The sequence below is a fragment of the Triturus cristatus genome, chromosome 4_1, assembly GCF_964204655.1.
Source record: "Triturus cristatus chromosome 4_1, aTriCri1.1, whole genome shotgun sequence".
Classification (NCBI taxonomy): Eukaryota; Metazoa; Chordata; class Amphibia; order Caudata; family Salamandridae; genus Triturus; species Triturus cristatus.
In genome coordinates this window covers 907,996,850-908,141,028 of record NC_140585.1, presented here as the reverse complement: position 1 = coordinate 908,141,028, position 144,179 = coordinate 907,996,850, and the positions used below count along the sequence as shown (strand labels likewise).

General features: G+C 44.0%; 1 long non-coding RNA gene across 1 annotated transcript; it reads right to left on the bottom strand.

Moving 5' to 3' along the window:
- Nucleotides 1–37,415: 37,415 nt before the first annotated feature.
- LOC146855766 (uncharacterized) lies at nt 37,416–90,600 on the bottom strand. Its single transcript, XR_014980873.1, has 4 exons — nt 90,554–90,600; nt 42,950–43,053; nt 38,179–38,306; nt 37,416–37,914 (listed from the first exon to the last, which is right to left on the bottom strand). It is a non-coding gene; the product is annotated as an uncharacterized LOC146855766 (long non-coding RNA).
- Nucleotides 90,601–144,179: the final 53,579 nt, after the last annotated feature.

Sequence of the window (144,179 nt, the reverse complement as noted above, 5' to 3'; positions counted from 1 at the left end):
CGCGACCGCTGTTTGCGTGCTCGGGGGGAAATATCTCGCGAACACGCATTTTGAGATCGCGAACAAGCAAAAAATTCCGCGAAGCCGCGAAAGCAGAATTTTTGGCAATTCCGAGTTCTTCGCGGAACGCGAAATTACCTAAATTTCGCAAATTCCGCGAACGGAACGGAATTTACCGCCCAGGCCTATCCAGGAGTCAAATGAGCCCTCATTGGGACTTCCAGACTGGCCCGCCCATCTGGTCGCCCCACTGGAAAGCATTGCGTGCGACCAGATGGCCAAGGAGAGGGGTGCAACCAGATGGCCGGGACTGAAAGGACTCCCATCTGTCCAACCCCGAGCCTTCGCGCTAGGGTTCCCGCCTGCCCACGCAGGGATCGGGGGCTGCAGGGCATGGGGCCTGCAGGGCTCCATGGCTGCAGGGCTCCAGGGCTGCAGGGCTCCGGGGCTGCAGGGCTCCGGGCCTGCAGGGCTCCAGGCCTGCAGGGCTCCAGGGCTCCGGCTGGAGGACTCCAGGGCTGGAGGACTCCAGGGCTGCAGGGCTTTGGGGCTGCAGGGCTTGGGGGGCTCGTAGACCCCACGCTGGGCCTCAGGCATGGGATGCCCGGCGGAGCTCCTGGGGCCCGGACGCCCGGGGGACCCATGGAGCCCGTCCTGGGCACTTTGCCTCGCCGCGGGCTGGATGTGGGAGCACCGGACGCCCCGGGGAAGTGTCGTCTGGGCTTAGCCCATCTGGTCCCCGCCTGAGAACCGCCATCCCCAGGAGGGGTGTCCCGGCATACCCTGCCCCTAGTGATCCGGAGGAAGGCAACCCCCCTTTCTGGTAAACCGTGCGCACCGAGTGACGGAGGGGACCCTAGGCCCGGACGCACCCGACCTCCTGGAGCCCTGCCTGGGATCGGGGAGGCGAATGAGCTCCCATCGGGACTTCCAGGGCAGCCCGGCCATCTGGTCGCCCCATTGGAAAGCATTGCGTGCGACCAGATGGCCGAGGGAAAGGTGCGTCCAGATGGCCAGGACCGAAAGGATTCCCAGCTGCCCACACCGAGCCATACCGGTAGGGATACCGCCTGCCTTTGCAGGGCTCCGGGGCTCTGCACCAGGGACTCTTGTCCCGGGCAGATGGACACTTGGCAGGCCGCTGGACGTGGGCTCCCAGGCCCTGACCGAAAATCAGGAGGCCCGGGGCCGGTCCCAGCTTCTCAACGCAGCCAGGCCGGGGAGATCGGGGAGCCTGCCCAAGCACAAAGGTCCCAGTCCCGGGCACACGGTCCCTCAGGTTGTGCGCTCGTTTTCCACAATTTCTTTCAAAATTCTACGAAGAAGCATTCCGCAAATTCCGCCCAGCCCTAATCATCTCATTTCCAGTCAGTGCTTAATTTGAGCTGGTAGTTCCTGGTGGGGTCCATCAAAACTTATTTGTGGGGATCGACACACACAGATTGGAGAGACGGATGAAGAGAAAGACAGCAAAATTGTTACGAGGGAGACAGCAGGAACCTGCAAGAGTGAGATAAAGGGGCAGGGAGGGTCTGGTAACAGATTTAAGAGACATTAGGTGGATTTAAGGCTACCAGTCTTGGTATCCAACATGCTGAAGGTTAACTGCACAGTCAGCAGACTTTTGAGCAGTGCTTAAGCACTGGTACTCTTTCTTTTACAAATTAAGCACTGTACCCAAAGAGATAGATTTCGTTTTCCTACCTATAGTCTATTTATTCCCTTTCCCCCTTCTCATCCATTCCTTTTTCTCTCCAACTAATTTTCATAATGTTATCTCTCTTACACAACTCTTTCAATTTCAACCCATGTTTTTTCCTCCCCCTCCCCTTCTCCTTCACGGTTTCCTCAAGCTCACTCAGCCAGCCACTTATATTTGCCACTGTCTGGACCACATGGATTGCAGGGCTCTCTTTAAGAGGTAGGTAGTCCAGATCTGTGACTCTGGCTTTAGGCAGCTTGAAGCTGCCTAGGATAAATCAGGCACAGTCAGCTGATGAGTTATTAACATACCCAACAGCTGGCATAAACAACTTCACAAATTCATTATTCAAGAGTTTCCACAAACTTATTCAGGATCAAATAGCTTCCCACGGATCAGTGCTCGTTAGCGGGTTTTTCAAGGAGTAATGTAAACACTGAATGAGATAATAGTGGGAAGCAGTCATAAAAAATCTATAACTGATTTTTTTCTAAAAAAAGGGATGCAAAAACATCTTCTCTTACAGTCTCTGCAGTCCCTATATCGGATCTTCTGAACCTGTTGTATTGAGTGGCATTCCTGCAGAAGAGGGTGGGGGCATTCTCAAGGGCAACAGTGAACCGATGTTCCTATTGTATAACAGCCAGTGGATGTAGATAGAAGAAGGTAATCGTAACCTACCTTAATAAAGTGTGTTCAACCTTATTAAAGGAACAGCCACTTGGAAATTCCTTCTTAGGTTACTCAGAAATCGAATTAGAGGCCCCCCCTCTCCCTTGTTGAAAGATAAAGAGGGGTGGGTGGTAGGCAGTGCTTAATTTGAGCAGATGGCAGCAGGTGAAGCTCCCGGTGTAGCTTCCTCCCCAAACCGGGTACATGTAGAGGATCATGCCACATACGGATCTTGGTATTACACATCCTAATCCCTCAGGGTGTAGCTGTTAACTGAACATTCTACAGCATGAATTCTATTCCCACACCCAAGCACTTGTGTCACTGTTCTAAGGAGTTTGTCAGGGACTAAAAATGCCCCATCATCTGTAACTCACAAGACACTACATCTCCAGATTTGTTAAATAAAAACTACAAATAATACATATATACATCACAACTCTTCAATAAGTCATTTTGGTGCTCAAATCATATGCCCAGATCTTGTCATGTGAAGTTTCGGGGATACAGAAGAAGTGTCCATGACTGGTACTGGTGAAAGAGACATTGGTACTGCCAGTAGACTCTACGAATTTTTAGGTGGATAAGTCTCACTTCTGGAGTTGACAAATGTCAAGGCAGGTGCTGGAAATGCAAAGAATCTAGCGTGATGGAGGGTGGTGAGAAGTTACCATGTGTTTTTACTAGTCACAACCCTCAGTAGGTGAACATCAAAAGGAGCATCAGACTAGCCTTTCTGTTTCTGCCTGACAACAACGCGGTCTCCTTATTTGAACACAGTGCCCGAGCACAGTAATGCCTATCTTCATACTTCTCCATTTTGCATTTGTGAGATGAATCAGTAGTGCAAGGTTTATCAATGCCAATAGATCATTCAGTGGTCCACTGGGAAACTTGGTTCTTATGGCTCTCCCAAGTGGCAGGACTTTCACACCTGGCAGAATGGGGAGTTGACCTGCATGCACGAAGCGTAGACTGAAGAACTGATTTGAGGTCAAGCTTTTCCAGTGCAGCATGCTGCAAAGTCTACTTAAGGATGCTCATAAACCTCTCAACAACACCATCGTCCTGTGGCCAGAGAGGTGGGCTTTGCTGATGCTTGACATCAAGATGAGTGAGAAAATCTTTGACTTTTTGTCAATTGAAAGGCGGGCCATTGCCAGATTTCAAATGAAGGGAACACCCATGTTGCAAATATACATCCTAATCTTTCAATGACTCTGTCATTAGTAGTTGATGACAGATGTTCCATAAGGGGAAAATGGGAGTATTTATCAACAATGACTAGTAGTCGATGTCCATTGTCAGGGGTCCAAAGAAATCAATTGCAATTTTTTCTCATGCATGCTTTGGGAGAGCAGACATGTTAAATGGATGCTGGGTGGTTTTGAATGACAAGCAGTTGCACAAATGACAGGCTCTTAATTCCTTTTCAACTCTTTCATCAAGACGAGGGAACCACACTCAGTCCCATAGAGCTCATTTAGTAGCAACAATTCCACAATGTCCCTCATGTGCCATTTAAATGACTTGTTGCCTCAGATTTTCAGGTATGACAATTCTTGACCCTCGTAAGATGATACCTTCTGGACTATTAGAAAGATTTTCTGCACATTTTTCAATTTCTGATATTCTAGGTCATCATGAAGGGGACGAGCATGCTTTTTCCACGATTGATGGGTAATGTCTTTGAGTATTTGCAAATCTCAGTTAGTGCTCGTGGCAGCACTGACTTGCTCTACCAATATGGCAGCAAGTGTACAGGCTTTGATGATGAAGTTAACATACGTGTCAGTCACTTTAGAAGTATTGCCGTGACACTGCATTGGTAGACGTGAGAAATGGTCAGCAGGATTTTGATCTTTTCCTGGATGATACACAATTATATAATCATACTCCTGCAGTTGCAACCCCACCTCTCAATGTGAGGGGGCATCTTGGTTTTATGATTGCCAAAAATGGTGAGCAATGCTTGGTGACAATCATGAACTGCTTCCCGTACAGGAGCACATGAAAATGTACACAGGTCTACACCACAAGCTAGTTTTTCTTTTTCAGGTTGTGAATAAGCATGTTCCATTGATGACAAACTCCTTTTAGTATAAGCTACAATGTGTCTTGTGGCATTGTGATGTCCAGTGTGCTGGGCAAGGATGGCACCCTACTCCACTGGGCTTGCATCAACAACTGCAGCTTCGGAACAAAGTATGCCATTTCAGTGGCATCCTCAATTGCATGTTTGATTTTCTTGAAGCTATTTTCACATTCACTTGACCATTGAAATGGAACATTTTGTTTTTTTAAGTCTCTGAATGGCACACTCACTGCGGCAAAGTCACAGATGTACCTTGAACAGTACTTGGCCATGCCAAGGAAGGATTGCAGCATAGTTACATCTTGTGCAGGATAATTGGATGACAAGACTTACACTTTATTTGGATCTGGAGTCATTACCCATCAGAAAATACATGACCGAAGAACTTGAGTTTTGTGTGATGAAACTCACACGTTTCTGCATTTAAAGTGAGACCTGCATCTGCAAGTAGAGTTCTCACAGCGAAGCACTGATCAAAGCAAAGTCTTGTATATATCAAGAACAGTAACTGGCCATGCCAAGGAATGAACGTAACATGGAAATGCCCTGTGGGGCACTGGCAGTAGACATAGCTTGCACTTTAGCTGGATCAGCATTTATAGTTAAGCCAGCATCAGTTAGAAATCTACAGACATGCATGAGAGCCATGTCACTGTCCTCCTGAGTAGCTCCAAAAACTAAGAGTCATAGCTATAATTAAAAGCATTCACAACAGGCTGTATGATACATCGATTTACGTCTTGAAAAACCTTTGAAAAGTTTAGTACTCAAGAATTATTTTCAGCCCTCCATTCTAGAGCACTTTTGGAACTTGATGCTTTAGTCCTGTTCTTCAATGCTTCTTTTCACTCTCTGCTTGACTACATAAAGGTGGTGTTGCTGTTGTGTAGACATCTAAGCTGGAAAATGTCTCCATGGCAAATGATGCATTTTAACTCAGTCCTGACCTTTTAACAGACATCATATTGTATCCTGGGACTTGAAAGTGTGCTGTTAACATTATAACTATGATCTCAAAACCCTAGTATTAGCTGAAGGTATCTCACATAACAATGGAACATCTTGCCGCTCTGAATTATATTGGCATATGGAAAATCCTTTGTCAAATGTTCACCACTATCCAAGGCAAACTCTTGTTTTTAGAGGCTCTAACGCAACACTGAAAAAACCCTCATCAAATATTTCAGAAGTCATCTTCACTTCATCATGATAAGATCTTATCAAAAAGGGCGGTGATGGCTAAATGCATTCTACAGTCTTTGATTTAGCATCAGAGGTGAAATAATTAGGAGCTGACCTCAGAGCCTTTCACACCTTCCTCAGTATGGCAGAGAAGCATTTTAAACATGGGAGTATTCCAGGGGAACCTACTGGACTGTGGTCAGGACATCTGGTTCCTAAAACGTAAGGTGATTGGCTTAGACAACCACTTAAGACCAGGGGCGGTGGGTGAGATTTTAAAGTGGTAGGGCGCAAACGAATTAGCATACAGCACCGTAGCGATCGAGCGCAGCGAGCGAGCCCGAACCCCAAAAGGGGGGTTTGGGGGATTGCCCCCCCAAGAAAATTTTGAAAACAAAGAAGAAAAATCGTGCATTTTCAAGCAAATTTGAGAAAGCAGGAAGGTTAATAAAGCAATTGTGAAAGTGCAGTTATTACAATAATAGATGGCATAACATAGGTAGCTGCTTATTCAGTATTACCACATTACCTTCATACATTCTGTCCTATTATGCTCAGGTGCTGAATTCAGACTATAAGACTCATGGAAATCTCAGCTCTAAGAGTAGAAGAAGTTGCACAGCAGTGTAATGGTTGCCAGGCTCGTTCGCAGGAGCGTCAGGAACTTGAAGAAAATTCCACAGTCTTCCCCTACGGCCTTCCGACTCTATTAGACTCTAGAGTAACGAATGGCACGCAAGGGGAAAACAGGGAAACAAAACAAGGAAAGGCGGGGGAAGAAAAACAGTCTTACAACATACTGAATATTAGACTCTAGAGTAACGAATGGCAAGCAAGGGGAAAACAGGGAAACAAAACAAGGAAAGGCGGGGGAAGAAAAACAGTCTTACAATATACTGAATATAAAAGAGGCAGCGCAATGCGCTGTTACCGTGATTCTGGTTGAGCTGAGCTTTGTACACACACTTCACATAGGTCCACGCAAGTACCCCAAATATAAATGGTATAAAGGTTTTCGCAATTTGCCAAGGGGAAAGGTTTGATAGGCAACACAAGCAACAAATCTGCACCCTGCGGGAGACAGGTCCGGCCAGTGAACAAAGGTGAGCAAATCTGTGTAGTCTCCAAATAGAACAAACACTACAAAACTTTTAAAAACAGAGATAACAATGCATTTCTTACCTCAATCAGAATTTTTTGTATTCAACAAACAAGTAGCAGCATTCGCTTTTTGTAAATGAAATCCGCACGTCTGTCTTTCAGTGTAGGAAACTTGTCAATTACTTTCATGTTGAAGTCCGGTATCTTTTGGACTAGCTTGCTCTCTACAGATAGCATCGCCAAAGCATTTAGTCTTTCCTCTAGCATGGTGTTCCTGAGGAATGTCTTTATGCGCTTTAAGGCTGAAAAACATCGTTCAGCTTCTATTGTTGTCATTGGAGTCGTAATCACAATTTTTAGTAATGTCACTGTCTCTGTAAGTGAGTTTTCCATATGCAGTTTATGAATTAAACTCAGCAAAGTCAAGGCGCTTTTGGCCTTCCGGTACACAGGCATTCCGTAGAGTACAGTTAACTCAGTTCTCAGCTGCTCTTTTTTGAGCATAGGATATGCTTCCACAGCCTGATTCAGAGCACGCTCATGGAAGGATTTATCATATTGTGCAAACTCCTTACTTTGCAATAAAGTTGCACTCACCAAATGTTTTGTGAATGAAAAACGTTCTTTTGCCTGCACAATTACAATGTCACATATCTCCTTTCCAATTCGAACCAGAGAGGTGATGTCTTGTCTGCGGTTTGCAAAAATAGAATGCTCCGGCAGTTTGCTCTCTAAATCTTCAACCCCATCTCTCACTTTCATAATCTGTTGTACAAATGCAGATGTATTGGCTTTCACAGAGACAGTATCTAGGTCTTTTCTTTGCAACTGATTGTATAACACATCAACAGGAATCATTATGTCATGAAATAAAAACAGTAAGAACTGAAACTCTTTGTCTTGTAGTGTTCTAATAAAGCCATAGGCTTCACTCTGACTTGTGTGATCAAAGTCTGCTCTGGATGCTATGGCAACAAAACATTTCTCAAGGCCCTCCCTCTGTTCAAAGATTAAGTTGACTGTACGAATGTGAAAGTTCCAACGAGTTGAGGATCCCCTTGGTACGCTTTTGTCCACAATCTCATGAAGGGCTTCTGTTCTTTTGGGGGAACGTGTGAAGAATGCTGCTATGCCTCCGATATCCTGAAAGAAAACTTGTGTCTCTCTGATCTTTGATACCGCCTGTTGCATAATAAGATTGAGTTGGTGGGCGTAACAGTGCACAAAATGAGCATTAGGGTACACATCTCAAATTCGTTTCTGTACTCCACTAAGGCTTCCACTCATTACGGACGCACCATCATAGCTTTGTGCGATAAGTTTTTGTTTTTGAGGCAGGTCCGGGAAAATTAAGTCCAGTTGACACAGTATTGCTTCAGTGATGGTTGCTGCACTAGAGTCACTTAAATGCGTGAAGCCATAAAATCTTTCCACAACGTTTCTGTCACTGTCAAGGTACCGAAACACTAACACGGACTGTGTTTGAGTGGACACATCAGTGGTGTCATCAGCCTGAATAGCCACAAAGTCTGTGTTTCGCAACTCTTGCACAATATGGCTTCTTATAATTTCGAGCATACAGTCAAGGAGTTCATTTTGTATTGTGTTAGAGGTGCCCTTAAAGACTGTAGCATGTGCTAAATGTCTTTCCAAATCCTGGTCTATGGTTGACATTAAATCCACTAGGCCTCGGAAGATCCCAGGTTTTGAGGAAGTTTCTGATTCGTCATGGCCTCGCAATGCCAGTTCGAAAGCACCACAGAAACGAATGCAATCAATGATCTTGGATAGATTTTGTCTGTTCTTATCAACAGCTTCATTGTGTTTTTGAATGGATTTGCGATACGCATCATTTATCTGCTGCTCAATTGGTGCGTCTTCCCCCAACATTCCCAGTCTTGTCAGGTTTTCCAGATGATTTCTTGTGAGCGCATGCTTCTTTTTTTTTTTCAGCGATGTGCTTCAGGTCGACCATTCCTTGCCGTGTCCAAGAAAAGTCACCGCCAAACAGCAAGCAGGGGAAGCAGAACAGAGAATTTCTTATAGGGCACCCTGTAAGCCAATCAGCTTTTGTGTACCAGGCATTTGAGAATGTACGTTTTGACATTTTTCCTCTGTCCTGGGTAGTTTGCTGTAGGTTTATTTCAGGCTGATGAGGTCCTAATTGTTTTATCTGTAGTTTTTGTTCAAGTGGCCGTGACTGGAATTACTTTGTAATCAGCTCTTGTACTGTATTCATGATGGTGTGTTGCTGGCCTTACCAATATATATATATTAAGGAAACCTGTCAATAATCAAAGTACAACGTATAAGGTGCAGTGCAATAATATCAAATTTCAGTATAAATACATTATACATATATCTTGTGCATTATCCTAATACATCTCAAATGACTGCTAAAAATTGAGCCGTACTGCCTCCTGCCTCTCTGTGCCATAGTGGTTGCTGGAGGCACTGAAAGACACTGCTTGAGGGCCTTGAGAGTGACCACATACATACATATCCCTAACTCCCATGTAAAAAAATATATAGCATCAGTTTCCTTACCTTTATTACTGGTGTTTGCTGGGTTGTAGCCGGGGTCGGGTGAGAGAGCAGCAAAGGAGGTTGGGGTCCTCTTGTTGTTTGCTGGAAAATTGCCCCAAAATGCGGTAATGTTTCAGGTTGTCAGGTGCTGAAAATGAAAAGATAACAATTTATTTTTGAAACAGTAGGGTAATGAAACAAAGACATAACGCTCCAATTTTTTCCTTGCAGTTTGCATCCAGCTCTTAGATGACAGTTAATAGCTCTCTGTTGTATGTTAGGATTTTAACTTAGAAACTGCAAGTACCAAAAGGATCTCTCTGACAAAAGCAGTGCCTCACTGACCTATTTACATCATATGCATTTTGTGATCTGCATCAGGTATATATGTTCTTTGCAGCAGGCACATTAAGCTTCTGCGCTGCCGCCTGCTGCTAGTTCACTACTGGGACGGTGGGACCACAAACATAGTCTGGCAGACTGCCAACGCTCCTCCTACATATATAGGCCAACAACTGATGTTTCTATTTTTTGTTTTATATAGCGAAGTAGACCCGAGACATCGGATCGGGCATGTATTTTATGTATGTGTTGTAAAAACTTGCAAGTGGTTGTAAACACGCACTTTTCTACTTTTCATCGTTGCTTACGAGAACCAAGGCTGGAAGTAACTGCGCCTCGTTTACTGCCAGACTTGCTTGTCGTAAGCAAGGACTACAAGTACAAAGTGCTTATTTACTCACCGCTTTCAGGTTTTCAAAACACATAAATAAAAGGCATTGTCAATAGCTCAAACTCTTGCAAATGCGAGACCTATTGCATTGCAATTGCTTGTTTTTATAGCGGCCTAATCCTCAGCAAAGATAAATAGGCTGCCCTGAATCACCTCTGTGGGAAGGGAAGAAAGACTTTTACACTCCTGTTCCCCGAATATGCATTCCTTTGCCTCTAGTCACATTCACTTCACGTCCATTATTTCTGTAAATTCGGATTCCTACTCTGAGTGCCAGAAAACAGGCATTTAAGAGGGCAAAAAAGATGTTGGTGGATTGATTGCACTTCACATAAAATGCTAACCACTTACAACTCCCACCGCCTGGAGTTCATCTTTCAGCTTTTTATAATGTATTCATCGCTCTAAGAATCTGAGCCATGTGACAAAGCCAGAATTGACTCCCTTACCTACATTTGGACCAAGCTATGCTTCCCTAGCAAGCTCTAATGGGTAAATGCTCTTTTTCAAGGTGGTTTGAATGGTATTTCTATGATATAAAAGCAGGAATACTTTGTATGGAATGGTAAATGTTTCTTGGTTTTTGGCTCAGGATTTCGCCAATCTCCTACAAAGGATCAGAGAGAATACAGACGTTTACAGCGTTGCTGGCCCACAGCTTTCTTTCACTCACATGAAATGCTCTCTCTCTATAACTGGAAGCACCCAGAGTTCTTTATCCCACCCAACCGCAGTGCACCAATAAGAGGCCGTACCCCCTCACCTCCGGTGCCCTCCCTTCTGGGACCACTTCCTAACTGAAGCCTGCTTCTCCTAGTCCTGTCCCTGGTAGATTAGGATCAATGCATCCATTCTCCCTCACTGATTCTGTATTTATGTGCCAGGAAGGAAATGTCCCCGAATCCTCCCTGGTAGCTCCATGTAAACAATAAAGTTAAAAAGAATGTCACATATCAGCATGTTGTGTTAAACAGATCACCAATTAATACATAACAAATGGTCATTAATACATAACAAATGGTCAGGAAAGGCGTTTGTACATACATTAAGCATTTGTAAGCTCAACGTGTTTCGGTGTGGTTCACGTTTTTCTCAATGATAAAAAATAAGCCTGCCATGACTACGATCAGTTTTTTTTAAAGTAGCCACTGAAGCCCAAACAAAAACGTAACATATTTTGGGTCCCATGTTCCACTTGGAGACTATATTTGGCTTTGTTGTGAAAGTTGCATGTGTGCAAAGTGATATCTGTTCGTACCCCAGCAGGAGAAGCTCATTCACAGGCAGTTTTCGCCATTATTTCTACATTAATGACTTCGGTGCTCAGCTGGGTGTGTATGTACTACTTATTGATAGTGTCTAGCACCCTCTAGTGACTGCTTTTCAGTGTCGCGCCGTTCACGTATGCAGAAAGGGTATCTATAATACTGCAAGCAACCGGGGCTGTATGCTCACCAAGCTATTTCGAACCACTCGAGTGCAGTTGCCTGCTCTGAGATGCAAGCAAGGCTGATTTCATGCCTCAGTTACTATTGCTCACTATTGTAGTACTACCGACACCTGTAATTTACAGCGCTTAGAAAGGACAGTAAGTTTGGCATGGGCCGCTAAATAGAGTGCGTATGTTTTCGGCTTGCGAGAATAGAAAGGCGGGTGCCGGTATCGGCCCCGCCGCGGATATGGCGGGGCACCGACCCCCTCCCTCGCCTGTTCATCCGGCCCGGCGGGTCTACCGCATCAGTGTGACGCGGTGGGCGCGCCACGGCCGGGATTGGGTGGCGGCAGGGAACCCTTGACCCGGAAGCAATTAAGGTGCTTCCGGGTCAAGGGGGCGGCGGGGGACAGGCCAGTTAGAACTGGTCTGCCCCCAGTGTTAGGATAAAGGGCCCGGGAGCGCGGGACACGGTCTCTTGGTCCCGCGCTCTTAGACAATCAGACGCAGCCCTTGGGGGGCTGCTAACTATGGACACTACTGGGTCAGTATCACAATCGTATAATCACGTCGGCAATGAGTACCGGGCTATTTGAGTGGCCGGTTAACCCTGACTGTTTTACAGCATGGTGCTACTAATACTAGGGGTGTGGGTTGCAACGTGTTACATCGCGATGCGTTCAATCAAGACCATTTAGTGGCTCCCTGGCGGTATGTCAACTTTGTCGGATGCAGTCGACCCTGGTATTTGTTTTATCACACACTAGGAAGGGGGTCACGGACCCTACGCCTGGGGAGAGCAGGTGGAATACTTCGTATGGGGGTGGGATAGTGACGCGTCTAGGCCGCGGTTCGCCTCTGCACGGATTGCAGGGATTTCAGTAGGGAGGAAGCTAGCTAGTGTTTTTTACACCTGCGGACTATACTGACAGAGCCGAGAGCAAGGGGGTTTCCAAGTATCTATTCTTGGGCGCAGTCAGTTTAGGGGGGTTTTTATCACTGATCTTCTGAAGAGACACTGTCCTTCGCCACAATAGCTCTTAGGTAGTGGGGTAACGGCTTGATACCACTAGGCAGAAGGGTCGTTCTGGAGGAGGTAATCTCCAAGGTTGCCTGGGTAGCACAAAGGTGCCAGGGCTGCAGCATAATCTGGTCCCATGGGGTGTCAGGGGGAACTGTGCTTCATAGAAGTCGTGGTTCATTCGACTAGGTTAGGTGATGAAATGGTGTGGAATGAATTTTCATAGGATGGGTCAGGGAATTGAGGCAGGGGCATGACCTTTCTGAGTTAGGATGGGTGGGGGCCAGATAGTCGGTCAACTATGCTGGCCTGTGGCGGTAAGGTCATGACTGGTGAGCAGTACATTTAAGGTCCTTAGGGGGCGGCGCCATTCACGGATGGGGTCGCCCACGAGGAGGGACAAGGGGTCTCTCCTAGAACTCCAGGGGCGGTACATCCGGTTGGATGGATGGGTGCGGGGAAAGGAGGGGAGTCACGCTTTCTTTAGGCTGGTTGGCCACCCCGCACTGGTATCGACGTCATTAAATGGCGCAGAGTGCAAGACCCCACAAATTGGAATGGAGTTCAGGGAACGTATGGGGGTAACCGGGGGGGGGAAGTACCCTCTCGGTAAGCGGGCCCTCTGCGCATGCGCAACTCCTACGGGAGGGCGTGGTTAATTGATAAGGATCTGACACCGGTTAGCGACCTTGCGGTAGGCCCAAATAGGATACGCAGAAAATAATTAATGTATGTTTATGTCCAGATGTTAGATTCGGATAGGAAAACTATGTATTAGTGATAGTTTAAGGTTAGCCATCTGATATCTGTGCATATGAATTGTAATCAAATGTGGTGTTATGTTTCTGCGTATAATTGTGTTAATATTGTTTATTTCTAAATTTTAATTTTGTTTTCATATTTTAATAAATACGGCCGGGGGTTGTACGACCCCCGCCTCCAAAAAGTAATTACCTTCTCATGTCCCTCATTAGAAATGTGGTTTACGCGCAGGGGGAGGGGGAAATTCGGTAGTCCCTGACCATAGAGCCATATCAAGGTTAATCTAACGTAAGTGATAATAAAGTTACTTGTTTCTGATGGACACAGTTTCTGTATCCCAAGGGCCGTATACATCCCGATGTGCTGCAGAAAGAAGTTTGCATTCAAAACGGAATCCAAGCTGTGGTGCAAATTGTGCACTAAGGGTTTCTACTTGTCAGTTTGGAATTGACTGTTTCTCGCAGCCTCGCAGACGGAAACATGAATGTATGTGTGTGTGTTTGGTATGTGCGTGCCTGGGCGTGTGTGTGTATCTGTGTGTGTGTGCATGCCTGTGTATGTTTGCCTGTGTTTGTGAAGGCATCTGTGTCTGGGGATGTGTGCGTGCTGTATATGTGTGTGGCATATTTATCGGATTACATTTTAGCTTTGTCCTTGTGGGTTACCAAATGTTAGAGACTTCGAACAGAAAAAAGACGTGAAAGAAACAGAAAACAGACACCAAAAAGACAAGAAATAAACCAAGCTAAGGCATTGACTGAGATCCCCAGAAACAAGAGGAATGTTGAGTGACCAAAAACATCAAAAACGATTGATGCACAAGTACCAAGATAGTCGGAAATTTGTGATTGTGTCACTAGTTTGATTCTTTGACTGTAAGAAGATCTGTTTCTCTTGGTGGAGTGCTATCATATAGCTTGGTATAAGGTAATGTAACACAACCCAATACAATGGCATAACGCACTAATAAGCACATTGATAGGCAAAGGTTTCCATTCGCCTGGAGCTTGTTCTGCAGTAAGTTGAATATGTTTAATTGCAGTAAAGCATTTGTATGTGACTTTCCTACCACTGATGAGGCCCCAACGTGCTTTTGGTGGGAGAGCAAGACTTCTCCATTAATTGTGCATGGATGGTGGAGTGTTGTTTTCATTGGACAGAATGTTAGTGTCATGCGTGCGTCTAGGGGACAGGGCTTAATTTTCTAAAATGGTGTGCAGTGGCCTACAGCTTTTTTCTGCCTAGCCTTGATTTCACCTCATGCCTCCTCCTTCTACTTCTCTGCACTTCCTCTCCCTGTATGTCAGACTTGCAGGTCCGTTTTCATCCCTTTCTCCCTTTCTAGCTGTTTTCCTAACTTTCTCCTCCTACTGCTTCGTCTTTGTCTCCCCTTTCTCTCTCTTGCTCTGCCTCAAAGTGTGACAATGAAGAATACCAATAAGTGCCAGTTCCCAAAATAAGTGCCGTCGCTCACCACCTTCAACCATCTTTTAAAGTGAACACTGCACTGCGAACTTGTATCAGTGACACGAGGCAGAGAGATGTGTGAGGGAGGGAGCCTACATATACCTACCACAATTACCCCATCAGCTTCTCCATCATCTGGCTACTACGTCCTTGTAAAAATCATGCAGTCAAGGCATGGGACCTGCCCCCTGCCCTGTGGGAAATGGAGATAATGAACCAGCCAATGGCAGTGCAGCATCTGTATACGGATACTCAGGCCGGTCCTTTTCACAGATGCTGCCTCGGTGAACTTGGCGTGACATCAACAACTCCATCACTTTACTTTGAACAGTATAAGAGTTATATTATTTCTGTATTCGCGCCCCTTTCTTTGTAAACGGAGGGACGGCAGATGGGCTCTGGGCGGCTTCACAAAGGAGCAAGCGTCTTCTAACCTCCTGCTCGCTGTGGGTGGCTATGCCCCAGGGCCCGCCAATCAATAGCAGCCGAGCGGGAGAGTGCAGGTGTTGCAGTAAAGCGCCGGCTGACATGTTTATGGTCTGGTAAGGGCCCCGCCAGTCCCTAAATCAATTATGCCCATTCAACATGTATAACGTATGGTATTCCGAATCCTAACTACCGTACCTTCCACACGCCAGCCAGCACCAGTGCACCACTCCACACACCACGAGCGAGGTCCACGAGGCGACGCGAGTGAACCGTTACCGAACCAGATACAACGACACTGCAGCGCCGCACGCCGCAAATGGCCAATCACTGCATGACTACATTAAGTCAGAGACAGTGATTGGCCATTGCGCAGGGCGGCTGAGCCACCCACGCTCGGCATCCAATATGGATTGCCCCTGCTCTGCTGCGCGGTGACCGGCCAATCCTGGCACTGCATGCAGCGCCAGGATTGGCTTGGAGGGCACACTAACTGTTCGCCCTGTCGCCCTTTTGCTGCCGCCAGCATAAACCTGCACCCCCCCCCCCTACTAGCTAATGGGGCCCTGGCTGGCTTTAATGAGCATGCTCGGGCAAGTTGCTGCCCGAAGCATACATGCGGGAAGAGGAAGACTCACACAGTGTCAATCACCAGCCCGGCAGCCCGCCCCCCCTGCGCACTCCCGATTCAGTCGGGTGCTGCCCGGCGGCGCCGGATAAATATCGACCGTGCTAACTAAGTAAATACTGTAAATGTAAAAACATTTATTTTAATTATTTTACCATACGGCAGCCGCGGGTCCAAGCAGGGCTGGGGCTGGTGGGGCTACGCCCCTACGCCCCAATGGACGCACCGCGGCTGCTTGAGACGGGACATGAAACATCCTTATGAGTCCACAGATGAAAATGTTGCTATGACAGCCTACTATATAGACTTTTGCCATGACTCCTGAATATTTCATAACTGGAACCAGTGGAGGTTTAGAGAACCCACCAGATCAGACCACATAATCAGAAAACAGAGAACTGTCCCTGAACTAATATCGGTTGCCTCTTATGACACTGACATGCTGGGTTGATCCTACAAACTGTCAAAGAAAATGACTGTCCATTTCTCTTTGAAGGCAACCAGATACATGTCTAGCCAGACAACTCCGATGAGGATCATGTGAAGAGAAATAAATCCCTTTTCTTACATCTCGAACTGAGAAAAACAATATTAATTACGGCCTGTTGGACCTTGCTCTCATAAATAGATAAGATTGATGGAAGATAACAGAATACATGGAACTTGACAACTTGAAGGACTTTATGGATTTGTTGGAATGTGCTGTAATTAGGGGTGGGCGGAATTTGCGAAAGCGACTTTCGCAAATTATCGCGAAAATGTTAAAAATCTCCGCAAACAAGCGGAAATATCGCAAAGATGCGGAAGTTTTTTTCCTGCCCGTTCGCGATATTTTTTGCATGGTTGCGGGTCGCTAACTTACCCCTGCGGTTGCTCGCGGGCGCGGCCATCTTGTTTTCAGTTGTCTCGCGGTGCATGATCGCGAGAAAAAAGACGTGATCGCGCGACGCATGACGTCACTGCGGACGCGAACTGTCGCGAGACAGCGCAAATGGCTAAAACAATACAACATCTCATGGTGAACGCGACCGGATCGGGAAAACTTGTCGGCGAACGCGGGGATTCAGGTAAGGCGATCGCGCGCGCGCGAGAATGTATTATTTTACAGCGCGAGCAAGAACCAAATTATCGCAAAGCTGCGGAATGCGGAAATTTTGACATTTCTGCGCTCTCCGCGGAATGCGGAAATGCCAAATTATCGCAAATTCCGCAAACGGAACGGAAATTTTGCCCAGGCCTAGCTGTAATGGACCTTACTGATGTACTTGGGATCTCCTGTTCATATGAGACAAGAGATGTTGGTCACCCAGGATGATCCTCACAACATTACCGAGATGAACTCAAGGTACCAACTTGCCGACAAACTGACAGAGTGGGACTGCACAGATCGTGAGGTCAATGGTCAAGGATTAAGAGAAGCCGTGATCACCTTGAAAGAGGAACCCTAAGCCAGAGAATCCTTGACTGTGCTAGACTCTGTATAGATTGCTCTCACAGGCTTTGGGCTTCCTTGCAGGCATGCAACTTGCCCTGAGGACACTAGAGACTGGGTGAATTAATGTATTATGTTGACACATACTGTGATATATGCATTACACAATACACTTTGTGTGTGCACCCACCTTTCATTGCAATGGACACACCTGAGGGTCTCAGACCGATATTATACCTTGCCTAGTACCTAAATTATGCTGATGCCTGTGGACATAATGCCCTCACTATTCAACCTCCACATTAGGGTTGTGGAAAACTGGGAGTGAGATTTTTGCCTTTATGGATTATCATACCTTTCCATATCCATAGGAATCTGGACCAGATCCATGGCCTTTGCTGGCTGGATGTGTAGGCTGGATCTAGACCTCATATAGTGTGGATCTTCCTCCTTCTATATGCAAACCTGTGCTAAAATGGCCCATAGTGGCCGTAGGGCTGTGAGTCACCTGCATTTGCAACTTAAGTGGGAGTCCCCACCGGCCTCCCCTGTCTGATAAGCTGGTTCTTGCCAAAATATTTGAATTTTTTTTAAGCCTCTTAAGTCTGTAGGTATGCAGACAAAGCTTCATCAAGCTCAGTAAAGTACTACCAAGGAAGTGCTGAGGAGTGGGAGGTAAAGGATGTTAAGTGAACTAAAAGACAAAGAAAGAAATTATAAAAAATATCGAAAAAGGATGGAGACCAGCAGTTAAAGTGATCATAAAATAGAAAGAAAGGATAGAAAGATGGTAGATAGAAATGGGAAAGGAGAAAGTGGAGAAAGAAAGATGGAAGAAATGGTGGAAGGAAATATAGAAGAAAAGAGGGGTGGAAGAAAGGAAGATTGAAAAGAGCAAATGAAGGAAGAGTTCATTAATAAAGGAAGAAAGCATGAGTGGACGGAAGGGTCCAAGGATGGTTAAAGGATGGATCGGTGAAATCAAGAACGGATGAATGATTGGAAGGATGGATGAAGCTGAATGCACGGATTGATCTGTGAACAGAATGATCATTGGATAGATGGAAGGGTGAAACAGTGGATGATGGAAGATGGAATTAAGAAGCATGAAAGGATGCAAAAGAAATGTTGGCTGGGTGGGTGAAAGGAAGAATGTGTGAACAGCTGGATGAATGAAATTAAGAAACTATTGACTGAAGGATAAAAGGATGGAAATATAGATGAATGAATGGGTGTAGGAAAGATTTAGAGAATGAATGGATAGCTATATGGATATTAGGGAGAACAAAACTATTCTAGGAAGGGTCAGACTTCTTTCACCCACTCAATGTCATTGAAAATTTGATTGAAAGTGGGGGGCATTTTATTTTTTTCACTGCTCCCTTGCATGATGGTGCCAGCTCATGTTGTGGGTATTAGGGTTAGTCAACAAATAAAAAACTGATTTAATTAAAACTTGCCATCTTTATCTCTGTTCACATCTTTCCTCACTGTCTGGGCCCGACTCTTCCTACCCAGATCTACTGTATCACTCAAGCTACTTTGCAATTCTCCTTAGCCTAGGGTATTTCCTTTACAACCATTGTACAGCCCTACTCTCTTTTCCTGGCAAGTGGGATATGCCTCACTCCAGGCATCTTTTTACTGGAACAATTTCTCTTCTGTTTTTATACAACAGTTCTCACTGTTGCTTCCCCTTGGCCCTGAATGAACTGACAGACATATCTGTCTGTATATCATAGACCTACCACTCTGTATCACCTCAATGAATGTTAACGGTCTTTCTTATTACATAGAGAATAAAAAAGTACTCCGATAACATGTAGCACTCGGGCATTTCTCTCTTACAGGAGAAGCACCTCTTGGCAGTAGAATCCAACATTTAGCTCTATTTTCTTAGTGCAAAATGCACCCTGACATCTAAAATTGGTCAGAAAATGTATTTTGTCTCAGAAAATAGTACTAAATGCCACAGGACATGAAAAGCAGTAGCCAGCAGCTGCTAGCTCTCTCTTAGTTTGTTGTTCCTCTGCTCCTGCAGTAGGATTTTTGCCCCAAATTACTCTTAATTACTCACGCTGACGTAAATGTGGAATTTCAGTAATTTTTTATCACAAGAGTAATGTGTAATTACTCCGATTTCTCTGGCGTAACTTTCTCCCAGGTCTAATTATCATGCAAAATGCTGTTTCCAGAAAAGAAGGGTTGCAGTCTGACGGTCTCGATCACATGACAAACCCAGATAACCCACAAAGTTAAATATTTTCACTGAACGAAACAAAAGGTTAAAGCGACATTATAATTAGGTAAAAAATTCTGTGACATCATTGACGTTTTGAAGTGAATAAAATACAGAAATTGACCAGTTAACTACACCTTGCGCCCCGCCATGCACTACTTATGAGCTCACATAATACATCACTCATGACATGATCTATTGCATAATTTATTACATCACTCATGACATCTCAAATGACATCACTGATGACATCACCCAAGCTTGTTTTCTACACATTACTCTATAAAATAGTATGGCATTAGAGGCCTGAATGTGTGTACAAAATAGCTCAGAATAAAATAAAGCAACATCAATGCCTTCATAGAAACACCTCCCTTAGGTGTATCAAGCATGTGTTATCTGCAACATGAACCCTATACTATACACTTCGCGGGTAGCCTAGTTCACATTACAAATCATCTACAGATATGTGGGAAGCCCTCAATGCACACAGTGTTCAATATGTATACACCTGTTCAGAAAAAGCCAAGTTCCTCACCATACTGAACTTCTGTTCCAAAAATGAATGCCCTCCCAGGGACAGCTTTTATCTGTATCAGCCCCTCCCCCCGAAGCTACATTTAGAAACAAAGTGAATATGAATAGGAAAGCCCGTACTGTAAACAGTGTTTATTCTATGGCAAGAGTTTACTCTGTGCCACTGTGTTTGCAGACAGTGACACTCTCATGAGAAATACACAACAGAGTATTAGAATGTATTTACTGAAAACAATGTTCAATAAATGTAACACTTGCCAAAAAAGACACTATTTACTTTAAATAACCAAGCTCTGAAGGTGTTAAAGATCATACTACCTGCAGCCTTCTTACTGTGGTGAAAACTTTGCAGATAGCCCATCAGCTGAAGCTAAAGAAGCACATGTATGTTGGTTAGTATGTTAAGTAGAAATTGACATGCTAAGACGATTCATTCTAATAACTCAAGGCTGCTTACAATATTTAGTATCTACTATGTAGAATCTTTGCCTACTGAACCTAAAAACGTTTTGGGAAAATGTTGAATACAAGTCACCAACTGTCACAGTACAGAGACTTACTCTTCAGAACAAAGATTTATAACATGTTCAATACCTCTACACATCTATGATTCAGTAGGAACACGTGTGTTTTGCAAACACTTACACCCAGTAATTGGGCAAAGGCTGTACAAAATTAGGTAGAGAAGCAGTATGGTAGTTATGAGCCTCTATGTAAACTATACACCAAACTACAACATTCATTGTATGATGTTCATTGTTAGCTCTGCTTACTATAACTGGTGAGTTTCTGTGGTTTTTTTATTAGTTCAAAACATGAATGTTGTAACCGACACATTCTCCTAGCTTTAATGTCACTTTAACCTTTGTTTTTTTCAGTGAATTTTGAAAGTAAAAAAAACCCCTCCAAGCTTCATTAGGTCCTGGGGACCCCATCCCCTGTCATTTTAAGAAAAACATAATTTATGATGGAAAAAGTACTAAAGTGCCCCCTGCCAAACATTATGAGGATACTGTAAGTTGACAGGGAGTTGTGTGAGGAACTAGGCTGCAGGCAGAGTTCCTTCTTAAAGTCATGAAACTCCAAGTTCAACTTACAATATCCTTATAATTTACACAAGGGGGGACGTTACCTCGTATAATACGTGGTGAAACCATCCCTTCTCTCACAAACCACTTAAGTCCTTGGTGTGTTAGCATGTTTATAAACATGAAGAATGAAAGTTGAATCTCTTGTGAAAAATCCAATACACCAAAAAAGCAGCTGGATATTTGTTGCAAAAAATAATCACATCAATTTACCAGAAATCAGAATAAAAAAAAAATACTTTGTACTCTCAGTCCAACTTTTCGATAATTACCAAAGGCATGCAAAAAATAAGCATATCAATTGTTTTAATGGTTATGCTTTTATTTTGGAGATTAACCCCATGTTTATAGCTATGTATATATATATATACCCGTTTGACGAATGGTTGCAAGTAAAAAAAGTTTACGAAATTGATTATCCACCTGTGTGTGTCAAAGTCGACCTTGGAGGCTTTTGAGGAGGAAAATAAACTATATTACATATATACGACACACACAGGTAGATAATCAATTTCTTTAAAAAAATTTATTTGCGATCATTCATCAAACACGTTTTGGTGAGGCGCCTTCCTTTTTCCATATTTAAAACTTTTACATCCCCATGTGACTGTAGATGATGTAAACAGACTATGATACAAAAACATCCACTATTGTGGATGTGATGGCTCTTTTACTAGCAGAAATTGACTAGCCAAGACACACAAGAGAGACATATTAAAAATCTAGGTGCAGAGTTATTCATTACAATAATCAATATATAATTAGGGCTCCCAGTTTTATGGTATTTATTTGGTTGACATTTCCATCTGTATTTATCCATATATTCATTTTTTGCTCATTTTTTCTGTATTTATCCATTTTTATTTTTTGCCGTCTGCATAAATGAAGCTGCAATGCGTATTTTTCCACATTTATTTGACTGATAAATGCATACTCGCATTTGAATGTCAAAAAGATTTCAGCACTATACAGTGCAATAGCGTTATCTGAAAACACTTGCATTGTAGAATAGCATAAATAACTGTAGATCTGCACTTAATAAAACTTAATTAGGAAATCTGTTGTCTTTTTTCATCTCCCCTACCTCTCAATCTGTGCACCTACTGACCTAGCATTCATGACTGACAGCAGAAAAAAAACATTCAAAGAAGGCCTATTTTCCGTATTTTTCTGTATTTAAAAACAATACAGAAAAGAAATAGATAGTTTTCTGTCTGTATTTATCTGTATAAATCAGTAAAAATGGTAAACTGGGAGCCTTATGTATGATACATCCAAATTAGTTTCTTAATAAATATATTCTTTAAAATGCCGGTAATACAGGGTATTTTTACAGGTATGTATAAATAAACAAAGTTGAAAATTTCATACAAAAATCTTCAGAAATGTAGCTCCTAACTGTAAAATACACCTTCACAATTAAGTATTATCTTAGTTATTTGTAAACCACCCCATGTTGAACCACATAATTGAACCCCAGTGAGCAATGATACTTTGCAACCACATGCTCTGCAACAATCTATGTCACACTCCTTGTTGCCTAATGATGTTCTGCAAAAAATAAAAAGTGGCACGTGCAATTCACTCACACTTACCTCTCTTCCATGCTATTTCTTTATCTATCGCAAACATTAAAAACAACTTTAGTTTACAAATCGACTGAAGCAACTTCATTCTTCTCATACCCTTGAAGTGCATCTTGCTCCATGTTCTAATCAGTCCTCAAACAGCACTGCATGTGCGTTGGACAACTATAGATGCCTGTACAGGTCCTCTTCAATATCGAAGCCCCCTGGAGTTTTAGTGTTTAGTTCTACAATATATCTCAACTCCAGTTGTCTCAGTTTTTTTACCCTAGTCCCTCCTTGTATGCTTTTGGGGACCACATCATTCACGCAATAAGTGAGGCCCTCTGTGTTTCCCATGTGAACTTCTTTGAAGTGCCCTGCTACTGGGTAACCTTGGATTTGTAATGGCTCTTAGGTAGTGTAAGATTCTTTTGTCGACTGGCAGTATTGTGCTGCTGATGCACATTAACTGGCAAGGACACTTCAACAAGTATACAGCATGTTCAGTCCTGCAATCATACTGTCCCTTTGTGTGTTTGGTGCACGATGTGCGGGGAGAGACACATTGTGTTGTGTTCTTTAGGTGCTGACAAGCTTCACATTTCCCACACTTTTGAAATCCTTTTCTCACAGTTAACCAAGTGTGTTTTACCTCTTTCTACTCTCCGGGCTGTTAACCACTAGGTCCTGTCTCATTGACCTCGGTCTCCTGAAACTAATAGTTGGCCTGCGTGGGTCTACCTCCCTCGATATTGGGTCGTTCAGGATGAGGTGTCAGTATTTATTCATGATAGCTCTGATGGCTGCCTCTTGTGCATTATAGGTAGTAATAACCCTAAAATGGGGGTCAAATTTCTTTAGTTTGTGGCTGGTCTTTCTATTAAATAGGACCACTTCTCTGGTTTTCGACTTTGCTTTTAAAATGGCCTTCTGAAGACAATCGTCTGAATACTCCCTGTCTCTGCATCTTTTTTTACAGGTCATCGACTGCCTGCTCTTCCTCTAGTTTGTTACTGCAGTAACGCCTTACTCTGAGACATTCCCCATACGGGATGCTTTTTATCAGGTTACGGGGATGAAAACTCGATGTGTGGACCAGGGTATTACCGGCTCTCAGTTTCCTCAAACATTTTGTTTCCAGCTGGTACCCCTCCACATACACAGTGAAATCAAGGAAATTGACCTCAGGCTTGCTTAGGTTGCTGGTAAAATGTAAATTGTGATCATTTACCAAATTGTTTTCCAGGAATGATCTCACACTCTTCTCTGTGCCCTTCCAAACGATAAACAAGTCATCTATAAATCAACTCTAATGAATGACATGTTCCTCCCACTTTGCCTGATATTGTGCATGGATCACCTGCTCCTCCCACCAGCCTATATGCAAACTCACATAGCTGGGGGAGAAGCAGGTGCCCATCATAGTTCTGCATAGCTGTTGAAATACTTCACTATTAAATAGGAAAAGATAGCTTGTTAGATACAGCTCAGTCATTACTAATAAGGTGGGCTGCCATCATTTCCATGGTCTATTACCTAAGAAATAGCTTGCAGCTCACATACCATCTGTGTGAAGAATACTTGTGTAGAGTGAGGTAACGTCTAACTGTAAGCAGGATGTAGTCTTTCTCCCACAAGAGGTCATACACCCTTTGTAAGAAATAGGCCTGGGCAAAATTTCCGTTCCGTTCGCGGAATTTGCGATAATTTGGCATTTCCGCGTTCCGCGGAGAGCGCGGAAATGTCAAAATTTCCGCATTCCGCAGCTTTGCGATAATTTGGTTCTTGCTCGCGCTGTAAAATAATACATTCTCGCGCGCGCGCGATCGCCTTACCTGAATCCCCGCATTCGCCGACAAGTTTTCCCAATCCGGTCGCGTTCTCCATGAGGACAGTTCGCGTCCGCAGTGATGTCATGCGTCGCGCGATCATGTCTTTTTTTCTCGCGATCATGCACTGCGAGACAACTGAAAACAAGATGGCCGCGCCCGCGAGCAACCGCAGGGGTAAGTTAGCGACCCGCAACCATGCAAAAAATATCGCGAACGGGCGGGAAAAAAACTTCCGCATCTTAGCGATATTTCCGCTTGTTTGCGGAGATTTTTAACATTTTCGCGATAATTTGCGAAAGTCGCTTTCGCAAATTCCGCCCACCCCTAGTAAGAAATCACCTATGTCATTAATATAGAATGGGAGGCTCTTGACAAACTCATTAAAAAAAGAATTCACATATTTAGATTCATTTTCCAAACAACTACCAGTGGCAGAGATAATGGGGCACCCTGGTGGATTGTCTTTATTTTTGTGTGTTTTTGGTATTTAATTAAATACTGGTGTAACGGGATGATCTTTCTTTAAAAAAAAAAACTGATATTCTTCCTGACTAAGGAGGCCCTGATCTCTCCACTGTCGCAGATTGGAATATACATGAGGCCATGAGCCTTCCAAGACGTATCTTTTGACTCTACAGTGACATGTGGCTACTTTCAATTGTTTATAGGACTCTGTCATGTATGCCAATTTGCCCCATTATACTATATTACCACCATTATCAGATTTCATCACAACACAGTTAGTTTTCAATTGCAATTTAGATAATCTTTCTCATATTTCTCACTGACAGATCTCTTGTTGCCATTGCTACGTAAAGTTTTCAATTCATCCACTACTGGATCACTGAAGATATCAATAGAGTCTTGAGCAATGGTTTAAATTTAAACTTAGGCTTGAAGTTCATTAGGGCATCTCCAGAGATTTCTAGCCCCTGCTCATTGATTAGTCTCTCTTCATTTATACTTTCCTGCATGCCCTCATTATCCATTTCAAATTGTCTCAGTTCCAGCATTGGGTTTAAGTAGTCGACTTGCAGATCACAGATATCAGTCACTTGACCTGATCTGCTTCCTAGTTTCTTAAACTTCGGCTGGCTCAGAAATATTTTTTTTAATTTGATAGATCTGATCAACTTGATCAAGTCTATGCAGGTCTGTACATAGTCCATATTGCGTTTCGTGCAGAAGTCCCAATTCTAGGATTTCGGTTTCTTTAGATGTTAACTTAATGTCTGTGAGATTGATGATAGAATTGTTTACCCTGCCTAGGGCTTCTTCTTGGCCGATTTCATTATTTTTGTCCTTCGGTTGGCTGCTTTCTACGGAGTCCCCTCCGCCTTTTACGCCTCTCCCTCTTCCTCTTAGAGGCTTGTAAATTTGTTGCATTTGCCCTGGGTGAAGGTTGAACTTTCTGTTCATCCATAAAAAATCCAGCTCATCTATAACTGACTGAATGGCTACTTTTTGCTGTTGAGCTGCAACCCTTACCTCTTCAGCATCTGTTTCTACTTCTGAACTTATCACACTACTTTGCTCAGAGTGAATCCCCTGCCTAGTTTTGCTGGATTCTGATACATGTTGCCTACGGATGTTATCAAATTTTCTTTAAAATGTGGAAATTTGACCCTTTCCATAATCAATTTTGTCATGCTGGAACTTTTGGGTTTTTCTATTTTTGATCACATCCTCTAATTTCATCAAACTTTCCTTCATGCCTTCCAAAACTTTTTAATATCTATTTCGGCATATTTAATTAAAGTTAACATTCTTCTTGATGACTCGTTGCTATTGTTGGCCCACTCCCATAACATTTCCAGGTTTGGATCCTCATAACTTGGGGCCACCAATATTCTCAGGCCTCGTGGGATTCGTCTTTCTTCAAAATAACACTGAAGTGACCGAGATTCCCAACACTTTGAGAGCTCTGTTCTTTTCAGTTTTTCTATATCAGAAAGATGCAAGAGCGGGAGGAGGCCGCTTTTTAAATGTTCAACAATGAGGCAAGTGGAGCAATGGAGGTAGTCACCAGCAATGAGGCACATGAGGAAAAGAGAGACCTTAGTGCAAAGCTGAAGCGGTTAGAAAAACTAAAAAGGACAGAGCTCTCTAAGTGGTGGTAATCATGGTCACCTCATCGTTATCTTGAGGAAAGACAAATCTTATGAGGCCTGAGAATATTGGTGGCCCCAAGCTACGAGTATCCAAACCATTATATATTACTGGTGGTTGCCAGTAGGTAGTTATATTTAGGACCATGCTTTGATAGAAAAAGAGTTTTTTAACTTGCCTATATCTTTGGCACCGTTTGATTAATCTTCCAGAAAATTTACCCCAAAAGAGTCATAGGGCCTCATGTAGGTAAATAAATTTTACCGTTTCTAAAATACCGAGCCGTACCGAATCGGTAAATTAGAATCGGTAAGTTATATGTAGGTAAAAATTCGGTAACAGTTACCGATTCGGTAACATTCGGTAATCACGAATCGGAATTCACCGAATCGGTAAATACCGAGGTGGTATTTACCGATTCAGTAAATACCGAGGTGGTATTTACCGAATCGGTAAATACCGAGGTGGTAGTTACCGAATCGGTAAATACCGAGGTGGTATGTACCGAATCGGAAAATACCGAGGATACTACCACCTTCCCATCACTAAGAAGCAAAAATTATTTCTATGCTAATAGAAGGTCTCTTAGGCGTGAATAGGGGACCCCATACCTCAAAGATCAGCTTAGTGAAATCACATCACAGGAGCATCAGGAGTCTTCTCGCAGGAAGGCTCGTCTTCGGTCTGAATAATAAACATGATGTCTGTGATATTAAAAGCACCAACTTTCAGGTATTTGCAGCTGCGCGTGTGTCATGGCTAAATAGTGGGTCGATCAACCTAGAGTGGAAAACATGCATTGTGTAATATTCCAGACTGTTTGTCACACCATGTACAGACCAAGGTCGCTGCGCAGAGCTTGGGATGGTAACAACAGATTGCTCTCGTGTGAAGCAAGTCTCGAGTCAGCAGTTTATTTAAGAAATAACATGTAAACGCAGTGTCGTGTGCAAAGACAAAAAGATGGCTGTCTAACATTTAACGTGGTTATGCGAACTTAACAATGTATGTACGTATTCAGGGAGAACTCACTACACGCCCCCTTGATCGAAGCACTATTTAATAGGCAAGAAAAGAGAGAACGCAGAGTTCAGTTTCGTCAGAGCAGAACAAGGCGTAACCAATGCTGCGCCAAAGTCCGAAACTACAAAAAATAGCAGCATAGAATTCTAAAAAAAAATGCAAGTAGATAAAAAAACTCAAAACGACCATCAGGAAGAGAAAAAAGAGAAATAAAAGAAATAAATGTTGCGCCAGGGTGCTGTCCAGTAGCACAGGTGAAATGGACGACAGTCCAGTTAATCCATGAATGTATAGGCAGCATATGTGGCCACTGCTTCCAACAAAAAATCGTTTGCAGGGCCACTGAAAGTCTCAGCCATCCAATTAAGTAAAGAAAAGGAACATACGTGTTCTCCAACCATCGGAGCCTCTAGCACAATCAGAGGGCACCCGGAATGTTCCTCCAAATAGCTCATAGCCAAGAAGTCGTAGGCGGCCGCCGAGATGTCCCAATTACCCAGGATACCATGCGCCGCACCACAGGCCATAATCCGGACACCAGAACAGGCCAACTCGTGAGACACTAAGGGCCTCATCAGTCGATCGAAATCCGGCACCGGAGACACCATGTTGGTCAAGCACAAATCCAGAGGCCATTCAAAGGGACAATCCAGGCAGTGAAATACAGGTTGTACGCAGGTGAAGTAGGAATACCTGAAGGATAATCCATAAGCCAGGCTCACAGTCGCCAATGGCAAAGTACCATACAAGTCAAGCATCCTATCACGAAGAAGATGCAGACGGGACAGGTGCTCGTGTGGCACAGAAGGAGCAGCCATTCCGGAGTATCAAAAGGAAAAGCAGCACACCTGCCACTAGCGCCAGAAGCAGCGGGACACCTCCAAAGATGCTCGAGAAAAGTGAATGAAAAAATGCCGGAATCACACCAAAAATAGTTTGGAAAGAGGTCACGAGCCCAGAGCCCACAAGTATAAAAAAATGAGCCAGGCCGGTCGTGGACGAGGCATTGAAAATAGTTTGGATCAAAGAGCCGAAATGCAGGGGGAGGTCAGTAGTCAGAAGCGCCTGTACCTCAGTGCGCGTATTAGCAACGTGAAGGACAAATGTTTCACGAGAGGAAGTCAATGGCACCTCTTTTTGGGACAATAGCGCTCTTATTCTGCTCAACTTGTTGAACTCTGCTTTCAAGGTCGGAATCGAAGGCCAGATGGAAACATCCAGCCGCCCATGCGGGGGTGGAAAGAGAACATTATTGCAGCAGCCAACCCTCTGCGATACAGTTACTATATATGGGATTCCCACTAACATCCCGCAGCAAGCTTCATCATTCAAAATTAAATAACTACCGTTTGCAAGCAGCGTGAAAGAAGGCGTAATCACAGCCACTGGGACACCTCGTAGGACGCAGGCCAAATTCGGGGCTTGTACATTGCATGCACCGTGTAATTGAATGTGCCTACATACCAAGGAATGATCTGGTGTCGTGGTACATTCCTCGCCTTTCAAATAAACCTCAGTTCCGTCCCTAGTACATCTATACGTAAAGGGGAGGGACCAAACCTCATGCATGAAAGCGGTGCTGCAGCGGTTCATACCTACCCAAAGCATAATGTTTCATACAAGACGTAAACTTAAAAAGCGCGAAAGGGAGAGTTATCAATCCGTGTACTAACCACGTCGCTGAATTGATCTCCGCTACAGAGAAAGGCAACGGTTCTAACTTTTCAATCTGTAACAATGAATATGTGGCATCCTTCATGGACATAAATCGCTGCTTGTCAGTAAGGTTGTAGGGAAGGAATAACGATGTAGTGGTCAGATAGTCCCAAGGGACCCTCCCTGCCTTTAACGTCTGCAACGTCCATGCAAACTGCATGACAGAACGCAACTGGTTATGACCATGATATAACACAGACATATCATCATGCACAATATCAACAACCGAAGAAACAATATTGTCTAATGTATAAATCCTAGAAGAGAGAGTGCTAATGCTATTATCTATAACGGCTAACCCCTTCTCCATGTTTGCTTGATCAATAGCTCTCAATCTGGAAGCCGCCTCAATCTGCGACAACTTCCAGACTTCGTTGTAAATAGCATCCGCCCACCTTTTGGTTCTGCCACCCACAGGACCCTTAACAAAATCATTCAAATCGGTATGCACATTGATGGAGTGGGTGGACTTCCTGTTCCTGTAGATGTGCTCTGTGTCAGCTGGTGGACAGATTGGGATGTGTGTACCATCAATACAGCCGATGACATGGGGGAACTGTGCCATGTGATAAAAGTCTGTTTTTGTTTTCTGCAGTGCAGCCTGTGTGTTGGGGAAGCTGATGTAGTGGTGCATTCTCTGCATCATGGCATCCAGGAACTTCCTGAAGAAACGTGACAGGCAACTCTGGGATACACCACCCACCGCAGCTATCACCACCTGATAACTGCCGGATGCCAGCTGATGTAGGCTGCAGAGCACCTGCACATGTGGGGGTATGGCGTGCGCACTTCTTATTGGCTGGTCCAGGAGTGGGTGAAGGTCCCTGATTTAGTCCATGATGGTTTCGGGGTGTAGCCTGTACCTCTCATGTATCTCTGCATCAGTCAGCTGGAATAGTGTGATGCGCTGTCTGTAGATGCGTTCCTCCCGTCGCAAAACCCTCAGTCCTGCTGCCTGTAGCCGTAGGCGCCTTGCAATGACATACATAGCGGCCATGTTGTCCACGCTGTTGCATTTTGGGATTGCTTATATGCACTGTTGATGGTTACCACCTGCTTTCAATCCGTGTTAATTACCGACTCTTATTTACCGATTTTCTTGGATTTCTTAATTACCGAGTGCTCCTACATGTCATTTTTATTTTTACCACTTCATATTTACCACTTCATATTTACCGATTCGTTAAGTATGTATTCGGTAAATCTGATTCGGTATTTTAGAATTCGGTAAATATGATTCGGTATTTACCGCCTCATATTTACCGAAAAGTCGTTTTTGGACTCCTACATCTCACTTGTCTGAATACCGGTCGGTAACGGCATATTTACCGAAAATCGGCCGTTACCGACCGGTATTTGGCTACCTACATGAGGCCCATAGTGAGTTTTGTTGCTCATAGAAAATTTCGGGGTAATCTGTGAAGCATCTGAGAAAAAGGGGGGGTTCGAAAAAGGTGTGTTTCCCATGGTAATTCCCATAGACTCTTTAGACACACCTACAGCCCAAACTGCTGGACGGTATTACACCAAATTTGGCACAAAGGTGGATTTGATTACGCAGATCACGCTTTTGGTTATTTAGTGTATATCTGTTCAGAAGGTGTTCAGAAATGTGAGAGAATCAAGATAGTGATATCTGTGGCAGCTGTTAATTCGCAAATAATAATTAAGGTTGGGCGGAGCAGGCGGAGTGCCTCTACGCGAAGGTCCATGGAGTTGGAAAACAACTCAGTGGAACTTTGCTCCGCTTCGCACCCTCCCCCCCAAAGTAATTATAAAGTAATAAAAAAGGCACTTACCTGCCATGGCTGCCTCCTCCTTGCCATGGCCACTATCCTTCCACTTCCTCGCCGTCCTACTTCTTAGATAATCCCTACGTTGCAAGTCTTGCGTGTGCGCACTCACAATACCTACAACATAGGGGTTATCAGAGAAGAAGGACAGCCAGGAGGAGGAAGGAGAGCCGCCATGGCGAGGAGGAGGCAGCCATGGCAGGTAAGTGCCTTTTTTTTTTACTTTGTAATTACTTTGGGAGGGTGGAGGGGCTGGCTAGCTACGCTCCGCCACAGAGTCGTAGTTTTGCCTAAACTCCGTGTTTGCAACGGAACGCGGAGTAGGCAAAACTACATAAACTACGCTGGTGGAGCGCAGTTACCTGTCCGGGCTTAATAATAATGAGCTTGTGCAGGGAAATGCACAACTCTGATTGACTGCCAATACTTCAACCACAAAGTTGAAGTATTGGCAGTCATCTTGGGACTCGTTCTCACCGAGTTCCCAAATGAATGTTTTTTTAAAAGGAAAGAGGGCAGGGTAGGAATACCCTGACCCCTCAACTTGGTCATGGGGTCCCAGAGGGACAACATCCAATCCAAAAGAGCATTTTAAAAAATATTTTTTTCTGCAAAATCACGAAATTTGGTGGGAAAAGCAATCGTGAGCTCCAGTGATTATTTTCAGAAGGGCTACAGGGTGAGCCAGGTCCAGGGGAGATTTGATAAAACAAATGGAGGGTGGAGTACTGGGCACCCGCCTAGTGGCTTTATTTAAATGTTAGAGGGGAGACTTGCAGACTCCTCTCCATAGGCTCAAATGAGCCACGGGGACCACCAACTCCTTGCATCTAAATGTATTAAGAGGTGGGGGCAACGGGGACACCCTGGGCCCTGGGGACCACCACTTCTCCGGTACGTAGAATAAAATGCTTGGAAGGGACTGCGCACACTGCTTATGACCTCTTAAATTAAATCACTCATGACATGTTCTTTGATAAATGATGTCATAGAACATGTCATGAGTGATTTGATATGTGAGGTCATAAGCAGTGCATGGTGAGTGCCTCATCCGCTGCCATGCCCCCCATTCCCCAGGGGTGCTTTTATTTATAAAGGAGCGGGGGGCTACAGGGCTCCCCTCCTCAAGCCTATTTTTACACCAGGGACCCCTTCCCCTGGGACCCAATGTGATAACTAAAGGGAGGGAGTCATGTAGCCCCCCTCATCCGAGCCTTAAAAACACCCTTGGGACCCAGTCCCCCAAGGCTGTGTTTTTTTAAAAGGGGCCACACTGCCCCCTTCCCGTGCCTTTTTTTCGCCTGAGGACCCCATCCTCGGACCAGTATTTAATAGGTGGATGCCCAGGTGCGCACCCACAACACCCACGATACACTTGTTGAGGCCATGGGGGAGCCCCAGGACCCCTGCAGCCCAAGCCATCTCCCTTTGTAGCTTCCTCCAGGGGGAGAAATCTCTTCATCTGTTTCCCTGCCTGCAACAGTGCAGGCAGGGAAATACAACAAAAGTCTTCTCCCCCTGGGAGCAGACATTGTGCTTCCCCTGCATGGTGGGAATTTCTAAATGCTCCCGCCAGGTGGTAGGGAAACTACTGTGACCTAAGGAGGGCTCCCCAGGATGCAGCTAGTGAGTTGGTCCCAGGGGTTAGGGTCCCTAGGGCCACAGAAGGCTCAGGGAGGGAGGCTGTGCGGCCACCTCCCCTTAAAATGTATATAGCTGCCCTGGGGGATGGGGTTGGTGTGGGGGTGAGCTCCCCGGGGCCTTTAATTGTAGATTATGGACCAGGCCACCTTTTTTTTTTTTTTAAATCCCGTGGGAGTACTACAGGATTGCAGCACAAATTTCTTATTTTATTTTATATTTTGGCCCCAGATGCGGGCATGATATCCCTACCCTGCCCCCTTATATTATTTTTGTTTATTTTCTTTACGATAGGGGACTAAGTCTCTGATTCCTATAATGGCAGCTAGCAATATTTTTCTGATGTTGCTAGCAGACAATTAGAGTGCCCGCTTCAGCGTGAGTCTGACTCCTGGGGGGGCAAGTTGGCGCAAGGTAGCTAACTCTCCCAGGGCCAATCAGAACGCTCTTTTTTTAAATTGCCACTCCCATGAGAGTCTCTCAAGCCTCATGCTGACTCAACCAGATATCCAAATATTTTTTAACCTAATTTCTCAAAAACTACTGAAGGGATTTACATCAAATCTAAAAAGACAATCTGTGGACCTAGAACTAACTTCCTGCTAAATTTGGGGTCATTCTGTTCAGTAGTTTCTGCTGTAACACTTCTTAAAGAAGCAACACAAAAATGCATTTCCTACGGAACCACTGATCTAACTATAACTATAACTACCCAGTGGTGACCACTACAAATACATATTTATATTTTACAAATCAACAAACTACAAATAAAGACATATAAAAATATTGCATATATATTTTTACATATAATACACACCTATTAATTATAACATGTAATCAATGTAATGTATGCATAAATAAAAAGATATGTATTACTTTTTTACATATAACTATAAATTAATGAGATATGGTTTCTTTAGACTGTGACAGTGGGGAGTGGGAAGTGCTACTTGTCCTTGGTGATTAGTGGGCCATGTCATGTAGGGTATCAGAAGTCAATGTCAAGTCATACCTGGCAAAGGGATTTAGAAATAAACTTTTCACTGGTGAATAAGATTGTCACTAGGGTAGCTTCATGCTGAACAGGAGTCAGGTATGCTTATACTTAGGGTGATGGGCAGTAGGCAAGGAGGAAAGAGGGGATATCACAATAGTGATTGCTGGTGGGGATCCTTCATGACCTTCTGTCGCTGTAGTCTCTATTTCTATGAGGTTCAAACTTTGTCACTGTTTGGATAACTTCAGTGTGACAATAGTGAAAATGTATGATGGTAGAGAAGGAGCAATGCTGTTTGTGGTATAGCGTATTTGTAAGCAGAGACTACGATGGAGATTAAAGAAAGCAGTGGATATGTTTGATCATTCATTTTTACATGTGCTTACTATGATAGATACAATCATAAAGTGACCTATTTTTTATGTTCTTATAGAATTATGAAGTAAAAGAAGACTAGGGCCAAGGGGAGAGCACTGAGGCCATAGCCACCACCTTCACCACACCTGAAGACGTGCCAGCCTCCGGTGCTTATAAGGTGCTGTTAAGTCTTGTTTATCTACTCTCCTGTGTTTTAACAATATTCTCATCTACTTTATATTCAGCGTAGCCTTTTATAATTTACTTATTTTGTACTTTGCTAAATGTTCTTAACTTCCCTTAACATCCTTGTTGGAAATGGCCCTTTTTGCAGGGTTATCCCCAAACTTTTTGCTTCTTTCTCCTATTTTTTCCTGACCTGTGTTTGTTGACTATAGGACTCGGGCACTTCACCACTGCTGATCAGTGCTAAAGTGCATATGCTCTCTGTGTAAATTGTTACTGTGATTGGTTCTCCCTGATTGGGATATTTGTTTTATCGGTAGGTCCCTAGTAAAGTGCACTGTGTGTGCCAGGGCTGGTAAATCAAATGCTACTAGTGGGCTTGCAGCACTGATTGTGCCACCCACATGAGTAGCCCTGAAAAGATGTTTCTGGCCTGCCACTGCAGTGCCTGTGAGTAGTTTGTTAACTGCCATGTCGACTTGTCAAGTGCACCCACTTGCCAGGCGCTAACCTTCCCTTTGCTGACATATAGGACACCCCTATGGTAGGCCCAAGGTACCCCCCTGAGCAGGGTGCAGTGTATGTGAAAGGTAGGACATGTACTGGAGTGTGTAACATGTCCTGATAGTGAAATACTGCCAATTTTGTTTTTCACTAATGAAAGGCTATATTGCCCCATAGGATGGAATGGGGAATGTTTTGTAACATTGCACAAGCATATCTTCCCATAGGGATAAGATCGAAAAATTGAGTTTGGTATCCCTGAACTCAGGATTTAATAACACATCTTTTAGTAAAGATGGTTTTTAAATAGTGTGCTTGAAAATACCACTTTTAGAAAGTGGCTATTTTCTTGTTCAAGCATCCTGTGTGCCTCTGCCAGTTTGTGGATTGACTGTCTGGCTTTGGAGTGACAGGGGCTAGGGAGGTGCAGTGGCTCCAGGAGTCTGGATGAGTCAGTACTAGGCTGCATAGTCCTGATCTGCATTTGGAGTGGTGGGAGGAGTAGCACCTGTACCTGAATAGGGCTGTACCTGCCTTCCACAATGCTGGCTCTGCCCCCCTGTGGTGTGTCTGGAGCCAAGACTCACACTGACAATGGATGTTGTTTTGCACTTGCAGAGTGTCCCCCAGAACTGGTTTGAACTGGGCTCAGAGCCCCTTGCACAAAGAGAACACAGACATTTTGGGGTATACGTATCAGACCCAAAACCCCAGACTTTGGATCATTTCTGGAATTCAAGAGGAACCTTTGCCAAGGAGAAGACCTGGAGAGGCTGAGGAGAAATACTGTCCTTGCTGTGTGTCTGGGGTTGGCCTGCTGTTGCTGTTTCTGCCAAGGAAAGGAGATGGACTTTGCTGTGTGCTGTGTCCCCTGCTTGAAGGAGATCTCCAAAGGCCTGAAGTGTGCTGGCCTCCTGTTTGGAAGTCTCAGGGACACAAAAGACTTCCTGCAAATCTGCTGGTGCTGCTGGAATCTGCCATCTGTGAGTCCTACCCTTGCCTGAGGTGCCTCCTTCCAGTTACAGGACCTCAGAGGTGGGTTTTGCAGCTAATCTCTGCAAGAACCGGTGCGCAGCATCGCGAAGCCGAGCAAAGGCTCTTGGACCTAGGATGGAGATTAAAGGAAGCAGTGGATTTGTTTGGCCATTCATTTTTACATGTGCTTACTACGATAGATACAATCATAAAGTGACCTATTTTTTTATGTTCTTTAGAATTATGAAATAAAAGAAGACTAGGGCCAAGGGGATAGCACTGAGGCCATAGCCACTACCTTCACCACACCTGAAGTCGTGCCTGCTTCCAGTGTTCATAAGGTGCTGTTGAGTCTTGTTTATCTACTCTCCAGTGTTTTAACTATATTCCCATCTCCTTTATATTCAGCGTAGCCTTTTATAATTTACTTATTTTGTACTTTGCTAAATTTTCCTAACTTCTCTTAACGTCACCTTTTCCCTCATTAAATGTCTGTTAAGTTAGCCCAGCACAACCTTCTTTAAAAACATCTGGAGGGAATCTGGTTGGAGTTAGCCACTTGGCTGCAGCAGGCCAAACATGAAGCCATTGTGCTAGCCTTCTGATGGCTGAGGGATGTGGAAGAAGGGGAGGTAGCAGTGGAAGTGGGACAAGTAGGGCAAGGGGTACAACCAAATATTTTTTAGAATTTAGGAAAACGTGTCTGTTGTGTGAGGAACGATAAGTTGGAGAAAGAGTAGAGTAGGTTTGTGTGTTTTACGGAGTAGTTGGGTCCATTATGGGTGGTGTAGGTGGCAGGATCTTTAAATAATTAATACTTTTTTGTCATACATAACCACCTCTTATTTTATTAGATTAGTGGTTTGCTTTACTGTTTACTCAATAGCTTTCCTAGTAACCCAGGAATCTCCAACTGCTTACTGACAGAGGGAGAAACTTGATCTTGTTTCATCACAAAGAAAAATGAATGTCCATGCATTGTCGTATTTGTCTTCATGAGCTCTCTTGCAAGGCAGCTCCCAATGCAGGCCTTCACCCTCCTGCAATCAGTGTTGGAAAGTTGACCATGGCGAACCTATGCACCACCCCTTCATGACCTGTTATCTCTTGAGCGCTCTCCCATCAGTAATAGTTGTGTACTGTCCTCCTTTCTGCAGTCAGTCACCTCTAATGAATACTTACTACCCATAGATTAAATTCCACATTATGCTGCCTGCCACCCCAAAACCAATTACTTTTGCTTCTTACCTGAGTAGGAATGTATTGCCAGCCATCTATCCAAACTGTGAGTAATAGTTGATGCAGGGGTTTTGCTAAAGGCCTAAACTGCTGGAAGCTCCTACAAGCCCAAATAGAGAAAATGTCACAAGAACAATGTTTTTAATCTGAGTGGAACAGGAGCAATTGAGCAGGCAAACCAGCAATAAGACTCTGCAACATGAAACGAAAAGAAGATAGAGTTGGTGGAAACCTCAAGACAGAGGCCCACATAGATCAACAGAGTACAGAGTCATTTACTAAATCAAGCATTGTGTATTATAATATAAACCCACATCAAAGTCACAGAGCCGTTTATTTCAGCAGCTACATTCTCTGTAGGGTAATGATTAGGAAACAAATTCCACACAACGTAGACCTACCATTAAGAATTGAAATTTATTTTCTGCATCATGATGTCCCATGGCCAGGGTAAGGGCAACTTTGCATTTTTTACCCTACTCTTGTAACATTTTAGCCATTAGCCCCACTGAGTGTGAGATCTGTTGATGGTGGAAATCAATTACAGCACAGTGGATCTCCCAACTGTATGGGAAAAAGATTAGGGAATCAATCGATCGATGGATTAGTGGTAGGTTGAGAGAGAGAGCTAGACACAGCATTAAGCAACTTATTGAGCATGGTGCATCTGCATTTGAGGAAGTTGATAGCTAAAGTTAACCTATTCAAACAGTCTTTAGTAGCTGACAGACACCCACACTACTTATTAGTTAATGCAACATAAGGAAGACACACACAAAATATATATATAATTAAAGTAAATAAAATTGGTACGGTACAAAAGTGGTTCAAATGTATTCTTCTAGCATTGTCTGCCTTGGGAACAGGGCGGAACCGCATGACAGGAGCACCATGGATGTTCTTTACAGAAGAGAAGGTCTGTGGAATGACACTAGAAATAGAAAATCATAACTTTCAAAAGTCAAGGCTAGAACGGAATCAGAATAGCATAGCATAGCATAAGCTGGTGAATGATCAACCAAGGGCGAACCTACCATCAATCCCACACAACCAAAAATGTAGCTGAATGTACCCTCAATAATTGATAACCCAACATATTAAAGGTTTGGCTATGCCCATCATGTCCACAACCTTATTCTCTCACAATCTGCCATTTAACTCAAGCCACTAGCATGCATTACTCTAAATAAATCACCTCTTTCCCGTCCATAGGAGTAGGCCTCTTTGTGTTTTTCCCCATATAAGTAGATATGGATGAGTCCTTCTCCTGGATGTTGTTAATGGCGCTTGCAGATATTATTTCTTCCAAATGAGACAGACTTTCTAAACAAGAAAAGTGAAACAAACTGAATCTTAGAGTCTAGTAAACTGGGAGGTCTCACACGAACCAAGAGATGCTGGAGTACAGTTGAGAAAAGGCCAATCAAGTCACACCCCCAGTGACACATAGAAGGGTTCACCCAGAATGATCACTGAAACATTAAAAATATAGGTTGACCTGAGCTACTCCCAAAAGTCACATGAATCATTTTGGCATTCGTTAATTAATGCAAGCACTAAGTAGTGAAGTCCTTTGAAACTTCACAAACAGCCACACATGGTAATGAACATTTAGGCATGGAAGACAGCTTGTGTTTTTTCAGAAAACAGAGGTGTCCACTGCAGATTTAGCAGCAGTAGCTCATTGCAAAGTCTACTGTTGGCCTTAAGGTTAAATTAGTTTTCTTTCTTGGTCACCAGTCACCAGGCTAAATGACTGTGTTCTCCTTCATTATCTGTTTGTGGTTTACACACTGATCTATTTAGGCTTATTACATTCCTTAGCACACCACACATAAGAAAATCCCTCTTTTACAGATAACATTTCTCTTGTGTTACTAGTGTATTACTTTTTAATTCAGATTTTTTTGCAGAGTTTTATATAGCGCAAACTTGACCCGAATCCAATCAGGTATCAGAGCGATTTACATAGCACCAGTTACGTTACATGAGGACACACATTCATTTTTTGTTAGGCACGGGGAGATTAAGTGATTTGCCCAGAATCACAGGATGTTCAGCTTCATTACTGAGACTCGAACCCAGTTCCCCAGGTCCGAGGTCGAGCGCCCTAGCCGTTAGGCCAACTCCTCTCCCCAATGTAGAGTCCATCTTCATAGTCAAGGACTTTAACTTGAGGCTGAATAGTCCCCACACTGATGAGTCTGACAAATGACCCTTCTCCACTGTTATGTCTTCTGAACTCTTAACATTTCTATGGATGAAATGTTTATTCATTTTTATCATTGTCCGTCTTTGTACGTTCCCCTGGCTGTGACAATTGCACCAGTGAACAGAAAACTTGCACAGAGGCTACACTGGCTAAAGGACATGCTATATATTTTTTTGAGAGCCTGCTGAGTTCTGACCACTGTTCTTTTTTCTCATGCCAGCAGATCAATAGCTCTTGATCCAGGTACAATTCTATTATTCATCCAAGTAATCTTGTACCATCGTCTCTATTATCACAGTTGTTTACATTTGCTATTTAAAAGTTTCCTGCATCTGTGTACTTGACATACGTCCTGCAACATTCATCAATCAACTCATAATAAAGGTTGGATGAAGTGATGCTGCTGGTGTTAATTTAGTAGCAAATGTGTCTGGTCGACTGAGGATTGTGTTACCACTGGTGGGTGCTGCTGCTGCAGTTGCACTTATGCTATATGGCAGGTCCTAAGGTCCAAAGAAAGCTAGACGCTAGCTATACAATATATAAAAAAAGTGAGTTTTTAACTCAGTTATTTGCTTAATTGAAATATAAACTGAAATACTATGTTGCATCAAGTGGAACTTCATAACAAATACTCATACATTTTTTATGCAGCAATCCTTCAATAATTATGGTTAGCAGTATTTACATAACCTTTAGATTAGCAATTTATTAGATTCAACATAAATAGCATATCAAAAATGTACACATTTAGCTAATTGACGCCGTAAAGACAGTGGATAACACACCATCACCAGCGTGTACAAATTATGCCAAAGTGAGTAAGGAAAAAAGATCTCTACACAGTAGATTTGTAGTCTAAAAAAGTAACGCTGTCCCCTATTTTGGATTAATAATTAAGTGGAGAAATGTTGTAAGACTGCTCCAGAGTTTAAAAAAGATAACAGACAGTCTGTTGTTTGTGCAAGGCCCTTGGGTATTATAATCAGTATCCAGAAGTGTAATAATGTATGTCTAATGCTTCTTCGTTGGTGGATTTCTAAGGCCTCTGGTAATCTTCATGGTCTTAAACCTTGGAAGTGTGGTGTGTGGTGTGTGGTGTTGACGACTTCTGATCCCTTTGTTCTATGGTGTCTACTCAAGGCAGAGGAATGATGTTGCGTATCTCGAGAAAAAGAAAGGAAGGGTTCTTAAAAGTGTGTTTGGTGGGAAATAGGCAACCCCTTTTTGTTGGGAAGGTCATGCTTCTTTTATAGCTTGCCATAACATGGAACACTGAATTATAAAAACAGGTAACTTGATGAGGGTGGAGAAAGCCACTGAGTAACTATGTTTCAAACATTGTGCACAGCGACACATCTGCACCTGTACCTCATATTTGGGAAAACCAAACACGTTTCAGTTCTCTCAGGTCATTTCGCATAGGCTTGGCATGCAGCCATGCAGCAATCTTTAAATATTCTTTTACAGATTGTTGCATAACAAGCCTAAGAATATGTATTGTGAATGTTCCTTTTAACACACATTGATATTTAAGTTTGTATGTGAAGTAAGCAAATAATTGTGTGAGGGAGGCACTTTCTTTGATCTATTGATGTTAAAGTTGTGACTTGCTTCTGGACTTGGAGCTCCTGTCATGCCCTCCAGAGGTTGGTAAAGACAGCACTTCAGTTCTTCTATGCCCTTGAGGTTGTAATATTTCATTTTAAAAAGGAGACACCCAGTGCTGAAATAGAACTGAAAGTAGATAGCTCTTTTTTGTATCATACCTCCAGTATAGTAGCACAGATCTACTCTTCGGAGGACACAATATATTTATTTGAAGCCTGCCGTTTGTATTCACATGAAGGATTAAGCCGTTGTCTAAAGCACCTTCTTCACTGACACAGGAATATGACGCTTCCACCTTTCGCAAATGGTCCTGCAGCATATGCTATAATGGGATGGGTTGGCTCATGGACCTAACCTCCTTGCTGACGTCCCATGTCCAAATATCAAAAGGAACTAGCATTTGGATCAGCCCCCATTTGTAAACCTCCGTCATTATGACCTTGGCAGCTCCATTTCTTCTTTATTGCTGGACTTCAACTAGCAACATGTAGAAGGTGGAGGTTCATTGGGTTAGAACCTCACGAATGAGGGCTTATTCAGGGGCTCTTTTAGCACACTGTGTGATCCTCGGCTGCATCTGGGCTTTAAAGGAACGTCAGAACACAAAAGTGTGCAAATCATGTGGTTGTTGAAAGTATATTGATCGGGTAATAAAAATTGAGAAGAAATGACAGCTAGACTTGGCCATTTGGGTAAATCATAACATCATAACAATAATATATCCACACATAAATGAACTGTTTTGTTTAACAGGGCACAACTTAAAGTCAGTCAAAACCTACATGATATAAATAAAGTGCACCCCCCTCCCTCCCCCGGCCCCTGGGAGCCAAAAGACCCAATTAAAATAATTACAACAACAAACATGGGCCTAAGGGTTTAATCCAAGCAGCAGAAAACGTTGAACAAAATCTAAAACAGGGAAATAAATACCTAGTGTCCCTCCAGGGCTCATTGAATCCCTATGGGAGCCAGGAGGAGACTGGCAAAACTGATTAAATTAATTAAACATAACAACAATGTAGTGGAGACTACTTCAAGCAGCCACAAGCACAATATAAATATTACATTAGATATATATTCAAAACTAAACAATGGACCAAAATTAAGTTTCTAAAGGTCCGTAACAATCAATTCTCCTAGAAAAATGCTTTGGAGAGTGGCACAAAATAATTCATAATCAACGAACAGACACAGACACTGGTTTTACTACATGGTGAGCAAGCACATGGAACTGAAAGGCTCATGGCATGAAGAACAATGACAAAGAATTTAAAGGTCACCCATGAGGCACACTCTGGTTTCACAAGATGGTGAAAAAGCACATCATATGAAAAGGCAGAAGGCATGGAGGACTGAGGCAAATTCATTGTCTGTTAGGTACACACTGGTTTTTAAAAATGCTGGAAAAGCACATGGCCTGGAAGAGAAGAAGGCATGGAGGATAATGAGTCCATCGCTGCCTACCCTGGCTGGAACAGCTTCTTCCCCACTCCACCAACAAACTCATGAAGCATTACAGGGAAAGCACTGCATAAATAAATACCCAAGATGTGCCTGGGTCCACCCATAGGTCAATACAACACCAGTAAATCAGTCACAAGCATATGTAATTAATCAAACAAGATACCAAAAATAGTAACCGCAAAGCAACGTCGAAACTGACAACAAATTAAAATACACTTTAAAAATTACTCACAAAACAGACACATACAGCACCTGGAGAAGAACATGGCTTAGAACAACAGAAATCCTTTACCCCAGCTACCATGGGCACATGCTGACAAATAACCTAAATTTGGCATGAACGCAAACCCATACACAGGCCTCTATTTATCTATATTACAGCCATAGTCACAATCTGAAAAATACACTAATAATACATAAGTGGCCTAAATCATGATAGGCCTCAAACACCGCAGCTAAATGACTATTCTAGACAAAAGCACAAGTAAACAGAGGGAATATATATGACACTCAAGGACTCCACCACCCAAAATGTCCATTACCCTCACATTCTTATCGATCCCCTTATCTGACATCCACATGGGCATTCCTGCACCCCTATGTCTGAACTCCAGGCATTCCAACAACAAACACAATTAAAAAAAGGAAAAACATAGTAAAAAATAGTAGTGCTTACCTCCATCAAACAGTTTTTAAAGAACTGCACTGAATTGACTTGATTTTCCCAAAAAATGGAAACATGGCAAGGGCGGATAATGCAACAACGATTGCAGTCAAAGGCTGAACAAAAAAAGAGCGAGGAGTCAGGAAGAGGATGTGGATACTGAATGTACATTAACCCCACTCTCTATTGCATTCCCCTTTTGTGCAAAAAATAATTATGGACAAAAATGTGATTTGCAATGAATTCTGATATATCGGTGCCCTGAGTTAATAAAAACAGCTGCTCGCGTTTGGTGAACCCCCCTAGCATTGGTTCAGTGTTCCAGCAATAGGAATTTTTTCCAGAAGAAAATCTGTAAGATTATGCCTCCATAAAAGAAAATGTGTCTGCCACTTGTGATAAACAGCAGCCATACTGCGATGACTGAAAGGACACTTACTGACTGACCCTCAATAGCACCAAGAGATGTGGAGTACCCATACTCCTATGTAAATCTAGACCCAGATGAAATTTTTGTTACACAAGCAACATCTTGCATAAATTTCTGCATTTCATGTTACACAAAATTCCCACAATTATACGATTACACTTGGTTGCCTAATTAGAGAGAGTTCGGGTAAAGATCCTGTTGTGGGAGCATAGGAACAACGCAAGTGACCAGGACATGAGCAGCTGTAATTTGGGACACTTGTGTTGTTTGCTCTGTGTTTTTTAGCACGAAATGTGGGGACATTTGTTGCACGAAATGCAATTTTGTCCCCACATGACGATGTATTAATTTACACTAAGATATAGTGCTAAGTGCTGGGTTTCAATTGTGCATGATTTCTCGTAATTTTGTTTACTTTTTCTGAAATTTCACATAATTACACAAAAAAGGAATGTATACTAAATTTGCATAGCCCTAGTAAAAACCTCACCCCCAAAGTTCCTTGTGCCTGTATACCATGTCTGACCATACCCACAGGTACATTTGTATGCAATCAAAGGGGGTAGGCAAGACACATGTGGCGGGTTCAGTATATGCCATGCAAATTACCCTGAATTTCTGCTCTCTCGAGATTGCTGTTAGAATGTGGCATTTTCCCCGTGCTTTGTCCAGAGACTGGAATTTATCATCTGACCTGATTCTTGATAGGACTGGAAGCCACAACTCTTGCAATGGAAGGGCAGCACTAGCTGACCTGATAGGTAATCCTGACCTGACAGATGTTTGGCATCTACTGCACCCAATAGATAGAGAATATGCTTTCCTCTATTGCTCCATGGCACATCACACATTAATTATTCCCTTATGCACAGAGCTTTGTTACTTCACATAACCCACTGTGATATCTTAGAAGACTTGGGACATATTGCACCCCTCTGGCAAACTGGTGCATGAGAACTAACACCAAAGGGGTGCCCATGATAAGACCATTCTCAGGTCTCTTGTTAGTACTTTCTTTGAGTAAAATGTAAGCTCAGTTTCCTTGACTCCTCTGTTGTGTGTGCCGGGTAGGGCTTCGTGGAAGGGACTGATGAGGAGGAGTCAGGAGTCTAGACCTAAACAGGAATCATTAGAATAGTCCATTAGGGATCTGACGATGCGCTATTAGACCTGCACATGAGATACAACACCAGCTAGAATTGGTAAAACTGAGATCATTCTTTTATTATACAGGTAGAGCGGGAATTCGTATAACTGAAAGATAGGCACGAGGCGCGGGGCGTGGTTTTGGGAATACTGCTAGAAGCATAATTGCATCAGGAGAAATGGAGGGAATGTCCATTGTTGAGGCCACAAATTACACTGATAGTTGCACACTCACACTCCAGACACTGCTGAAACCTTTGCCTCTTGTTATGTTATGTTACTGTTCAGTTATAAAGCGCACATTCACCAGACGGTCTCTTGGCGCTAGGTAACTAATTGGTCTTCATCCCCGCTTATTGATAAGCCTGTCTGAAAAGCCATGTCTTCAAGAGTTTCCTAAATGTAACCAGATTAGTAGTGGACCTAAGGTCCAGGGCAGGCTATGCCATACTCAAGGGGCGATAGCGGCGAACCTACGCCTTCCGATCCTTTGTTTTTTCCAAGAGGGGATCACCAGAAACTCTTATTGCAAACAGTTATACAGCTTGTGGGGGTGGGGGGGGGGTGAGCATCTGCCCAAGCTTCCCAGGAAGGGAGAGCTCTTCTTCAGGGTAGATCACTAAGGACTAGATAGCAGAAGCCTCAGTCATCCTCCCCTGTGCAAATTGCCAGGAAAAGATGGCTTCCCTGGTTTTAAAAAACAGGGAAAGATCTTGTGATACCACTGCTCCATGCCACTGCCTACTGGCACCCTGGGTCTACCTCGAACTGAGCCGCTATTGCTCTTCATACCAAGGATGGGAAAGACCTCTATTCTGCGCTAGCTACTGGCCAATATCCTTAATTTATGTTGATGTTAAAATATTGGCTACAATATTCAGAAATAGACTTTAAACAGGCTTGTTCCCTGCCACTCATCCAAGAATTGATTTACAAACTTTGCATCATCTTCTCTAGGATTTTATGGACAGCCAGCAGGAAAACCTATCCCTCTTGTTGGATGCTGAGAACGTTTTTGATGGGCCATAATGGGGAGATGTTTTTGAAGAAATTGAGTGGGCAGGACTGGACGGGAATTCATATTTAAAGTCTGCTAGCATTATGACTGTCTGGCTCCCAATATTGCCTTGGAGCTGTTGTTGGCTGCAATACAGAAATCCATGAATACACGTTATTCGCACAATAGTCAAAGCATTCCTTTATGCATACAGAATCTTACACTCCTCAGGCCGGATATCTCATTTACACTTCTAATGTCCCGGATCCAATTGTTTTCTGGTTTCTTGGGATAAAACGTTATTTGGGGCAAGTGCGAGCCACTGCCTGTGACCCAACCTAATGAGAGCTTGTCTAGATAATCTTGACATGCAATAAGTTCAGGGGGACTCAATACAATTGTTCGTAATAATCTGCTGCCCCTGACAACCAAGACTTAGACGGATTTGCACGAAATGGACACTGCTCAACCTATATGGAGAAGGGTACAAAATGCCAGGATGACAGTGGGCCCAGATATAATTATATCTTTGGAATGTCGCCACAGCACATCCATAAATCATGAATGACAAGAATAGTCCTGGATATCAAAGATATATCTGGGGAGAAGAACCCCAGGCTGCAATCACAGAAACGTTGGGTGCATAATACATCTGCAGTCTACAAATACCTCATTTGGTATCCTAATACTGGGCCCATCTACTGTTGCAGGTCTCCTAATTTCTACCAAACACACTAGAATCTCCACTGTGAGTTCTTGTTGAGAGAGCTCATTGGGTGCTGGTACGGTATACTGCTGGTCTGCTTACACCACGCAATGCCAAAAGCCCTGGATAATTCAGTTGCCAGACCTATGCCCAGTACCAGGTAGTCAGTGCACACACAGTTGGCAATACATCAGCTGGGGCATAAATCTGTAAATTCTACCATAAATGAATGGTACTTTATTACCCTAAAGTTTCACCAGCCAAGCTTTTTGCACATTTCAACTGTGTTCAGTGTAAGGGTTAGAGGTGGATCTGGCAGCAAATATTGTGGGCCTACAATGCTATCCAAGAGTAGTCAAGGGCAGTGTGGGATAGCTTTGCAACTGTGATGAACACCCTTATGCTTCTGTTTGTACAAATGTCCCTGTCATACTGACATACAACATGGATGATGTTACATGCCTTTACACACTCACCCACAGATGGGTGGCAATTTCACTGGCTGTGACAAAAATGGGTATTCTGCGGCAATGGCACCAGTCCACTGAACAAACAGTGAAGACTTGACAGGTTAAATTATGAAGAATCACCCATTATGAACATTTAATATAAAGGATTAATGATAAACTGTCATACATAACCATGTCTGGAGCCATTTTTTCCACAGTCAGGAGAGCAATGGTTCTTAAAGCACTTACATTTCCTTGTGTGGGTGCAGACTGGACAAGTGGTCCCTTTCCTGGTATGATGGTATGTGCCATGTGGTGTTAAATGTACTGATATACTATACTCTCACCATTGCCACTTTCAAGCTCAGGATGGTTAATGTACACACATTTCCAGATCAGTTCTCCTATGCCACACAAGCCCTATCATTGTATCACTTCCTTATACTATTAGGATCTGACAGGCTGACTTTGAGGCGAACATGGACGTTTTAGACTCTACAGAGTTCTGGAGGTCACTGGAGTCTATATGTCCTTTCCCTTCCCTTTCCATCTCCTTTACTTTGTTTTCTTTGAGATTCATGTAGAGTAGCTAGTCATGGCTGGATTACGGCTCTATTATGGGACTTTCGTCATGCCCAATGCAAGTTCAGTTGTGGTTATTTATTTTCAATCATGTTCAGCAGTAGCCATTCTACTGGATTCTTATTGGTTGTGAAAATGACCACTTATGACTGGGACTGCTGCCTATTCTTTCTTATGTACGCCTGCTCTGCGGCGAGATGTTAGCATGAAACTCTACAGAGGAACTGAATGTGCAATCTGATGGAAACAAATGCCAATAAAGAATTATCATAAAGAAGAATGATTAAGCAAATGTAAGTTCGTACAGTTCCTACAGCAAGCCTAAGTTGCGGGATAGGAAATGTTTCAGATCTAAAGTTCACCATTGACTGTCTATAAGCACAGCACCGACTCTAACCGGAATGAGGTGCCACATCTCCATGAGGCCAAATATCTAATACTCTTTCCTCCCAGTAATATAAATATGGTCACAAGGAGTATTAAGGTGCCGGGCTCAAGCCAAAGTTTTCAAACAAGAGAAGAATGACCACATCTCATTTGGTGAGTGTTTCAGGCTGCTAACAGTGATGTTATGGACCCATTTTCTGTAATGTTATTAGATATCTTACCCAAGGACCTCGGCAGGGAGATTCCTATAATGGCTAAATTGAGAGTGCAATGCCCATTCAAAGGAATTACTAATCTGAGGATATTAGGCTGGTAAAACTGTCACAAAAAGGAGGAGGAGCTATCATAATTCTCACCGCAAATAACTCCTGTGCTCTGGTATTTAAATAGTAAAAGAGCAATTGATGGACGGAATGCTGAACAATGTCAAACATTCACCCACATTACAGAGATCTGGGCCTAAAGCCATATTGTTTTTGCCCACCGTTACATTCCAGTTGAAACCCAGCCATATGCAAATCAGTCATGACCCTGCTCCCCATCGGAACAGTCCATACCGAACGGACAAGCCAGGTCCTCCCTGGACCAGAAACAAGCATCCTTGGACTGGTTTCTGGGAATCACCCCTCATCAGTCAGGCTAGCTTGAATCCAGTGTCATGGTGCCCACGTTTGGGCATACCCACCCCACTCAGGGTGACACATGCGAAAAAGAACAATTGATGGATGGAATGCTGAATAATGTCAAACATTCACCCCCAGTACAGAGATCTGGGTCTAAATCCATCGATTTTTACCACTATGCCATTCCAATTCCAACCCAGCGATATGGAAATTAGTCATGACCCAGCTCCCCATGGGATCAGTCCAGCCCGAACTGCCAGGCTAGGTGCTGCTCGGACCGGAAAATAGCATTCTGGGACTGGGACAGAATGTTTGATTTGTTCCACCTTCTGTCCATCGTTTGTGTATCTTTTGCTTTCTGGTTTTCAAATAAGCTGATGTGATGCGAGTGGCTAGCATGGTTGTGCAGGTGGTCATATCCTGGAGAGGTAACAAGCAGCACAATGAAAGCATGAACGTGGACTTTGATGGTAGATCTTGGCGGACGAGTTAGTCCGTCACAACAGTAACAGATATCTCGCCTGCCAAAAATAAATCCCATTACATGGTATGGGTATTATATTTCAGCGGACGAGATATCACTCACCGTTGTCACAGCCTAACCCGTCTGCCAAGATCTAAATTAGCCCGCAAGTCTTTTTAACTCAACCCTCTTTTTCGAGTACAGCACATCCAAAAATTCCCTTTCAGGTATCCCCACACCAAACCACAGAAACAAAGAAGTTTAAGATGAAAGTGTCAGCAAACCGGGAAAAAACTGTGTTTGTGCCCTAGCAGGATTCTCCATGTCTCTCCAGAATATTCATGAGAATAATTGGAGCTGGTTGGCAGCCATGTTAAACTTATCTACTTATTCTAAATCCTAATATCACCAATAAAACCTTGAACCGACTGTATTGCATCACTGCAGGATACTCAAGCAATCACTCAATAAAATGATTTATGAATCTGACAGAGTGAAATTGCAACAAACCTGGCGTTTAGATCAATTTGTATTGCTTGCTTCTAGTATTCATGACTGCTGTCTTTTCAGTCATAAACAGAAATAATAAATTTGGTTTTGCAATTTCACTATCTATGAATTGGGAATGGACTTACACTAAGCATCCACTTAAAAAAATGTTTATTGGGATTTGCCTTGACCATCCAAGTTGAAATTGTTGAGTCTTAGAATATTTTATTGATAAAGGTTCACTTGCCCTCTGCCCACAAGTTCATATGACTCTTGAGAACTGTAAAGCAGACAATAGAAGACTGGCACACTATATAGCCAAAAGTTTTGATACTGCTGATGAGTGACTTTAAATCCCATGTAACATGTAATTTGTATCTGGTTATGTCAGAAGATGGATGCTATGCTGTTCTACTTCATAATTTGTGCAATTGAAAATCTGACCAATTTGGAAAAATGCTACCAAATTGGTTGCTAAGACTAGAATTTGACAGTGGTGAACAGAAGTATGACGGGGAAACTACCAGGACATGGTATGCCAAGTAGAGTAGATGACTCAACAACTTTAGATCATATTTTTGTGATTATGGCTGTGGAGCAAAATGATTAGCACAACTGTCTTGAGCTAAAGAGATCACGATTTCCTTCACTTAAGTTTCTTCCCCACTCCAATTCAAATCTGATCTTAGTGAGGAGAAACACATTGTCTGAAAGTAACTAACCCTAAGTAGATTGCTTCAATTGCAATTTCGCATAAGCATGCATTATAGGCGGTTCTGGAAGCCCCACGATTGAGCCTTTGAGATAGTTTTCTGATTGTATGCTTAGAGTCTGGTGCATACTGTCAAATGTGAAGAGAAAGAGAGGTGACATCTCTGATCAGTGATCAGAGAGAAGTGGTGGTTGCAGGCATTCCTTAAAGTTGGGATAAATACATTGGAAGAAACATAGATAGCATGGGGAGAAAGCGTTTCTCAAGTTAGACATGATAACATTCAAAGGCAGGAATGTCAAATATAGTGCAGGTCCAAAGAATGTAGAGACAAAGAACCACTGATGAAATGGTACAACGTGGCCCTAGCTTTGTAATTGAAGCAAAGCATATGTTTTGAGGGCAAGTAGAAAGCGCAAAGGCTAATGAAGAGGGTTACGGGTTGTTCTGATAGTGCTAGAGAGATGGAAACTGCACCTTGAGTCACTTTACAAAGATATTGGGGCTCACAAGGATGCAGTATTCATAAAACCAACCAGGCACTGTGCAGAAATTTATCCTTTTAATCCTTTCCAAAAGCAGATGGAAGACCTTCTAAAACTAGTGAAAGTCACAGGTGCAAAAGAACCAGATGGGATTCCAATAACAGTTTATAAGGCTAATATAAAAGAATGGATGGTCATTTCACCAACTCTTAACTCCTTGCAAAAAGTCAGAGAAAGTCCATGCTTCATGTCTTGAGAAGCCTAATCTACCCGATTTATATCGAGGGCCCCTATAGGTGATCCTGCTAGTTATTGGTCAACCAATTTCAGCTTTGGACCCCTGTTGGAAAATGTTTGTTGTATCCATAACAATAAATAAGAGAAGTTTGTAGCCTTTTACCAAAGGTGCACACTGGGATTGTTTCATAGTTGGTAACACACTAGCACAAAGAATGATCCTTTGGCATCATTCCTCTATATGGACATGGAACTCCTCAATGACTTGCAATATCCTTCTAATGTATGTCAATGAGGTATTTTATCCCAATTTGTTTTGCAACAATGGCATTTAGGATCTTCCTAACACCCTCTTTGTAGTATAGAGCACCCAGCACAGTAGAAGAACATAAGACCTCTTTTTTGTATGGGTGAGATCAGATCATAACAGCAAGCAAATTTTTTCTTTTTACATTTCTATAGGTTAATATCCATTATTGATTATTTAGGTTGTTAATTATGCTTTAGTAGTACAACATGAGGATTGACAGCTACTTTTAACTTTGTAATTGAGTGTGAATGCTTAAATTCAAATTTATGAATTAGTATATTATTACAATAATGCAGGGATGAAATGAACAATGATGAAATGAACATAATATTTATACCCTGTTCTCTGTGGAAGTACATAGTAACTGAAAGTTTAAATGTTGTTTTTAAATTAAAATAAATGATGTTTTTAACTAGATGTTTGATGTTTATCATTACGTGTTAGTGAGCAAGCACGGAGTAGAAGCTCAGTCAAGCAAAGTTCAAAATGCATTTCTTAGTGTATCATGGATTTTAGCAATTAATATTTTCTTAGGCTAATTGGTTTAGTGAAACGCTTGCCTACTCCTCAGCCTTGTTATTTGTTAGGTTGTTAGGTATCTCGCATGAGTGGCAGTTGGGTGTATTACTTCCTTGGGAGACTGACATGTATATACAATCGCTGAGTACATTAAATTCGAAGTTAAAATGAATTTAGGAAGGCTTCATTTATGCAGAGACTTGTCAAAGAAGACAACAAGAAAGTTGACCTTTTATCACTAGAGACGTAAGAGATGGTGAGACACATCTACCCTTGGTCTTCTGCCATTTATTTGAGTTTTATGGAGTAGCTAATTGCTGGACCTCTGGTTTGACTTCGGGCCTGGTACCCAGACATTGGCCTCAATATGCTCTCAATGGCATTTTTCTTCACCCTCAATGCAGCCTCCGACTTCAATGGGACTCACCTAATGATGATCCAGGACATCAGGCTGATGCAGAAGGGTGTAAAATATCAACAATAGAACGCTAAATGTAGGAGTGCTGACAGCCCTGCCCAGGATTGCACTATCAATGCAGTACTTCTCAGTGGCCCGGAGCGCAATACTGAAAGTTGGATTGGTGCTGCGCTTTTTTTCCCGTTAGTACTTCATGTGAGTCATAGGTGAAGTTTACTGGCACCCATTCATACCAAAAGAAACATGTTTAGGCAGTTCTGACAAACCTGAAAACAGAATTAAGTTTCCTTGTTTTGTCAGAGACTGAGAGATTAAACATAGTGTGTTTTTTGCAACCATGGTGGATTAATACAGCAGTTGCGCTTCCTGAGTTGGAGAGAGAACCAGATGCCACATGATAAAGGCCCTCACTGGCTATTTGCCTTGATTCCAAGTTGTTGTATAAATGTCACCAGATTGCCTTCAGGCAGGGCCGGCTTTTGTGCTGGTGGCGCCCTGTGCGACAATGTTTGTTTGCGCACCTCCATCTGTGGAGGACGTGGTGACCACCTCCACCACGGATTCCCTCACCACTGCCTTTTACCAGTGCCCCTCAATTCTCTTTGAAATGCATTTAATGGGTTACATAGCGACACTCATACCAGTGCAGGGTGTCAGAGCAGTTTGCGTTACACATACATTACACAGAGACAATCAATCATACATGTGTAACTCATGCAGCAAACGTTAGATAAGCCAGAGGACTACAAGGTGTAGGAATGAAATGTAAAATATACTGTTAGACAGTATAGTTTAAGAGTGCTTGGTCTGGAAAAGTACAAACACAGAATTGAAAACAGAGCACGACAGTTGGGGGTTCTCTTTAATAACAAGAATAGATTTCTAGCAAATGAACCTTTTTTGCAACATTAATCTATGCTCTAATCTATACTTTGCAGTGGGCATGCAGTTCTTTGATGACATTTAATAATTCACTGTTCGTTATTACAATTTTAACTTATAAACCACAAGTAAAAGGATGTCTCTTAGAAAAATAGTAACTCACTGACCTATTTACATTGTGTGCACCTTGTGATCTACATGGTACACATTCTTTGCAGCAGGCACATTAACCTTCCATGCTATTTTATGATCTGCCAAAACCTCAACTGGACGAAACTCTGATCCCCCTCCAGGAAGAATATTAATCACTGGAGATGTCTTGACATTTTTATCGTTGTGGCAGCAGGTGCTTTTAAAACCAAAATAAACTCGCAAACTCGGTGCCCACTGAAGTCAGCACCCGGTGCGGTGGCACCAGTTACACCACCCTAGAGCAGGCCCTGCCTTCAGGAGGTACAGGGGTTCAGCAGCCTCTCCCAGGTAAATAACAGAGGACAGTTATCATCTTAACATCTTAGTCTATTCAATTTCTAGTCAATCCTAGACCAGTATACCCTTTGTGCATTGGGTGGGCTTCTCTGTGGCATGGATAAATGCATTTGTGGTAAAGTTGTTTGGTATATTAATGAGTACATTTGGAGACAGAGGCTGCAATGTCTCGTTGATAAAGATTCCCATCACCTCGGGGTTGGTCCTTTGTGAAGCTCTGAGGGTTTCCCTTGGCTATAAGAGACCGTGTTTGGCACTCTCTTAGAGCAGGGACCTTTAGTGGTAGTTGAAATTTAGAGGTTTCATGAGTGGAGTACCAGATGTTTCTGACTGCTTCTTAGAAAAGTTTCTGTTTAATGTCTTGGTTGAAAACTGGAATAATTGCTCAAATCGCTGGCTTGAATGTTTGCCCCCAAGACGTGCTCTTAGAACTACGATAGACATTGCCCTGATTCGCAACCACAGAGACAGATGTGTCTGTGCTTTTTAGAATCAGTTGCTCTCCAGCTGAGAAACTTGCGTTTGAATGCGTGAGTGCTTGGAGTGAGATGTTATTGGGTCTAAGGGAGCTGCTGACTAGTTAGAAGTTCTGAAAGGACTCTGGATTAATTTGTCAGTTTATGGGGGAGAATTGGTCTGCTGCTGGCCTCTGCAACTGAAGTGACACTTAGTTCTATAGTGCTTTAGAGGCTGAGAAAGGCTTGCAAGAGATTAAATCTACAACACATTTGGAGGAATCCCAATTCCTGGAGGACTTTGTGGGTTTGTTTCCAGTTGAGAGAACCAATAACACACCCCAAACAATTGTTTTCAAGGGGACTGAGGTCTATAGAATAAACTCCTCAAGAAACCAGAAGAAATAAAACATTGCAAAGCCTGAAATATCTCCATTAACCCACTGTGTGTATTACCCTAGAAGGCCACTGCCTCCAAGTAAATATAATTGGTGCACTGCTCCCCTTCAGTGGGCATTTTGTATAAGAGGCTACTTTGGTGCTGAATGTGCTTTACTTTTCAGACACCTCGTTAGCAATGGTTTGGGAATGTTGCCCACATTTTTCCATTATAACTGAAAAAGTTAAGAAATTATCATACCATGCATTATTTTTCGCCCTATTTGTTTCTTTTTCTTTTTATAACATTTAGATTAATTTTTTTGATCTTTCATCATGAACCTTTGTTAGACCTGGCACCATTGGCGTGGGTCTCCCTTCCATTTTTTTGCAACAACCTTGATTTAGACCATCGTGTTTAATGGTTTAAACAATTGGTTTGGCTATCGTGTAAGTATAATAACTATGTTCACAAGTGCTGGAAGGGAATATTAAAAGTATACCTACTCTGCCGTTAAGTGCTTTCTCTGTTTCGTTAAAAGTATAGTAGCCATGCTGAAAAGTGCGGGTACCGACTACCGACCATTACATTCGCAGCAGCCTTCCTCAGACTGTGATGTAAAAGCTGTAGCAAAAACACAACTGCCTTTATCAGGAGTGGCAATTCTCAAGGAGAAGTGAGGAAATGGCTTGCTGAAGTAAATACAACTTGTACATTAGCCTTGCTCATAGCGATGCCCCCGTTTTCATCTAACGGGTAGATTCTGAAAACATTTTTTTATCGTCTAGCATAGTTTATTTAGTAGTGCATACTTAATGCCCATGGCCAAAACATATTAAATACTTTCATATATGTACTTAGTAATCAACCTTTGTACTGAAGGAGTGTATGTTGTGGAAACAGACTTTCTTGCTCTTATATAACCATATTTGGATGTTGTTTTTATATTAATCCTAAGTGTTTGTTTGCCTTAACAAACATGCTAAGACTCTAGTAGGCCAGACATTTGCAAATTTATCAATTATTATCAATTATTATGTCCGAAGCGGTAGCTTTATTTTGAAAGTTGGAAATTAAAAGTATGGTTTTAGAAGAGTAATGAAGTCAGCAGTAGATTCATGCATTCTATCTCCTTGTGAAGGATGTCTCGCATCTTCTTCATGTGAAAGACAGTTGTGAGCTCCCCAAACATCCAAAAGAAAGGCTAGCACATGGGGGGGGGGGGGGAGAACTAGCAGTCGACTGGTTAAGCATAACATAGGTTAACCCAATAAGTTGATCAAGACCATACTCAGAATTGGTAAGGCACCAGGACTTCAACAAATGAAGCCCAGCCTGCCAATTTTCTATTCTGCTGTGTCCATTAACTTGCATCTTTCTTTGTCTCACTAATATCAATACCTTGGTGGAAGAATTGCCCTGCCTGCTCTTTTACCAATTGAGTCTTGTATTACCGCCACATCCAGTCAGTCTTTCTTTCCCTCAACAACATCGTCCACTATGATATGAATAAATCTATGGATTTATTGTAAATTGAAAACTACAAGATCGCTGAGGCAGAGGATTTTGGTCGAGAATCACGAAGTGGATGAAGGTATCACAAACGACTTTGCTGTCGCTATCTGTCCAAGATAAAGCTTCACAGCAACTAAAAGACCATTCCCCTGTTCTGAATCACCTAGAAATTGTGGAAGTACGACACAATGAGAATACCACTGAAAGGATCTTTCGATTCAAGCTGAATACGTTTGCCCAGGTTCAATCACAAAACTCATGTCAGGTGATTGGAAAAAAAGCCGCAAAAAAACTGCCTTTGACTTCGATGTCACCCAATACAAAGGTTGATGAGTTTGAAAGTTCAATTTTAACCACTCATTGGATAGCTTTGGATGATAAATTCATCAGCAATATGTACATTTGTTCATTGTTGTATGCTTTGAAAATGAAAAAACATTTATAAGTTAATACGCTGTTTTTGAATGTTGATTCGTTTATTCGAAAGTGTGGCTTGCTGTGACAACACTTACTTTTGATGTAACTTTAGATGATATCATTGCATTTTGCCTGCACTGATTAGTTTCTCAACTTATTTATTATGACCTGTGCCCTAGAATATAAAAAAAAACTATTAAAACTAACCGAGAACCAATACGTTCTTCCATACACAGTAGAGTGGTCCTGCTGTGCATTGCACTAGAAAGAGGACAAGAGTACCTTAGTAGCTTGCAACCAGGAGAAAATTATGGGAAAGTAAATCTTCAACGAGACTGAGGTCGACGTTCTCCTTATCTTTAAGAATCAACACAAGACCACCTCTCTGCCTCCATGGCAAACATCCCAAAATCACAGAAGGAGGCCCTCTGGCACGAGGAGACTGGGGGCATCGAAGCCATTGAGTTACATCCTCCATTTACCAATGTTGTCATACTGAGGTAGGCAGATGTGAAGAAACATGCCAAGGAAATGCTGGTATATATACAGCAAAATGCCAAAAACCCAAGACACTCTCACTTCTGTGAACGAGTAAGTCACTGCATGAATGCATTGTGTGGCTGCAACAATAATTGGAGGGACTGATGCAGCAGAAACCAGAGCTAGTGAATACTGTGGATGGGGTTTGTGAATCCGTGGGTGAAAGTAGACCCCAATTAATGAGACGTAGGGGTTGGATGAGGGGTTCCGAATAATGGTGGTTAAAATGTGGTTTGTAAAGGTGTGCAGCAGATTGAAAGGGATGGGTGCTGGGGTACTTTAGGGGCAGTGCATAAAGGGATGGGTAAAGTAAAGTTTGTTTGATTATGTATAATGTGCTGAAGGTGTTCAATAGAGATGCATAAAGGTGTAAAGAGGGAATGTGGTGATTGAAAAAGGTCTGTGAGACATAATGGGCGAAGAAACAATTGACAGGCAGTTACAGGTTGAGGTACAGATCAATAGTAGATGCTAATAGAAACTTGGGTTGTGCACAATTTGAGTAATTTATTTTTGTGTAATTACGTGGAATTTCCCCAAATTACGCAAAATTACATGTAATTAAACGAAATGAAAATCCATAATGTTTGCATTAACTTTTAGCGCAGAATGAATCCTAGTGTACATTTTTGGCGTGAAGGTGCATTTAACAACAGCATGGCAAACATCAGACGGTCAAGTTCTGTTTTTGGCATGCATTCATGGTAAATGTTTTAAAGATTTTGGCCACAAATGCTACGTAACTATATGAAGTGGCGGAATTTCAGGAATTTCATGCAACAAGCAGAATGAGAAATTCCCAAAATAATGCATATTACGTCAGCTTAATTGAAATTTTACCAAGGCCTACTAGAAACTAGTTCACCGAGAGATGAGTGTGAGCCAGTCTATGAAGGACACTGTCAAAAGTACAGGCTGTGACCCCAGTAAAGAGGAGGTGCACCCAGAATCCTCACACAGGAAGATGCAGGGACGAGCAAGAGAAACCATTTGGGAAGTCAGATGGGGGTAAAAGAAGAGAAGGAAGTGCAGGAAGAGGAGAATGATGATGAATCAGAACAGCACTCTAATCCTGCACTGCTAGCCACACAATAGATAACATGATGAGCAAAGGGCCACATACCAGCGACTGAGGAGAGACCGTCATAACCATATATACACATTGTAATTCTAGTGATAAAATACTCTTCCACTGAGCGGCATCAAACTTTCAATGGGCAAACATGATATCTGGGAGGTGTTGAGTAGGCAGCACAATCCGAGTTTAAGGAACAATGTATCATCTAGAAGGGCCTACATCTCTCCCCCACTTGTAAGCCATCTTTACATGCCTTCCGGTATTCCAGCTTCCTTTACTGCCTAACAAAGTTGTTCTTGATTGAGTCTCTTGCCTAGCTACATGTCTTATTTTCCAGCCTCGGGCATGCCTTCTAATAGATTTTAGCCTTGCTTCACTTGCCTTTCTATATAATTCCCCTCTTGATCATCGGCCGGAGCCTCACCCCTATTCAGCTTACAATTGGAGCTTTTACCGCAGGCGGTTCTGACTGGGCATATCTCCAGAATCACAGTCAACGGTGCATCCTTCACCACATTCAACTCCCCATCATTCCCAGGTCCACTCTCGGTCATGGCACTTTTCCACCAATACTTCTCTCACTCCACTTGGAACTATTAATCGCAATAACTGATTCACATCTGGCCAGTTGGATCCTAACACCTCAAACACACTGCATTTCATCTTGAAATTGAGTTGGATTTTGCGAATATTGGGGAATTGTTTCTTGAAACTCATTAAGTCAGATGGGATTAAATGATATGGACCTCAACTCTACACTGGGCAAGCCCCTCAATGGCAGAAGGGTGGAAGAAGACAGACTCTCACCATTGGCGTCATTTGGATTGGGAAAAGGATGAGGCTGTCTATACAGCCTTCCTGTGGCCTGTCTCAAGATTTTGAGAGTGATCATAGGACTCGCTCTCGCTGGTCTCTACACTTCATGTCTGCCACTCCTGTCAATTTATATAACTGCATATCTTTCTTAATATATAAGCCCTCTTTTGAAATTTTACTCTATGCATGTGACTGATGACTGCCTGAATGACTGCTTCACTTACCTGACTAAATGTTTTTCTTGCCTCCCTGAGTGTTTGCCTGTTTTTGTTTTTCGTGTGTCCCTGTGTGTTTTGTCTGTTATACCAGAGCATATATGTATATATATTTATTGTACCAGACCGATGGTTAATTCTGTTGCCTAATGCATGCTGCTATCCATTTGCTGTCTATAAGTGATTTTCTTTCTCAAAATGGCCGCTTCTCCTGTCTGCCAGCCGTGCTGCTGTTCCTCTTGTATGCGTGCCTTACTTGCAAGCTTGCCTGAATGTTTCTTTGTCTTACCAGACAGTAAGCCTGCTTCACTTACCTGTATTAATGTTTTTACTGTCTGCCCGTGTGCCTGTTTACAAGCAATGCTTTATGCTCTCAGTTTCCGGCGTACCTCCTTCTCGTGCCTTGCATTTCTGTGTTCCTGTTTGCCTGTTTCTCACCGCTGTCTGCTTGCTGCTCTCTTAGTTGTACAGGTTTCATTATCCTCCTGCATTCTGTGTCCAGACACATTGTACTGCACATGCGCAACATTCATATCTACTTATGCATTTGAATGTATGCTATCTTGCCTCCCGTTTCTCCTCCCTTCTTCTCCCATATGACTTTCTCGAACTGTTGATGCCTTAATGTTCCCGCTTTGTTCTGTGAGTTCTGCGGGCAAGTCCTTGTTAGACGTTTTATACAAAGATGCAATGTACTGTGCTTGCAAAGCCTTTTCATCTCTTTATTTAGCTGATTGTGTATCGTTTGCATCTTGTTCTTCAAGGTTACATCTGCTCCCTTCTCCCCTGTGACTTTTTAAATTTTTGATGAGGTTCATTATTCTGTTATTGTTTTGAATGTTCCGCACCTCGTTCTTGGATTGGCTTATTGAGTCGTGAAACAATGTACTGCACTCTCAAAGTGTGAGTATAAATTCCTTATGAATTAAATCAACCTTGACTCCTGGCCTGTTGACTGCCCCTCTGATCCCATGATTGAATCAGTGATTCCCTGTATAGTACCTGCATAGTAACCCTTTTGTTTACTTTAACTACTCGTATTAGTAGCTATTGCTACCTAATGCTGCAACAGTCAACACATGATTCAATTGATGACAACATTTTGATAAAACAGATATTCGGAACCTCGCACTTTTTTCCTCTACTCTGTGAAACAGGTCTTTGGCAAAATACCAGGATTTCCCTGTAACATGATGCATTTGTGCAAAGATTCCATATACACTGTATTATTTGCACATACCAGCCTCGGTGCAACAGTAGTATCCTTGCACTAATAATGACAAATGTTTATTTCAGTGCAGCCAAAGACTTTAGGTCTTCAGTATGCACTGTCAGCACTCTGAATGGGATGGAGTTTAAGCTAGTGTTTTATAATGAAATAAATAAATAAATATATCTGCTCATCCTGCTTGCATATGTACCTATGTTTCTTACCTGTATTTATTAACGTTTTAATGACTGCATGCCTCCTTCTCCTGTCTATCCTTAGCGCTGCTTCTCTTTGCATGTTTATATGCATCTTTTGTCAATTTGAATGGCTGATTTCTTTAGCCTGGCTAAATGTTTGTGTCCTTGGTATGTTTGATCACTGGCCTTTGCCCTCTCCTCTTTCTCCACGTACTGACAGTTCAACATCAATTTCATTTGAAGTGGGGCAGAAGCCGTGAATGGCCCCCTTCCAAGAATGAATGCACCTGCACCATCTGCTTGGTAAGGAGGCTCTAAGGTCCATCCTTCCATTAAGGCTCTAGGGACCCATGGAAGTAGTGAGGTGGTCAATTCATTTTACTTGTTCTTCGCTCTGTACATGATTAAGGTCCTCGAGAATTGGCACATCAAAATGAGCATTTTAAAGAACACCTCTCTGACACATGAATGATCCATCTTTGGTTGCCTCCAAAGAAACAGAAATGTTAAAAACACAATCTAATTTGTCGTCAATGATGTCTCATCTTTCCAACAATGTGTGTGCTTTTTTATTTACCAAAAACATGACCATAGTCTGTGAGACAGCACAGGTTGTGTTTAGGTCTTGCATGACAAGCTTCATAGCATAACAAGTGTCAGGATCACTCTCCACAACCATAGAGGACTACACACTGAATGCTTTGATGTGGCTTTCAAAAACAATAAAAACTGAGACTTGTCACGTGACAGCTGCACTGCCATTTTCAGCTGTGCTCCTTTTACATGAGTTTAAAACATTGCACTGATTTCTAGTTTTCATTTGTCAGTATTATAGTTTTGCCTTTGCTTTTTCTGCTTTTTGAAGTTCTGTATTTTCACATTAAAAACTACAGAACTTCAGAATTCAAAGTAAAAAAACAAGTCTGTATTCTTGGCATAGAACTAAGGGCCATATGTACTGAATCATTTTCCTATAGACATAGAATGGGTAAACACCCTTTGGTACATATGACTCTAAATGAGGATACTGTACAAACGCAGATACTGATTAGAATAGAGGGCAATTTCTTAGTTTCAGTGCAAATCTTAACAAACACTGGAAAATCCAATAGGTCTGGTGTCCTGTAGCCTGCTTTAATTGTCTGACAAAAGCTCATGTCAATAAGCAACACACACCATGCACATACACACAACAAACACACAAATAGCACACACATACATACATACAGATACAGAAAGGGGCGTTTGAGCAGCCCATGCTATTGTGGTTCACAAGCCTTTATCCATTGGCTAAGAGACTTCTCTATCAGTAATAGTTCCAGCCCACCTCATTTCACAAATGAAAATATTAAAACAAGCATTAGCAAAGCCAATAGGTCTAACAGTGACTGCCCACCTTTTGGCATTGTCAATAAACATTTTGTTTTTGAATGGTGTTTGTATGAATACAGGTGACAAACGAGCAGTCTCGTATCAGTGCTGGGGGAGCTGCTGTCCATCTCTTAAGTAAAATAAGCAATGTCTACGAGCCAAAATCTATAGATATATTTAATATAAAAGCATTGCGGGGGCCTGGCCAAGGTGGCAGGATGGCGGTCGAGCCCTAGATTAGCTCCCGTCGCCCGGTGACATTCTCCTACTATCCTGCCTATTAACAGCTACAATTCCTAGAGATCGGGACATTGGGACTTGCTGTTGTGCCCCCCAGCCACTGTCTGAATCCTCTTGAGCCCCTTGGGATGCCTCCCATCGGGCCGTATCTTGGCTGCGGCCTGTTGAGCTGCAGACTCCTGGGCAGAGCGGCCTGCCACTAAGGAAGACCCGTGTGATCCGGGGCAGCTGGCCCGCCTCTGCTGGGAGCCGGAGAGCTGCCTCTCCCTGAGTGGAGGGCAACATCATGAGGAAGGGGCAGAAGCAGACCTTACTTGGTGGCGCGACCGCCCTACTCATCCGTGACGTGAGTCCCAGGGCTGCGCTGATTGGGCTCTGATGGTGGCTGCTTAGATAGGCCGCCTTGTGGGTATAGCCTGACGCCAAGAGGGCCTCACACAGGTGAGGAGGAACGCTCATTTCACACAACAGGGGCCTCACCTCCCATCATCTCTCCTTCTAGGCGCTCTGCACAGGGCTGTCCTGCGGCAGACAGGCCAGTGTGGAGGAAGGCGGCCCGCTTGGCCCATATCCTTTGGGCCCCACAAATAGACTCCCTGTGTGCAGGCCTAGTAGAGGCACATGCAGCCCTCTTCCGCTCGCTACTGGGGGGGTGGGGGGAGGCACCGATAGGCACTGGAGACGATGGAGTGCAAGTACCAACGCTGTGGTGAAGCCTGCACTGGCAGAAGGACAGCAGCCTGACCAGTGAGATCTGGAGCCTGTGGGTCACTGTGGTGCACTGATGGTTGAGCCCACCTGCCACCCCCTATCTTCAGCCTGAGCCAAGGGAACATGGAAAATACTGCAGCGTGGTCCTTGACGATAATCCAGAGAGCCTGAGAAACAGAGGAGGGCCTACCTGACCCGGGACTATGACGCTGAGTGTTCTAGACCCGGCTGCTGTCGGGGCCTCGGGTGCGGTAACTAGGTGGGCCCACCTAAGTCCAGGATGGCGGGCGGGGGGCCTTGGGCCTCAAAGGGGATACCGCTGTCCACTGTGAAGTGGTGGAGTCTGGAGTGGAGCCCGGCTGGGGCGTGGAGACCCTCACTTCAGTGCTGGGGGTGATGTGAAACCCCTGTACATGGTGGCCTCTCAGGGATTGAGGTGAGGCCTCCCTGTATCCCTTATGTCTTCCCTCCCAGTCACCTGACTTGTGTAGTCCATTGGCCTAGCCAGCTGGTCTTCTCCTCCCAGCCCAGTGAGCCTCACTTTGGCAAGAGGGACACGGCATGTACTGCGGTCTCTCTGTGTGATACCTGGGAGCCCCCAGGGTCAGCGGTGGAGTTCCTCTGTTCCCTGGTGGGCCAACGGCCCTGTGGCTCTTTCGGAGGATGGGATGCTGGAAGGTGCCACCACAGATCCCAGCCCAATCCAAGATGGACCAGAATACGGTCCCGCTGCCTGACCCCAGGGGGGATGCAGATGAACTGGTGGCACAAGCACCAGCGTTGGCGCAGCAGGGGTCAGCAGACCTGGGGGTGATCCTTAAGGCAATTCAAGACTCGAGGGAGGCCATTAAAACTAAGGTCGATGGTCTGCAGGTGGACCTCCCTCTGCTGTGCTAGGACCTGCGTAATGTGGTGGACAGAACGACCGAGGATGAGGTTTGAGTGTTCAATGCAGAGGACGACATTGTCTCTCTTAATTCCCAGATTCTCTAAAATGGCCACCTTCCTGTCAATGCTCAGGGATCGTGCAGAGGATGCCGAGAACACATCACAGCAAAATAACCTGAGACTTGTTGGCCTTCTGGAGTCCCTGGCGCACAGGGTCTGGCCGGAGCCCTAGAGGGCTGGTTCCAATCATGGGTCCCCAGGGAGAAGCTGTCTGGCTTCTTTGTTATAGAGAGGGCGCATCGCTCCCTGGTGCCAAAACTCCCTCCCGGAGCCCCCCCGACCTGCGATCTTATGGCTCCTTAACTTCAAGGACTGGGACTTCATCCTGCAGGAGGCCCACGCTGTAAGAGGCCTGCAGTTCTCCAACTCCAGAGTCCTTATCTTTCCCTATTACAACAGGGCTGTTGCAGGGATTCTGCTTATACACAGAACTATGCGTAGAACCCCTGGACCTCAGTGAGTTGTGGTGTACCAGAAACTCACCTCAGAACCCAGAACCCAGTATCCGGCTAGCATAAGTGTCCCATTCGTTATCCGAGATTTAGCTCGGCGGTCCCAATGAAAAGACAACCCAGAACAAGCGACTCAGTACATACTCAGGAATGGTGGGAATCGGAAATACCTGTTCGTATATTATTCTCACATCAGTCCACAACAAGAATCAACAGAGACACGGTGAAAATAAAAAGAGTTTATTTTTATAGACCACGTGTCCTAATATGCAGTACTTTGGCTAATACAAGCAGACAAATGATTAAAATCAAAACCATCAACATAATTACAATTCCATAGAATATAAAAAGGGGTGATCATGTTATAATGACAGTGGATACTACCACCTTCCCTTTACTAAGAAGCTAATATTATTATTAGACTAACAGAAGGTCTCTTAGGCTTGAATAGGGGACCCCATACCTCAAAGATCAGCTTAGTGAAATCACATCACAGGAGCATCAGGAGTCTTCTCGCAGGAAGGCTCGTCTTCGGTCTGAATAATAAACATGATGTCCGTGATATTAAAAGCACCAACTTTCAGGTATGTGCAGCTGCTCGTGTGTTATGACTAAATAGTGGGTCGATCAACCTAGAGTGGAAAACATGCATTGTCTAACAACTCAGACTGTTTGTCACATCGTGTGCAGACCAAGGTCGCTTCGCAGAGCTCGGGATGGTAACAACAGATTGCTCTCGTGTGAGGCAAAACTCGAGTCAGCAGTTCGTTTAAGCAATAACATGTGAACGCAGTGTCGTGTGCAAAAGCAGCAAGATGGCTTTCTAACTTCTGACGTGGTTATGCTAACTTAACAATGTATGTACGTATCAAGGGAGTCCTTACTACATGCCCCCTTGATCGAAGCACTACTTAGTATGCAAGAAAAGAGAGAACGCAGAGTTCAAGCGCGACAGAGCAGAACAAAGCGTATCCAATTTAAAAAACATTGATCAGTTCAGGCAAAGTCCGAACAGGAAAAAACCAAAAATGGAAAGAAAAAACAAAAAACCTCAAACGTGCCGTGGGGGGTGAAAAAATGAAAAAACGCCTCACCGGGCAGAAGTGCAGACGTACAGGGACAGTTCAAGACACGTGAGGAAAACACAGTGGACGATAGTTCACTCAATCCATGAAAGTATATGCAGCATATGTGGCCACTGCTTCCAGCAGAAAATCATTGGCACGGCCACTGAAGGTTTCAGCCATCCAGTGAAGTAAAGAAAAGGAACATACGTGTTCTTCTATCAGCGGAGCCTCTAGCACCATCAGAGGGCAACCAGCGTGTACTTCCAAGTAACTCATATCCAAGAAGTCATATGCCGCTCTCACGACGTCCCAATTACCCAGGATACCATGCGCCGCACCGCAGGCCATAATCCGAACACCAGAACAGGCAGACTCGTGAGACACTAAGGGCCTCATCAGTCGATCAAAATCCGGGTCCGGAGACACCATGTTGGTTAAGCACAAATCCATAGGCCATTCAAAGGGACAATCTAGGCAGTGGAAGACAGGTTGCACGCAGGTGAAGTAGGAATACCGGAAGGATAATCCATATGCCAGGCTCAAAGTCGCCAACGGCAGGACACCATAGTAATCAAGCATCCTGTCACGAAGAAGCTGCAGACGGGACAGGCTGACGTGTGGCACAGAAAGAGCAGCCATTCCGCAAGATGAAAAGTAAAAGTAGCACACCTGCCACTAGAGCCAGAATTAACGGGACACCTCCAAAGAAGCTGGAGAAAATAGAATGAAAAAATGCCGGAATCACACCAAAAATAGTTTGGAAAGAGGTCACGAGGCCCGAGCCCACAAGTTTAAAAAAATGAGCCAGTCCAGTCGTGGACGAGGCATTGAAAATCGTTTGGATCAAAGCTCCAAAATGCAGGGGGAGGTCAGTATTCAAAAGCGCCTGTACCTCGGTGCGCGTATTTGCTACGTGAAGGACAAATGTTTCCCGGGAGGAAGTCAATGGCACCTCCTTTTGGGACAATAGCGCTCTTATTCTGCTCATCTTGTTGAACTCTGCTTTCAAGGTTGGAATCGAAGGCCAGATGAAAGCATCCAGCCTCCCATGCGGGGGTGGAAACAGGACGTTATTGCAGCAGACAACCCTCTGTGTTACAGTTACTATATACGGGATCCCTACTAACATCCCGCAGCAAGCTTCATTGTTTAAAATTAAATAACTACCGTTTGCAAGCAGCGTGAAAGATGGCGTAATCACTGGTACCGGGATACCTTTGAGGACGCAGGCCAAATTCGGAGCGTGTACATTACAAGCACCGTGCAATTGAATGTGCCTACAGACAACAGAATGATCAGGTGACGTTGTACATTCCTCACCCTTCAGATAAACCTCAGTACCGTCCCTTGTACATCTATACGTAAAGGGGAGGGACCAGACTTCATGTATGAAAGCGGTACCCAGCTGTTCATATCTACCCAGAGCATAGTGTTTCATACAAGAGGTAAACTTAAAAAGCGCAAACGGTAGAGTTATCAATCCGTGTAAGAGCCACACAGCGGAGTCGACTTCCGCAACAGAAAAAGGTAACGGCTCCAGTTTCTCAATATGGAGCAAGGAATATGTAGCATCCTTCATGGACATGAACTGCTGTTTGTCAGTAAGGTTAAAGGGAAGAAATAACGATGTTGTATTCAGATAGTCCCAAGGGACCTTCCCTGCCTTCAATGTTTGTAATGTCCATGCAAACTGCATAACAGAACGCAACTGGTTTTGACCATGATACAACACAGACATATCATCCTGCACAATATCCACAATTGAAGAAACAATATTATCTAATGTATAAATGCGAGAAGAAAGAGTGTTAATGCTGTTATCAATAACTGCTAATACTTTTTCCATATTAGCCTGATCAATAGCTCTCAATCTTGAAGCTGCCTCAATTTGCGACAGTTTCCATACTTCGTTGTAAATAGCATACGCCCATCTCTTGGATCTGCCACCCACAGGACCTTTAACAAAATCATTCAAATCTATTTTGTCATGTAACTTTGATAAATGAACTTTGACAGATGCCAAGGTGGAATGTCGCAGCCAGGACTGACATAATTTCCCTACAGAGTATGTAGTTACTGTATGTGACGACTCAAACCGGGGGTCCACGCGATCTTGAGTATACCCCGGTTTCAGTCCTAGAAAACGACGTTGACAGGTATCAGAACTGCTTTGCCAAATTAACCATCCCTCACTATTAAATTTCGAAATATTGAAAGACGAATTGGATACCAATAACTGCAAAGCAGGAAGGGACAGATCTGTGTGATTATACCAATTTGGGTAAGCACCCAGATCCGGCACAGAAGGCGAATTTAGTTTTTTAGAAGTGGTCAATCCGAAACAGGTGGTTTGGAAGATGGTTGCATTTAAAAACAACATATGATTTGGTACTAGACAGGCACGGTGTAAAGCTTCAGTTCCCTGAACCTGCCACGGTTTGGAACCCCAAACCGACTTAAGATCAATAGTAGCCTTCCATAGATCATAACCTTTGATTGACAACTCATCCATAAAGGACTTAGAATATAGCAATTTGGTGTGTGTCAGTCTAACCTTGGAGGCAGACTCAGGCTTAACTTTAAAATAAAAGGATGCCGGGGCTGAAACACTGAAATCAGTAAAATAAGTAAACTTATCAACTAATGTATGTGAACTGCCAAACGAGGGGGTGGGACAATGTTCCCACTGGGTAAAATTTACAAAATTTCTAAAAGAATTCGATTTATGCAGGAAGTGATTGCCATAATGTTGAAAACAATACTGTTCCGCATAATTAGCCGCATTTTCATACAAATCCTCAGCATCAAAGGCGGCATAATATTTCAAATCTGAAAACAGTGCTTCAATGGCGTGTACATCCCAATCATCAGAACGTATGTTCTGTTTAACTACATCACCCATAGAAACACGAAATACATTAGGCACATTAATGACCTCTGTAGGCCCATGAATTTGAAATTTAACTGCATCCCATGCGATTCCATCCATGACGGGCCAGGCAGTAATATTCACAAAAGTCTGGTCCCTTTTCATGATGTGGGATGAGGAGTGGGGGGCCAAAGTTCCATTGATAAGTCTAATTGTCGATCTCTCTTTGAGATAATGGCCATCCACCAAACGGAAGAAAACTACAACAAATCCAATGGACATAAACAAAAAAATACCAAAAAGCATCAACCAGATGTATGTCCAAGGAGCTATCAAAAAATGTTTCTTAAATCAGCTCACAAAAACAGCAATGTTTGATGGGGGAGTTGAGGGCAAAGAGTTAGTGTCAAAGGAAAAACGGGACTGGCCAAGTGCTGTAGATTGTAAAACAGGCGAAGGTCCGCGTGTAGGATAAGCATACTCAGTCTCATCGGGCAAACCACCAGCAGGTGGTATCAGCAAGGGATCAGTAACTGAATGCATCTCGATGGCAACATCAGACAAGGTGGTAGAAGCAGGAACCGACATTGAATGTCTTTGCATCGTCTGGCATGAAACTGCCGGAGTCATACTAAGAAGTATCGGCCACTCGCTGAAGTTTGACATTGTCAATAGAGATGTACCTGTTTTCTTTGCGACCAGGAAGTGGAGGTAAAATGACTGTTCTTGTACCCTGCACTCCAAGCACTGGAACTGGTGCACGATAAGAGGGGCCAAACTCCTTCTTGTTCTCCACCTTCTCACGGACCAGATCACCAACTCGGGGTAGCCAGCCGACTACCGGAATCTGAACCTCAGCTTCAGACGTGGAGGGCAAATGTTCTTTCGAAAGAGAGTCTCTGGCTTCTTGTAGAGTCTGCAAAACAGCACAGTGATCATCTACGTCAAAGGGTGCGGTCGACGCCGCAATGTCTAGACCATCAAGGTCTGGAACAAACATTCTGATTCCGAAGAGCATCATGTACGGGGTCCGCCCACCCAGAGACCTTCTAGGGAGAATATTTAGTGCACGTTGGACGTTATACAAATGGGCTAGTCAGTTCCGGCCTGTGCCTAAAACACGTGCTGTCAATGATTGCTTTAAGTCACGGTTCATTCGCTCCACCACACTATTACCCTCAGGTCGGTAGGGAGACGAAAATTTGACTAGGACCCCCAAATTTTTCATAGCCTCCTTGTAAGCCTTAGAGGCGAACGCAGGGCCCTGATCAGAATGGAAGGTACCACATGCAAAAGTTCCCACAAAGACACGCAAATCCCTGATGACAGTCCGCGAGTCAGCACTCCTTTGTGGCCATACCCATAGAAAACGTGTGCACGAATCCACTGCAACCAAGATGTACTTGTACGCAGTATCAGAAGAAAAAGGACCGCAGTGATCTAAATAAACACAACCAAATGGCTTATTAGAGATGTACAGCTGTGTCTGTGGTGGACGCGCAACAGTAGAAGGTTTAATCTGTTGGCAAATGTCACAATCAAGAACATAAGCGCGCGCTTGTTTATATAAACCAAACCACCAGTAACGTTGTTGTAGCAGAGATATTGTAGCTGACACACCGGCGTGGGCTGACGCCAACCCCTCGTGCGCAGCCAAGATCAGTGCTGGTCTGCAGTCCGCGTTGGGAATAATTCTATCACCAACGTCGTTAATCCTCACTAATGGGACGTTATCAGGACTTAAATGATAAATATACCGAGAGGGAAAACCCTTCGGGTAATCTCCTCCCTTCTCTGTAGCAGCAATAGCTGCCAAGATGTCATCATCAATCTTACTTTTGGATCTTGTAACTGCTGCCACTAAGTATGTAGCCACTGCTGTTTTTGCTGCCTCGTCAGCTAAGCTGTTGCCGACAGCATGGACACCAAGTCGTTGGTGACCCAGAGTGTGAATAACACTCACGAGAGGGAGACGTTCTTTAAAGTCTGCCACTCGAACCCAAAGCGTTTTATGCTTAATTGTGCTACCTTTAGTGTCTCGATAATCCTTCTGAGACCAGAAGTGTAAATTGTCATTGTAGGACTGGACACAGTAGAAGGAGTCACTCACTATAAGAGTAGTGACTCGGGGATCAGCAAACTCCAGTGCAAGCACCAGAGCCCGGAGCTCCGCTAATTGCGCGGTACAATCACCCAATGACTGCGTATGCACTGCATCAGATTGGAATTCACCATTTACGAATGTACCTACGACAATTGTGCAAGCCGCTGAATAAGCGTGCTTCGATCCAATTGCGGGTTGCGCAGACCCGTCAGTGTATATGACACAATGGTATTCCTCGAGCGGGCGCAAAGACAGAGGTGCCGGATGAACGAATTCATACTGCAAGTACTCTTGAGTCTGTAATGAGGCATCAAAGATGTAAGTGACGTCTGGCGACGTCAGTGTTGTGGCCCATTGTATCCACCGTGGATGCAAAGCTTTAGAATTTGGTACACTTGCTTTAGTCACTGCCTCTAAAGCAGGATATGGAGTTACAACCAGAATCTGTTTCCCATGCGACAGTGCGCGTTCCTTGAGGATCGCCATCTGCACAGCAGTCAGAACTTTTTCGACCGTGGAAAAACGTAATTCAGCAGAGGTGTACAAGTGGGATTTGTACGCAATGGGGACTGTGTCGCCCTCATTAAACGTCAAATACGTGAACCCCACTGCGCCTGGTACTATTCTTATTACCAGGTTAGTGCGGTTATCACGTGTCAGCAAGTATTGTGAAGCAAGAAGGTCAGCCTGTAAAGACTGTAAAATTGCAGAGTGTTCTACCTGCCAGCTAGATTTCGAAAACGAAGGCTGTACCAAGGCGTAAAGCGGCTTGATACGCTGGGCATAATCAGGAATGTACGTACGGCCGAAATTCAGAAAACCCAGCAGAGATTGTAATTTCTTCAGTGTCGTAGGAGCACTTAAGCGTGCACACTTTTCCAGAAAGTGGGGGGCTAACCCCTTACCTTCATTGTTGAGCTCGTAGCCCAAAAACAACACCGTATATTCTGCGATGTGAGACTTCGCAAAATTGAATTTGTAGCCATAGTCAGCAAAACTCTCTTGGTGTACGTCAGATCAGAGCCTGTGCAACTTCTGGATGGCAGCATACACATTAGGGGCATGGTGTGGGATGTATACACAACACCAACCGCCAATGACGCAACAGGCCCCTCCCCGGTCAGCAAGGACGACGTCTAACACCATCCGGTTTTGTAAGGCAACAAGCTTTGTAGCCTGGAGCTCAGCTGTGATATTCGTCAGTATCCCTGCTGTCGTATTAATAACCCCTTCTACAACTCTTGTGAGCCAACGAATATTAAGACTGTTGGACATGGGCCCCAAAAGTGCACGATACCTTTCATGGCATCTGTGAACTGTTGCAAAGTGGTATCTGTCTGATCTATATCTTCTGTGTTAATAACCCTTCTATCTTGGGGCAGGTATGCACTCCTACACTGCAATCGATGGTCCTAATGGTAATTGGCTGGTGCTAGATACACTGGGGGAAGAAGAAAAGAGAGATTGCATATACCTGCCCACCCCAAGGAAGCCAAACATAAGCTTGGGATCCACAAACAAAATAGACATCATACGGTGAAGCAAAGGCGGGCTACTAATCGTACTCAACGTATATGTGTAATTGCAAATACTTTCTCCCACTTTCACCTCCCCAATTCCCTGAACACAGAAACCGGCTGCTGTGTTGACTACAGACACTGGCACCACTTTGTCCTTAGTAATATTGCGGGTTTGGAAAGATCGGAAATATTCAGTGGCATTGAACCCGTGGAAATCTAATATTTAATTTTGAAGCCATGTTTGGTTCTTTACCTTCTCATATACATTCATACAAGCTGTTGGAGACAACATACTAAGGGTCCCTTGTTCTCCTAACCCCATGGAAGTAATCTCTTGAGAGAAGTGAAAGTGATAATGCACCATAGTAAACAGTTCATACCACCCCTAACAACTCCCAAGATAGGATAATGGCATTGATAACAAAATATGACTTTTATGTGTAACTGAGAGGAGCAATCCACATATCCAGCAATTAGTAGCATTGGACGTATCATGGGCCTGATGCAACATTTGCAAAAATACATTGTTGGCGTAAGTTTTTCGATGTTCTCCTGTGTGAGGGGCCAAAGTAGCAAAACTTCAGGGGAGACTGGTGTTGTCCCAATCAAAGAGTGTACAGGGTACTTTTCTTCCAGGAACCAAGATATCTCTAATACAAACATCAATGCAATTGCAATTATTGCTGCGAAAACTATTTTACATTTTGTGGAGCAACCCCACTCTGGGCACGGAGGTGCAAATGGCTGTTCTTCCTCAGTAATGGGCCGACCAAAAGGATACATTGTGTAACCAGAGAAAAGGGAATGCAATAAGACTATACGACTATAGCAAAGGACAAGAGTCCCCAGTGTCCATTAGAGCCTCACTGGCAGACTCCTATTGTTCATCAACATTGGCGCTTTTGAGCACCGGCGGTGGAGCTGTTTGATCCTAGCTCTTTAAGAAATCCCACGTCCTCCAGGGAAGCACGTTCGGTCTATCCTGTCCAATGTCTGAACAGTGCACCAATTTCGCCTTTCCCTAAACTACTGTCGGTACCATGGGCAAGGTGCACCCTGACTTGCATAGTTCATCCCTACTAATCAGACTTCTCCTTTGGTGCACAGAGGATATTCAATTTCTTAGAACCGACAAGGACGTGGGATGCCCCAGACATTTCCCGGGCACCCAAACACGACCTAGTAGGGTGACAGTCCTTTTCTAGAATGCGCTGTTGTTCGTGTGGACAAAAGGGCTAATGGAAAAGCATCTGGCCACTGCAACCCTGTGCTCTCCTGAATCTTTGCCAATTTTAGTTTGAGAGTACCATTGTACTACTCAACCAAACCTGCGGACTTGGGGTGATTTGCAGCATGAAATAATTTTTGTCTGAAATGTAGTCCCTCACAAACAAACTGGATGACTCGCGTGTTAATGTGACTTCCGTTATCACTCCAAATCAAATGGGGCAAGCTGTAGCGAGGAAAGAACTCCTTCAGGAGCACTTTTGCAGTTGCTATAGCTGTATTTTCTTTGGTGGAGTAAGCCTCAACCCATTTACTGAATGCACAAACAACCACTAACACATATTTCAAAATGTTGACTCGGTCCATTTCTATAAAATCAATCTGAAGGACCTCAAAAGGGAAAGTGGGAGGTGCAAAATTACCAGGTGGTGTAGGGGTACCTTTTCCTGGATTGTGCATCATACACACCATACAGTATTGGACCAAATGGGCGGCATTCTTAGGGATGTTATCATTTTGCCATACAGGGTCTAACAACTTACAAATACCTTTAGCACTGATATGAGCTGGTCTGTGCACCATGGGGACTACGGGAAGAACATACGCATCTGGTAAAATACATCTCTGTTTCCCTGACTTATCAGTTCAACACCCCTTCTCATCCAAACATGCTGTGCTTTCCTGCCATATCGCTAATTCCTCAATCGTTGCCTCAATCTGTATCTCCTTGATATTTTCCAGCGTATCCTCAAACATAGTAACCTTGGGCACCCACCTTGCAGGACCTGCTACAAACATCCTTTTCATCTTTGTTCGGGCTGTTTCCTTGGCTGTATGGTCTACAAAGGCGTTCCCCTTACCCACATCATCAGTAATGTTCTTGTGGGCGCTGCACTTCACTATCGCTAATTTCTTGGCGAGCACCAAAGCCGACAAAAGCCTATGTATAAGGGGGCCATGCTGGATCTTCATACCATGGAAAGTGAGAAACCCTCTCTCTGACCAGAGGCGTCCAAATTATGGGCGACTCCGAAGGCATACTGACTTTCAGTATTGTTTTTTTTTTTTTGTATTTATTTTTTGAATGAACAATCATGCTGGCGTACACAGCTGCTCGCCTACAACCCTGAGGCCGGCTGCTTTGTCTCTGATAATCACAACATAACACAGCTTATCCCACATCCCAGAGGCCGGGCATCACTGTCTTCTCATGCAGTAAGAGGACATCTCTATCAATGAGTGCAGCCCAGCTTGTCATTTCTTACAGTCTTTTCCCCATTAGGGAGCACAAAGTTTTCTTCGTGAAGCATCATCAAACTAAACATCAACACCCTCCCCCCCCCACCCACAACTGGCGACAAATCCTGTCAGCTGCTCCCAAGGTCTCCACCTCATACTCAATGCATGTCCATGGCATCTCCTCTCATAGGCCTGCCATACCTATCCGGTATGCACACAGTCGAACAGTACCAAATGACCATTTGTGTCCTCCCGTTCTCAATCTATACCCTGGAATGTATGTCCCCCTCTGTACAACAATGTTCGGAGCTCCACCAACTGTCGTATAACACCCTTCAGTTTGCACCAGCACCCGCCGCTTCCAGGGACAACGCGCCTTCCTCCCCAGCACTGGGCCTATCTCCCGCCTCACCGCTCTTGAGGTAGTCAGTATACAATCCCCAAAAGTTCTTTGGCCTGCTTCTCGGGGGTAGCAGTTCGCTAAACGTCTCTGACTGTGTACAGCAATAGAGCACGTCTCGCTTCCACTGCACCATTGTAGGCAAGGGGCCTCGCATCCAGCATAAAGCTACCCTGCGCTTGGCTATCAGCATGCCCATGTCCACTAGCCTACGCGCTGCCTTTGGAAGCCACCTCGAGTGTCCCAGCAGCGTCACTGCAGGATCCAGGGCTAACTCCAAGTCAGCTATCTCTCCGATCTGCTGAAATACAGCCTCCCAAAATATACCCACGCCAGGGCAGTACCACGCTAAATGAATGAAGTCTGCAGTGGGGTTCGCACACCTCTCACACACCGACCCCTCACGCAGGCCGTATCTGTGCAGCCTTTCCGGCGTGTAATATGCTCTGTTTATAAACTTGAAATGTATAAGTCTATGCCTGCCATGCAATGATATACGGCGTGTACCAGCACAGCAATATGACCACATGGCATCGTCTAGCACTGTGTCCAGGTCCCTTTGCCAGGCCAATCGAGCCTTAGTATATTTCTGGGATCTCTGTGACATAGCTATGCAATATAACTTGGACGTCATCCTACGAGGGCTATTGTGTTTAATAAGATACGATAATTCCGGAAACGTCAGGGGGTTCAACCATATCATCTCCTAGGTGTTGTCGCCATGCACCTCTGACCCTGTGAAATTGAAACCGCTGTAGCTGAGTATAGGTCTCCAATGTCGACGCCACTTCATCCCACGTTTTAGCGATACCATCCTTAAACAAGTCTCCCACCAAGTGTATACCTAATCCACATAGGGACTGTACCACCCCGCGTTCCCTGCAAGGGGACAACCAGACCGCCCAATCAAGGGGTATGGCCGGAGAGTATAACAGCGCCCCCGCAGTCTGCTGTAGTAACCAATTCCACGCATGCCGAGTGGTATTTAATGAATCTAAGAAACCCGTTCTGCGATTGGCAGGCTCAAACATGGCCGCAGGCAACGGGAGAGGCGCTGCAAACAATCTCTCAAGTTTTAGATATGGAATCGTATCATCACCGTGTACCCAATTGTGTGCCTGTGCTCCCTGTGCTATCCTGTAGTATAGTTCCATGTCAGGCGCCCCTAGGACCCCATATGGTAAGGCAGCGTCAAGACGCTCCAACACACACAAGCTTGCTTCCCTGCCCACGCCAGCCGCAGCAGAGACTTGGTCAGCCTAGCAAAAAAGGTACGTGGCAGTATCATTGGAATATTGGAGAACAAAAATAAAAATCGGGGTAGTACCACCATCTTTGCGATGGATATCCGACCCATAAGTGACAGGGGGAGTCCGATCCAAGTCCCCACGTCATCCTCCAGTTTATCAATGGCTCTCCCATAGTTCTCAGTGAAAACTACGTCAGAATCCCTATGCAGTTGTATCCCAAGGTATCTGACCGAGTCGTCCGACCACTGTAGCGGGTACTCCATTTTGAACGGGGTGGTGGACGACTGCAACGGAAATGCAATGGACTTGTTCCAGTTGACTTTTAGCCCAGACAGTGCCCCGAACTGCACGACCTCCCGCAGTACCGGCGCCAAGTTGATCTCCGGCTCCCTGACATATAGCAAAGTGTCGTCTGCATATGTGGAGACCACTATTCGATACGATGGAAAGCTTATGCCTCTCAGGCTGTGGTATTCACGTAGGGCACGCGTCAACGGTTCCGCCACAAGGCATATAGTATGGGGGACAAGGGGCAGCCCTGGCGCGTCCCCCTTGAAATTGGGATAGCGTCCGTGACCAGGTCACCCAGTCGGATCCTAGCAGTAGGTCCCTTATACAGCACCCCAATCATTTGCAAAAAGACCGGACCCAGTCCCATTTTGGTCAGGACCTGACGCATGTAGGGCCACTCCACCGAGTCAAAAGCTTTCTCCATATCTCCATATCTAGGAAAACTGCAAGTTCCCTCGAATCCTGTCGAACATGCTGCAATACACCGAACACCGTCCTAAGGTTATACGTGAGGTTCCTGCCCGGAAAAAACCCTGACTTTCAGTATTGTTATTGACAGCCAGTCCCTCACTCAACTCACAGGCTCGAAAAAGGGCAACAAGCTCTGCAGCTTGCGCTGACTGATAGGGAACTTGTGATGTCTCAATTACCGTGTGTAGTGTTATGATTGCGTATGCAGCTGTTATAGTGCCATCTGGTAGCTTAAAACAAGAGCTAATCGACATATAGTTCCCCTTGAGGGTCACAAGGGAATATCAGTCAGGTCTACCCGTCCTTTCACCTCTTCCTCTGTTCGGAAGATACAATCATGTATGTCAATTTCCTCACTTTCAGAAGGGAGGGGATGCAATGTAGCTGGGTTCAGAGTGGCACATCTTTTGATCGTGACATGTGGTGCAAAGAGAGTTAGCTCATAACCGGTCAGACATGCACTGGTGAGGTGATGCATCTTGGTCTTATTCAAAAGGGTATCCACAGCATGGGGCACCATGACTGTGAGGTCAGTATCAAGTACGAGCCCAGGCGATTGTCTTATTGAGATGGCCACTGCCGCAACTGCTCTTAGACAGCTCGGGAGGGCTCTTGCGACAGAGTCAAGAAGAGCAGAAAAATAAGCACACAGCCGTTGCTTACCTCCAAAGGCATATGTTAAAACAGAAAGCGCACAACCAGCCGTCTCGTGTACGTGCAGCACGAACGGCTTCACATAGTCAGGCGTACCAAGCACAGAGCAAACCACAACTTTTAATTGCTCAAAAGACTGCTGTCATACAAGCGTCCAAGGCAAGGGTTCATGCATATCTTTAGTGGTTAATGCTAGCAGGGGCTTTGTTAGTAACGAGTAGTTAGGGAGCCACTGGCAAGAATGGGAAGTAATGCCAATAAAAGCGTGCACCTCTCTCTGAGGTTTAGGGATAGACATTTTAACAATGGTACTGATGCACTCAGGAGTCAATCTCCTACCCTCCTTCGACAGTAGGTGACCTAAGTAGGTGACCTCCTGTCGACAATATTGAAATTTGGAAAGGGACGCTTTATGTCCGTGGTGCGCCAAATGCAGCAACAATTTAACAGTACTGTCTTTGCAACCCTTTTCAGTGTCAGAAGCGATGAAAAGGTCATCTACATATTGAAGCAATACGTTACCTGAGGGAAGTGTGAGGGAGTCCAAGTGAGCTTTTAAATCTTGACTATATATACTAGGGCTCTCCGTATAGCCCTGAGGAGCTCTACAGAATCTACAGCTTCTGCCAGCTAGTGTAAAATCGAACAAGTGCCTGCTGTCTGGATGGATTGGAATACTGAAGAAGGCATTTTTCAGATCAATGACAGAAAAGAATTTAGCAGCGGGAGGAATCATCGTGAGAAGAGCAGTAATGCCAGGGACCACTGGGAACCACTATTTTATTATCTTTGCGCAAGTCAATATAAAAACAATAAACGTCTGGATGATCATCAGAGGAACCCGAAGGTGCCCTCTTAAGAATGGGAAGAATAGGGCTATTACACACATTAGCAGTCATCTCTTCAACAATTCCGGATGTAATCAGGTCCTGTATAATCTGCAACAAGGCTCTCTCCCCTGCTTGCGGTATTTTGTACTGAGAAATACGGGGCAAAATGGCATTGTCTTAAATCTTAATGGAAACTGGAGGTATCTGCAATAGTCCTAGGTCCGTTTCATCTGTTGTCCACAACGTGGACGGCACGTCCCTAAATTCAACAGGGAGGGGCGCATTTTTGGACAGACACTGCTTAGTGCTGACCACATTTCAGACCCATTGACATGTAAACACCTACCGGGGAAGAATAAATGGTTGCATGCAACTTCTTTAATAAATCTCAGCCCATCAAATTTTTTCCGTAATTAGATGTCAACAAAAACGCGAATCCACAGTAAAATGACCTATAGTCAGTGTAAGAGATTTGGAAATGGGGCTCACAACCGGTACGCCAGAAAATCCTACTGAAACAATAATATGGCCAGACAGAGCTGTCAGTGATAGAGCAAGAGATAGAGCTATTCATTGCACGTGTATCCACCAAACATTCCTTAGCTGAGCTATGCAAATCTGCAGTAACATAAGGACCGCGCTGATCTACAGGTATCTGAACTGGTCCCTCACTCTGTCCTTGGCTGTCCTAACTGTGAAACAGTTCCGTCACCTCGGCCACATCATAGTCATCATGATAATACTGTGCTCCTCTATTGTCATCGAAGTAGTTACTGTCAGGACGATCCTTTATGGCTGCGCCATGCTGAGCTCAGTCCTGTCCACCAGCTCCATGACCCCGTCCACGAGAACCTCGTTCTCTAGAGGCCATGACTTTCTGCAACAGCACTGGACACTCGCTACACCAATGTCCCTTCTTTTTACAATATGCACACTGATTCGACCCTACAGGCATAGTATTCCTGTTTGTACGTGGAAGCTGTCGGTCTGAACCACCATGTCCTCTACCATTTCCCCTAGAAGCCTGCTGCAACAATACCTTTGTCTTCAATTTCCTATGCTTTTTCTCCACCTTCTCCTTCCTCTCAATTTTCCTGTGCTTGTAATACTGCGCCATACTCAATATTACAGAAGGGGAGGAGGTAGTACAAGTGCTCTCCGAGGCCTGTAACCTAGTCGCAATCTCAGGAAGCAGGTTCATAACAAATCTATTAACAAACAATCGGACACCTCACTAAACTGGCAAATCCTGTCCGCTAAACTCCAAAAACACCCCTTCAAACCGAATGAAAAAATCAGATATGCTCTCATCTTCCTTCTGACGACATGCTGCTAACTTGTCACAATCTACCCTTCTTGGTAGATAAGAGTGTGCATATACGTAATAATTCGACCAGGCAAAACTAGTATCTCAGCCTTAGGCTTCTCTCCAGGCTTCCTCACCTGGTCCCATGCTTTAATCTGATCCCAGGTACCACCCAATTCAACAACGTGGTCCTGTGTGTGCACTTGTCTCCAAATATCAACGGGCACCAGTAAACCAAAGAACATTTCGATATCCGCAAGCGTCATCATTGTCAATGAAGCGGCTTCAGTCAATTCCTTATAATATGCAGTAGGATTTTTCCTAGGGTCAGGTAGCTGAGTCTTAAGGGACAAAACCTCACTCCTTTTCCACGGAGTGTAAACCCATTGTTCTTGGAAACGGGCCTCTACCCTCGGTCTAAAACCAGTATTCTGCTGATCCCATATCTCCGGTAGTTCAGGGTGGTATATGGGATAAACTTCCCTCATCGGAAACTAGGATACTGTCTTCAGACCCTTTTCAAGCAGCCTACTTTGATAAGCGACCAGCGTCGCAACATTGCCAAAAACCTCACTGGGTGCCATATCAGCAGCATATACATGGTCCCCAATATCATAAATAATCTGGGGTCCTACATCATTGAAACACTGTTCCCGCAGCCCAATCAAAGTAGCCGACATATGCTTAAGGGCATGCTGCTGCACAAATGGCTTATAATCTTTCATCACACTCCACACATCCTCCACACTGTAAATGGGGTTACAAGCCCACTGAGCAGCCTGATTGGCTACCACCTTTTCTCTTCATCTCCCACATCAGATTGTATCCATATCCGCCGCAGTCGCTTCCTAGCAGTTGCCCAGTCTCTGTCCCCTAGTCCACGTATAGGCGTTCTGCTGCTCAGTAATGTTGGGGAATGGAGGAACAGGGAAGGAGTAGCAATAGAAGTAACAGGCACCAACGTCCCTGGTGACTGTGTTGTAGGTGTAAGGGTTGGCGAGAGAGATGCCGAAACAATAGGCGTAGCAGGGAGACTGGTAGTCATCATAGCCGCAGAAGGCGAAGTCAAAGAAAGGGCAGGAGGTGCTGTGGCCGAGACAGCTTGATCAATAGCAGAAGAAACAGAAGCAGTAGAGACAGAAGGAACGGCGGACTCAGACTGTGGCATGGCAGGGTATATTTTCTGCGAGACATATGAAGGTGGAGGTCGAGATTCTAACAATGCCTCCACAAATGTGTCATTTTCTTCTCGGGCAACGTAAGACTTTTCACATTATAATCGAAATCTCATGTCAGCACATTCTATTCCTCTTTCTATTTTCTCTCTATCATGCGCTACAGCTTTCTGAGTCACTGTCTGCATTCTTCCCTTCCAGGCCTCATTCTCTGCTTTCATGCGCATCTGTATAGCCTCCTTTTGCCACGTTGTGTGGGAATCAAACATCGACTGCCCACTACTTTTCGCAAACAATTTTTCCTGTGGAAAATTAATTTTCTGTTCATAAAAAGTTCAAAAGTGCCCGTCAACGGCCACCTCAACTCGGCATTGTCCCTCGTATATTTGTGCCATAACGCACTAAACATAATAGGGCCTGCTCGCCAAGCATCAACTGGCGATACACTGTAAGAGGAAGGCCCCGCCGACTGTTGCAGGATGGGTGAGGTCCGCGATATACTGCAAGGAACAACTCACTGCCTATTGGGACCAGTTGCCGCAGCGCTCACGACCTGTAGACATATGGCAGCCGTTGGTGGACTGGCTGGCGGGGGCGGGTGCGACTGGCGTAGACTGAGATCGTGTGCGATTGGACTGGTGGTTTGGCATGGTTGCGTTTGGGGTCTGCATGGGGAGGCAACCGACAATGGGAAGCGTTGCATTGATCATGGTTGCTCTGGCGGCTGGACTGCGCTGTGCATGACTGGGTTGTCTGGTGTTTCCACGGATACGGCACCGCGTGGGTAACGTGACGGTAACGACAGGGGTATTGGTCTTTAACGTATGCTGCTCTTCCTCGACTGTCGCTTTCAGTTGTTATTGTTGTGAATTGCGAACCTTCTTACTTTGGATATTCTGCTTTGATGTACGATGTGGATGGGCTTCGGCGGCGTGCCGCCACGTAACCACGCTGCCTGCCTCCGGGTTGTTGGCTGAATAGCAGTGTACACTTTGAAGTAGCAATAAAGGTTTTGGGAAAAAAAAACAAAAAAAAAAAAAAACATAATAGGACCAAGGCCATGTTTTACGTACATGCCAAAATTTGGAGTGCCTTCTGGAGGCGCTGGCTGACTTTTTTCCAATCGAGCATCAGCAGAACAACAACAGCCCAAAAAAATGCCTTAATAAGGCACTGCATTTAAAAAAAAAAACACTATTTATTCCGAGCAGATATTGGCAAATATCTTTACCAAAGTCGGTCCTCAGACCTCATCAAATACAAATCAAAATGGCACCATGTTCATAAAGAACTCAAACAAATTCAAGCGCTTGTCCAAAGACTGTCCTCAGACTCTGTCAAATACAAATCAAAATGGCACCATATCCACAAAGGACCAAAGCAAACTCACCTGGTGCAGACAGGTCAAACGAGTTTATTCTCCACTGCCGACTCTCCGGACCAAAAGGTCAGATCCAAGGGTTGCCATTCAGGACCCCAGTCGGGATGATTACTAGACAAGGCACTGCCCAGTCAGACAGATGTGCCAGCTGCGAGTACAAGACTCTCTCCAACCTGACGTGGCCCGACCTCCTCACCAGTCTGGGGGCAAGGATGGGTCACCCGATGGAGTCCCTGTTTGGGCGCCAACTGAAGGAAGTGACCCGATTATGGCCACCCGGGTCACTCGCGACCACCTCTTGGCCTTCCTCACAAATGAAGAGTCGGTCAGACAGTAGAGAATACAAACCAAAGATATTTATTAGAAGTACACTTGAGTGGATTCCGGTCTGACCAGCCCCCTTAGGTTGCTGCAGAGGGACTGACCTCAGCCAACATGATAGCACACAATGTCTATCTTCAGAATCACTAAAGACATGCCCAGACTGTAAATGTTCAGTTGGTAGCTGGTGAATAAAGGAGATACACAAATATGAGTTGCAATCCCAGTACCGGGTACATGCTATCTCAGCGTCGAGGTTACTCTGCCTGTGCCCACTGCTCCAAGGGTGGCAGCAGACCTATCTTGGGAAAGGTATGTGATGACAAAACAGTCTATTAATTAGCACAGCGAAGCTTAACCTTGGAGAAATACAAGAGAAAATATTGCCGCTGCCTTCTGCTGAGGCAGACAGAGTGAGACTGAAGTTGGTTTCGATCATGGCTCAAAATGGAGGCTGAATATAAAATGGAGCCGCGAAGGCTAACTTAAGACATGCAATGCATAAAGAATTTGGCTAAAACATTTCTATGGCCGGAGCGGGGCTTGACTCTGCCCCGATGGGGGCTGCTTCACCATTACCCTCACCGAAATCAAATGGTAGCTTGTCCAACACTCCTGCGATCTTCCAGCCCACAGACACTGGCTTGGGCATCCCCTCCCAGCGTGTCATACTGCCTTGACTGATTGATGTTGCCTTTCCCGGCATTACTAATTTATTTGATTTTGGGAGGTGTCTGAGGGTAATTGAGTGTGGTTGTATATTGTCTTATTTCTCCCTGGTGGGATTCAGGGTGGATGGACCTCTATGATGGGCCCTGCCAGTGTCTCTCCGGGTGCTCCTTGTGACCAGTTTTTAGTCTACACTTACATTGCTCCACGTTGTCAGGCTTCACATCCTTCTGCACGGGCCCATCTTGGCTACAGACGCTCACTTTGAGTTAACTTCTGGGTAGTTCTTCAGGGCGACAGATGCTTCCTGGGGTGAAGTGTGGAGTGTTCAGGGGTGGGTGATTCAAAATGTTTCTACTGTGTTGTATTTTCCTTGCAGGTTGTCAATGGCAGACACGATCACTATTACTTCCGAACTTGTATAGCTTCACGTTGCAGGCCCCTAGGTTACCAAATTATACCCTGCACTCCGGCAGGAATCAATTACTGCTCCCCATGAAGGTCATGGCCCCCCCACAGTAACGTTTCTCTCATGGAATCTTAACGGTATGCTGGACCGGATCAAGCGCTCTGCGGTATATTAGGCAGCACTGGCCAGCGGTCGTTCTCCTAAAGGAGACTCAATTATTGGGTCTACGCTGCGTTTTCTTAGGTCACTTTGGTTACGACAGAGTCTACCATTCTGGCTTTGCCCGCTGCTCAAGAAGGGTCACCATTCTGACACATAAGTACCTCCCCCTGGCAGTCACTGGGCAACACATGTACTCTTAGGGTTGTTACATAGGTGTTGAAGAGCATATGGATGCTAGGCATTACAATTTGATATCATGCTATGTCCCCCCTGCCTCCGTTACAACACTCTCTCCGAGCTCTGCGGATCCTTTCTGTAGGCACTTCCTCAGGGGGTGACGGTGGTTGGAGGCAACTTTAATCGGTACCTGATCCAGACCTTGATGCCTCCACTGCCTCATATTCCGGCAGGCGCACCCGATGAGCTGGTTTCTCTTCTTAGGCTGACTCTGTTGGCCCTTGCGATGCATGGCGCTCCTGGCACCCGACCCTGCATACCTACACTCACTACTCGGGGTACATGGCGCGGACTCCCACATAGATCTGTTGTGGCTTCCAGCATCAGACCTCCTTTTGGTCCAGTCTGTACATATTCTCCCATGCGGTATTTCTGAACACGCTCCACTTCTGCTGTCTTGAGGACTCCAAATGGCTGCTTTACGCCCAGCTTGGAGATTTAGTGTTTAGTACTTACAAAAGCGCAGAGTGCACGGCATTAGTGGAAAAAGAATTAGGGGTATTTTTTAAGCTTAATGTGAGATCGGTTTCTTCAGCCACAATGTTGTGGGCAGCCCTCGTTGCATGGCCAGCTCAAGGGCTACGATTGCTGAACTGAGTCTCAGTGCCTCCTGCGGGGGACCGAACAAGAGGACCACATACGATGCCTGGAGACTGCTCTGCGCCGCTGCAAAACTGAGGAAATCCACCACTCCCTGGCCATAGCTCACACAGAACTGTGACAGGTCTCTCTTGAGGAGGCCAGGCAGTGCTGGCTGGTCTCAACAGAGAATGTGTACGCGTCCGGTGACAAATCGTGCAAATTGCTGTATTGGCTGCTGACCCGTGGCATTTCTGAAAGTGTGGTATCGGTGATTCGGGATTCATCGGGCACCTCCAAGAGGAATCATCTTTCATAGCCCAGGCCATCGCTGATTTCTACCTGGGGCTGTATTCTCGACACATGCCACCACCCACTGAAGTAGCGAGCTTGCTCCTGAGGGACGTACCACTGCCATCCATACTGGATGCCTTGGCTTGGGAGCTGGATCAGGACCTGCAACTTGAGGAGGTGCCAGTGGCGGTGACGATGCTACAATCCAGAAAGACAGCTGGCCCTGACGCATACTCCGTTGAATACTATAAGCGATTCAGGGACATTCTATGTCACTATCATTTGAACCTTTACACAGCTGTGGTGCCGTGTGGGTCCTTTTCACCTGATTTGGACTGCACCACAATTGTAGTGCCTCCCAAAGAGGGCCTCCCTCACGATCAGTGTTCGAGCTACCGCCCGATCTCCTTCATTAATACTGATATTAATATCCATGTGAAAGTCCTAGTGACACGGCTGGCCCGTGCCATGCCACATCTAATCCACCCAAAGCAATGTGGGTTCATACCGAACTGCAGCACACGCCACTGTATCAGGAGGTACATGCCACGCTCTCTCAGTCGCAAGACGCCGAGGGTTCCCTTGCTCTCCTGTTAGTTGACTTTACCAAGGCTTCTGGCAGAGTATCCTGGGATTTTCTGGACGGGGTCCTCCAGCAGGCTGGACTGGGGGATGTGTTCCACCGCATTGTGCGTATTCTATACAGTGCCCCAACTGTTCGAGCCTGGGTGAATGGGGTCCTCTCTTCCCTATTCTCCATTGAACGCGGCACACACCAGGATTGTCTGCTTTCTCCACTGCTATTTGCTCTGGCGATAGAACCCCTGTCATGGCTCATCTGTTGCAATGCGCAGATCTGAGGCTGCCAGTGGGGGGGGGGGGGGGGGGGGGGAGTGGATTTGAGGACCGTATCTCGTTATACGCGGATGACATTCTCTTATTCTTGCTAAATCTGCAGCACTCTGGGCCCCGCTGCCTGACCCTCCTTTGGTTATATGGTGAGGCGTCTGGCCTCCAGCTCAAGGAGGTCAAGTCTTGCATGGTGGAGGTGAGGGAAGATGCTCAAGAGCGGGTTTGGTGCCCCAAATTCCCTATCCGACGCAATTTCTTTAAATATTTAGGTATTGACATGCCCCCCTTCCCAGACCTGTTCTATGACTTAAGGTCTCAGTACTCCCTTTCCAACATTCATTTTTCTCACTATCTGCAACTACGCCACGCTTTGCAGGCCCACGACCTTCCAGCCGTGCCACTCCTTGAATACAGCCCGCTAGTGGCAAAGATTTTCCTTGGGCATCTGGGTAAAGGAGCTATCTCAAGGATCTATCGGTCGCTGGTCATCCATGCCCCAAATGTCCTTAAATGTGCCAGGCATCGATGGGAGGCGTGGGTTAGGGACATGGAAGAAGACAAATGGAGGGAGGCTTGCATGGCACCCCGGGAGTTGGTGATTTCTGTGCAATTGTGAATGGTTCAATTCAACTATCTGTACACCACATATTTTACCCTCCAAAGCTTGCAGCACATCTCCCCCGATGCCCCGGCCGCATGCACAAGGCGTGCACGCCCCAGCAGTTGACTTTCTCCATATGGATTGGTGTTGCCCAGCGCTGAGGCCCTACTGGGAGGGAGTGGGATGGGAGCTTTCTTATGTCCTGGGTTGCTCAGTGTAACTCACCCCTCGCAATGTACTGTTTGAACTGGTGGAGGACTTTGGGGGCCACAGGTGGAGCAGGCCTTTCTGGGAGTGATGTACCTGGTCACTAAGAGGGACATAGCCCTCTCACGGAGGCAGCGAATTCCACCGACTATCAGGTGCTGGCAGAAAGGGGTGGAATGGTGTGCGCAGAAGGAAAATATGTTTTTTGTGGCTCATGGCTGTCCTCAGCAGCACGGCCGAATATGGGGAACATGGTGTAATTATTATGGTCTATCATTGTAACTCTGTGCAGTTTGATTAGATTGATGTCAGTTCCTGCAATTTCACTGCCTGTATGTGAATTCTGTTTTTGGAAGCTATGTGTCTTGCCATCAAAATTTCAATAAAATTAAAAATTGAAATCCTCTGAGGAGAACAACTTATTGTGTGGAGCTGCAGATTGTTCAAGAGTAGAATGATGTCACTCACAGAAAGACAGTGGGCAAAGAGGGCCATACTGTATGTTATGGTGAGTGGAAGCAAAATGTGAATAACATTACAGCAGCTCAATGGGTGAAAAGGGAAGACTGAAAGCCCCTGCAGTTAAATATGTATAACACTTAAAAACAAACATAGTCTTCACTAACACCAGACCTAAAAATAAAAATATTGTGTTTTACAACGCATACTTTCAGCATTTTTGGATATTACACATAAGAATGATGGTTTTTGTATAGCGCTTTGCACTGACAGCAGCTCCTCCACCCTGATAGACAACCTCGCCAACCTCAGACTGGAACAGCTCGTCACGACGCCGACCCACATCGCCGGACACACGCTCCACGCCATCTTCTCCTCTAGCCCCCATGTCTCCTTCAGCCAAGTCTCCGAACCCAACTGGACCGACCCCCACTGCATTCACTTCACCTTTTGGAAACCCGCCACACATCACCGCACCCTACAGATCCCCCGTCGCTGCTGGGGCAAAATCACCGAAGTACAACTACAGGCAAACCTCGTACTCAACCCACCGACCAACCCCGACGATGGTGCACGCACCCTCAGACGATGGATGGACGACTGCGCCAACACCTTAGCCCCGCTGAAAAAACAAACCCTCAAAGACACCAGCAAGAGAGCCAACTGGTTCACCCCGGAACTACTAGCGTCAAAGCGCACCTGCTGGAAGTTGTAGAACATATGGCATAGCAAGAAGTCACCGGGCAGCCGCGCAGCCCACAAAGACGCCATCCGCAACCACCACCACATCATCAGGACCGCCAAGAGGACCTCCTTCAAAGACCGCCTCGACAACAACACACACAACAGCAAGGAGCTCTTCAACGTCGTGAAGGAACTCTCCTACCCCAGCTCCAACACCAACGACATTCCGCCGTCGCAAGCCCTGTGCGACTCCCTCGCCACCTTCTTCAAGGAGGCAAGATCGCCAACATCCACGATAGCTTCAACCCCCGGATGACCCCAACGAGCCCCAACACGCCAGAACCACCACCACCCACCGACCACGACCCCCTGACAACCTGGGCCAACGTGAGCACCGAAGACACAATCCAGACCATTAGTACAATCCACTCCGGCTTGCCTTCTGACCCTTTTCCACACCACATCTTCAACAAAGCCGGCAGCTCCATCGCACCTCACCTGCGCAACATCATCAACCTCTCCTTCGAAACCGCGACCTTCCCTGAAAGCTGGAAACACGCCAAGATCAACGCCCTACTGAAGAAACCCAAGGCGGACCCGAGCTAACTGAAAAACTTCTGGCCCATCTCCCTGCTTCCGTTCCCAGCTAAGGTCATTGAGAAGATAGTCAACATCCAGCTCACCCGCTACCTGGAAGACAACAGCATCCTGGACCCCTCCCAGTCAGGATTCCACAGCAACCACAGAACCGAGACCGCCCTCATCGCCGCCACAGATGACATCAGGATCCTACTGGACAACGGCGAGACAGCAGCCCTCATCCTTCTGGACCTCTCCGCCGCCTTCGACACCCTCTGTCACCGCACACTACGCACACGACTCCATGATGCAGGGATCCGGGACAAGGCCCTGGACTGGACCTCCTCCTGCAGACCTCAGAGAGTCCGCCTCCCCCGTTCCGATCTGAAGCCTCTGAGATCATCTGCGGCGTCCCGCAGGGATCCTCCCTCAGCCCAATGCTGTTCAACGTCTACATGGCGCCTCTCGCATGCATCGGCCGACACCACGACCTCAACATAATCTCATATGCCGACGACATGCAACTGGTCCTCTCCCTCACCAAGGACCCCCTCACCGCCAAATCCAACCTCCACCAGGGGATGAAGGCCATCGCCGACTGGATGGAGGATAGCCGCCTTAAGCTGAACACAGACAAGACGGAGATCCTCATCCTCGGGCCCAACCCCTCAGCATGGGACAACTCCTGGTGGCCCGCGTCTTTGGGGACGCCCCCCGCACCCACCAACCAGCACGAAACCTGGGAGTCATCCTCGACTCGAAACTCACCATGACCAAACAAGTCAACGCTGTCTTCTCCACCTGCTTCAACACCCTCCGTATGCTGCACAAAATCTACAGATGGATCCCGACAGACACAAGAAAAACAGTCACCCAGGCCCTAGTCAGCAGCAGACTCGACTACGGAAACGCCCTCTACACCGGAGCCCCGACCAAGCTTATCAACAGACTGCAAAGAATCCAGAATGCCTCCGCACGCCTGATCCTCGACATCCCGCGCCGCGACCACATCACCCCCCACCTGAGGAACCTGCACTGGCTCCCTGTCGACAAAAGAATCTCCTTCCAGCTCCTGATCCACTCACACAAGGCACTCCACAAGACCGGCCCAGCTTATCTCAACAGTCGCCTCTCCTTCTACGTGCCCAACAGGAAACTCCGCTCCGCAGACCTCTCCCTGGCTACCGTCCCACGCATCCGGAGAACCACAGCCAGAGGCAAATCCTTCTCTGACTGCGCCGCCAAGACCTGGAACACCCTCCCCCTCATCCTACGACAAACCGAAGACCTTCTAGCCTTCAGGAGACAACTCAAGACCTGGCTGTTCGACCAGTAGCTTCAGCACCCCCCCTCTACCCTCCCTCAGTGCCTTGAGTTGAAACCCTTGCGGGTATGAAGTGCGCTTTACAATTTTTTTGATTGATTGATTGAACTGCTGCCATTTCTAAGCAATGTTAACAGGCGTTACAATTCACCAAACCAACTGCACTCTAGCTATGAACCACAGAAGGAGAAGTTCTTACCAAGATTCAACTTTGTGAAATGTAGATCACATCAAATGTCAACACCGAGCAATACCTTTATTAGTTGTCTTGTCAGCTAGAAGGAGATTAGTTCAGTAAGAGGTTTTGACTACATTTTTTTCACTATTACTAATGAGTTTTATGATTATTTTTCTAGATGTTCACATGTAGATTTGTATTGCATGAAAGAATAAAAACAGAACAGTGAAAAAATGCAGCATTGTAATTCAAAAAGGGGTATCTCAGAAGGCCAAGTACAAATATTCTGTACTAGAGAAGAGTGCTAAGGAGAGACTCAGAGAAGGGTAAAGAGAAATAGTGACAGAAAAAGTGCAGATTGTGACTGAATGAGAAGTGACAGCCAGAGAGTAACAGTGTGAAGTAGAGTAAAAGGAGATAGTGAAATTAAGTAAATTAGCTAACTGTGGGAAAGCAAGGACTTTCAAGACTGCACAGTCCACTTTCCTTCCAAGAAGAAGGACTCTGTATCAAAGCATTTAGGTTTGATTAGGGCACATGTGTTGGCAGCATTTGATCCCGGGTGTAGTGACCCCTAAACATCAATTTGATATTGGCCCCTTCTCTTCCACAGTCAGCCGTATCTAGGGTTGGTCCCTTTCCTTGCCTCCATGTCTACTTCTTTTGCATTCGTGTATGCCCACTTTTGCTCGTGTGCACACCCGCTTTCTTTTCTGTTTGCTTACTTCGCCTGCCTCGTTCCTCTCCGTTCCTCTATGCCAGTGCATCTTGCCTGCATATATGCCTGCTTTCCTTACATATGCCCCTCTGTAACGCAGCTGGTGCTCACGTAAAGCCCTCTGATGCCTTCGGTTCGAGTTCACGCCATTTAAAACTCCCCCCAAAAATAAAATAATAAATAATGTCTCTGTTACTCCTGTGTGTGCTCCGTCTTTTGTGTCCCTGCCTTTATTGTACTCATAAAAATGCATCCGCTGCCCACGTTTGCGTTGTCGGCATACACCGTGTCAGCAACCTCTGCTTCTGCCAGTATTTTACAGACACGAGTTATGCCTAAGCATAGAGATTTTGTCCACAATAAGTCTCTGGAATGCCTAGAAGCAATGATTTCCTGCAAATCAAGAAGGCAGGGGGCGCTAGAGACCTTCTGTTATTCACATCCTATCATCAGGCGGAAGTCGTCTGCCTTAAGCGGTACATTAAGAGTGACTGTGGGCGGAAAAGAGAGGGGGCGGGGATGTGAGCTGGAGGTGAATGGACCGTACATATTTCTGTAACCTTCCGCATCACTTTGTTGAGCCATCAAAAATGCATGGTGGTTAACGGGGAAAGAGAATCATCAAAGGGTCAGGGTTACGTACACTCTCCCAGTAAACAAGCACGAGAAATCCCCAGCGGTCCTTCCTTACCTGCTCCGTCAGCGAGCGCTGCCACGTACGAAGGTTGGGCTCTGCCCTGCCTTAATTAACGGTAAAAGTGATAACTGGAGCAGCTGAAGTCCATCCCCGATTCCATGTAACGTCAATAATGAATTCTGGGAACTGTAGTTGATGCGTACATTGCACCAATCGAAACAGCCTCCATGCCAGATTACAATGATTGGATGTTGATGATATGCACAGGTTAGAATGCGCTGCATTAAGCCGGTCAGCAGTAATGCCGCGTTAAAGCACACGCTTTGGACAATAAAATCACGGGTCGTATTTCACAATAATATTACCCACATAGTGCATAGGAATTTTCAAACTTAAAATGAATAACGACAAGTTGTCTTTGAATTATGTCCCAAATATCAGGTTTAACACGCGGTAGCGCATTCAATGACTTTGTTTTATGCTCTCAGTTTAACATTGGTTGGCAAGATATATTAAATAAATTGGTTTGCAACCCTAAACGCAGTGTGTCCGGTGCCGGATTTACGCACTGTACGTACCTTCGGCCACTACACCCCCCCCCCCCCTCAGGGTAGTGGCTGACGGCGAATTAGCAATAAACAGGCTGTTACATTTTGTTTTTAGCTTGCCGTCTACTTTGAACTAACCGCATATGCACAAGTGTCAGGCAACGCCTTCTAAGAAACTGCTGCTTATTTAACAAGATGATTTCTGTTTACCTTGGTTTATCTTGACTTTGTGTTTACAATTTTGCAATGGGAGCCAAGTGTCAATCTAGCCAAGGCACAGGAAGTGTTAAAGGAAAGGTTACAGGATGTCAAATGTTTTCTAACATAACAACAAAATGTGACTACTCGTAAATGAATTAAAATGTTTCAAAATATATTGGCAGCAACAAAAGTACAAATGAGGTACATTGTTTCTGTGGTGTGATGGAAACAAAGTTTTAAATAGGGGCCAACCAAACCAAGACATTTGGCTTGTGTGATGCATAAATGGTAGATGCCCAGAAATGTGATGTTCACACGGCCGTGGGGGTGTCATTTTAGCACTGGAGCTGCATATCTGATGCTAATTTAGTGGACATTTAAAGGGGCCCTTTCAATGGAAAATGTGCCCTCTATAAAGGGCAGTTCTTTAGGACACCACACTTTAGTCATATATTTGGGACTATGTGCCCCAAAATATACCACTGGACACTCACGACTACTGATGATTATTTGCTGCACTTGTTCTTTGTGTAATGTTTCGATTCTCCATCATTCCTATGACTTCACTTGCATAACATTAATGGCAGCAGTCCCACTCTTAAAATTGGTCCAGCACTTCTGGCTTTTGATTACTTCCTCGCCAGACCTCCCTGTTAGAGTCCTTACACACATGAGCGATAGCTCCTCCCTGCAGACATCCCAGGCTGAAACTCCCCTGCACCCAGCCCAACCCTCCAGGCCACGCCCACATCCTGTGGCACATAATCCCCGACCTTACCTTCCAACATCCTGTACCACAAAGCACAAGAAGCCGAAACGTATGGGTGGGCAAACTTGCAGGACTTTGCTTCCAGATGCTTCACAAAGTTAAGTGAACAAATGGGAAACCACAGATGCAAACAGTGGCAACTCATTTCAAGTTGGTCTTGATATTTGTGTGTGCAATTCAGAGGACCAGCCAGATCAGCTGAGGTGATGTTGTCACTGCCCCATTGAGTTTGTATCTGTTATTCTATTCTTGGTGTCGGACTTCCTCTTTGTGTGTCTTTGAAATCTCCCCCACCCCCCTACCTGTCTCTCCCAGTGTTAATGGTTCTTCGTCTATTGGCCCTTATAATAATTTACAAGAGTGTAAGAGGTAGTGAAATTAATTTGTAAACAAGTTATTTTTTAGTTTACTTTTAATTACTTTCATTGTTAATGTTAAATATTTGGAACACAGTGTGATGGCATGACCGTGCTTCAAATGTGGGGTAGAACATTTGTTTTTTCGGTTTTTGCAACATTGATTTATTCATGAAATTGCATCCACGATGGACCAACGACTTATAGAATAAAGTTGTGCTATATACAATTAAAACAGAAGAAGCGGGATAGAATGTGTCACTGCATATTAGGCAGACGATAAAAGCATATGAGATCCCATCATCGCAATACAACTCCAGAGAAATAGAGGTGATGCTGAAGGGTGAATGAGTAAGTGAGGGAGTGAGGAAGTATGCGGCAGTGGTGGCAAGAGTGAGTGACAATCAGGACAAAGCAAGCCACGGATCTGTACGCAGCAAGGCACGTGGATGCCACATCATAATAACCACATCAGAATAATGGGAAATGGCAATTACAAGTCGTCGGAACCACACGTTCCATTACCACGCTTGGCTTTACCACACCTGCGTTTGCCACGCATATGCCTTTGTTTGCCACACATATGCGTGGTAAAGGCAGTCAGCGCTCTAAATTCAGAGCTTCTTGGAAGGGAGATTGTGTGTGAAGGGACAGGAAGGATCAGGGCACACCTTGGTAAGTAGGGCTGGGCCCAGGTTTTAGGGCTCGGGGTGGGGGGATTTGGGTAGTTTTTAGGGCTTAGGGCTTGTTTTAGGGCTCAGGACTGGTGGGGAGGGGAAGTTTCTAGGGCTGGGACCGGTTTTAGGGCTCAGGGCAGGGGGCTGGGGTCTTGGTACTTTTTAGGGCTGGTGGCCAGGTTTTAGGACTCAGATTGGGTAGTTTTTAGGGCCAGGGCTGGGTGGTGTGTAGGGCTGGCACAGCACTAATAGAACCAGAAGCCTCAGAGTGCAAAATGAAAACGAGGCTCTTGTGAAACTATTGTGGAAAGGTGGAGAACACATGACTCACTTTTTGTAAGCAAGTAGACTTTCTTGAACTTATTTAATCAGAGAGAGCCTATATCTCACCGCTTTGCCGCCATTCATCCACTTTGTTTTAAAATGGATGCATCAGACCACCTTCCTAATTCTAAATATTAACTGGGTCATGTATATAGCAGGCCTGAGCTGGATCGACTCTGGGCACTTAATAGTTGGAAGTAGGGCCTGAACAACGTGCAAGGTGAGTTTTGAAGTTTTTCTTGAAGGTGAGGTCCGGGTTCAGTGCGACGCTCCATGGAGTTGGTCCCTAGACTAAGAAGTGTCTGCTTCCTTCTAGGCTGCACTTGTGTTTTGCAGCAGGTTCCATAACATGAACGCTAGCACTGTTTTCTCTTGCTTATTTATGATGGTCTCTTCCCATGGAAGAGGAGTGAGGCAGAAAGTCTAGAACATGACTGAGCGGGTGAAGGTAGATTCCCACAGCTTCCTTCCCTCTACTGTTTTTATGTGACAGTTTTTTTTCGTAAAGCACAGCGCACACAGCCGGAGAAGTCACCTACCTTTGAAATGGAGCTCACCTCTAGAAAGGATCCAAAGTGTAACAAGTATGTACAGTAAAGGTGCATATGGACCCGTGGCCCCAAAAGGAAGCTAGCTGGGATAAACCTTTCAGCTTGATTGAACGCCACCACGTTATCAATTGCATTTGTGGGGCGGCTTTCACATGTGCAGTTGCACACACTGTGAGGTTTAGTCGGTTTTATCATTGCTGCAGCAGGGGCAGTGCACCAGGGCTCAGAGGCCTGAAGGGGCCCACTTAACCCTGATTCTTGCTGAATTGCATTGTTCAAACAGCAGCCAGGGGGCCCATTTCCGCCGTGGACTATGGCCCAGGACACACTGGCTAAGCTACTGAGTTTTATGTTGCCAATGACAGCCAGCCAATGGGCACACCTTAATCCAACCACATTCCATAACTAATAAACCTTCTTTATACTACCTTCTCACCTATATCCAGTGACCGCACATCTTGCCCCTCCCTTTTCAAATAACCCCCTGACCCACTGGTCCACCCTGCCCACTAATTCTTACAATCCACTCATCTGCTCCCACATTCCAGAACTCCTCCGCTAATATACCCAGGCCATTATGCAACCCCTCCTTGTCTTTCATTTCAACCTCTCTCTACCCAAGAACACACCTGGCCACTGGCATAGAATGCAGTATTTCTTTCACAGATTATTTATTTCTTCTGCTTCCTATACAAGTTCTTTCCAAGTTGTCATAGGTTGTCTTCCAGAACCGCAATGCCACTACACATGCCTACCACAAAATCCGACCCAAGCCAGAATGCCATAAACTCAGTAAAAGACATAGTAATTTAAAATGCCAATAGCTCAAACTCTAGCAAATGCGCTCTGTGATGGTCATGGTCGAAAATCAGATAAACCCAGTCAACAAGGGTGGATTCTTTCCCAAGACAGCTTGTCAGTGTAGTCTAGTGGCAGTGAGTGAAGGGCCTTTGTGGAAGGATTTGGACAGGACCCCATAAAATCCCGAGACCACCCCTCTGAAGCTATTTCAAAGCCTCAATTGTTGTTGGATAGGGGGCGTCAGTACTCAGTAGTACTACCGGCTCATTACCCAAAACATCCCTAAGGCAGTGAGTCAGCTGTCAATACCTCTAGTGATCAGTGGCAGGCAGGCCAAACTCCTTATAAAGCATGTGGTAGGATTTGAGGAGACCATCCTGGTATAGCTGATCAGTACATCATATCGCTCTGTAATGCCAGTATGCCCAGTAAAAGAGTTTGTGATTATACACCTGCTTCTGAAATTGTACATGTCATACAGCAAGTTAGAGAATTTTAGGTAAGATACAGAGTAATCTCGTAGTCCACTGTTGGAATAATGAATACATTAAGGATGAGATTATCAGTATAGTTCTACTTTCTCCATTCTTGACAGAAAACAGCAATAAAAAGACTCATGACATAGGGGACAACTTGAAATTAATTGCTGATGGAGTATTAGTGGGAGTAAGTATATATAGTCTTTTGAGGGAATGGTGCCCAGTCTGCACTATTGTATAGATGAGAGCACTTTTTGGTATGGTATTTAAGGGATATCTCTCTCTAAATAATCACTCTTTGGTATATTTTTGGTGGTGGTTGAATAAGAATACAAACCATTTTTTTCCTTGCTCTTTGTTTTGTTCACTCTTTGGTGATGACACATGGGAGACACCTGCGATTCTTGTCTTTCTACACTATTTGGAGAGAGTCATTGTAGCACTCTCTATAATTGTTGAATGTATATTGTACATGTGGGTCCAATCGATAAAATCTTATTGGACATTATTGAGCTGTATATTTATTATATCTACATTCTTTTAGGTCCCCCTGGATAGAGCGATTCTGGTCTGATATCTGGCAGGTCCTGAGGAAGGTGATGTCTACTTACACCTCAAGTCACCGAAACGCGTCTACCATTGCTATTCAGATCCTGCTTTAGGCAGTAGCTTCAAATGGTCGAGGAGACCACAAATAATCTTATGTCTCCCACTCTCCTGACATACATAATTATGAATGCGATATGGATGTAGTTGAACAGGTGTGTATGTATGAAAGTGTGTTGGTAGGTTGTTTGTTGTCTCTCTACCTGGGGTTTTATGATGTTGATATATGACAATGTTGTTGTGATGCAAAAATACATGTATATGTCTATTATATAAATTTTATGTGTAAAATTGATAAAAGAAATGATAAAAAAACAATTTTTGATACAAAAAAGATAATAATAAATAATGCTAAGAATCAAAACTATGTGTATATTTCCATATTTGATTGGTACTTAAATTGTATGTTCGGCCCATATTGAATTGATGTCATATGAGAAAAAAGAAATATAGTTCGTGAGGGAGCTCTTGTCAATTGGATTGTTGCTTTTTTCCCCTTTTCTCCCTGACCTCAAAGTTTTTTCCCTAGAGGGGTTCCCCTTATTTTGCATAGCAAACCTACTGATATATACATATATATATACACGTAACATACACAACATGTTTGAACAGTCCTTTACTGACAAGTAATACACTAGGCGGAAAAATTAATTTTGGTAATGTACATTATGTCCCGCCATTATGTGTAGCCGTGGGAACGCTGGCTTAAATGTTGTCAAGAGAAGAGAGGTACCAGTACGAAACCTCTCCCAGACACAAATGCTGTCAATGTCCTTTCCCAGGGGCGTGGGTCAAGGATTTAGAAACCCCAAGCTTTTCAGGGGTTCTCTTCAGGACCTTGGTCCAGTCATTTCTTCAATTATGTGGAAATGGGGGGTTTCAATGTCAACTCTTGCCACTTCAGTTGTTTGTCGGAAATCTAATTGCTTTGATTGAAGACGCACTGTTCCCCAATCCGTATTTTCACTTTTGGACTCCTTATCGCTGCCCTCGTTGTGAACAAAGACTTCAGTGTGTTGACTCGTCTTTGGTTAGTGGCACAATTTTCGTCAATCTGTAGTCCCACTTCTACTCTCTTTTTTCGTTGCCCTTGTTATGGGCAAAGCCTTCAGTGTTTTAACTTGTTCTATTCGTTCCACACTGCTTGCTTCTCTGTGGCTGCCTGCAGCACTGGTTGTGCTACCCACCTAAGTAGCCTTTCAAATGTGTCACAGACCTGCCACTGCAGTGTTTTGCTCACAGGTTTTTTAGCTGCCATGTCGACCTGGCAAGTACACACACTTGAGAGGCCCTAACGTTCCTATTTCTTACATGTAAGTCGTCCCTAAGGTAGACCCAATGTAGCCCCATGGGCAGGGTGCAATGTATGTAAAAGTTAGGACATGCAGTAATGTGTTTTACATGTTCTGATAGTGAAATACTGCCAATTTTGTTTTTTACTATTGAAAGGCTGTCTCTCCCTTAGGTTATCATTGGAGGTGTCTTGTGACATTTTACAAGTGTAACTTTCACTTGGGAAGAGATAGAAATTTGGTTTAGGATTCCTGAACTCAGGACTTTAAAATACATCTTCTGGTGAAGATGGTTTTTTAATTGTGTGTTTGATAATACCACTTTTAGTGGGCCCCGTGCTCTCCATGCCACTGGAATCAAGCTATCCTGGCTGAAGAGGAATGAAACCCCGAAACCGGTCCTAGGATGCTTGTTTCCAGTCCAGGGAGGACCTAGCTTGGCAGTTCGGGGTGGACTGGTCCCATGAGGCACAGGGTCAAGACTGATTTGCATGTGGCTGGGTTCAAACTGGAATGGCATGGTGAGCAAAAGAACGATGGCTTTAGGCCCAGATCTCTGTACTGGGGTGAATGTATGACATTGTTCTGCATTCTGTCCATCAACTGTTGTTTTTACTTTTAGAAAGAGGGCATTTTTGGGCTTTACCATTCTGTGTGCCTCTGCCTGCCTGTGGAATCAACTTCTGGGTTTAGGTTGATGGGGCTGTTTGTGCATTCACTCCAGACACTCACACAAAGAGAGCTGTGGTGGGCCCGACATATCCTGATGGGTCCTCCTCGGTTAGAGGGGTGGGAGGAGTGGTCACTGAACATCTGAATAGGCTGTGGCTGCCTTGCATAGTGCTGTCTCCACCCCCTGGAGTGTGGCTCGACCAGAGTGGACAGAACTGGTTTTTACTGAGCAAGAGAGACTGTTTTACAAAGACTTCAACAAGAAAAAGGAGTATAAGTATTAGACCTAAAGCCCCAGAACTTTAGATTACTTCTGGAATTAGGAGGAACCTCGGCCGAGGAAGAAGAGCTGAAAAGCTGTGAGGAGGAGTAATTCCCCTTTGCTGTGTGTTACTTTGCTGGCTTGGCCAGCAGTTGCTCCTTCTGCCAAAGAGAGGACACAAGCTGTGCAGCTAAAAGAATGGACGCATCACCTGCCAGCCGATACGGAAATCGACACAGCGCCTAGATAGCCACCTCATCGACCCATAGCGACCGAATTTTCTCATGCATCGCACTTTGGCATCAAATCCATGACAACGCTGGGCTTTCAGTAAGAAACTGATGCTTCACCTCCCCTCTCAGTAAGAAACCGATGAATCACCTCGTCAGTAAGGAACCAACGCATCACTTCCCCTGCGTAGCAGTAAGGAACCGACTCATCACCTCCCCTGAAGCAAGGCACCGACACATCACCTTCCCTGCGAGTAAGGAACCGATGCATCACCTTCCCTACGCTTGTTGTCTCCCGTATTTTTGATGCATTTGAGGTTCTTTGTAAAAATTCACGCATCCATAGTTTTCTATAGACAGAACTGTTTTCTACCTTTTAAAAGTCATTTTTTGAGTTGTGTATGTTGGATTTTTGTCGTTTTGGTGTTGTTAGGTTAGATAAAGAGTTTTTTTTAAACTGGTATGGTGTCCATTTGTAGTGTCTTCTCTTTGATACTGTGTGTTATGTGCAAATGCTTTAAATATTGCCTGTGAGATAAGCCTGACTGCTCTTGCCAAGCTATGCAGGTTTGTTCCCGTTGTGCTGCTGGAGTCCTAGCGTGCCCATGACCGCTGGGATAGATGCCTCCAGGTTAGAGAGCAGAAGAAGAATTTCATCCACGTAGAGCAATGCCTTCATTTCATTATCTACCATGTGGACACCTTCTATCACTGGGGAGAGTCATACTGCTGTATACAGGGGCGCCAGGGCCAGAAGAAAAAGAAGAGGGGACAGTAGACACCAGTGTCAAGTGCCACGCTGAATTGAGAACGTGCAGGACAAAAACCCTCTGCAAATAACATTTGCAGTAGTGTGATAGTAGAGGAATTTTACCTTTGTAATAAAAGCCTCTCCAAGGCCCAACCTGGACAGCATCCAAAACAGGTAGGTCCACTCAACGTGGTCTAATGCCTTTTTCAGCATCCAGTGAAAGGACTAACCTGCCCTGTCATCCTTTGTATGCCAAGGCACATGCACATGTCGGTGGTTTCAGGAGCATCTGCCTGGGACAAAACCCTCTTGCGACTTCTGTGTAAGTTGTGGAATCACTTTGCGCATAGGTTGGCCAGAAGTTTGGCCTTGATATTCATTTCCACACTGGCCAGTGAAATCAGACAGTAGCTGGCACAGTCCAGATGAGGGTAATGTTGTCTTTATTAGAAAGAAGTCCCAAAGAGCCAAACATGTCAGCTTTTTGGAAGGCCTGTTTCAATAACGTCACCAAAAAGGGGTTCACTGGTTTGTAGAACTCCCCAGGGAAGTCGTCCTCCCTGGGAGACATACAAGTTGGCAAGGCTGAAATGGCTTCAGCCACCTCATCTTTGGTAAAGGTGCCCTTCAGATATCCCCGGCCCCTGTACTGAGAGAGGAAACATGCAATGGTTCTAAGTAGGCATCTGTGTGCTCCTGTGAGACAAGGGACTCAAAAATATATAGGGCAGAGTAAAAAGAGGCAAAACGATCTGGGATGTGACAGGGGCTGAGGGTGAGTCAATCCAGCACCATGAGCCTCTCAGATTGCCACGATAGTCAAATGTGATTCCCTCTGACTCAGCTGTGCAGCCATGAGGCGGCCCGCTTTCTCGCCATGGCAGTATATCTGCCACTGAAGCTTTCTCAGGGATTTTGCAACTGTTGTGGTAAAGTGCAAGTTGAGATGCATTTTTGGTAACTCGAGTTTCCTCTGGAGTGCAGGTGAAGGGGTTAAGTACATGTGTTTTTAATTTAATCACCTACAAGTGAAATCATTGAGTTGGAGGAGGCCCAACAGAGTCCTCTGGACCATGAAATCACCCTGCACCGTTTCCTTGCGGACCCGTGTCTGCATCACTCTCCTTTTCCCCATGCGTATACCTCCCTTTCCTCTTCTGTATTTCCCTGCTCCATGCCTGCATCTCTCTTTCAGTGTAACCCTTACCCTGTACATGTGCCCCACCCAGCCCTCTTTCCTCATGTCTTAGTGAAATAGTAATGTTCAGGCCGGCAGATACTTTTATTGGACCACGGACATAAACTAGTTATGTGGCCCTGACCCGAATACTCTGATTTTAATTCCAGCTTCCCATCTTGGTCAAAATGTGTGGCCCAGGGCAATTAGTTTCCTTTATTGTGCCTTCTTTCCATGGTCATCACATTTGAGTGCTTTTAGAAGTAATTCAGTTCAGGATGCACACTGTACAAAAACAAAAGCTGTTATATAGGGTTTAATATATCATAATATTACTCTGTCTAAGACAACAACAATTAAGGCTTTTTATAGGAGGCACAAGAGAACTGACTTTCCTCTTGGATCACTAATAAAACTGTCAACAGAGCAGGAGGCAGAAAGACTTTGCTCCCAATCCTGGTTCTGAATTGCACAGTGCCTAATCCGGAAACCGGGTTTCAATCTGGGCTTCTAAGCTTGGCCAAACTGCCTGACCATAGGCAATTATTTTTCTTCAATTTTCCTTCTTTTCCATGATTATCACATTTGCGAGCATCTTGAAATAATTCAGTGTAGAACCTCTGTACCAAAACCTCTCTTGTATATGGTTCAGTAGACAATAATGTTGCTCTGTCTATAACAGTAAAGTCATATCTAGGTGGAACAAGACAACGGACCTCTTGAGTACCTAATACAAATGTTGTCAGCACAGAAGGGAGTGGTTCACTATCAAGTCTAGTAAAAGCATCTCAGTGCATTGATATACTCTAATGTACTAAAGTGAAACAACCCAACATGCTAAAGAATGCACTTTTTAATTAAAAAATGTGCACCTCAGGCTCAGCGGCAGCCAGTTACACCTGCAGGGCGGGAGGACAGGCGGAGCTCTTCAGCCTCCATGGTGTTGGTCTTGCCATCATGAATCCTGTCAGAAGATTGAAGACAGACGTGGCCCTGGAGAATTATGGAGCCCCTCACCATTATCACTACCGCTGCCCTTTTAGCACTGGTAGCAAGAGAGCAAAATGTTGGATGTTTGCGCGCGGGTCCTTGGCGCAAAGCTTATGTAAGCCCATACCCAAGCATCTGCTAGCATGGCTTATCTGACTCTTACAGAGTGGGCATGGAATGTTTCATAGTGAGGACAAGTATTACAGTGACACTGATCCAGCATTAAAACCAGCCATAAATACTCTAATACCTCATACTCACTCACCTTGGGCCCATAAACACACACTCACACACACATAGGCCAGTCAAATCCGATGGGGTCATATTTTATATTTATTTCTCTAAGAGTATTTATCTAACATTTCTAACCAATCTTTCACAGATCAAAAGTTCTTTCCTCTGGTCAATGGACCATTAGTTGAACTAGTTGATGGTGAAATGACATGAATTAAATCTACCTTCTCTGCAATAAAATAACCACAGACTCGGAAACATTTTAAATGTTTATCTAAATGAAATTCATATGAGCCAAATTCAAAGTACAGAACGGTCTCCGTCACCCATAGAAGGAAGAAAAGATTCAAATTAATAAAACTTTCAATGACAGTACCTTGAAAGGAGAGGATAGAGAGAGAAGTACAATTTAAATTCTACAGAACATCATAGTTACCTAAAATGGTGTGAGAACAGGCCCCTTAGCCGAGGAGTTGGAAAAGGTCCCAGGAAAGGACCGGAGACAGAGGCTTCAGGTTTCAGGACAGGATTCAGGTTAGGATAGGGTGACCTCTTCTAGATCCGATGCCTGCGTCGCACCCCTCTCTGACACTATCTTCATCCTCGATTCTTCCGCGATCTTCTTCTAATCAATTTGGCTTAAATTCTAAGTCTGCAATATGATTCTTCTCCAGTATTCAATCGTTACTCCGACAGCATCACGAGCTCTGCAGCATTCCGGTCTCTCTGCTCTCTCTAATTAACTAAACTACCTCAATTATACCCTTCTAATGCCATGTACCACCCCTTAATGTTTCAGTTTCATAGAACTCCTAATTTTGGTTGGACAGGCAAAAAGGGATGATCATCACACCATGCTAAGTTTTCGTCATTTTCTTTAGTTCATTGTCTAATGATCCCTCCCCTTAAATTTTATTCAAAATCTTTATTCCCACCCATATTCACATTTTTATCTTCACAAAGTATACATTTGGTGTAATATTCCTTCCTTTCACAGGACATCATGTTGGTTCCCAGGGTATGTTGCTGTTTCTTTTCTTGGATGGCATTCAAGGGTGACAATGTGGCTTCTGGCTCACTTAGGCTGCGCATGTGCAGTGTATCACATGGGATACAGATTTTGGATTTGACAAAGGCCTGAATACGAACTAATAAGGAAATCAGAAAGATATATAATAATTACAAAATAAAATGATTTCACTGTGTACCATCTATCTTTACTCTAATCCCATTTAATTTTAAATGCTCTCCCTGCATTAGCAATTAGTAAAATGATGTCATTTAGTTTCAGCAAAGCAGATGCTTAACATGTGAGTTTTCAAGCGACCATTTTAGAGATGTCTACGCAAGTCCTCCAAGCAAAAGCTTGTCATACTACGTAGGTGTAGTTGGCGCATGCGCAATTCAATTTTTCTCGTTAGCGGCCATTTTAGATTTGACTCTAGTTACTTGTTAATAAGACACGTACGCAAGCTTCTCTATTCTTGATATTTGAAATGTGGTGCATATTAATTACACAATACACAATTAGTATGACGTTATGAGTTATATGAGAGGATTGTCTCCAAGCAAGTCTCTTCTCTAGGAGTCCTTGCTCCATCAACACATGCTGCAAAACACGCTGCGTCTTGCTGCCTGCTAACAGATTTGCCCTTAGTGCGGGCCCTTTCAAGGACCAGGTGGGGGAACGGTGCCCCAACTGCCCCTCCCTTATGGGAGCAGTGGACATCTCTCAAGTTCTCTTAACAACCTGTGCTAACATTTATACCCCATATATCAAAAAGAAGGGGGAAAGAGAGGTTTTATAACGGTTAGGTTCACCCTCCCATTGTGTACATAACTAAATAAATAACCCGAATCTTCAGATTATGAGAACCTAACCAAAGGGTGTCGGGAAAGCACTTGTTTCCCGAAAGAACACCCAAGTAAAAGAAAGAAAGGGACAGGGCAATTCCTTTCTTGAGTCCCCTCACTCACCAGGGTTTCCCCACGGTGACATGCTTCATCATTGGGGTCCTCTCAGTCCTCTACGGGCTGAGGCGTGCTGCGACTTGCGGATTTACGTAGGAGCACTGAACAAGACTATGTGTTGTGCAAGTGTTGTGGTGTGGAGTGGTTTAGAGTGAGTTAAAATAATCAACTAGTGGGCCAAATAAATTTTATTCTTGCTCCTAGCTAATTGGTTAAAAAAAGGGGTGATATGCTAGAATAAACTACTTTAATGGGTAAGTGTACCTAGCATATGGTCGACTAGTTTCGAGCTTCCCTAGCTCTTCATCAGGACTACACTGGGACCAGCCCAGTGCAAGTACCACTCCTAGAAGACCTGATTGGGTGCAAAAATAAGTGAAAAAACACACAAACGCTGCGCAAAATTTGCATGCGTTAATCAAAATACATACGTAATGTACGTCTAATGAGAATCTGTAGGATGAAAAACAGACGTTAATGGAGAAAAGGCAGATTATGCTTATTGTCATAGGATAAAATGGTGATTACACTATACACCAGTGTCGCAATGCTCAATATTCACATATTCTTATTGTGCCACTGTGTAGTTCTCCAGACAGTACATCTTTCATGCTGGCGTCTAGCTATATCGTGAATAAAAAGTGATCGTGAATGCACGAAGTGAACATTTAATAACACACACAGGAACAAAAAACATGCGTCTGACAACACAAATTACACACAAGACTAACAAAAGTACGAAAATACATACATTTTAAAAGGCAAAACTGTGCCTCATGATCGACTGAGGGGGGGTTGGACACTCGTACACCTGGAATAAAGGTACAAGCGATGAAGTAAAAACTGGAGCGCCGTCCTGTTTGGAGACCTAGCGCAAGTGAAGAGAGATGCAATGGAAACCCATCTGAGTTAAAGATGGACAAAGGGCATCCCGCCGCTACGTGATTACTCACTTGTACTCTTCAAGCCACCCACCGGAAACACCTACTGGAGACCTGCCTCGCCGACCGCATACTGAAAGGTTGCGAGCCGGGTGCCGAGATATCTACCTGGTGGGGGATGTGAAGAGGAAGGAAGGACTCGCCGGTTGCGTTCCCACTCAATAGCCGCCATCTTGGAGCAGGCAAAAGTCGTTAATGAAAATTGAAACTAAGAATAATATAAGAAAAATTCATTGTTAGCAGTGAAATAGGCGGTGATGATCATCCGCTCCGTTTTGCGCACAAACACGGACAAGAGGAAGGAAGGGCTCGCCGATTGTGGTCCCCCTCAATAGCCGCCATCTTGGAGCAGGCACAATTCGTTAATGTAAATAAAAACAAAAAATTAAGAGAAATTAATTGTTGGCAGTGACATAAGCGGTCATATTCATCTGCTCCGTTTTGCGCACAAAAACGGACAAGGCTAAAGAGCCATAGGGCGTAGTTTCTCTTAATTCAGATAGAAAAGAACGAATTGGTTCGGCCATCTTAGGTAGGGGAAAGAGTGACGATCCCATAACTACATTTAAAATGAGTGTCAATCTGAAACATTGTTTTTAGAAACGGGAGAGAGTCTCAGACAGTGCCAAACTTACTTTTTTGTTTGTTAGTGTGTTCCTCAACCCAAAAGTTGGGAAAAACACCAGTTGCCCCATTGGTACCTCCATACGTGGTTCTTAACAGCCCCAATTATGCGTATAATTTAGGTAAATGCAAAAACTGTTGTCTCAGTTACAATCGTGATTGTAAAGACATCTGGCGAGGGGCCCCTAATACTGGAGAGTATTTCTATATCTCTTGTTCCATGAAAAACATGAAAAACAATGGCCAGCTTGGATTGCACAATATTTTTCGATAGGCCGATGTATTCAGGGTGACACATTGCCAAATAAGAGTGGCCAAACGTCAAAGGGTTGCTGACAGAAAACTCAGTTTGTTGTAAAGTGGCCCCATGGTGTATCATCATTCAGGCCAAGGTCATCTGATCGTAGTTTAAACACCCAACGTTGTTCTTTTTCATGTAGATTCTTAAAGTGTTCCTAAAGAACTATTTGGTACATACCAGACCTAATCTAACAAGGACGGTTGGTCCAGTACGCCTACTACACCCACTCCCAGAGGGACACTACCCTTGTGGCAACTGTAGCGTAACATAATAACACCAAAATGACGACGCATTTTTTGGAACAACAACATACACCAAATGACTTCAGTTGGGTCATTCTTGAACATGTCAACAACTATCCCAACAGTGAGAAGAATCTACATGAAAAAGAACAATGTTGGGTGTTTAAACTACGATCAGATGACCTTGGCCTGAATGATGATATACCATGGGGCCACTTTACAACAAACTGAGTTTTCTGTCAGCAACCCTTTGACGTTTGGCCAGTCTTATTTGGCAATGTGTCACCCTGAATACATCGGCCTATCGAAAAATATTGTGCAATCCAAGCTGGCCATTGTTTTTCATGTTTTTCATGGAACAAGAGATATGGAAATACTCTCCAGTATTAGGGGCCCCTCGCCAGATGTCTTTACAATCACGATTGTAACTGAGACAACAGTTTTTGCATTTACCTAAATTATACGCATAATTGGGGCTGTTAAGAACCACGTATGGAGGTACCAATGGGGCAACTGGTGTTTTTCCCAACTTTTGGGTTGAGGAACACACTAACAAACAAAAAAGTAAGTTTGGCACTGTCTGAGACTCTCTCCCGTTTCTAAAAACAATGTTTCAGATTGACACTCATTTTAAATGTAGTTATGGGATCGTCACTCTTTCCCCTACCTAAGATGGCCGAACCAATTCGTTCTTTTCTATCTGAATTAAGAGAAACTACGCCCTATGGCTCTTTAGCCTTGTCCGTTTTTGTGCGCAAAACGGAGCAGATGAATATGACCGCTTATGTCACTGCCAACAATTAATTTCTCTTAATTTTTTGTTTTTATTTACATTAACGAATTGTGCCTGCTCCAAGATGGCGGCTATTGAGGGGGACCGCAATCGGCGAGCCCTTCCTTCCTCTTGTCCGTGTTTGTGCGCAAAACGGAGCGGATGATCATGACCGCCTATTTCACTGCTAACAATGAATTTTTCTTATATTATTCTTAGTTTCAATTTTCATTAACGACTTTTGCCTGCTCCAAGATGGCGGCTATTGAGTGGGAACGCAACCGGCGAGTCCTTCCTTCCTCTTCACATCCCCCACCAGGTAGATATCTCGGCACCCGGCTCGCAACCTTTCAGTATGCGGTCGGCGAGGCAGGTCTCCAGTAGGTGTTTCCGGTGGGTGGCTTGAAGAGTACAAGTGAGTAATCACGTAGCGGCGGGATGCCCTTTGTCCATCTTTAACTCAGATGGGTTTCCATTGCATCTCTCTTCACTTGCGCTAGGTCTCCAAACAGGACGGCGCTCCAGTTTTTACTTCATCGCTTGTACCTTTATTCCAGGTGTACGAGTGTCCAACCCCCCCTCAGTCGATCATGAGGCACAGTTTTGCCTTTTAAAATGTATGTATTTTCGTACTTTTGTTAGTCTTGTGTGTAATTTGTGTTGTCAGACGCATGTTTTTTGTTCCTGTGTGTGTTATTAAATGTGCACTTCGTGCATTCACGATCACTTTTTATTCACGATATAGCTAGACGCCAGCATGAAAGATGTACTGTCTGGAGAACTACACAGTGGCACAATAAGAATATGTGAATATTGAGCATTGCGACACTGGTGTATAGTGTAATCACCATTTTATCCTATGACAATAAGCATAATCTGCCTTTTCTCCATTAACGTCTGTTTTTCATCCTACAGATTCTCATTAGACGTACATTACGTATGTATTTTGATTAACGCATGCAAATGTTGCGCAGCGTTTGTGTGTTTTTTCACTTATTTTTGCACCCAATCAGGTCTTCTAGGAGTGGTACTTGCACTGGGCTGGTCCCAGTGTAGTCCTGATGAAGAGCTAGGGAAGCTCGAAACTAGTCGACCATATGCTAGGTACACTTACCCATTAAAGTAGTTTATTCTAGCATATCACCCATTTTTTTAACCAATTAGCTAGGAGCAAGAATAAAATGTATTTGGCCCACTAGTTGATTATTTTAACTCACTCTAAACCACTCCACACCACAACACTTGCACAACACATAGTCTTGTTCAGTGCTCCTACGTAAATCCGCAAGTCGCAGCACGCCTCAGCCCGTAGAGGACTGAGAGGACCCCAATGATGAAGCATGTCACCGTGGGGAAACCCTGGTGAGTGAGGGGACTCAAGAAAGGAATTGCCCTGTCCCTTTCTTTCTTTTACTTGGGTGTTCTTTCGGGAAACAAGTGCTTTCCCGACACCCTTAGGTTAGGTTCTCATAATCTGAAGATTCGGGTTATTTATTTAGTAACATTTATACCCCCTAAGCCAACTTTTTTGACAGTAACTTTTTTTTTTACTTCTTCCACAAAATGGAATGTATGTTGCGATTCCTTAATATTCCTTAATTGCGAATCGCAAATTGAGATTCACAATCAAGGAATACCTTTCCATTCATTCCTATGGGCCAAGAGGCCCATAGGAATGAATGGGATTTGCCCATGCAATTTGCGAGTAACCAAGAGGTACTCACAAATTGCGTGCCCAATTTCAAATGTGCAAGGGTTCCAAAAGGACACCCTGTTGCACCCCTGAAATGTGCATGTGCGCACATGTGGCACACATACATGCCCTAAGGGCATGTATGTGTGCCACATGGCACTTTGAAAAAAGCAAAAAAGTGGTTTTCTAAAGGAAATTGCAAAATACCTCCAACTTGAAGTTGGTGGTAATTTGCGATTCCTTAAGGCAAAATCGCAATTTGCGATGCCTACTAGCATAGCATTTAGGAAATAGCAAATTGCGATTCTCTAAATGCTCGCGCATAATAAGGAATCGCAATTTTTGCGATTCCTTATTTTGCGAGAGGGTATTTGCCTACCTACATTGCTCACAGCCAAATTGCGATCGCAAACGCTGAAATTCTGCGAATTTCAGCGTTTTTGCGATCGCAGTTTGGCTTCCTACATCTGGCCCTTAGTGCCTTACCTTGTAGATTATCTTTTCAACTGTTCCCACTGTGACCTTCTTAAAATAAAAATTAATACTTTTTGAAACTTATTAATATTTGACTGAAAACATTAACCTTTCCTTCTTCTATCCCTCCACTATACATTATCCTTTTTCAATACAAATAACAAACTCACATGTCCACACCGCTCATACTAATTTCATATCTCCCTATACTAATTCACCACTAATCCTCTTTCGGTTCCGGAGTAGCGTGCTACCCGCTGAATAAACGCTTCGTGGCCTCGTCAGGGTAGTGAGCGCTATATAAATGCAAATACAATTAAGCCAAGTGGGTCTTTCGATAAGTGACAGCGTCCACTATCAATCCGCGTGTCTATGTCTGACTGCCACTGTCTCTGGGGCAGTGTTTTTTCTTCCATTGCTCTCATTGGGCAATGCAAAGCCAAGCAGTGAACTCGAATCAGCCATGGCTAAAATGCTCAAACCTTTCCCATATTCCACCTTGCGAGTGCGTGAAATTAGTGGGTCTAATCCTCTCCATTGATGTTTTGCACTGGCTCTCACCTCAAAGGGAGTTTTGGAAAAAAGATTTAACTGTGCATTTTACAGCAACATTTATATTGGCTAAAAGGCGTACACTTTGTGGGCATTTCTAAAGCAAAATTAATGGAATGTTTCAATACCTCACTAAGCAGAACATCATGTTAGTGCCTATAAAGGCATAATGTGCTAGATTTAACAATACTGGATGCAAGCTGGCGGTTCTTTGTTGCACAGGAGAGAGTGCCTTTCTGATACAGTGTACTCCATCAACTAAATGCCAATTCAAATCCAGGGCGAGAGACATTGCCAGTTTTAAAGGGGCCATCCGGTGAATCACATCTTAATAGACTCCAAAGCTGGAGCTGACATCATCAAACAGAGAAGCCTTTTAGAATGCTCATTGTTGTTGGATGTTATGATGCAGCCTGGGTAAAAAGAGGTGTTTTTTTCTATACGGTGGATGGCCCATCGGTGTCAGGTTATAATGGCATTTAGTTTTCTTGTGCCAATTAAACGTCCATCACACTCTTGTTTTGCTCCTACTATGCCGAATAATAAGCCACCCCGTCATTCAGGTATGCCTAAGTTGTTCTTAAAATTCCAGCTGGTCAGACGCGATCACTGATGGTCCAAAAAGCACTTCTCATTGCAACAGAAGACAATTAAGGGTGCCGTGAGGGTACTCAGCAGACCAGACCTTCTTTTGATCAAAGGTGACCATTTTCTTTGTAAGGTGCAGGGCTTGCAATGCCAGAACATTTAGCCAAATGAAAGCAGAGAAAGGTGCCTGCTACCCTTTAGCATAGGTACCAGCATTTCTCACCTGCGGTAAGTGCAGGTAAGAGCGATGGGGCGGTGATGCCCGGTTGATGGGTGAATTCAAAAGACGACCATGTGGGAAAATTAAATAAAGAATTAATTTCCCCTTGTCGTCTGTCAAAATCCCCCCCACCTGGCCCGACCGCTTTCACCTGCACGGGCTGCGGCTGGCGTTTCTGCCATACTCAATCAGCAGGACAACTGAATCCTGCCTCATGAATGTTAGTGGGGAGGGTCATCTGTGTGTCATCGTGCAAGGACCCTTTGCAGTTTGCACTGAATTAATAGATCCAGCACTGTGTAGAGAACTGTTCATGTCACAGAGCAGCACTGTGGAAACAACATGCCTGGTCTTAACAGCATTCTTATCTTTCCTTAGTTGAAAATGGAAATTTTGAGCCAGACATATCTCTTATGTCTCGTATGTAAGCGAAGTGACATGTTTCCAGTCCCAAGGTCTGTCTCAAAAGATGTGTCCCTGTGCCTTCCCTGCCTCATGCATGCACTTCCACGCCAACATTTTTGTGAATTGAATTGAATTCTGTGAATTTACAGAACATTAGTGATGGTGGCCGCATTACTACTTCCCTAATAATGGCCGTGGAAGAGCAGGGATGGTATCTTTGTGCTATCCTGGGGTTGAAGAGATGAAATGTCTTAGTATTCTGATTTCTGGTATGAAAGTTTATCAACTTCTCCCTCTTTGACCTCTAGGAGAACTAGGACAAGCCTTACCTTTGTTCTTGATGATGACTGGCAGTCCCACTACATGATTGTCCTCCAGGTGACTCGGATACCCCGACGCAACAAAGTGAGGTATCTTCCCATGATGCACGGTTAGTGATGACAAAAAAGTACTCCAGGGATTTTTGCCTTTTCACATTGTTCAAGCCAGAGACATCATTGCCAAATACAATGTGAATAGTTAAAACCTGGAGTCTGTAGTTCTTGGATTGCTGTCTTTTCATTTATTTTGGAGATCTAGGGATGTTGGCTGCTGTCTGCTACTGGTATTGTATGTGTATTTTTTATGATCCCTTACTAAAAGCCTCATTACAATGTTGGTCAGTAAGCCTCAGACCGCTCGTCAAAGGCTTACTGACTAACATGATAGGTTTACAGTCCGACTGCCAAATTTCAATGTTGGCGGTCAAAGATTAAACCGGCTGGTCAATCCGACTCGGTTCCAACAGCCTTTTCATGTTGGCCTTTCCGACATAGAAAGGCTGTTGGAAAGTGACTTTAGGGGCATGATGAAGAAACCTGGTGCAAGCACTTCTCTAAATTATACTGCAATACAAATGAGGAGATGGCCATGGATGATATCGAGATAAATAGATTACTTGATAATAACACCCGTCTACACTTTAGCTATGAAGAAACTGTTGAGGCACTCCTGGCTATTAAAACGGGCAAAGCACCAGGTCCTGATAAAATCCCCGGTGACTTGCTAAAGCACGATGTAGGAATTTGGGGACCCTATATTAATTTTTTATGTAACTCTATAGTGGCTGGGACACCAATCCCTGATTCATGGAAAGGGGCTGAAATTGTAACAATTTTTAAGAAAGGGGATCGTTACGACCCAGCAAATTACCGCCCTATTAGTTTAATTGATCTTTTACAAAAAACTTTCGCCAGACATATCTTAAATAGACTTTTATTGTGGATAAAAGGGGAACAGATTTTAACCAAATATCAAGCAGGATTCAGGCTAAAAACCAGCACAGTAGATCAAGTATTTAGATTTATGTGTATTTGCTGGAAATATATTAATATAAGAAAGGGAAGCATGTACGTAGCATTCATTGATTTAAGGGCTGCCTTCGACCTTGTACCCCGTAAATTACTTTGGTCCACTCTAAATGACATTGCAGTCCCTAGTGAGCTACTCAGGGAAATAATTAGACTCCACACAGGAAACTATGCCAGAGTTAGATGGGGTAAGGGAGGAGAAATCTCAAAAGAGATCCCGGTGGATCGGGGTGTCCGTCAAGGGTGTGTGCTGGCGCCCACCCTTTTCTCCTTATATGTTAACAATATACCAAACTATCTTAAAGATTGTAAACATGACTCCCCGAAATTAGCAGATGAGGTAGTCACCGCATTGCTTTTTGCTGATGACACAATCCTCATCTCACAAACCCCGCAAGGTTTACAAAATTTAGTAAACACTTTTAATAACTACTGTGTGGAAAAGGGATTAGAAATTAATTCATCTAAAACAAAGTATATGTCCATAAATCCTCAGAAATCCTTTAGAAAGAATTTGGTCTTAAATAACCAGAAGCTGGAATATGTCGAGAGTTTTAACTACCTGGGTATTATGCTGGATAGTACACCCAATTGGAAAGGGCAATTGGGAAAAAGTAATTTAATTTTAAAACAAAATTCAATGCCCATCCTAAAGGTGCACGGCAGTAGCCAATCTAAATCAATTACGCCGGCACTCGAATTATTCAAAGCAAAGGCCCAATCAGCAGCACTTTACGGTGCGGAGGTCTGGGGTTACTCCTGCAATAACACCTTCAGGAAGGAAGAGAACATCTTTATACGCAGGTTACTCAAAATACCAGTAAGAACTCCGATAATTCCAGTCCTTCTGGATATTAATCTTAAAAGAACTGATCATCAGGCTATACTAAGGCCTCTACTCTATTGGATTAGATTATGGACAACCCCTGAGTTGAGCGATTACAAGAACGGATTGCTAGAAATAATCAGGATTGACGAATATAAAAGTATCCCCTGGTTAAAACATATCTCCCAGTGGTTCAAAAAGCTTGGGTTTACTCATTTTTGGGAAAGCCCTCAGAATATGTTACCAACCTCAAAAAACCTTTTGAAATCCGCTTTTTGGATTTATGTAAAGAACGAAGTATCCACTAATACTTCACTTGGTACATTGTCACAGAAATTCTTATCTGTTAAGGATACCCCTATATTCGAACAATTTATGGATGAGATAAGACCACCACTAGCTAAAACACTGTATCTTCAATACCGATATGGAGTCTTACAGATAGCTGCAAACACTAGTAGCTGGAGGGGCAAAGAAGACGAGAGTGGTTTGTGCACCCTTTGCGTACAAAAAGCTATAGAAAATGATGCTCATGTACTGTTTTTCTGCCCAGCTTACAAAAAACCAAGAATTCGATGGATTAAACCCCTGTGTATAAATCTGGGGTTTAGGTTATTCAAAGAGGCAGAACGTACATTCAAAGCAAATACTTCACAACTAATAGTCTTTGGTCTAAGTAGATTCCTATTTAATGTATATCTTATAAGGAATAAGAAAGGATATAAACTATAAGACTCTAAGGCTGGTTAGCTAATGTTCTTGGTTGGTTTGACATTATGAATTTTACTCCTTCCCCCTTTGTAAATTGTATTATAATAATTTTTTATATAGTATCTGGCTTTTTAACTAATTTATATGTTTTTAGCATAGCTGTGATAGAATTGAATGTGATTGACCCCCATCATTATTGCCTGGAATTTTTGGATTCTGTATTATGTTTTAACCTATGTATGCTGCTTTTATGACAAAATAAGTCGAAATAAAGCTGAAATTGAATTGGATTGACTTTAGGGGCACCTAGCGGGATCCCTTCCCTCCGTGGTCTGCGGCTATGGCAGTGGGGGGTACCCGTGGTACCACTCTGAGAATAACTGCACCATGTGGCAGGTATTGTGAGGTGCCTGCCACAAAGAGCAGGTTTTACACAAACTCCCATTTCTCAATGGGAGCTTGTGCTGTGGGCTATTTCCGCCTGCTGCAAAGCTCCAATTAAGAAATGGGAGTTTGCAACCGCACCATGTGTGGTCGCATCGTAATAAGGGGTGTGGAACCACCGACCTATGTCTACTAACTTATAGGGTGATTGAATGAAGGAAACTGGCCTCTACAGAAATTTGCATGTTATTATCGTCCTTTGGTGCAGTGCGGTGCTTAAGAGGTAGGTGGAAACACCCCACTCCCCAACATTTGACCCAAGAAGTCACTAATTCAGTACACTCTTGTCCTCCAGCACATGCTATTATGAAAATGCAATACATTCATTAGTATTTGTATGATACTTACACAGATTTCTATATCATGCAGAGGACAGAGTGCATTCGCTCACCGCACACGGAAATAGTTGGCCCCGTACCAGAGAAGGGTACCAGGGCAACAAAATTCACATTACAAGGGGAACAGTAACACACTCCAATCAAGACTACGCTTGAATCTGGAGAACGGGGGAATTCACCCACATATTTATTATGTCCATACCGGAATGGAATTACAACCGGCTTTAGGACAGATATTCTTTGACAAGCAAACAGCCCTGATGGAGTCACAAATGTAACCCTTTTATGAGACGAAACACATGTTGGCTTTGTGGCTAACTACTACAGAACTGAACTGAACTGTTGGAGGCATCTCCGACCAACATCTTAGTAGTGGCCTTAATTACTTTTGTCTTTGACAAAAATGTCAAACTTATTGCCAGTGCTGCAGGTTCTTTCAGCGTCAATGAGTAGTGTTCTTCATCCGTTCCACCTATTTTTTTAAAGCAATTCCTTTTGGAAATGCTTTGCAATTTAACCATACTACACGAGTACGACATCCACGTCATGCAACATCTCTAAGAATAACTTACAGGCTGAGCCGCCAAAGGGCCCCTGTAACATAAAAAGCAGTCAAAATAAGAGAACTGAAAGACACATTGTAGTGCTGAAAAACGGGTAGAATCAAAAAATGGGATGAAGAGTTAAGGGAGAGAGAAGAATCCTCATTGGATTCCAGTCTCTGTCATTGGTTTTCCCATATCATACAGCATACTTCGTATTAAAAACAACTTTTCCTATCTTGATTTTTCCTAAAGAAAAAAACACTGTCACCAAAAGATTGTTTGTTACCTTGCATTATCAGTATGCTTAACAAAAAGTCCGTATTAACCCTTACGTTACCAGCATGTGGCTTTAAAGAGGCAGGAAGAGTGACTTGGAATCTCTTTCCACAATCCATTCAAAATGATAAAAGAGAATGTATTAGGAGTGAACCTAAGGAAGAAGGGTAAAGTACACCATGAGTCAAGAGAACGAGAAGAGAAGAGAGACAATCTCAGTAGAGCAACCGAGGATAGAGAAGAAATACAGGGCTAAGCAGAGTTTGTCAAGGAGTGTGACACCAGGACAAGGGAGAAAAAGAAGCAGTCACAGAGACCAGACAGGAAGCACCCAGAGACCCAAAAATGCCCACAGAAAACCTGCTTGAACACAGGTGCTACATTAAATTGAGTGCTGAGTTTCCAAATGCTGTGATGCCTGGGGCAGGTTGTGGATGGAGGGCGCATTGTCTACATGGTCAGCGAAAAATGCTAATATACAGTGTTCACCGATAAGCACAGAAGGTATCAGATTTGGGGGTACTGGCTTTGGTAAGTCACCATTGTGGGTGCATTCGTCATTACTTGAGCGCATCTGCAACATCGCTCAAATTTCCCAATGCATCGAACTGAGACTGCGGTTCTCAGCCTTGAACCTCTTGCCATCCTGGTACATGATGAATAGAAGGCCTATTTCGACCATTGTTTCCCAACGTTCACTTCCATGTTTCTCTCCAGGCCTCTCTATCAGCAGTCTAATACAGACAATATGGCTTTCTCCTACTAATGAAATAATAAACCTGCAAGTAAAGGAAAACATGCTGGCAAAGCAAAATGCATTTCAACTGAGGCTCATAGACAGGCTAACTTTGGCCATCCATTTAATGTGCACCTTGAAGACATGGTTGTACATTTGTAACTTGGAAAATAAATGAAAAACATGAGCAAAGGAATACATTATTGCATTTTTAAACGGAACATCAGTGCACACATGTGTGAATCTCTCGTCTCTACAGTGAATGCATTTCAGTAAAATGTTTAGATTCCTTACACACGATAAAGAATTTAAAACACTCAATGAATGTGATGTCAAATGCACATATATATTTGCATTTCTGTGCTAGTGTAAGGGTGGAGTCAGTTGCGCTTCTCCAATCCCCCCTTTGATGGCAAATCTTTTCTCTTTCTTCGTATTCCCCTCCTTTCCTGTACCTTTCTTTTCACTTCCCTACACTTGTGCGCCTTAAAGTTTACAAACAGACATTTTGCACAAATGGCAAATATCACAAGGGGTCTCAAGATAAACCCATGATTCCACTCCCAAGGTTTCTAAACCATTTGCCTACTGCAGCACATTTATTTACAATAGCCTCCGTAGCACCTGTAGTTTCCAACTCCTTGAAATCTCCCTATAAGTCTGTAATATTCTTAATGTACTTCAACTCTTCGGTGCAGCATTGCTGAACCATAAAAATCTTGCAAACTCCGCCATCCTTCATGAGAAGGATGTCTAATGCAAGGCAATTTTGCATTATCAGAGACTTTACAGCTATCATTCCAGTGTCCACAGCTTACAATGAATGTGCAGTAATAGTAGCTAACTTATCAACTATAGTAGACAATGTTCTAATTTTGAAATCATTCAAAAGTAACGTCCCACAGAAGGAATAAATGCACCAAATATTCCCCAACTATTTCAGTACCATTACTACTTTTTTTTGTTCTAAACGGTGATCTCCATTTAGGCTCATCTAAACGTTCTACATGATAAGCTTTTGGAAAACTACTGTCAAATAACGTGCCACACCAACCTCGGGGCAATGTAAAATATGCATGATCTCCACAAACATAATAATCTCCAGGAATGACAGGATCCTGACCTCCCATGAATAATTGCCAATTTCCCCCATATTTAAAAATCTGATCACAATAATTCCTTCTAATACATTTGGTGAGCTACAAATTTGCTTATAAGCACACATAATTTTTCTTTGGGTTTCCAATCTAAAGTTAGTGCAGACACAATTCCTGACTCTTGATGTTCTAATTCCTATTTCGCCCACTTATTTCTATACTGTTGATCGTTCCCTGATTTTAATACGGCATCTATTGCCCTTCTTTAATCTTTTAAAGAATCTAAACATTTCTATTTGACATCAGTTAATGAAAAAGTAAAGTTGTTCCGATGAGCATAAGCAGTATCGTTATTATGGTTTTAAATAAACAATCAGCTGTATCCATCACTTTGGTTTTGGGGTGAAGATTCAAATGCCTAAACGTAGAAACTTCTGAAAGCACTAATCATAATTCCATAAATGACACTTTCCATATATAAGACTCAATAATAAGCTACATGTAATACCATATGCAAAATTAATGTGCAATTCCCTCTGCAGCTGATGCAGGTAATTCCCTCTTCAGCTGATGCAGGTAACTGCGTAATTATGTAGCTGTCCTTTGCATCCGTAGTGTCAAACTATTCATAAAGCAACTTAAAATAAGTGTTTGTGGAGAAAATTCCTCTTGATGAATCTACATCTTAGGTCTTGACATCAAATGTATACAAACTAATGTCAGTAGTAATTGGGGCCCTAGTGGTAGTCCTAGATCTAATCTCAACTGAAGTAAAAAGTGTAGGTGAATTTAATCCTAGTAGCAAAATAATTAGTTGTAGAATTATAGCTATTAATAAATCAGCTAATATATGTCTACATCTTTTATGGTTAGTAGTCTCCATGACTTCACTAAAATCAAACCGATGAATAGGAATTAGGCGCAAGCAAATTTCTTCTTTTTGTTTTCTGAATGCGCACATGATAAAACAGTCTACAAATTGTATGATGAGTTTAATAACAACATCTTCATGAGTCTTCCTTCACCCTACTCCATCTTTATTTAAATGACACCCTTATGTTCTTTCCCTAGTCTCGGGCCTAGGGAATCTTCTTACCTAATTTTAACAAAGTCCATTCAGTTGTCTCTAATAAAAAAACAGACTGAAGTTCAGTTCAGAAAATAGTTTTCGGCCAATTGCCAGACTCCCCCTACCGGCTAAATTGGTCGAAAAACTTATGAATAGACAACTTAGTCTCTTCTTGGATGAGACTCATGTGCTTGATCCTACTCAATACGGCTTTAGGCCAGGTCTTAGCACGGAGTCCGTCCTGATTAAAGCCACAGAAGAGATTAGGGAAGCGGTGGACCAGGGAGGCAGGGCGGCACTGATCTTGCTGGATCTGTCCACGGCCTTCGACACGGTCCATCATTCGATACTCCTGAGCCGCTTAAATGCGTGTGGGTTCTGTGGTAAAGCATGGGACCTTATATAATCCTTTTTGGCGGACAGGAAACAAGTTGTGGCTCTGGGGGAGTTCCAGTCTAAACCTTTCAAAACACCCTGTGGGGTCCCTCAAGGATCATCTCTTAGTCCTACCCTCTTTAACATTTATGTGAGTGCTCAGGCACTTCTCAAAAGCGCCTATGGTTTTGGCATCACTTCCTATGCATATAATACACAAATTGTGGTATCCCTGACACCAGGCGGGTAGGTGGATACAGAAGAGCATTTGCGGGAGTGTATGCTAGCTGTGGGTAGCTGGATGGCCATGAATTGTCTTAAATTGAACTCGGACAAAACGGAGGTTATACTGTTTGGCAACACCACTAATTTCTGGACTCCCGCTTGGTGGCCCAATTCCATGGGCACGCTCCCACTCCCGACTAGAAAGGCGAAAAACCTAGGCATAATACTCGACGACAGATTGACACTAGAGCTTCAAGTGAAGGATGTAACATCAAAAACTATGTACATCATCAGAATGCTGAGGAAAGTGCTACCCTTGCTGCCCTGGGATAGCAGGCAAACTGTGGTCAGGGCTCTGGTTATGGCCAGACTGAATTACTGTAATGGACTCTATCTGAATGCTCAACAAAGAGCGCTAAATAAGCTACAGATCCTACAGAATGCGGCAGTCAGACTCCTCACAGGCTCCGCAAGATTTTCCTCAGTTACTTTGGATAGAAAAGCCCTTCATTGGCTCCCAGTCAAAAGCCAAGTTCGTTTCAAGGCGCTGTCCCTGGCTTTCAAGGCTCTGCATGGCTTGGGCCCAGAATTTCTAAAGCTCCGACTTCAATGGTATGTACCGGAAAGAATCCTGCGGTCTAAAGAAGCTAAACTGGTCCGGGTCCCACGTATTTCGAAAGCCCGATGGGGGGGCAGAAGTTTTGTCTATGGCGCGGCAAAGGCTTGGAATGATCTGCCTCTCTATCTTAGGTCCATGACTGATCTCTGGTCTTTTAGAAAGGAACTCAAGACGTGGCTCTTTCTCAATGAGTAAGCACCCCTTCCCACCCCGCATTGGTTCAGTAAAATTCAGGTTAATCTAGATAGTGCTAGACACCTCCGGGTATTTGTCACGCTATACAAGTGTCAATAACATAACATAACAGAACATAACATAACATGCCAGTGACAAATCGTGTCAATCTATTCGATGGCAAAGCAAATTCAATACGCAGTCCAGTCACAAGCTATAGTTCATGGAGGTTCAACTGGAAATGCACCGTTATCCTCCAAGTCCCAAAATACCCTCTCACTGTCATTTGATATAAAATATGTTTATACAGGGGATGAGTACCTCTAGAGGTAAGCTATCTCTTTTTGATTTCCTGAGTGCGGATCATTCGTCTTCACTGTCCCTCAGACCAGAATTCTCAATATCCTCTGGGATTCTGCCTGATATACATTCTGCAGGCAGACTTAGTCTCTCTCCCTGCCTTCTTAGACAATTGTCTCCAGCTTTCACTCTGATTACCACAGCACTAAGCTCCTAATTAGGGTCTGAATCTGGCTCAGTCAGCGCCACAGACCAAGACTCTCCTCGGAATCATAATTGCTGTCTCATCAAGACCCCACTCAGGCCGAGGATGTGCTGTTACGGGTTCTCAACGATTTTCTGTAACTTGTTTAACCTCTTCCCACTGTCTTTCAGTTGCAGCTTGCATTTCTGGGAGAGGTACTGTCACATGCTCAAGGGGAAACTCCACTCTGCGAGCGTGGGCAGCGTGGAGCCAGCTGGGGAGACCTTCACATTTAACAACAGTGTTCATGACAAGGATGACTTGGAATGGTCCATGCCATCGAGGTTCCTGGCATGTTTCTTCACCGAGACCCTGTCACCGGGACTGAGGTCATGACGCTGCTCCAGATGTGGTGGAGCGGTAGCAGCTCTGACCTGGTGAGGCACAGAATGCACCGTATCAGCTAGTACTTTGGAGTAATCAAGAATAATGTCATCTGTAATGTTCCCAAGCGCATTTGCAGGCATGGCTGGCAGTCTCATGGCTCGACCCATGATGATTTCATGTGAGGACATTCCTGTCCTCTGATCAGGAATGCTGAGAAGACTCCTTAACACAAGGGGCAAAGCATCAGGGCCACTTCAGAGATGTTGAAGCCCACACTTTGGCCAATCTGGATTTCAACGTTCCATTCACTTGCTCGACTATGCCTGATGCCTCAGGCTGATAATTGCAATGTAGTCCTTACTCCACTTATAATGCTGCAAACAACATTTTCAGGACCTCATCATTGAACCGAGTCACTCGGTCTGACTCCAGTGAAGTTGGGAAGCCAAACCTGGGGATAAGTTCCCTCAACAACAACTGAGCTACTATGTGGCTATTATGTCTCTTGGTTGGGAAAACTTCAACCCAGCATGAGAAGATGCAAGCAAATAATCAGAACGTATCTCAGCCTGTTGCACACAGGCATGTCATTGAAGTCCAGGTGCATCCTATTGAATGTCCCTTGTGATCTTCCAGTGTGTCTCAGTGCCACAGTGGTTCTTTTCCCTACATTCATCTTCTGACCTACAACGCATCAGTGACACAATCTTTCAGCCATTAATCTAAATGGGGGAAGTTAGAAATAGGGTTCTCTAATTGGTAGTGGTGTACACCCTGTCCAAGAAGGGATCCTTCCTTCTAGTCACGGTAGGAGGATTACACAGATAAGATAACCCTTGCTCACCCCCTAGGTAGCTTGGCACGAGCCATCTTGCTTATCTCGGAGGCAATGTCTAAAGTATTTGTACAAAATACACACACAGTAACAAAGTGAAAACACTACAAAATGGACACCACGCCAGTATAGAAAAATTGTCAATATTTATATAATCTAAATAAGACAGAAACAACAAAAAATCCAACATACACAAACAAAGATATGAATTTCTCAAGAATAAAGCAAAAATACAGTTCCTTGAAGTTGAGAGCGCCAACCGGGGCTATTGTGGAATCATGATCAACAAATCCCACAATTTAGTCCAAACTTGATGGAGTCGAGGGCCAGCTATGGTGTTGGAGAAGACCCGCAAACAGTACCTGGGAGTTGAAGAGGCCTCGAGGACCTTGCCTTGAAGTGTAGCGGTGAGGTGTCGCTGGAGTCTGCATGTTGGTGCAGAAGTCGGGGAGTCCTTGAAGTCACACACACTGCAGATCGAACTGAGTGATATCGATGTCAGGAGTGCTGATGTCAGCAGTTTTGGGGCTTTGGTGTCATCGCGGGTGGTGCATCGTGCACTTCCCAATGCGGTGATTGTGGCTTCAATGCAGGCAGTGGTGTATCGTCTTTGCGGCTCTGTCGTTGGTCAACCTGGGGCTGCGGTGTCATCGCGGTCGATGTCTTGTGCTCCTCACGAGGAAGTGACTGTGGCTTTGGTGCAGGCAGTGGTGTCAGGTGATTATGTCGGAGTGGATGGTGGTGTCGCCAGCAGACTGCAGTGTCATCGAGGGTGGTGACCATGGCTATGGTGCAGGCAGAGGAGTCATGACAGCGCAAAGCGGCGGCGGCGGTGAGACCTGGGCTGCGGTGTTGTAGAAGTCAGTGTCCACATGCAGGCAGCGGAGTCAATGACAACGTGAAGTGTCCTAGTCGGTGAGACTAGGGCTGCGGTGTCATCGAGGTCGGTACTGCTATCACCCAGCGGGCAGTGACCACTGCGTCAGTGCAGGCAGTGGCGTCAGTGACTGCGCCAGGAATGCTTTTCTGGAGATTACAGCCCAGCAAACACCTCCAGTGGCCCAGAACTGGAATTAGAACCTCTTAACAGGTTTCCGGACTCCTAGCAATGAAGTCCAGGTGCTGTTGATGAAATCTTTGATGACACTGAGCAAGCACATACAAGCCCCTGGGGAAACGTCACAAGCAGGACACACAGCAAAGTCCAGTCCTTTTCCTCTCCAAAGTAGAAGCAGCAACTGCAGGCCAACCCTGCAAAGCAACTCACAGCAAAGCGGCAGTACTCCTCTGTACACCTCTTCTCCTTGGCAGAGTTTCCTCTTGTTCAAGAAGTGTTCTAAAAGTCCGGGGATTTGGGCCCAATACTTAAACCCCTTTTGTCCTTTGAAGTAGGCATTCTTCAAAGGATTGACTTTGTAGTGTACAAGTTCTTGTCCTGCCTGGTCTTGGCTCCAGCCGTACTCCAGGAGGGTCGAGACATCATTATGGGATGCCACTTTCCGCCCTGCTTAGGTGTAGGTGACAACTTCTCTCACCACTCCAGTTTAGGAAGGCCCATCAGCCCGGTGGTGGGCCATCAGGATATGCAGGGCCCACGTCAAATCCCTTTGTGCGACTTTCTAGAGTGAATGCACAAAACAGGTCACTGTCAGTCTAAACCAAACATTGATTCCACAGGCAGGCAGAGGCCCAGGATGGCAAAGCAAGAAAATGTCCACTTTCTAAAAGTGGCATTTTCAAACACATTTAAAAGCCACTTTCACTAACAGATGTGTTTTTAAATTCCAAGCTCAGAGAGCCCAAAATCCAAATCTGTAGCTGTCTCAAATTGAAAGTTACACTTGTAAAATGTTACAAGGCAGCTACAATGATAACCTGTGGGCCAGCTAGTACTTCCAATACTGAAAAACGAAATTGGCAATATTCCACTATCAGGTCATGTAAAACATATCAGTACATGTCCCATATTTCACATACACTGCACCCTGCCCATGAGGGTACCTTGGGACTACCTTAGGGGTTCCTTTATATGTAGTAAAAGATTAGGTTTGGGCCTGGCAAGTGGACGCACTTGCCAGGTCGACATGGCAGTTTAAAACTGCACTCACAGACACTGCAATGGCATGCCTGAGGCAAGCTTACAGGGCTACTCCTGTGGGTGGCACAACCAGTGCTGCAGGCCTTCAAGTAGCATTTGAGTTACAGTCCCTGGGCACACTAGGTGCACTTTACTAAGAACTTACTTTTAAATCCAATATCCTATCATGGAGAACCAATCAAAATCACAATTTACACAAGGAACACTTTCAGTTTAGCACTGACCAGCAGTTGGGCCCAGAGTTCCTAAACCAGCAAAAATGAAGTCCAGCATAACATCGAAAAATAAAGGAGATTGCGGCAAAAGGACTGGGAAAACCACGCCAGGGATGCCAGTTCTGTCAAAAAAAATCTGACCATTGCATCTCCTCAAACATTTGCAGGACCATGAAAATGTCTAACCAATGGGGACAGCAAGCTATCTAGCAATACAGATCTTCCATCTGCTGACACCCAAATGTCAGCTTCTGTTTTGACACAACCTGCTCTGACCCAACTCTGCTGTTCTGCCTGTGGCACTTACTCCTGCATCCTTTTTACTTCCTTCCAAGTGTCATCTGTTGTTAACAAAAGGTTGTAATTGGTCTCATCTTTAAATTAATTTACATGTTCACCATTAAATGTTATGGCACAATGAGAACCATATTGTGCATCCTCATCAGCATATCAGTTGCCAACTGTCACATGGTCACCTCCACTTCTATGGGGCGAAAACTCAATTTTGGTAGGCAATAGCAATGCCTCCAACAATCGCATGACGTATGCCAATTCTGATTGGGGATTCTGACAATGTCATGAATCCCCTCTGTGACCATAGCTGACTGAAGTCATGAACAACGCCAAAGCCATACTGACTAGCAGTAAAGATTGGCACTTTCAGCTGTTCAGAAACACTGCAAGCTCTAGTAAGAGTGGTCAATTCAGCCACTTGTGCAGAAGACACTCCTTTAAGCCCGGAGGCTTCCACTTCCCCAGTGATTGTACAGACTGCGTAAGCAGCTCTTAGGGTTCCTTCATCGTCTCTCAGGCAGAATGCATCAACAAAAATATTGAGATCAGCCTCAGTCAGTAGCTCATCTTGTATATCTGGTTTTGGCTTGGTGCATAGTTCAGTGACATTGAGACAATTATGCTCTACCTCTCCATCATCATTTTATTTTTCAGACAAGGGTAACTGAGTAGCAGGATTCAAAGTAGCACACCTTCTCAAAGAGACATTCTCAGCGGCAAGAATGATTTGTTCGTACTTGGTCAATCGACTGTTGGTCAGGTGTTGGTACATGTCAATTTTTTTTCAGTATAGTGGGGAATAAAAACAGTAAAGGCGTGACCCATGACAATACTTTCACATCTTTCTATGCTGACACCTTCTGCAGCTACAGTTTTAGAGCATCCAGGCAGTCCTGTGGCTGTCGGATCAAGAATAGCATAAAAAGAAGCCACAGATCTTTGTGCATTTCCACGCATTTGTGTAAGCACTTGAAGAGCGCAACTCTCTCTCTTACTGCAGAAAAGCACAAAAACTTTGTCATAATCAGGCATTCCTAGTGCCAGGGCATGATAGAGACTTTCTCTCAGCTCTAGGAAGGCAACCAAAGAATTGTTATCCCATGGTACCGTTTCCGACACATCCTTGTGTGTTAGCTTCTGTAAAGGCTTGGCCACTAGTGAAAAGTTGGCTATCCACTTTCGACAGTAGCCCACCATTTCCAAACACATCTTGATTTCTCTCTGGGTGGTTGGCAGATTCATTATCAGAATCCCCGAGATTCCCTCTTGCGACACCTTCCTCGCTCACTTTTGAATGTGATGTCCAAGATACTTCTCTTTGACAATACTGCAACTTGCTCGGGGGACACTATATGTCCACTCTCAGCCAAGTGGTTCAACAGTGCAATGGTGAATTGCTTACAATCTGTGGGTATCTGATGCCACCAGAAAGTCAGTTACAGGACATTATTAGGGACTCAAGATTTATTTTAAGGATCTTATTAAAGATTGAGGAACATTCTGTGTATTCATGTGGGACTCAGCACCATGCCAAAGCACGGTTCTGGACCTGGAAGGTGAAAAGGTACTGGTTGTTCTCATGCAAGGGGTTAGAGAAAATGTTTGACCCAGATCCATCACAGTAAACCACTCAGCCTCACATGGAATAGGAAATAAAATAAGAGCTTGATTTGGTATCACAAGACAACAGGGAACAACAATGTTATTAATGTTTCTTAAATCTTAAACTATGCTGTTTTTACCACTAGGCTCCTGCAAACCCATGATCGATAAGTTACATGGACTCCCAATTATCTCCTTCAAAATGCCTTGTTTCATTAACTCACTCACCGGTGTAATCTAAGAAATCGTTTCAGGAGTCAGATTGTACTGAAGGGTTCTTTGGTACTTAGCATTAGGTTTAACATTTATGCGGACAGGGTCAGCTCCTTTTATGAGACCTATGTCCTTTCCTGAGAAGTCCCAGACTTCAGGCTTTGCCGTATCTCTGACATTTGATGGCAAATCATCAGGGGACATCAAAGGGTACAATCCAATGTTTGACCCTTGGCTCACCAATTTGAAATCAGCCTCTTTATCATGAGTCTGAGACTCAACACCTACTGCATGCAATAGAAGGTGCCATTTAACTTACACAGTAATTCACGTCCCAAAAGATTTACAGGACTAGAATCACACACCACGAAGTGGTGGCTCTCTTCAAAGGACCCTGTTTTAACAGTCACTTCTCATGTTATGGGATTTGTCATTCGGTTATTTGCAACTCCTACATCTTGGAATCTTTTTCCTGAGAGGGGTAGGTTTGGAACTTCTACTGTTCTAACAGTGGAACGGGTAGCACCAGTGTCGATCAAGAATTATACCGGGTGGTCATTCACCTCACCTTCCATGAAACAACTACTCTGGTCTACCTCGAAGACTGTGCCAAGCATGTAGTCTTCCTCCCCTCTCAGACCCTGTCATTGTGACTGATCTGAGCCATCACCTTAAGTGTGTCAAAGATGGACAATCGCTGGAACGGGCTTTGGTTCTGGAAAGAGTTCTGATTAATATTCGGGGCCTGAACAGAATTAAATCTAGGACCATTTACATTTTGCTGAGGAATCGGGGCTTGAGGAACTTGCATCACTGGATCTTGTTGTACATTAGGGCTTTGCATTCTCTGTCACGGACAATTTTGTTTTTTGCTCAGGATTGTTAACCTGTGTCTGCACAAGCCTGAATTTTGAACAAGATTCTCATTCATTATTCTGTTGGGATCAAGACGACATTCCCTCATCCAATGCCCTAACTTGTACAATAATGGCATGAATTTGATTGCTTGAATGTGATGTGGCAACATCAATTCCAGTTCCTGGGTCTATTCGGATTCCACATACCCTACCCTGTTGCAGATAACCATTTCCACTTTGCATCATAGGAACTCCCTGCTGATACCCACATTGGTTACCACCAAACTTCCATACATACGTTTGGCTTAGAGTTTCTCTCTGTGTGGTTTCATCTGCACCAGCATCAACTTCTCCTTCAACATTTCTGTGTCATTTCCAATTCATCACTGCAATACTTTATGTACCTCAAGATCTCATCAATTGACTTATTCTGCTAGCAAATAAAATGCTGTTGAATCATCATGCTAACCTCATGTCTTAATCCTGTCACAAACCGAGACACAAAACTGCCCATAACCTTGGATTCAAGATTTTCCATTCCACTGTGCTGTTTAAACACTTGCAACAATCTCTCATAAAAAGAATACACAGTTTCTTTAGGCTAGTGTGTTCTATTAATCTTAACCCTGCCTGAATTGCCCTTCACCGGAATCTTTCCTTTCAAAAAGGTAATCACTTGTTTATACTTTTTCATTACCAAAGGTGATGGGGTAGGAGATATCGGATTTTTCTGTGGCTTCTTCTCTGGCCACTGTAAAACCACTTTACATCCTGTCCACAAATCACTTGGAACCACAATGTCAAAAAGGGTGTTCAAGTCTATCCACAATACCTGTGAAATCTTCACAAATCAATCAACCTGGGTGTACCACTCCACTAGCTTATAACTCGCTTTGGGGAAGATCACTTCTACTCCACCTTACAAGAACATAACCTCCACCAGGCATTTCTCTCAATGGGAAATTTGAAGCATCTTCCCCATCAATCAAAGGCTCCTCCTTCGTTTTCTTTGGATCTTTCTTCTTTGCCCAACTGCCTTCTCACTTGTCTAATTCACTCAATTTGCAGATGCTACAAATTCATTTTCTAATTAGCATTTTCAATCCTGAAATTCTCATACTAGTTATATCATTTTCATAAAAAAATATGCAGGAACGTTTCTGCAATGATTTGATCCTACTTAAATCTACATCACACACAAGCTAATTTAGACCACTTATTAGCTTGTCCTGCACGCTTAGTAGCATCTTTGCAAATGTATATGAGCTTCTTCGCTCGATAAGTATCTAATCTGGAAGGATCAAGATTTCCTAAACTTTTCTCATCCAAATCTAATGATAATTTGACCACGTCTACTGCTTCCTCCCTTCCTGGAGATTGGATTTCTCTGCTCGATTCTGAACTTTCAGCTTCTCATGGGGACCCATTGAAAAACCTAATCAAATCCTCTAACTCCGGAGAATTATTTTAGACTTCAGAAGTATTGGCCACTGGGACTACTACTTGAAATACATGGAGGTGAATTGCAAATGGACACATGAGAATTGTGTGACCTCTGAGTAGGTTCCTCTACAGGGGTACGTCCTGTCTGATTCATTACTGATGATGCAAGAGCAACATATGGTGAAGTCCCTATATCAGGACTATAGGAGTTCTTCCCATGCCTCCCCATCTGGGAGCAACAAGAACAGTGGTCGACATATTTACTTTAGTAGGAAATGTCAAAACATGTGTCCCTGTATACTCAGGTTTATACAAGAGTACTACAGGACCAATAGTAACCAGAGCAGTTATTGCCTTTGGGGTATTAGAAACAGTTGAGTTAGCAAGAACTCAAATTCCTCAACTGTCTCCTATAAGGTTTTGACTTATATTCACTGGGGCGTTGGCTCTCTCTGGGCTTCCACTGGTAACAACACCACTCATTCCTTCAGGTTGGGTTAAATTATAAGGACATGACTATAATACGTCCAGAAAGTCATCGCTAGAATCACAATCACTGTCTCCACCTGATCCCTCTGCACACTCTACTTTAGCCTCCTTTTTCCTTTTCTCTCTCTGAGGTTCCTCACTCATTAATGCAGCTATATCTATCTCCCTCAATCATGTCAGTTCTCCCTTTTTGTTGTTCTGCATCTCATTTAGCTTCTATACAGCTAGGTACTGCCTTTTTGAATCTACCCTGATATTTCTCCTTCTCTCTGTCATTAACTCTATGCTTCCAGGCATTAAGTGCCTCATACTTTGTGGGTCTGTGAGGCAGCTTCATCTCATACAATACCCTTCTCAGATTTTCAATAATTCTCAATTTGAATATGCCATAGCGTGGAAACATCAAAGCACCTTCTTTTTCAGTGATCCTATCTCATTCGCTTAACTGAAAGCACGTGCGGAACTCCACATTTATGACCATATAATAACCTGGTGTGCCTTCAGTTTTCAGCAACAATCACAAGTAGAATTATTGTTTCACACCAGAAAACAGTTTATTTAACTACAGCTCTCATTCGGCGTAAACAGCCAACAACAGCACCGCACTCTGTGACGTAATCAACCAATAACAGTGTGGCACTGACGTCAACCATCCACTCTTAGTGTGGCAAACTATGATGTATTTCTCCCTCCTCGCAGCAGCTCACCATACTTTACAATTTTCACAAGCACACTCTTTTCTCAAAACAAAGCAAACATAAAACAAAAAGCTAAGCGATTTCAACAAACAATTTGGGTCTCCTCCACTTAAGAAATCAAAGTATTCAATCACACAAGAAATGGTGCACAGCGACACTTTCAAATCTACTCAGACACACATTTGAGTGAAACCTCGATCAGCGGGAATCATCCGGATCAGTGCAGCTTCTCCTGTGCACAACAGGATCTACTATACCAACCACACCTTACAAGCCAATGGTACCTCATAACTAGCATCACAAAACTTAGCAGACAAATGGCAACACAGTGTATTCCACATTTATATATCCATGAATCTTAGGCCACGTCCAGCCTGATAACAACTTCAACTGTTCAGCATTAAGTACATTTACATCTGTACCACAACTAAAACATCATCACATTGCACCACACAATCTCAGCAAAATACTGCAAGCTTGACATACATAATTAGAGCATGTGACCCTATTAATACTCACTCCTCCACACTTTTCCGAACTGCTGGAGCTCCGCTTATCCTCCAAAACGAGACATGGGCTTTAGGGCTAGGACTGGGTTTGGGTAAGTTTTGAATTTCTACAGGGGATACTCTAACTACCTTTGCTTCAGTTGCTAACCATCTGACCTTTCTTAACTGACATGAAGCATAGAAAGGGAAAATACTTCAACAATACATTTCTAACTTGTGAAGCCAATGTGACACCACAATAAGGACCAGGAATTGCAGAATGTAGTAAAAGGGTTATATTTGGATTACCAATCAATCCAGTGTATATGCAAATCAAAAATAAGTTCAATAAATACATCAATAAAATAGGTAAGCTGAAATATCTCTGTAAGTTAAGGCGCAACAAAATGAAATACATTGAGATACAGAATTTTGATAGTCACCACAATATAGAAACAAATTAAAGCACACAAGTGTTCCATAAAGAAACTTCCCTTCTCTCTTCCAAATATAATTGAATATGGGGTCATTTATTAAGGCTATCTAATTCGGGAGAATAGAAGGTGTCTACATGATCAAACTTCAGAAGAAGTCTTGGAAAAAGGAAATAAGTGTTTACCACAAAGCTTCACACGTGCAAGAAAAGGGCAAGCAGATACCATGGGGACCAATGAAGTCACTACTTGAGTGCATCTGCAACATCACTCCGATTTCTCAACGCATCGAACTGAAACTGTGCTTCTCAACCTTGAATATCTTGCCATCCTGGTACATGAAGAGCAGAAGACCACTTTTCACCATTGTTACTCCACTTTCACTGCCTTGTTTCCTTTCAGGCCTCCCTATCAGCAGTCTGATACAGACAATAAGCCTTTCTTTTACTAACAAAGTAATATACCCGCAAGAAAAGAAAAACATGCTGGCAAAGCAAAATGCATTTGAACTGAGACCTGTAGTCAGGCTAACTTTAGCTGAGCATGTAATGCTTGTAGTCAGGTTAACTTTAGCTAAACATTAATGTGCAATTCGAAGACATGGCTATATATATGCACGCGTTTAACTTGGAAAATTAATGCAAAAACATGAGCAAAAGTATACATGATTACATTTCTAAACGGAACGTTAATGCACACATGTATACAATTCTTGTCTCTTCAGTGAATACATTTCAATAATATGTTTAAATGCTTTCCACACGAGGGCACTAGTGAGCCTGGCTGCAAGATGGCCTCATGCTAAAGGGGCTCTGCCTGCCCGAACAATAATACATCATATATCCATGAATTGAAGTGGCATCAGGGCAATAATGATGACTCCCAGCACCCCCAAATCCCTCCTGCACATATTGATACCTCTGCTGTGTGGGAGAGTGCCACGCAGCTGGAGATCGGCCTCCCTGTAAGGCACAGCCTATCTCCCGGCTCTGCTGGTGGTGGCTGCCTGGGTAGAGGACGGGTGTCTTGGACATGGAGCCAGGGGTACCTGGTTTCTTCATGGGGAATGCCGATGCATTCAACCCTGATCTGTGACCCCCAGTCACAGATCAGGGTTGAATCCATCATCGTCCTTTAGCTCACTTCGCCACCCCAGTTCAGAGCCAGCCATATGAAACTCAGTCTTGACCCTGTGCCTCATGGGTCCAGTATATGAGTCGCAAAACATTGGTGGTCTAAAAATTGGGTCCTGATTCTAAAATGTTAGGGATGCACTGCCCTATAACAACTCAAGGCCGGGGTGCAATCTTTTCAGAGCCATGCCACGGACATTTTCCTCTCTAACACATATGAATTATTTTATCTGATGCACAACTGCTATCTAAATTGTTTTAGTGCTCCCTACACGCCCTCAATCTTCCCCTATGTTTGGAGAGTGCTGTGAAGCATTGCAAAATGAACACATTCAATTAAGGAGATCCATAAAATGAAGGCATAGACCCTACCAGTTGTGAACCTTCATGCATGCGAGGGCAACGTACCCCCCCCCCCATTTCCCATCAAACTATAGACAAAGAAAATTGACTCCCAATTCTACCATTCTGCCCTTTATCACATAACAAAAAAGAAACCAAAAATAAAAATAAAAATGAAAATAAATGTCACCTCACCCAGACAATACTATTTGTGGCACTCATCCTCACAAAAATATATTTTTGGTAAAAAGTATGTAGATATCTTTGAAAGAAACGGGAGGTAGGTACTTTAAAACGAATTGAATGACGGGGCAGGAAAAGGAATCGTTTGCATTTTTGAAGGTGAAAGCAAATACAAGCAGGAACCAAAACCATCACATTTCAAAAGCAAAGCAGAGAAAATAATTAGTTCGTTAAAATAATGAAAGCTTTTCAAGTTCTGTAAAGTGAACTATTTCCTATTCAGTTATTATCGTTCAATCTAAGCTATTTTTCTGTACGTTTCTTTTAAGCTGTGATTTCTTCTGTATGCACAATTAAGTTTAAAGTACTTCCTCGCAAGACAATAACATAACACACATTTAACTGCCACACTGCGGTGAGCGATTCAAAAAAAAAAAGTAGCGTTGACTCCAGCAGTCGCACCACAGGAACAGAAAATAAACCTCATACCGAAGGAGAGCGTTTGACAGCAGAGGTTAAATGTTTGTATTGCAAAGCATTTGTGAATCCTAGTTTGTGTTCTGTGCACGACTGTGCATTACTTCCTCAGCTCTTTTCTCGGCTCCAGTGCTGGAATTGGTAAACTTTACTCACAGAATCCACAAACTGGGGGATTAAGCAGTGGTAACACAGAGGGGGTGGAGTCACTAGAAGCGGAGTCATGAAGAGCAGTCGGACAGTCAATTTATTTTTTGCAAACTGTCATAAAGAGATGTTCAACTAGTAGAAATGTGACAGTAAATCTGTTCTGTCTTAATTGGTTGCAAAGGCTGCATTTAAAATATCTTATAGGGTTCAGGCACCTATTTCAAAGAGGTTTGTGTGCCCAGCAAACCTCAAGGAATAATAATAATGGTAAGAAAGCTCTGGTGGTTAATGCACTTGCTTGAGAGATCTGTGTTTTTTCTTGTCACAGTTCTGCTTCATAAAGTAGCATAGAAGGTCAATGTGTCTCCTGCAAAGCACATTGTGTAACATGCAGATGACAGATTTTTATTTTATGTAGATAGGTAAGTGAGTTTCTGCTTTTGACACAGAGATCATTTTATCACTTGCAGTTCATAAATTGCAATCTGGCATCAAGGACCTGCATGCAAACTGTTGTTATTATAAGACTGGTATAAAGGGCTGATATTAGCAATAAAGTTTTACTAATGCAGACAACCCCAAGCAGTGGCTTACATTTTAAATGCTGACTTTGTGTCCCCCCCCCCCCTTAATTTATAATCCTTACTAGGGAGAACGATGAAGGACTCCTACACTTTGAAACCTTCATTGTCCTGTGTAACATCATTTACATTGATTTACACACTTCTTATGATTCATTTGCAATGTATAGTATCTGTGTGTGAGGTAGAGTGCCTAGACACTCTACATTGGGATGAGAAGCACTATAAAGTAATTAAATAAAAAATACCAGTAAGAGCTATTTAAATTGTTATATTTGTACAGACCAATACATCTGGAATTTTTGCAGTGCATTCAAATCTCTTATATACAGGGATTCAACAAAGTCAGAAACCTGCCTCTAAATCGTAGTTTCTCTTAAGTTCTTGTGAAGTGATAACAAGCAGTGTGCCTTTGTTTCCCTTCATTGTCATCTATCTTACCAGCCAGGATAATACTCGAACAAAAGAAGGGCTGATTGCACCTTAAATTTTACCTTTGTTTTGTACCCAGCTGGAATCTAAAATAATAAAGCCCCTTCACAACCTGTAGGTTGCTTCTCTGAAAAGAAGGCAGTAAACGTGCAAGCGTTGCAAAATGTGTCCCTGTGTTGGCAAACTATACCAGGACAAATTGAGCATGCTTCACTGGGGCCAGATGGATCCCTGATGCAGGTCAATAAATAGCTGTCAAATCCAGGATCCGTCTGGATCCCCCTTCATTCTGAAACTGCCCGTGTCTTGTCCCACTACTTACTAGATGAGGTTCCGCCCAGTGCTTAGTTTGTGCCAATGGTTTCAGGTGGGGCCAACTGGCACTCTTTTTGGGGTCTGGGACTTATTTTTAATCATAAAAATTTGACCCAGAACAAGGGAGGGAAAATCAGCTAAAGAGGAAAGAAGGAGGAAGAGAAAAACAGAGGCTGGTGGGGGGTGGCAGGGAGGAAAGGAACCCTGAGGCAGGGCAGGGAGGATATATTGGTTGATGAAAGATGCATGAGGTGAAATAAAGACTAAGTAGCCTTGGTATCCTGCCTCCCTGACATTAATCAGCAGCGCTGTTGGGCTTATTACAACAATGTGGGTCCCAGCAATTAGTATTTTACAAATTAGTCACTGGTTTCACCTCAACTCGTCATCCACCATGTGTCCTAGCTCAAATAAAACAGAAAACCTCTGTCCCTTGATCCATGTATTTCCATTTTCCTTGTGCACGCTTTTTACTTGATAACCAAGGTAGGGAAGGTCCTGAATATGTCCTATTCTTTTTGTTTTGCCTACTTCCTGCAGACATCTTGTGGACCCGGCTGGGCACCTGGTAAGTTTTGTCGAAAAGTCTCTTTTATAACATAGGGATATGAGAGCCAGATTTATTGCACCTTTTCTGGTCCCCTGATAAGTATGGCTCTATGTAATATACATAAAAAGGTCGTACATACCAAAAAGTACATGACAATTGGCAAGTATCATATGCAATATTACAATAATACAATGATGCATGAAAATATAGTTTTATTTAATTCACTGTAGTTTGTGTGCTTCTAGAGTTATTGAACAGTTCTTCAAAGGCAAATGGATAGGTATGGCAAAGATTGTTAATGATCCTTAAAGCAGTGGTAGCAATTAACTTTATTGTGTGAATAAAAAATATTTGCAATAAAAGGAACCAAGATTTCAAAGCAGTTTACAAAAAGGTGTAATTAAAAGCTGTTATTCAGTGGTGGCATGGTTGTTCGTTGATGAAGAGGTATACCCTTGCCTTAAAAAAAACATAAATGACTGATGTGTTGGTTAAAAACAGAATTAAAAACAGATTGGTTGCCTCTGATATTGTTCTATACCCTATTTCTAAAAATATTGGTCCAAGCAGTTTTCAGGGGGAGTAAGATTGCACATATACAAATTAAATGCTCCATTGAATTTGCTGTATAATTTGAATGTGCAAAATAAACTGGATTTACCTTAGACGGTATATTGGCATTAAGATATTGCGGTTGCTTCCTTGTGTCAGAGTTTTGAAGGTAACCAGAGAATTTGTATTTGGTTGAACATTTTAAGTCCCTTTAATAGGACTGTGTTTTTTTGGTCTCACCTGGCGTAGGCTGCGCCGACAGCGCAGTCTGGCTGGCGAGATTTAATGATTTAGGGTAGCTTTCATTAGTGGGGTTTAAGCCCCGCTCCTCTTTTCCATTGGCTGGCGTCACCGTTTATGGTAAACGGTGGCCAGCCATTGGAAAAGAGCTTCCAGTGACATACACTTTTCTCTTTTAGAGTCGTCCCAGTTGGACTGGCTGCCCCGACTTACTGCTGGTGTAAAAGATTTGTTATCTTTATGGGGCCAAACACATGGCCCCATAAAGATAAGAAACCTTTTACCACAAAAGGAAGTCAGGAGAGCCAGTCCAACTGGGACGGCTCTAAAAAAGAAAAGTGTCTCTGGCTTCTCTGGTGACTTTAACAACCGGGGGCGCTATACCCCGACATTGTCACGTGAGAGCTTGTGTCTCACTCTTCGCCAACCAGCAGGACATGCGTGAATCTTCTGGGAGCGAGGGGCACTTATGGAGGGGAGAGAGTGTATCCCCCACGAGCATGAGAGTACCTCTGTGGCACGTGACAGTGAGTGCACGTGTGAGGGCGTGTGAGATCCGCAGAGCCGTGTTTTTTGTCTTGCAATTTTATATAGCTCGAACTCAACCCGGAGGTATCATGGCCTTATACACGAGCACCAGCTGTTGCAGACGGGCACATCCATGTTTTGTTAGGTGTGGGGAGATGAAGTGATTTGCCCAGAATCACAAGAGGTTGAGCCGCAGAGACTCGAACCTGGTAACCCAGCTTTGAGGTCATATGCTCTAACAGTTAGGCCATATCTTAATGAGTCCAGCCTGCAGGGACAGGGACCCATGTACTTTCACTCCAGAGTGTGTTACTCCTGGGCGTGTCACTCTTAAGTTTGTCAGTCCTGTGTGTCTCTTCTGAGGTTATCACTCCTGGATGTATCACTACTGGGTGTGTCATTACTGAGGGTGTCACTCCTGAGTGTGTCACTGGGGCGTGGGGGAGAGCAAACAACCCCGTATTGGTCACCATGTTCTATTTGTATGCCGAAGCTTGTTTAAACCCGAGAGGCTCTTGTTGGGCGCTATACCCCAACCTTGTCACGTGAGAGCTTGTGTCTCACTCTTCGCCAACCAGCAGGAAGTGTGTGAATCTTCTGGGAGAGAGAGGCACTTATGGAGGGGTGAAAGTGCATCCCCCATGAGCACGAGAGTACCTCTAGGGCACGTGACAGTGAGTGCATGTATGAGGGCGTGTAAGATCCGCAGAGCCGTGTTTTTTGTCTTGCAGTTTTATATAGCTCGAACTCGACCCGGAGGTATCATGGCGCTTTACACGAGCACCAGCTGTTCCAGATGGGCACATCCATGTTTTGTTAGGCGTGGGGAGATTAAGTGATTTGCCCAGAATCACAAGAGGTTGAGCCGCAGAGACTCAAACCTGGTTACCCAGCTTCGAGGTTGTACGCTCTAACCGTTAGACCACATCTTAATGAGTCCAGCCTGCAGGGACAGGGGCCCATGTACTTACAATCCAGAGTGTGTCACTCTTAAGTTTGTCAGTCCTGTGTGTCTCTCCTGAGGTTATCACTCATGGATGTGTCACTACCAGGTGTGTCATTACTGGGTGTGTCATTACTGAGGATGTCACTCCTGAGTGTGTCACTGGGGCGTGGGGTAGAGCAAACAACCCCATAGTGGTCACCGTTCTCTATTTGTATGACGATGCTTGTTTAAACCCTCGATGCGCTTGGTGGGCGCTATACCCCAACTTTGTCACATGAGAGCTTGTGTCTCACTCTTCGCCAACCATCAGGAAGTGCGTGAATCTTCTGGGAGCGTGGGGCACTTATGGAGGGGGGAGATTGCATCCCCCATGAGCACGACAGCATCTCTGAGGCCCGTGACAGTGAGTGCACGTGTGAGGGCGTGTGAGATCCGCAGAGCCATGTTTTTTGTCTTGTAGGTTCATATAGCTCGAATTCAACTCGGAGGTATCAGGGCACTTTACACGAGCACCAGCTGTTCCAGACGGACACATCCATGTTTTGTTTGGCGTGGGGAGATGAAGTGTTTGCCCAGAATCACAAGAGGTTGAGCCACAGAGACTCGAACCTGGTTACCAAGCTTCGAGGTCGTACACTCTAGCCGTTAGGCCACATCTTATTGATGCAGCCGCGAGACGCGATATGTGGTGGGGGAGGGGGAGAAGCGGGAGTTGTGTGCGCGCCCGGCCAAAGCTTGGAAAAACAAGCATTGAAAATGCAATAGGTCTCGCCTTTGAGTAAGTTAAAGCCATTTGCTTTGCTAATGGTATTGTGTAGCAAAGCAAATGGCTTTAACTTAATAAAAGGCGAGACCTATTGCATTTTTAATGCTTGTTTTACATGTATTTCGTAATGGTATACACGCAGATGTTGACAGAGCAGACATAATGGCTATAAATGGTAATTGATATTCACCAGTTTTAAAATTGATGGTATTATGTACCATTGGAATTAAAATATGTATGCAAGAAAAGTGATTCTCTCTAGAGTAGTGATTTTAAAGTTTCTTGATTAGTATGACCTCACTGACAGAAGTAATTAATGAATTGGCATTTATAAAGTGAGGCTAATGAGGATAAGTCTAAATGAAGTTGCAGTCTGCACAAATTAGTGGAGGTTCTTAAATTTATCAGTAAACAAGTGGATTGCATGAAAAAACAAGTGCAGTTTTAGGATCTTGTTTGGTGGAAGATCTCTGGACCCATAAAGTAAGACAGGAATGAGTTTATATGTGAGCACATCAACTGATAGGACAATAGATTTTGCACCATATTTCTGTAAGTACCTTTTAATTGCAATAGATATTTCCCTTCTTCTGAATTTAAGATTCATAAAATGTAGGTCCCATCTCGTTCTATTGTAGATTGTTAGACCTATATATGTTTAGCTGGTGACATTTTCCAAGGTAATATAGTCAGTTTCTATATATTCTAGGTCTGGGCAGAGTTTGTCGAGTTCTGCTATGAGGAACTCTGCGTAGTGACCAAAAAACTCTGAGTTGAGAAATCTTACTGTCTGGATTGAGAAATCTCACCGGGAGGTGAATTTTCCTCGCTCACCAACATCAAGTTGGCGAGCATGAGCGAGAAAAAAAAAACCCCACTCTGGTTTGAAGGGAGAGAAGTTAAGCCAAAAAAATGATTGTTAAGAAAGTAAGAAAGTAAGGGGCGTGATGCATTGCTGGTAGTGATGGAAGCTATCAAGGACAGCCTGGATGGCGGTGATTCAGCGGCCTTGGTCCTTTTGGACCTAAGTGCCGCTTTTGACACCATCTCCCATGCGATCTTACTAACTCGTCATCAGGAAATTGGCATCAGGGATGTGGCCCTGGGCTGGTTTTGCTTCTTCTTAGAGGGGAGGTCCTTTCAAGTGTCTGTGCCACCATTCCACTCACAGGAGTTTGCTCTGCGTCAGGGGGTAGAGCAGGGCTCAGTTTTGAGCCTGAACTTGGGGGTGTGGCTTGATCAGGGTTTGACGTTCAACTCTCAATCCAAAGCAGTGGCAGGGGTGTGCTTTGGGCTTTTGCTTGGTTTAAAACCATTGCTGGGTTTCTTCCCTCCCAAGGTGCGACAAACCATAGTCCAGGCTTCAATTCTGTCCAGATTGGACTATGGGAACACACTTTATTTGGGCGCCAATAAGGCCAGTATCAAGCGCCTGCAGAGGGTTCAGAAAGCTGCAGCACGTCTGTTAGTAGCACTCCCAAACAGCCGCGGTCGGTAGTAGGAGTTCCTGCAGGGCGGTGACGTGGGGAGGGGGAGGGGCAGGGTGGAGGGTAGTAAACTATGGATTACGGAGGTTTACAAGTAAGTAAACATATAAATTAATAAAAACGAATTTCGTTGCGTGCACTGCATCCCCAAATGCGATGCAGTGCACGCAACGAAATTCGTTTTATTAATTTATATGTTTACTTACCTGTAAACCTCCGTAATCCATAGTTTACTACCCCCCCACCCTGCCCCTCCCCCTCCCCACGTCATCGCCCTGCAGGAACTCCAACTACCGACCGCGGCTGCTCCCAAAGTCTTGTTCAGTTGCTCACACACTCCCCAAGCTGCACTGGCTGCCCGTCAAAAAATGCATTCAGTTTAAGGCGCTCTGTACGTCGCACAAGATCTTGTCCAGTCAGGCCCCTTTGGGGTTGTCCAACTTGCTCTAGAGCAGCCGGCCGTTCCTTTCGTAGTCTGGCGGCAAAACTCTGGAATTCGCTGCCTGTCCCCATCAGAGTAATCCAGAATCATCTGGCCTTCCGTAAAGCCATAAAAACCTGACTTTTTCCCGGCCTTCTCACTTCTTTCTTCCTGGCGTATGTCTTAGGTTTGGGTCGAGCTGGGATGCCCCGTCGCTGGCGCAGCCATGCGCAATACAAATCTGATTAATAATAATAATAATGCGAGCACCGCAGAAGTTGCCGCTGGTTCTTGAATCTTCCAAACAGCTCTGATGAACTCGTCAGAGCGCAGCTTTTAGATACGCCAGTTGTCCTATTCCTTGGCATGTAGAAGCAGGTGGGCACAGCATATTCAAACTATTTTAATATTATATACATGCTGCATCTGCCTCTTTTCATTCATCTTCCGCTACGTGCATCAGGAGGCACCACCATCTTAGGCCTCGCATCTCTCGTGAAAGGAAATCCATGCTGCGTCACGGCGACTTCGAGGCAATTTCTTTTTCATAGCATTTTCCCTATCTACTCAACAGCTTTTTCATCGCAGCAGTTAACCCCTTCGCCACGGCGGGTATTCCGCCGCAGCGCTGGGGGGTGCGGGGGGGGCAGCGCGGTGGCGCTGTGCTCATGACGGAGCCGCTCCGTCATGAGCCACGGTTGAGCTGTGCTCATGACGGAACGGTTCCGTCATGACTCCGCCCAGTTGCGTTGTCCCCCCGCACAGGCGGGGAAACAGCGCCGCGTGGGCGGAGCGGCCGCCAACAGTCGTGGCATGACGGAACCGTTCCGTCATGAGCACACGGCAACCGTGGCTCATGACGGAACGGTTCCGTCATGAGCGGGGAAGGGGTTAAACTCCTTATTCTATTAAAAGCTGGATTTTGACATGCTGAATGGAACTTCTTTGCCACAAGACATTCTGTCCTAATTTATAAGGACTTTTAATCTATTGATCCCATTGCAGATAACCAATCTTTAGTAGGATATTTACAGCTCATAACCTCATTCACATTCTCTGCTTAACTACTTTCCCCCGACTCTTCACCCACCTACTGGCCATGTTAGTTTATTATGCTTTGGTTCCACAATAGGACCCTCTATTTGGCTTCTACTGCTTGCAGCTCATTGTGTGGTAATATAAATACTCTTGCCCACCTTCTTCACTTGTTTTAAAGGCTATTGTACAGTTTTCCAACTACTCCTGTATGGGCCTATCTTCGAGACAGAAAAAAGTCGCCAAACCTCTCCTGTCCTCTGATAATCTCTCCATTAAATGTAAAGTTTGTCAAATAGGCCTTGCTACTGTGAATATCTCAGTCCTCATGGAAGGCACCAGTGAATATGGGATGAGTGGTGTTCCCTCTGCTTCAGGAACTTTGTCAAAGAAATTCTGGTTTAGTCAAAGAGACCAAAAAAGGACTTGAATTTTCCTCCTGTCTCAACCTTGAGGATAGCAAAAACCAAAGGAAATGATGAACGGAGTGTTGAACATTGCAAGCACTCACCCCCAGTCAACTGATCTGGGTTTAATCCATCACCGTTCTTTAGCCCACTCTGCCACTCCAGTTCAGACATGGCCATATGCAAATCAGTCTGACCCTGTGCCTGATGGGAACAGTCCAGCCCGAACTGCCAAGCCATGTCTTCCCTGGACCGGAAACAAGCTTCCTAGGACTGGTTTCTGGCATTTCAGCCGTCTTCAGCCAGGCTTGCTTGAATCCAGTGGCAAAGTGAGCAAGGGACTCACGTCTGAGCATACCCTGCCAACTTATGGCGAACAAAGCAAAAACCAAAGGAAATGATGAACGGAGTGTTGAACATTGCAAGCACTCACCCCCAGTCAACTGATCTGGGTTTAATCCATCACCGTTCTTTTAGCCCACTCTGCCACCCCAGTTCAGACATGGCCATATGCAAATCAGTCTGACCCTGTGCCTGATGAGAACAGTCCAGCCCGAACTGCCAAGCCATGTCTTCCCTGGACGGGAAACAAGCTTCCTAGGACCGGTTTCTGGCATTTCAGCCGTCTTCAGCCAGGCTTGCTTGAATCCAGTGGCAAAGTGAGCAAGGGACTCACGTCTGAGCATACCCTACCAACTTATGGCGAACAAAGCAAAAACCAAAGGAAATGATGAACGGAGTGTTGAACATTGCAAGCACTCACCCCCAGTCAACTGATCTGGGTTTAATCCATCACCGTTCTTTAGCCCACTCTGCCACCCCAGTTCAGACATGGCCATATGCAAATCAGTCTGACCCTGTGCCTGATTGCTTTTATTTTCCTTAGACCATTCGACACCCGGGCAACTGTGAAGGCATTCAGATCCAAGCAAATGTCTGATGTGGACTCTGATTCTTGTTGTGTATTTTTCTTTTCTCCTGTGCCCCTTTCCCTGAGGGCTGTTGTGACTGGGAGTGATATCCATTCCTCTGGTGATAGCAAGGCTTGGGAGACACAGGAAGTAGCCTTCTGGGCACTCAACTTGCTCCCAAAAGATTATACGTTACCTTTTGTGGAGGTGATGTTTCCGTTACACTGCTAGAAGGAAGGTTTTTTTTTTATGTGCCTCCGCAATTAAAGTCCTTGAGTATTCTAAATATTTGGTAAATCCATGCTTCTTCAAAATTACTTACAAAGAGAAATCTTAGACTTTTAAAGATCCAGCTCAATGGCAGGATTTCCTTCGTCAACATTGGCACAAGAACATGGAGATTGGTTCCACTGCTAAGACTTGACTATTACTTCTGTCACGCTTTAATGCTTACTTGTATAACCTCATGTTTTTCCTTTTTTAGGCATTACTTGTCTTTTGGAGCACTCCCTTATTAAACTCTTGTGTGTTTTTTCCCCATTGCATTTCAGCAGCAGAATGTTCAGTGGAGTTTTCCATTTCTCTATGTCATCCCGGCCCTAACGTTGTTGTGTAACAATACCATCGGCCCTTTATCCCCGTCATCCGTGATAAGTTTAAAATTAAGTTATCTAGCCTTACGATACATCCTTCTAATATACTATTTAATATGTTATTGTCCATTCTGTTCCCCTCCCCTTATCTAGTTGTATTTTGTCTATAATATTGCTGTGTCTCCTCTTTTTGTTCGCAGGGACCGGTGCAATTTATTTAGGTGTTCTGTACCCTCTTCCTCCCTCAGGATATACTTTTATGTCATTTTGGATGTATCTACAACCAAGGAATGTTCTTTTTCTGTTGCCTCCTTCTTCTATCCACTTTAATTTTGTTTTCTCCTTTTCTTTTGATTATCCTCTTTCTTTACTCTTTCATTTTCCCCCATCCTTTCCCTGTCTCCCAATGTGTTGATTTCTAAGCTCAGAATGTCGTCTTCATGAGTTAATATTAGAATCACAGTGTGGAATATTAAAGGTTTTAAAAATCCTTTTAAATGCCAATGGGGTTTTTCCCATCTATCTAGACTGAAATGTCAGCTCGCATTTCTTCAGGAAACACACCTCACTGATGTAAATATTACTAAACTTAGAAAACAATGGGTGAAGGAACTCTATAGTGTGTGGTTATACTGTGCCATAAACATCTAACTATATAATTTGCTACCCATGAGAATGACAATGAAGGCAGATGGGTTTTAGATCAACTTAAAATTGATAATTCTATTTTTACAGTACTGAATGTTTATAGCCCCACAAATCCAGATTCAGATTTTTGGAGGAATATTTCTCAAAATGTTGCTCAGTACTCCAATGAGAACTTCATACAGGGTGGTGGTTGTAATCAGATCGATGTTTCTTTTCTTGATCTGCATTCCACTGCTCAGCTCACTCCACACAAAGCCCAGAAAGCATTCAAGCACACTATCATACAACACACTTTATCACACCCTTGGAGATTTTTTAAAGTAAAAATCTGACCCAACACCTGGTTATTTGGGGGACTGGTTCAGTTTTGATCTCAGATTATGCCCCTATCTGTACTGATCTTGATGTTCTTTGAGATACCTTATCCGAATCTCATTGGAGATTCAATAATACATTACTCTCTGACAAGGGTTTCCTCACTTCCTTTGAAACCTTTGTGAATGAATATTTTGAGAACAACGATATAGAGGAGACTTCTTTTTATTATTTTGGGATGTCTTTAAAACCACCTCTAGAGGATTCATTATTGACTATGTTTCCGCAAAAAAGGAAGGTTATGGAAGAAAAATCCAAACCCATTTTAACTGACATTAAAAGATTCGAACCCAGTAAAAATAACAAAGCTGATTCAAATGCTTTGGTAGCAGCCAGGATTCAATTTAATACATTCTCTACAGAGAAAGCATGCAGCACACTCCTTAAAATTAATGGCAAATATTATGGGGGTAAGAACAAAGCTAGTACTTTGTTAGCAAACGATATGAAATGTAGGAAAGAAAAATCTTCTATCAAGCCTATTACTAATCAATTTGGCACTCAGTTGTTTCGAGATTCGAACGTCACTAAGTGCTTTGTGGAATACTGTCAAACACATTAGACGCCTGAGTCTTATCCTTCTAAAGAGTTAATTGATACATTTTTCTCTCACACAAAAACCCACTAACCCATGCACATCGATTTGACCTCTCTTGAGCCCCTACTACAAATAGAGGAATTGTTTTCAGCAGTCAAATGTCTTCCAACTGGAAAGGCGCCAGGTCCTGATGATTTTACTGTAGAAGTTTATCTCCACTTCTGGAAATTATTATTCCCCAAGTTATTTACATTATTTAAACATATTATTTCATTAAATAACTCTTCAGGCTCCTTATTAACACAAGACATGATCTTTCTCATTCCAAAAAAGATAGTGATTTAACCCTTTGCAAACATTATTGTCTAATGTCGCTAATAAACATGGACTGCAAAGTTTTAGCTTGTGCACTAGACATGGTATTAAATGACAATGCCAGGTTTAGTTGACAATGAACAATCTGGCTCCATGAAAATCCAGAATAGTCTCAGCAAAGCACCTAAACTCAGTCACTCTCTTGAAGCGATAACTCTGTATACAAAAAATCTTTTGATATGGTTAATTGGCAATTTCTTATGCAGACATTGCGCTGGCACTGGTTTGGTTCTAGATTTCTACAATTTATCTTGTTATTTTACTCTTTGTCTCATTCCACAGTTTTGGTCAATGGAGTACAATCCTCATACTTCCCTCATAATAGAGGTACGAGGCAAGGCTGTCCTTGTTAGAAATGGGATTTCTGGTTGTCTAGGGTATGCACCTAAGCCAGACAGAACCCACCACTCTAGTCAGGGCATAGGGAGTTACGCACCAAAGATACCCCCTGCTCACCCTCTTGGTAGCTTCGCAGAGAAGTCAGGCTTATCACAGAAGCATTGTGTAAAGCTTTTGTGACACACTAGGTACACCACACAAGGTAATATAAAAATATCTTTTGTATTGTTCACAAAAACATTTTACACCAGATTCACATAAATTACTGTGCCATTACTCACTTGTCATGACCTCATATAGGCCATACATCACTTTGCCAACATGCAATTGTC